At 47.3% G+C, this 142,638-nt stretch overlaps 5 protein-coding genes across 6 annotated transcripts in view; 1 reads left to right on the top strand and 4 right to left on the bottom strand.

The window, feature by feature from the left end:
• MEAF6 (MYST/Esa1 associated factor 6) overlaps positions 1-19,554 on the bottom strand; it is a 23,995-nt gene extending 4,441 nt beyond the window's left edge. For both annotated transcript variants that reach the window (XM_040231687.1, XM_040231689.1), the window contains exons 1-5: positions 19,413-19,554; positions 18,101-18,216; positions 14,604-14,691; positions 14,370-14,415; positions 2,139-2,331 (exon numbers count right to left, since the gene is read on the bottom strand). In XM_040231687.1, the coding sequence (XP_040087621.1) occupies positions 2,139-2,331; positions 14,370-14,415; positions 14,604-14,691; positions 18,101-18,216; positions 19,413-19,502 (533 nt within the window). In that variant the 5' untranslated portion in view covers positions 19,503-19,554. The remainder of the gene's footprint in view (positions 1-2,138; positions 2,332-14,369; positions 14,416-14,603; positions 14,692-18,100; positions 18,217-19,412) is intronic.
• Positions 19,555-33,715: 14,161 nt separating this feature from the next.
• On the bottom strand, positions 33,716-50,396 carry SNIP1 (Smad nuclear interacting protein 1). The gene is made up of 4 exons (XM_040231665.1): positions 50,096-50,396; positions 48,003-48,105; positions 36,331-36,935; positions 33,716-35,201 (listed from the first exon to the last, which is right to left on the bottom strand). Exons 1-4 carry the CDS (start codon positions 50,320-50,322, stop codon positions 34,937-34,939), a joined length of 1,200 nt encoding a protein of 399 aa, XP_040087599.1. The 5' UTR covers positions 50,323-50,396; the 3' UTR covers positions 33,716-34,936.
• Positions 50,397-51,295: 899 nt separating this feature from the next.
• On the top strand, positions 51,296-59,929 carry DNALI1 (dynein axonemal light intermediate chain 1). Its single transcript, XM_040231681.1, has 6 exons — positions 51,296-51,427; positions 51,933-52,078; positions 54,260-54,429; positions 55,563-55,741; positions 56,080-56,244; positions 58,146-59,929. The coding sequence occupies exons 1-6, from the start codon at positions 51,347-51,349 to the stop codon at positions 58,179-58,181; spliced, it is 777 nt and encodes a 258-aa protein (XP_040087615.1). The 5' UTR covers positions 51,296-51,346; the 3' UTR covers positions 58,182-59,929.
• Positions 59,886-83,916, bottom strand: GNL2 (G protein nucleolar 2). Its single transcript, XM_040231639.1, has 16 exons — positions 83,700-83,916; positions 81,940-82,024; positions 80,671-80,765; positions 78,975-79,114; positions 75,925-76,109; positions 72,865-72,931; positions 71,799-71,957; positions 71,149-71,262; positions 67,854-67,982; positions 67,008-67,112; positions 66,087-66,245; positions 65,762-65,875; positions 62,365-62,822; positions 61,951-62,036; positions 60,765-60,850; positions 59,886-60,079 (listed from the first exon to the last, which is right to left on the bottom strand). Exons 1-16 carry the CDS (start codon positions 83,761-83,763, stop codon positions 59,927-59,929), a joined length of 2,199 nt encoding a protein of 732 aa, XP_040087573.1. The 5' UTR covers positions 83,764-83,916; the 3' UTR covers positions 59,886-59,926.
• A 15,478-nt stretch (positions 83,917-99,394) lies between these two features.
• On the bottom strand, positions 99,395-116,030 carry RSPO1 (R-spondin 1). The gene is made up of 5 exons (XM_040231678.1): positions 115,606-116,030; positions 104,732-104,923; positions 102,415-102,564; positions 101,955-102,143; positions 99,395-101,245 (listed from the first exon to the last, which is right to left on the bottom strand). The coding sequence occupies exons 1-5, from the start codon at positions 115,697-115,699 to the stop codon at positions 101,082-101,084; spliced, it is 789 nt and encodes a 262-aa protein (XP_040087612.1). The 5' UTR covers positions 115,700-116,030; the 3' UTR covers positions 99,395-101,081.
• Between the last annotated feature and the right edge of the window lie 26,608 nt (positions 116,031-142,638).

Raw genomic sequence — 142,638 nt, 5'->3', positions numbered from 1 at the left:
ACAAAGTGCTCCCCCCACCCCCGCCCCCCCAATCTGCAGGACCAACTAAGACATTGGTCAGGGATGAGGGGTTTGGGCCAGACACAATTCCAGACTAAAGATGGCAGGAATCTGAGAAGGTGTGCTAAACGTGTTTTCTCCAGAAAGAAAGGAAATCAATTCCATTCTCTTCCCTTGGGGCAGATGAGTCGACCCTAAGGCCCACAGAGAAATCCAGCCACATACTAAACCAGGGGGATGACAAAAGGATTCTGCTTTCCAAACAAAAAGCCCCTCTGTGAAGGCAATAACTACCACCAAAGATCTTTTTAAATCCTAGTATTTTTCTGGAAGGAGTTAACTCCTAAGGCCAGGAAAAGAAAGGCAGGAAAAGCTGTTCCTATGGAAATCTACTAGCAATCTGTAAGGAGAAAGTTAAGTTCGATGTCTAATTCCTTTTTATCAGCTGTTTGTATCATTAAGGAAAATAAGGTATAACCTGAAATACACAACAGCTATAGAGTCTGTCGTACCAGGAATGGAAAAACAAAAATGTCCCAGAAACTTTCAAAAAATTTATCCCCCCCTTCTAGATACTCTGAAATAGGAAAATAAATTATTATATTTAAAATGACACTGGAGTAAACTTAAAAAAAGCAACACAGAGCATAACCTTTTTATCTTGACAATTTAAAAAAATACTTTAAAGAGTATGGTCCTCTGCTATTCGTGATAAACTGGCATCAGTCTTGTCATAGTAATCAAATAACCTGTAGCCTTACTTAAGAAAAAAAGGGGGAGACAAAGAGATGCAATTTTTGCTCTCTCTTACTATGCTTACAAGACTGGCCTGGTGATTTTTGGTTTGCAGAAAAATGTTAAGTTGCAGTCCTCAGTCACTCTCTGGAGTATATACTGCTGCTGCATCTAAAAACCACCACCACCAATGACAAGAAAAACTCTTAAAAGAATTAAAGAATCAGTTGATGCCAAGGAGGCTTAAACCTGTTAAGAGTTAATTCTATATTATCCCTGCTTGCCACATCCATCAAGCTAACAACTGTAATGCCCTGGGTGCGTGAGGGCATGTTCTACAGGAGAGCACAGCCCAGAGGCAAACTGAAAGACAGGGGACCCCACCCATTCCTTGCACACCCCCTTTCATCTCCTCGGCATGCAGGCTCCTAAGAGGAGCAGGACAAAAGCCAGCCTGTTGGATGTCTGGTTTTCATACCTCCCAGAAGAAGGTTTGAGGCCAGGACAAGATTCCTTCCTGGAAAAACTAAGAATTTCCTTCTCTGAGTCAACTGGACGGCTTCAGATTACCTGAGCTAAGAGGCCCCGGCACTATCATACAAACCCCAAGCAGAGTGAATGCTGAAATCCTCTCTGGGTAACACCTGACCTCTCTGTCCACTGGTGTGATTCCTAGCTCATTGGGCACTACAAAAAAACACAGTGAACAAACATTATCTAGGAAGGCGCTCTTGTAAATTACAGCCTTTATATTGTTCCTCTGACACTCAAATCAGCAATTTGTGAAGATATATAGAGAAATCGTAAGCAATCACAAACCTTGTATTTAACAAGTAAAAAGGCATATCAGCTCATTCTCTCCATTCTCCAGGGAATAAGGGTAGGCAGGGATCAGGACTAGGAGGCAAAAGCCTTAGCCCATCCTGCAGCTTCCCAAGTGGCGCTAGTGGTAAAGAACCCGTTTACCAATGCAGGAGACATAAGAGAGACAGGTTTAATCCCTGGGTCAGGAAGATCCCCTGGAGGAGGGCATGGCAACCCACTCCAGTATTCTTGCCTGGAGAATTCCATGGACAGAGCAGCCTGGCAGGCTACAGTCCGTGGGGTTGCAAAGAGTTGGACATGACTGAGTGACTTTCACTTTTCACACTAGAAGCAGTAAGCAGGATGTCTCTCCCTTTACAGTTACTCTAATGCCCACCAACTCCTTCCTTAGAGAAAAATTAGCCTGCTTCATTCAGACCAAATGAGTTTCTTCCCATCCGCAACAGAAAGACCACACCAATCCTGAAGAACGTTTATTCCAGTACAGACCCTTCACAGCAATGGTCAGTGGAAGCTCTAAGTGGCTGGGGACAGGGCAGAAGTGCAGGGGTTGGGGAAGTGTGGTCCCTGCCACTGACCTGTGCCGGTTTTTATTCTTTCGCTTTTTATGGCTGCTGTGATGACTCCCTGTGGAGGTGGAAGAAGCAGCCTTCTGAGGTTTCACTCCCTGCACAGATCCGTCCAGATCCTCAGGGTCCTCCTGGTTGGGCTCGTTTTCCTGATTGTGGAAGTCTGGAGAAGTGTCACTTTCTGTCCCACTTCCTGGCTCCCCTGGAGTGAAGAAACACAAGGCCCCCAAAGCATCATCAGTACTCCTCAGGCAGTTTGTCCATCAGTCTGGAAAAGAATTTTCAAGCACTAAAACATATGGTACTACCCTCAAGGACCACATATTCCAACTGACAGGAAGATACATATAGTCAAAGCATCAAAGTTACCAGAGTGCTGAAAAACTTGTAATCTGAAACAGTGTAACCAGAGGCAACAGATCTAAGGACAGCTAAGATTGGACCACACAAGATAACCTCGCTACATAGGGGTTATTGAAACACAGAATACACTAATGGGATTAATAATTACACAAGAAGCATTATCAAAAACATTATATAAGTCTTCAGGAGGTGAGAAATGACCTTGGGAAAAGATCCTACAGCTGGCTCTGGTTCCTTGCCAAACTACACAAGAATCTTGACTTTCTATCAAGAAAAAGGGCCAAGGAAGAGAAGAGCTCCACCACCTAAGTTACTCTGAGAAGCCTTAAGAATATTATTTTAAAAGTGGTAATAATACCTTTCAGTTGACACATATTCCCAATTTTAAAATATCCCTCAGATACATTAAATAAGCAAATTCAAGAACAAATTTGTATAAATACATGTTTTTAAGAAAAACTACACATAGTTTGGTAAAGGTACACTTTTTCTTCCTGAAAGAAATTCCTTTAAACTCTTAATATAAAAGGATGGGGGAGGAGAAGACTATCACTTTACTGAACTGATGAAGAATCCCAAATATGTGTACATTACCTGTTTCTAAAAATTTTCAAAAGGAGTTAGGTGAACAGCAGAACCAAGGATTAACTTTCTTCTTGTTACGTCTTTGTAATATAAACTTCTAGGAAGAGATTTCAAATTGAGTAGCACAAGGATATTAGAGCTGAAACAAAGAGGTAGTCCCCAAAAGAGCAGAAGGGAGAAAATAGAAGCAGATCTCAGCAGTGACAAATCCCTGCCTTTGAACACTTTATGAAAACTGAAGAGGGAGCTCTAACACTACGAAGCTAGAAAAAGTATACTAACCAATCCTGTCCTGAAATCAAAGTGGAATTCATGAAAAATCGGCACAAGAACTTCAAAGCTTACGACACAAAGCTACAGTAACCAAGACTGTGTGGTACTGGCCTAAGACCAGACATATAGGTCAAGAGAACAGAATTCAGAGTCCAGATATAAATCCTTACATTTGTGGTCAACTGATTTTCAACAAGGATGACAAGACAAGTCAATGAAAAAAGAACAGTCTTTTTGACAAATGGTGTTGAGATAACTGGATATTCACATGCAAAAGAATGATGCTGGAACACTACCTGCCACCATATATAAAAATTAACTCAGACTGGACCAGAGAGTCAAATGTAGAAGCTGTAAAACTCTTAGAATTCACTGGATTAGGCAATGGTTTCTTAGATAAGACCTCAAAACCAAGCATAACAAAAGAAAAAATAAGTACAGTGAACTATGTATCATTTATATACAACTCTTGAACTGCAAATTACACCCAAAAAGTAAAAACACAACCCACAGGAGTGAGGCAGGGGCAAAATGGGCAAATGGGGTCAAGTATATGGTCACATATGGAAACTAAACTTTTGGTAGTGAGCACGCTGCAGTATATACAGAAGTCAAAATATAATGTTATACATATTGCACTTATAAATCAATGCTATCTAAAAAAAAAAAAAAAACACAACCCACAGAATGGGAAAAAATGTATTTGCAAATCATATATCTGATAAAGACCTGTATCTAGAATATATATTAAAGAATTATTAGAACTCAAGAAGACAAAAAAAAATTAAAAACATCAGCAATGGATCTGAATAGACAGCTCTCAAAAGAAGATATACAAATGGCCAAGGTCCACAGGAAAAGACGCTCAACATCATTAAGTCATTAGGGAGATGCAAAGCAAAGCTACAAGGAGATAACCCTTCCTAACACTAGGGCGGCTATAAAAGAGAAACAGTGACAAGTGTCGGTGAGGGTGCGGAGAAACTGGAACCTTCCAATGGGGCCGATGGGAATGTAAACTTGTACCGTCACCTTGGAAAGCACCTCAAAAGGTTAAACACTGAGTTAACAAACCACCAGCAACTTTACACCTGAGTACATGTCCAACAGAAATGGTGAACATGTTCACACAAAACTGGTCATAAACGTTCACTGAGGCATTATTCACTGTGGGCGTCCCTGATGGCTCAGTGGGTAAAGAAGCCACCTGTGCAGGAGGCACAGGAGACCAGGGTTCGATCCCTGGGTTGGGAAGCTCCCCTGGAGAAGGAAATGGCAACCCACTCCAGTATTCTTGCCCGGGAAATTCCACGGACAGAGGAGCCTGGTGGGCTACAGTCCATGGGATCACAGAGTTGGACATGACCGAGCAACTAAGCACAAAGAAGTCCGTCAACTGATGAACGCATTAATAAATAAAAATGGTATATCCATGCAATGGAACACAGGCATACCTTGTGGATTTGGCTCCAGACCACCACAACAGAGCAAGCATCAAAATAATGAGAGCTACACAAATTCCTTGGTTTCCCAGTACATACAAGTTATATATACACTACACTGTAGTCAACTAAGTGTGCAACAGCATTATGTCTAAAGAAATGTACACATCTTAATTTAAAAATCAGTTCAGTTCAGTTGCTCAGTCGTGTCCAACTCTGCAACCCCATGGACTGCAGCAGGCCAGGCTTCCCTGTCGATCACCAACCCCCAGAGCTGGCTCAAACTCATGTCCATCGAGTCGGTGATGCCATCCAACCATCTCATCCTCTGTGGTCCCCTTTCCCTCCCGCCTTCCATCTTTCCAAGCATCAGAGTCTTTTCCAATGAGTCAGTTCTTCACATCAGGTGGCCAAAGTATTGGAGCTTCAGCTTTAGTATCAGTCCTTCCAATGAAAATTCAGGAATGGTTTCCTTTAGGATGGACTGGTTGGATCTCCTTGAAGTCCAAGGGACTCTCAAGAGTCTTCTCCAACAGCACAGTTCAAAACCATCAATTCTTCGTCACTCAGCTTTCTTTATAGTCCAGCTCTCACTATATAGTTTAACTCCATACACGACTACTGGAAGAACCAGAGCTTTGACTAGACAGACCTCTGTTGGTAAAGTAATATTTCTGCCTTTTAATATGCTGTCTAGGTTGGTCATAGCTTTTGTTCCAAGCAGCAGGCGTCTTTTAATTTCATGGCTGCAGTCACCATCTGCAGTGATTTTGGAGCCCAGAAAAATAGTCTATCACTGTTTCCATTGTTTCCCCATCTATTTGCCATGAAGTGATGGGATCAGATGCCATGATCTAAGTTTGCTGAATGTTGAGTTTTAAGCCAACTTTTTCACTCTCCTCTTTCACTTTCATCAAGAGGCTCTTTAGTTCTTCTTTGCTTTCTGCCATAAGGGTGGTGTCATCTGTGTATCTGAGGTTACTGATATTTCTTCCAGCAATCCTGATTTCAGCTTGTGCTTCATCCAGCCCAGCATTTCACATGATGTACTCTGCATATAAGTTAAATAAGCAGGGTGACAATATACAGCCTTGACATACTCCTTTCCTGATTTGGAACCAATCTGTTTTTCCATGTCCAGTTCTAACTGTTGCTTCCTGACCTGCATAAAGATTTCTCAGGAGGCAGGTCAGGTGGTCTGGTATTTCCATCTCTTGAAGAATTTTCCAAAGTTTGTTATGATCCACACAGTCCAAGGCTTTCACGTAGTCAATAAAGCAAAAGTAGACGTTTTTCTGGAACTCTCTTGCTTTTTCCATGATCCAGCAGATGTGGCAATTTGATATTTTACTGCTAAACAATGTTAAACCATCTGACCATAAAGGGTTGCCACAAATGTTCAATTTGTAAAAAGTGTAGTATCTGCAAAGTGCAATAAAACAAAGTATGCCTGTATTATTCAGCATTAAAGAGATGCAGGACTTCTCTGGTTGATTAAGAATCCACTTGCCAACGCAGGGGGGCACAGGTTGGACCCCTGGTCTGGGAAGATTCCACACGCCATAGGACAACTAAGCCCATGCTGGTACCATACTGAACCCAAGAGTCTAGAGCCAGCGTTCCGCAACAAGAGAAGCCACCCCAGGGAGAAGCCTGTGCACCACAGTGAAGAGGAGCCCCTGCTCACTGCAACTAGAGGAAGCCCGTGCAAACAACAAAGACCCAACGCAGCCCAAACTAAACAAATAAATAAATGCAGTACAAGGAAAGTTATGACCAACCTAGACAGCATATTGAAAAGCAGAGATATTACTTTGCCAGCAAAGGTCCTTCTACTTCCCTGGTGGCTCAGACGGTAAAGCGTCTGCCTACAATGCGGAAGACCCGGGTTCAATCCCTGGGTCGGGAAGATCTCCTGGAGAAGGAAATGGTAACCACTCCAGTACTCTTGCCTGGAAAATCCCATGGACAGAGAAGCCTGGTAGGCTACAGTCCATGGGGTCACAAACAGTCGGACACGACTGAGCGACTTCACTCACTCACTCAGTCAAGGCTATGGTTTTTCCAGTAGTCACGTATGGATGTGAGAGTTGGACTGTGAAGAAAGCTGAGCGCCAAAGAATTGATGCTTTTGAACTGTGGTGTTGGAGAAGACTCTTGAGAGTCCCTTGGACTGCAAGGAGATCCAACCAGTCAATCCTAAAGGAGATCAGTCCTGGGTGTTCATTGGAAGGACTGATGCTGAAGCTGAAACTCCAATACTTTGGCTACCTGATGTGAAGAGCTGACTCACTGGAAAAGACCCCGATGCTGGGAGGGATTAGAGGCAGGAGGAGACGGGGATGACAGAGGATGAGATGGCTGGATGGCATCACCGACTCGATAGACACGAGTTTGAGTAAACTCCAAGAGTTGGTGATGGACAGGGAGGCCTGGAGTGCTGATTCATGGGGTTGCAAAGAGTCAGACACGACTGAGAGACTGAACTGAAATGAATACATGCTGTGTTTAGGGTTTTTAAAGTGTAATTACAGTATAAAGAGACTACCGTTTATATAAGTATCATACGATCCAGTAATCCTACTTATGAGTATTTATCCAAAAGAACTGAATCAGGATCTTGAAGAGGTATCTGTGCTCCCGTGTTCACTGCAGTTCAGTTCAGTCGCTCAGTCGTGTCCGACTCTTTGCCACCCCATGGACTGCAGCACACCAGTCTTCCCTGTCTATCACCAACTTCTGGAACTTGCTCAAACTCATGTCCATCGAATCGGTGATACCATCCAACCATCTCTTCCTCTGTCGTCCCTTTCTCCTCCCACCTTCAATCTTTCCCAGCATCAGGGTCTTTTCAAATGAGTCAGTTCTTCACATCAGGTGGAAAAAGTATTGGAGTTTCAGCTTTAGCATCAGTCTTTCCAATGAATATTCAGGACTGATCTCCTTTAGGATTGACTGGTTGGACCTCCTGGCAGTCCAAGGGACTCTTAAGAGTCTTCTCCAACACCACCATTCAAAAGTATCAATTCTTTGGCGCTCAGCTTTCTTCATAGTCCAGCTCTCACATCCATACATGACTAGTGGAAAAGTTGGCAAAGTAATATCTTTGCTTTTTAACATGCCATCTACGTTGGTCATAGTTTTTCTTCCAAGGAGCAAGTGTCTTTTAATTTCATGGCTGTAGTCACCATCTGCAGTGATTTTGGAGCCCCAAAAAATAAAGTCTGTCACTGTCTCCATTGTTTCCCCATCTATTTGCCATGAAGTGATGGGACCGGGTGCCGTGATCTTAGTTTTCTGAATGTTGAGTTTTAACAGCTTTTTCACTCTCGTGTTCACTGCAGCATCGTTCAATAGCCCAGATGTGGATACAACTTAAATGTCCATCAACAGATGACTGGGCAAAGTCATGACCATGGAATACAGTATTCAGCCTTAAAAAGAAGGAAATCCTGTCATATGCCACAACATGGATGAACCTGGAGGAATCACGCTAAGCGAAATGAGCCAGTCACAGGAAAACGAATACTGCACGATTCACTTTTATGAGGAATCTAAAACAGTCAAAGCCACAGAGGCAGAGAGCAGAATGGTGGACACTGGTGGCTGCAGGAGGCGGTGAGTGTGCTATCATTCTTTGATGAGAGAGCTGCAGTGCAGCTCTGCAGTTAACAACAGCACGCTGTGCACTTAAAAAACATGCGGATCTTATGCTTAGTGTCCTCACCACAATTTAGAAATGATCATTAGGAGATACATGGTGTACCCAAGTTTCAACATGAAACAGGGGGTGGAGCTGAGGGCAGGCAGGGTGTCGATGAGACAGGACGAGCCATGGTGTGATGGTTGGGAAGCAGCGTGACGGGTACACAGGGATTAATTATTTTGTCTCTGTTTGTGTAGACTGAAAATTTACTCTAATAAAGAGTAATAATAAAATGATCTTTTTCTCTCTTATTTTATCCCAATGATTTCTCCCAAGGTACGCCTTTAAGAATGGGAAAGACACGATTCTTTTTAGTGAGTCCAGGGTTGTTTCCCAGCCACCAATTCTTTGATTCTCCAGATGCCAACAATTCAACTTAATTCTGACCCTAACTACCGAAGTCAGGGCAGACCGACAGTTTCAGGGTTCAGTCCCATAGGAGTGTTCCCTACTTTGGACACAAGTCCTGGGCCTCCCATACCTCCAACAGACCAGCTATAAATCAGAGGTCAATGATTCGCTAGAATAGCTCACAAAACTCAGGAACACTACTTCCTGTAACTGGTTAATTATAAAGGATACAAGTCAGAAACAGGCCAAAGGACGAGACACACAGGACCAGGCATGGGAAGGGGCGCCGAGTCCCCTGCCTTATCTGGCTTGGGAACCTTTCCAGCGCCGCATCTGTTCACCAACGGTCACTCCATCGCTTAGGGGTTTTCATAGAGGTCTCACTACGCGTGGCCAGTCGCTCAGTCATGTCCAACTCTTCGTGACCCCATGGACTGCAGCCCATTAGGCTCCTCTGTTCAAGGGATTTTCTAGGTAAGAATGCTGGAGTGGGCTGCCATTTCCTTTTCCATGCACTATACAGGTATGATTAATTAACTCAGTCTCCAATCTCAAACTCAGCCCTCGCTAGAGGTTTCAGGGGTAAGGTTCAAAGTTCCAAGCTTCTAATCAAGGATTGGTCTTTCAGGGAAAAAGCCCCCATCTGAAGCTCTCTCACTGCTCTTTTGCATACTAGTCATTCTTTATATTCTGGAGCATCCAAGAGTTTTAGGAGCTCTGTGCCAGGAAAGGGGACAAAGACCACATACACCTTGCCCTTTATGCCACAGACAGTAAAAGGACTATATTTATGAATATCACTCTGACACGGTAATGCCACTTCTGGGATACCGTCATACAGAAATTAAAACTGCATTATAAAAAAGCATATGGGTACAAGGATGTTTACTGTGACACCATTCACATTGGGGAAAACAGAGATGATGGGAATATTCATCAACAGAGGAGGCACAACCAGACTAGCAGGTATTTTTCAGCTTTTAAAAAGAATGCAAGATGCTAGGACCTCCCTGGTGGTCCAGTGGTTAACACTCCATGCTTACATTGCAGAGAGCATGGGTTCAATCCTTGGCTGGGAAAGTTCCACATGTCGAGCACTACAGCCAAAAAAAAAATCTTATGGGACTTCCCTAGCTGTCCCTGGTCAGGGAACTAAGATCCCACATGCCACATGGCATGGCCAGAAAAAAAAAAGACAGAGAGTAAAAGACACTAACAATAGCTGACAGGACAGTCCTTACCATAAGCCAGGTACTGTTGCACACACTTTAAATATATTAATACGTGGAACCCTCACAAAAGCTCTGTGGTTACGATGTCCATTTCACAGAGAAAGGAATGGAGGCCTGGAGAGGTTAAGGGAGCTGCCTAGAGTCACACAGTTCAGACGCTGCAGAGCTGGGATTCAAACCAGATGGCTGGAGTCCAAATCACATTCTTTAATCACACTCAACACTGTTCTCAGTGTGTGTACTGAGCTGGCAGGGCCATGTGTGACAAAACAGTAAAAAGCGGACAGGATGCACTGATCTCTAATAAAAAAAAAACACAAAAAACTCTAGCTCTGCATGTGCGATTATGTCCAGAAATAGATGTTAGATTAAAACCAAGCTGTTAATACTGGCTACCTCAGGAAATAAATAACCTTTTCCACATTCACCTCTGAATAGCCTGACTTGTAATGAGAACATGTTATTTATCCACCTCTTTGCAACCCCACTGTAACCTGCCAGACTCCTCTGTCCACGGAATTCTCCAAGCAAGAATACTGGAGTGGGTGGCCATTTCCTTCTCCAGAAGATCTTCTCAACCCAGGGACCAAACCCAGATCTCCTGCATTATAGGCAGATTCCTTACCGTCTGAGCCACCAGGGAAGTACAAAAAAAAAAAATCTAATGAAATATAAAAAGATGAGTGTAAGATGGAGAAGTATGGTCAGGACAGTCTTTCTCTCCATTACCCAATTCTATTTATTCAAGTAAAAATTTATCATCTCCCGGGACTTCCCTGGAGGTCTAGTTGTTAAGGATCCACACTTGTCTATGCAATGGGTCAACTAAGCCAGCGCACCGCAACTAGGAAAGCCCACACACCACAACTACCGAGCCCACGCCCTCGAGAGCCCGAGTGCCAGGACAAGAGAAGCCCACTCTCCAAAGCGAGAGACAGCCTGTGCACCACAGCAAAGCCCCAGCGCAGCCACAGTTAGCAACAGTAAAATCGTCATCGCAGAACACGCAAACGGCGGAGGCGCCGGCTGGAGAGGGAACAGTCTGACAGGGCGTGCAGTCACAAAAACATTTTGGATCCAGTGCTCTGCGATAACCCAGAGGGGTGGGATGGGGAGGGAGGTGAGTGGGAGAGGACATGGCATATCTACGGCTGATCTACAGTGATGTATGGCAGAAACCATCACAACACTGTAAAATAATTATCCTCCAATTAAAAATAAAATTAAAAAAAAAAAAAGAAAACTTTGGATCCCAGTATGAAAGAAGGGATATGGGACTAACGGAGGAGGGGCTGGGCACAGGGGAGAGAAAGTTTAACTAAAAAGGTGGGAGACAAGTAAGAAAAAGGCAAATATGATATGGCAAATTTTATCTATGTTGCAGTTCTATTCAAATACATTCGGGAGCAAAATCAACTGCTGCCTCATTTGGGGGCAGTTGCTATGGGAGTTCTGAATCAGTGGATGCATGAGTTGGTCATATTCTATAAAGGCCGGTACACATGTACCCCCACACATGTGCAAACACATACAAAGCTGCCTTCATCAAATCAAAGCCCTAAGAATTGAGAACCCAGGCAGTAAGTGATGTTCTAAATGGCTGATATGGATACTAAGTATTATGGGAGTCAGAGAAGAGTGGATTATTCTGGAAAAGCTTCACTGCAGGTGGAATTTACACTGGACCTTGAAAGAAATGAGAGGCCAAAATAAGCACAAAAAATAGCACAAGCAAAAGCACAGAGGTGAGAAAACACAAGGTGTACTTGGAACAAATAAATCAAATAACACTTAAACAGAGCCTGAGAAGTGACAGTTGAGAGGAGTCATAACTATCAGGCTGGGAGATCTAATCTAAGGGGATGAGACAAGCTGATGTTAAGAGAACTGATTTGTCGCTTAACCTTTCTAAGCCTGTTTTCTCATCTGTAAAACAGGAATTCTATCTCTCATGTTGAGTATCTCTTATGATTAAGATATTGAGCTAGACACTGGGGGCTACAGCCTGTTCTCTACTTTCAAGGAACTTAAAATCTATGTGTATCCTCAAAGAGTAGCTTTTGATTAAATGAGATAATGAAAAGTAAAGTGTTTCCTTTGTGTCCAGAACACAAGTAAGTGTTCAAATGTCAACATGTTTGAGATCTACAAACACACAAGTCACATTCCAAACAATCAGTCAAGGTTACGTGCAGTAAAAGAGCTGCTAAAAGGAGATACCGAGAGGAAGTCATCCTGAATTTCAGAACAGGGAAGTAACACCAAACAACTAATATGTATGGCATTCTCTGTGCAAACCTATGTTTTAGGATTTTTAGGCTAGAAGCAGTTTGTAAGAGGGACTGGAGCTAGAGAGACTAGATTAACCATGGTTAAGGTACAAAATGAGACCACAAAGTAATCGTCGTTTTCTCCCTCAGCTCATGGAAGCAGAAGGCAAGTGACAGCAAGGGAACTGGGTTACCATATCTCAGGGCACAACAGTGAGGCGGGCAGTCGACTAATGCTGCCACCATGAAAAGACACACGAGTTTGCCTCTCACTGACATAAAACTGAGCAACTCACTCTTAGAGCAAGTAACGTCAGACTTTAAGTTACATAAATCTACAAATGAGACACTCCACTTGAAGGGCTAGCTACTGAACAGTCTGAGGCAGTGACTTCAGACCAACGTGAAAGGTTAAAAGGCGGAGCCGAAAGGAAGACAAGGAGAAGCACACTCAAGCATCACTTACCTGCGCAATGATGTGGATGCCGGAGGGGTTTGCTGTGATGAAAGCTTCAGAGAAGCCCAGTAAAACAGAAAGGGGAGATTGCTGATCCTTTTACAGGAGAACTGGATAAAATCTGCCTGTTTTGTTTTTCATTATTTTCTTACTTTACTGTTTTAACAAAAATATACAACGCTTCACTAATTAGCATACAATTCCCCTTTGGGACTATGCTAATCCATTCTCTTCCTAGTGCAGATACATAAGAAGGCAGAAGAAACAAAAGCAATGCATGTTTGAGGAAAAATTTCAAAACAGTTTAAAAATAAATGCCCCAAATATAAAACTCCAAAATCCTTGAGATATGAAGACATAAAAGTACAAATTCTGAGAGAAAAGGCTGTTTCCTCCATTGACCAAAGATCAAGAACACAGGGGTCATTCCATAGAATGTGTTATACAAAAATCTGGGGACAAGGGAGAGATTTTGTACCAAGGCAAAAAGAGTGAAAGGCAAAGCAAACCATTCTGACAATCATAGTAAAGGGAAAAAAAAAAAAGGACTTAGTCCAACTGATGACGTTGGTAGAAAGGAGTCAAAGCCACCTACCAAGTTTTGAAGGTGGGAGAATAGAGTACTCTAACAAAATAATTGGGCAGACACACTTTGAAGAAAACGGCACAGCTCAGTTTTAGACAAAATGACTCTGACTGAGTGGAAATATCTAGAAGACATTTTCTAGAATTTTCTAGAAATGCATGACTAAAGCTCAGGGAAATGAGTTAGAGATGAGGCTAAAAACTCAGAAATCTGTATACAGAGAAAATAACAGAAGTCACTGAGTAGTTCTAATTCCCAAACTACCAAAATCCATTTTCCTCAAACCACTGCCCTAATGCAAACAAAACAACTGGACCCCACGACAAGATATGCCATGGGAAAGTACCCAGCCACAGTGCAAAAAGCAGGGTGAGCTTCAGAGTGACCCGACCCGCACGGAGAGCATCCAGTCCATCTACCTAGAGTCTGATGCAGAAATGCAAACCTGCAGCTCTAAGTCTCATTAGGAGAAGTTAGAAAGGAGTCAGACTGTATGGCTTAAGTACACAGAATGATACAATTTCTCTACAAAGTAAATACAATCTGCTCTCTATTTTAAATTTAAGAACACACAGGTACATTCCCATCATAGCATCAGAATTTCCTAAGAATGATCAAATTGGGTACACGGGGATTTATTAGATATGTCTGAAATGTTCCATGATAAAAGGGTTATTTTTAACTAAAAAAAAAATTTCCTAAGACTTAACAGGAGTGAAAACACATTTCTGTGTCTTTGAGTAGCTAAAGTCAATCTTCATGTGACTGAAAAGGCAGGAAGGACATGGTAGTTTCTTCCACCAGGGAAAGACATGATTAAGGATATTCAAAAGGGCTCCTAACTGCCAGAAAGAGGCAAGAAAAAGATATGCAGTCTTCAGATACACAGTTGGACACAAGTTAAATATAGGAGTGATGGTAGCTCAAATATAAATTGATGAAAAAGTTAAAAAATAAATAAATAAATAAACTTACTCTTTTCAATGAGCTGGTCCTGAACTCCTGCCAAAGCACTCACTGCCTAAAAGAAAAAACTACGAGTTACCAAAAAAATTATTACAGGTCTCAGGAGAGCACTCACAGACAGAAAGGAAAGAGACACCCTACTCACAGACAGACGGGAAAGGGAAAACTCACAGAAATTTAACTGAGGGCTTCCTTAACAATGGGCCACAGAAAGATCCTGCCCCCCACCCCCACCTCACTTACAGCTGCTGAAGTCACTGAGGATTTACTGAAGAGACGCTCTGCTTCCTTAAACTTCCGGTTCCTTCTATCGTTTTTGCTATTGGAGTTTCTAAAACACACACAAGAAACTCATTGTAAGCACCAAGCTACTCCTATGGCTCAAGCTGAGGATGCCCCAGGACAAATATAAGGAAGTCTTTTTTTAATTATGAAGTTCATTACAGAAACACCTCCACACCACTTGCCTTGACCAAAATGACATTCATGCTGAATGCCTAAATACATAGCAGTGTTTTCCAATGTATGATATGTGACCCACTGTGACACATGGGATTACTTTAGCTTTAGGTTCAGAGTCACTTTCATGTATTTAATATCTATTTATTTTAATGCCTATTATTAAAAACATCTAGCACAGACTAGTGCTATGAAGTATCTCTGTTTAATAACCTGAATTTAAAAGATTTAACGAAAGAGCCAGGGCTCCTCAGAGAAATGACTGCTGCCAGGTTTGGGTCATGAAAAGCACAAAAGGACAACAAACAGCCAGGTGCTCAGATCACAGGGTGATGTCAAAGGATCAGCTAGGGGGGCTCCCTCTGGCCACGTTTGGGACAAATGAGGCTTTCCTGGTGGCTCAGCTGGTAAAGAATCTACCTGCAATGTGGGAGACTGGGGTTCGATCCCTGGGTCCGGAAGATCCCCTGGAGAAAGGAATGGCAACCCACTCTAGTATTGTTGCCTGGAGAATTCCGTGGACAGAGGAGACTGGCGGGCGACAGTCCATAGAGTCGCAGAGCTGAACACAACTGAGTGACTAACAAGCATCAAAAACAATAATGAGGGGTGTGTTGGGGTGTGAAAAGTCAGTGGGTTATAAATTCATGATTTATGTACTTCTTTGTATAGATTTCAATAAACGAATTTATACTAAATAATAAAATAAACCTCTAGCATAAAAAAGTGACAGTACTAGACCCCAATACACTGGGGGTTTTTTGGGTTTTGTTTTTAAGTCCATGCATCTACAAGGATTCTAAAGAGAGAGAGACAGAATGAAAGGAAAGAAGATAAAAAGGGACAACTCTGCTTTCGGAATGCTAGTAACAAATGTAGAAGGAACAGTAAAATTAGAATCATCATTTTGCAACTTCCTTTATAATAACTGATTCAGGTAAGAATCAACAATGGACACTAAACCCAGTGACACAAATTGGGGGAGTAGCATATTCACACTTCTAAAAAAGTATAACCTCTGAAATTAATTGTTAATTATGAAGAGAAAAAAATAACTTTGGCAATTGTGAAATTACATAATCAAACTTAGCAGCACCAACAATGGGCCAATCTGTCATTTTGAGCTATCTGATAACAGAAAGGTAAACAAGGACTTCCCTGGTGATCCAGTGGTTAAAACTGCATGCTTCCACTGCAGGAGCACAGGTTCAATCCCTGGTCAGGGAACTAAGATCCGACATATGGCATGGGGCAGTCAAAAAAAAAAAACAACTTGGAGGTAAACAAGAGGTACACAATCAGTAATGCAACATTTTTGCCAAAAGTATTTAAAGGATCCCTCATGAAGTCACAACAAGAAAAACCTAGAATTTGTACATTCTACAAGATAATGTCATAAACAAGCTCGCCACTGAAAATGTTGCTGCTGCTGCTAAGTCACTTCAGTCGTGTTTGATTCTGTGCGACCCCATAGATGGCAGCCCACCAGCCTCCCCCGTCCCTGGGATTCTCCAGGCAAGAACACTGGAGTGGGTTGCCATTTCCTTCTCCAATGCATGAAAGTGAAAAGTGAAAGTGGAGTCGCTCAGTCGTGTCCGACTCTTAGTGACCCCATTGGCTGCAGCCCACCAGGCTCCTCCGTCCATGGGATTTTCCAGGCATGAGGACTAGAGTGGGGTGCCATTGCCTTCTCCGTGAAAAGGTTGCGAAGATCCTAAATTAAGAGACTAAAGACACATAACAGCCAAATGCAATGCACAAACACTACCTGGTTGAAAATGAGCCAGCAATGCATTTTGGGGGCTGTTAGGGGAAATATGAATAAAGACTGTATATTAGATAATACTATTAATGTAGTGCTAATTTTCCAGGTGTAATTGTGGTTACATTAAGAAAGATGTTCTTAGGAAGTATCTGCTGACACAATTAGGGACAAAGTGTCCAAGATCTGCTTTTAACTTTTGAATGGTTTAGCAAAAAGTATATATACACATATATGGAAGAAAGGAGAGATACAACTACAGAGGGGTGGCAGGAGGGAGATCTTTGTGGTGACAGAACAGTTCTATATCTTGACTGCAGTGGTGGTTACAGGAAGCTACCCACTTGATAAAACGATAGAACTAAACTTACACATTGTACCAATGTCAGTTTCCTCCTTTTACCATTGTACTAAATGGTTACATAAAACCCAACCACTGCAGAAGACTGAGTGAAGGATACATGGAACCTCTCTGTATTGTTTTTTGCCTATGTATCTATAATTTTTTTTTTTTTAATTTTTTAATTTTAAGTATAGATATGGGGATGTATGGGCTTCCCTGGTGGCTCAGATAGTAAAGAATCTGCCTGCAATGCAGGAGACCAAGGTTCGATCCCGGGGTCAGGAAGTTCCCCTGGAGAAGGTAATGACTACCTACTCTAGTATTCTTGCCTGGAGAATCCCATGGACAGAGGAGCCTGGCAGGCTAGAGTCCGTGGGGTCAAAAAGAGTTGGACACCACTGAGTGACTAAGCAGGCATGCCCGCATAGAGTGTGTGCTTATAAATTACAGAAAGGGAAGAGAGAGAAAGCAAACGTGACAGCAAGCTAACAACTGGTGATCGGTGAAGGATATCAAGAGATCATGAACTATTCTTTCAATTTTTCTCTAGATTCGAAAATTTTCAAAAAAAATTAGAACATTTTTAAGAATAATATCACTAAATAAACCATGGCACAGTTGGCATATAGGTAGGGCAAATCCTGTGAGGGTGGAACTCCTGACTGATTAAAATGTACAAAATAGCAAGAGGCATGCTGGTATATATTATATGCTGTATTCCATTTAAGCCTCACACAACCCTGTGCCATTGGCCAGACTTCCCCTACTGTGTAGGATTTGTCCAGGGTTACTCACTGAGGCAGGAGTTGAACCAGAAACCAAGCTCAAATGCAGACCTCTGTCCACCCCAGCTTACTACTGCTTCCCTCCAAAGCTACCACCAAGGACATACATAGTCCTAATCACAAATATAGTTGTTGTTTAGTCGCAAGTCGTGTCAGATGCTTTGAGACCCCACGGACTGCAGCACACCAGGCTCCTCTGTCCGTGGGATTTTCCAGGCAAGAATACTAGAGTGGGTGGGCATTTCCTTCTCCAGGGAATCTTCCTGACCCACGGAAGGAACCCACATTTCCTGCACTGGCAGGCGGGTTCTTGACCATTGAGCCACCAGGGAAGCCCCAAATGCAAACATTACTAGGGCACAACGCAACACTACAGGCCCCTGTCACTCACTTTTGGTTGGTCAGATACCGATCCCAGCCACGAATAATGTTGCCGTACATCTGCGTGTCTTCCAGGTAGCTTCCTTCAAAAGCATAGATCTGTCTCTCCAAGTTTGCCAGTGTTTCCTGAGGTGAAAGACAAGGAAGCAGCTGATGCCTTTTACATGCAAGCATTAAGTCGGACCAAACTGACATCCTGGTATCAGGCTTAGAAATTCAAGTTCAACGACACCGAGTCAGCCTTGTGGAGAGAGGGATGACATGGGCAGAGGCAGGCTGTTTCAGACAAGACAGTCTAGACCTGTCTTGCTGGGTGCCTTTAAGAATAAAATGAAATAGACTCTGTCCCTAGAAAAATGTACACCCAGGCAAAAGTCTGCATATACTCAGAGGCTTCGTGGAAATCCAGCTGTCAAGAAACTCCGCGGAGGAAGAAGGTGAGCAGTCTCCACTCCCACGCATAAAAGACACCGCTACCGGAGAGGGAAGGGCGAGCAGCCTTCCAGCGCCAACTCGCTCGCCTCCCTGCAAGCTCCGAAAGGCCGCCTGCACCGGGCGGCCGGTTGCTATGGAAACCTGGAAGGGCAGCTTCAGGTAAGATGCGCCTCCCGGTGCTCCAGCCAAAAACGCAAGGGGAGGGAGGGCTTAGCCACCAGGGAGCAAGGGGCCCCAGGCGCGTGTCACAATTCCTAATTCCCTAGGCTGAGTCCGCTCCCCCTCACCTGTCATCTTCTAAGAAGTCCCCGAACACATCCCACGCCTGCCCATCAAAAGCCTCATCCAGCGGATCTAATCCTATTCCCCGCAAAGACATTAACGCCCCTCCATCCTCCAAAGGTCAGAATGGATGTGTGGGTCTCCCCTCCCACATCCGTCTCCTACCCCACCTCCCCAGAGCCCACAGCCAAGCCGGAGCCGATCTCCTCCACCCTGCGGCACGCTTGCCGCCCAATCGCTCCAAGAGCCCAGAGCCGCCCGCCCTCATCCAGCCCGCGGGGCTCGCGGACCCTCGCCGCCGCAGGCTCCCACACGGAAGCCCCCACCCGCGGGCGCCAACCTCCCTCCACGCCTCCGCCGGCCTAGCCTCCCTCCCCCTCCCCCGCTCCGCGCCCCGCCCCCGGCTCCCGGCGCCAGATCCGCCCGGCCGGGAAGCCGAGGCGCCGGCGGGCCGCGCAATGCGCAGCCGTCCTCAGGCCGGCGGACTCCCAGCCGCCGCGCTGCGCCCGGGGAGTAACGAACGGCCCGGAGCGGCTGGGCCCGGGCCCGGAGACGGGGGCAAGAGCGGGGGCCCCCACCCGGGCACCCCCGGTGCCGGCCCTCACCGCCAGCTCCTGCTTCCGCTTCACGAGCTCCGCCAGCTCCCGCCGGGTGTCGGGGATTTGTGGCGGCGCCGCCTTGTTGTGCATCGCCATGTTGGGCTGAGGCGGGCGGCGGCGGCGGCAGCGCTTAGGCTGGGGGCGGTCCCTTCGCGCCACCGCCCGCCAGGGGGCGCCCGCCGCCACACTGCGCCTGCGCGCGCGGCTTCCGGAGGCGCGCTGGGCACCCCCAAGAGCTCCCGCCAGTGGGCTCAGCGCGCCCCAGGCAGCAGGACCCCAGGGGTGGCCTCTGCCCTCGCATTTCTGCACTGCAGACTCACCGTGTCCAAAATAAGACTTCTCGGAAGTCTCATCAGTGAATGACTTTTAGTGTCCGCGGAATTACTCGAGTCAGAAACCTTTGTACCGGCCTCCCCCTTCTTCACACCCTTAATCCGATCCAAAACCAAGTCCTCTGGACTTGACTCGAGCAGAGCTCGTAAATCTGTTTTCTTTTGTCTGCCACCTCCCTCATTCATCCAGGCTCTCATTTTTGGAGACATTCCAACAGCCTCCTGTTTCTATCCTTAGCTCCATTTAATCCATTATCCAAAGTGGTGCAAGGATGATTTGTTTTTAGAAAACAAATGTGTCACCTTCTGGGTAAAAACCTTTCCGTGGCTCCCTATTGCCCTTTAGAGAGACAAGTATGTGTGGTGGTTAAGGGCATAGACGAGCCAGAACAGACACCTGGCTGGTGGTAGAAATGGAGGAGGAGGAACAAAGCTGAGGTCTGGAAGATGATTATTCTGTGTGTTTTCAGACACAGAAAACAAATTTACGATTACCAAAGGGGAAAGAGGGCAAGGAATAAATTAGGAGTCTAGGATTAATATACAGGCACTACTATATATAATATAAATAACCAACAAGGACCTACTCTATAGCACAGGAAACTATACTCATTATATTGTAATAACTTAGAAAGGAAAAGAATCTGACAAAAGATTCCATATGTGAATCGCTTTTCTGTACACTTGAAAGTAATACAACATTGTGAATCAACAATACTTCAATAAAAAATTAAAATTTAAAAAACCCTACCTCTACCATTGATGAGGCTGGGCCACCTTGAGCAGCTAGCTAAATTTCACTTGTCTCAATTTCCTCATCTGTATAATGGAGGTAATAATAGTGCATACTTAACACAATTGCTGTAAGTCTAATGTTGTTATGGAAAGCTTGGCCTCTCCGTACACTAATGCCAAATCAAATCTTGGAGACAAAGTTTTCAGTGAAGCAGAAAAGGACGGCTCTATCACTTTGCCAGGCAAAGGGAGACAAACTGGGCTTCTGTCTCAAAAAACTATGTGTTCCACCCTGGGAGGATGTGATGAAGGGTTTTATAACAATAATTCAGAACTACTCCCTAATTGTGGTGCCAAGGCTTCTCCTTGCGGTGGCTCCTCTTGTTGCAGAGCACAGGCTCTAGAGAGTTCAAGTTTCAGTAGTTGCCGCACGTGGGCTCAGTAGCTGTGGCTCCCGGGCTCCGGAACACAGGCTCAGCAGAACACGGGCTTAGCTGTCCTGCAGCATGTGAAATCTTCGTGGACTAGGGATCGAACCCGTATCTCCTGCATGTTAAGCAGTTTGAGCATAGGTTGGTAAAGAATTTCCAGACACACAGCATTCCAGCAGGGAGCGAGTATATTAAGAACAAAGAGCAGAGATAAAGTAGGCACCAAGAGCGCAGTGGGCCAACCTCCTAACAGACCAGGGAGAATTGACGGCTTTTGTGGGTTAACAGCCAATTTTTATAGCCTCAAGCCAAAGAAAATGCCTGCTGAAAGGTTGGTGTTAGGTGATTGGTTGGGGTGCTATAGGGTGTTTGCTGAAATGGGCATCTTTGCCTAATTGGGAGTCAGGAAGTCAGGGGGGCTTTTGGAGACAAAAGGGGCTCAGTCAGCTTCAGAGGTGACCTTGGTCCTGGGCTCCGCTTCTGTGGCCTTGGGGGCAGGACTCAACACTGCATTGGCAGGCAGGTTCTTTATCATCGAGCCACCAGGGAAGCCTCGAATTATGTTTGGTTGCACTGGGTCTTTTGCTGCTGCAGAGGGCTTTCTCTAGTTGCAGTGAGTGGGAGCGACTCTTCCTTGCGGGACACAGACTTCTCACTGCCGTGGCTTCTCTTTGTTGCCGAGCACGGGCTTCATAGTTTGGGCTCACAGGCTCTAAAGCACAGGCTCAGTACTTGTGGCACATGGGCTTAGTTGCTCTGCGGCAATGTTCAAATCCTCCATTGGGACTTTTTAAAACAGACAGTCATTTCATCTGCAAATAGGGAAGTTTGTTTTCTTTTTTCCCTTTCCAATCTATGTGCTCTCTATTTCCTTTTCTTGTCTTGCTGCGTTGGCTAGACTTCCAGTACTCTGTTGAATAAGAATGGCCAGACCGGATATCCTTGACTTGTTCCTTAAGAGGAAGGTATTCAGTCTTATCAAGTTGAGGAAGTTCCCCTGTATTTCTGGTTTACTGATAGTTTTGTTTTTTTTTTTTAATCATAAATGGGTGTTGAGGTACTTTCCTGGTGGTCCAGTAGCTAAGAATCCACCTACCAATGCAGGGAACACAGGTTTGATCTCTGGTCCGGGATGATTCCACTTGTCAAGGGGTAACTAAGCCCATGCCCCACAACTACTGAGCCTGTGTACTCTAGAACCCATGCCACACACAAGAGAAACCCTTGTTCCACAACAAAACAGCGCACGCACAGCAATGAAAACCCAGGGCAGCCAAAGAATGGGTGTTGAATTTTGTTACTCAAAATTAACTGACATGATTATATTATTTTTATTTATCTTTAGCTTCTTGATACAGTGGATTACTGCATCAGTATATTTTCAAATGTTACATCAATTCACTTTCACGTGTTGAACCAGCCTTACATGTCTGGAATAAACCCCTTGGCCGTCTTGCATAATTCTTATTATGCACTGCTAGATTCAATTTGCTAATATTTTACTGAAGATTTTAGTAGCTAAGTCCATGGGATATTGGTCTGTAGCTTTTTGTTTTTACTGTCCAGTCTGGTTTTCATATCAAAATAATAATGGCATTATAAAGTGAAAACAGTAATGGCATTATAAAGTGAGCTGAGAGGTATTCCCTACTTCTACTCCTACTATTCCCTACCTCTAATTTCTGGAGAGTGTACAGAATGGTGCTAATTCCTCTTGTAATGATTGGTAGAATACTTCAGTGAAACTATCACCAACTGGGCCTGGATATTATTTTAAGTTTTTAATTACAAATTTAATTTTTAAAATAGTTATAGGATTATTCAGATGATCTATTTCATATCAGGTAAATTTTGGTATTTTATGGGTTTTGAGGAATTGATCCATTTTCTCTATGGTGTTAAATTTATGTGTTAATAAATAGTTGTTAAATAATTTCTTTTGACCTATCTTCCAGTTCACTAATTCTCCCTGAAGCTTCTGTCAAAAGAGTTCATTGATGGATTTGGTTATTATATTTTTCATTTCTAAAAAGGTTCCAGTCGGTCTTTAGAATAACTCTCATTTCACTCATTGCCATTTCTTGTTCCCTGTGGGTATTTTTAAGTTTGTCATGTATTTCTTTGAAAATAGCAACCATGAACATTTTATATATATTACCTTGAGTTCAAGTATCTGAAGCCTTTGACAATCAGTTTATTTTATCCATTATTTCTGTTGGCAATAATCTTTACTTGTATACTTTAAAAAATAATTGGTTCTTTGCAGAACAGGATGTGGAAATAACTGGAGGGGAGATAAAATAGTTCTTCCTCCAAAGACTAATTTATTTATTTATATCAGACATCTGGAGGCACGAATAGTACAGGGTCGTTTTCTTTTCTTCTTTTTTTCCTTTGTATTTAGTACAGGGTCATCTTAAGCCAAATTCAAGACTTGAGGTTTTCTGAGCTCCCAGCCTGCAAATCCCTGGGAGGATTCAATTTCTGACCCACTCTTTTATTCTGAAAGATATAGCCCTTTGGTGTGCCAAGCTTTTTGTTGGAAAGATGTTCTATTAGACTCATTGTATGTGTGCTCTGGGTTTTGATTTTTGTCCCATTCAATCCAGCATATTCGATATGCTAGAATAGAATATGGTTTGTACAAAAAAGATCTTCATGACCCAGATAATCATGATGATGTGATCACTAATCTAGAGCCAGACATCTTGGAATGTGAAGTCAAGTGGGCCTTAGAAAGCATCACTATGAACAAAGCTAGTGGAGGTGATGGAATTCCAGTTGAGCTGTTTCAAATCCTGGAAGATGATGCTGTGAAAGTGCTGCACTCAATATGCCGGCAAATTTGGAAAACTCAGCAGTGGCCACAGGACTGGAAAAGGTCAGTTTTCATTCCAATTCCAAAGAAAGGCAATGCAAAAGAATGCTCAAACTACCGCACAATTGCACTCATCTCACATGCTAGTAAAGTAATGCTCAAAATTCTCCAAACCAGGCTTCAGCAATACGTGAACCGTGAACTCCCTTATGTTCAAGCTGGTTTTAGAAAAAGCAGAGGAACCAGAGATCAAATTGCCAACATCCGCTGGATCATGGAAAAAGCAAGAGAGTTCCAGAAAAACATCTATGTCTGCTTTATTGACTATGCCAAAGCCTTTGACTGTGTGGATCACAATAAACTGTGGAAAATTCTGAAAGAGATGGGAATACCAGACCACCTAACCTGCCTCTTGAGAAATCCATATGCAGATCAGGAAGCAACAGTTAGAACTGGACATGGAACAACAGACTGGTTCCAAATAGGAAAAGGAGTCCGTCAAGGCTGTATATTGTCACCCTGCTTATTTAATTTATATGCAGAGTACATCATGAGAAACACTGGACTGGAAGAAACACAAGCTGGAATCAAGATTGCCAGGAGAAATATCAATAACCTCACATATGCAGATGACACCACCCTTATGGCAGAAAGTGAAGAGGAACTAAAAAGCCTCTTGATGAAAGTGAAAGAGGAGAGCGAAAAAGTTGGCTTAAAGCTCAACATTCAGAAAACGAAGATCATGGCATGTGGTCCCATCACTTCATGGGAAATAGATGGGGAAACAGTAGAAACAGTGTCAGACTTTATTTTTTTGGGCTCCAAAATCACTGCAGATGGTGACTGCAGCCATGAAATTAAAAGACGCTTACTCCTTGGAAGAAAAGTTATGACCAACCTAGATAGCATATTCAAAAGCAGAGACATTACTTTGCCGACTAAGGTCCGTCTAGTCAAGGCTATGGTTTTTCCAGTGGTCATGTATGGATGTGAGAGTTGGACTGTGAAGAAGGCTGAACGCTGAAGTATTGATGCTTTTGAACTGTGGTGTTGGAGAAGACTCTTGAGAGTCCCTTGGACTGCAAGGAGATCCAACCAGTCCATTCTGAAGGAGATCAGCCCTGGGATTTCTTTGGAAAGAATGATGCTAAAGCTGAAACTCCAGTACTTTGGACACCTCATGCAAAGAGTTGCCTCATTGGAAAAGACTCTGATGCTGGGAGGGATTGGGGGCAGGAGGAGAAGGGGATGACCCAGGATGAGATGGCTGGATGGCATCACGGACTTGATGGAAGTGAGTCTGAGTGAACTCCGGGAGATGATGATGGACAGGGAGGCCTGGCGTGCTGCGATTGATGGGGTCGCAAAGAGTCGGACACGACTGAGCGACTGAACTGAACTGAACTGAACTTTATATTGAAAGTGGTTTCCAGGTATCTGTGCTCCATTTCTCTCTGGATTATTATCTTCACTTTGGGCTTGATAACTCTACTTGTCAGTTCCTGGATGCCTTAAGAAAAATTTTTTTAATTTTATTATTATTTATTCATTTTTAAATTTTTTATTATTTCTTAAGTTTTTTGAGTTTTTGGCTGCACTGGGTCTTTGTGGCTGTGCACAGGATTTCTCTAGTTGTGAGCAGGGCATACTCTCTACTTGCAGGGCGTGGGCTTGTAGCTGTGGTGGCTTCTCTTGTTGCAGAGCACAGGCTCTAGAGCACTGACTCAGTAGTTATGTCTTCAGGCGTAGTTGCCCCTTGGTATGTTGGATCTTCCCAGACAAGGGGTTGAACCTATGTCCCCTACATTGGCTGGCAGATTCCTAACTGCTAGACTACAAGGGAAGCCCAAGAGATTTTTAAAATTTATCTTTTATTCAGAAATTTTAGCTGTTTTCAGCAGGAGGATTCATAAAAATAACTTCAGTTCAGTTCAGTCACTCAGTCGTGTCCAACTCTTTGCGACCCCATGAACTGCAGCACGCCAGGCCTCCCTGTCCATCACCAACTCTCAAAGTCCACCCAAACCCATGTCCATTGAGTTGGTGATGCCATCCAACCATCTCAACCTCTGTCGTCCCCTTCTCCTCCTGCCCTCAATCTTTCCCAGCATCAGGGTCTCTTCAAATGAGTCAGCTCTTCTCATCAGATGGCCAAAATATTGGAGTTTCAGCTTCAGCATCAGTCCTTCCAATGAACACCCAGGACTGATCTCCTTTAGGATGGACTGGTTGGATCTCCTTGCAGTCCAAGGGACTCTCAAGACTCTTGTCCAACACCACAGTTCAAAAGCATCAATTCTTTGGCAGTCATTAATAGAAGCCAGAAGTCTCAATCACCTTCTTTCCCCTACTGAACTTCAAGTGCTTCCAAAGCCTCACTGAACACCTTAGGCATTTCTGAGTGTTAGTCTCTGTCTAGAAATTGTTGGTGTTGTTCAGTCATGTCCGACACCTTTCATCCCCATGGACTGCAGCATGCCAGGCTTCTCTATCTCCCGGAGTTTGCTCAAACTCATGTCCATTGAGTCAATGATGCCATCCAACCATCTCATCCTCTGTTGCCCCCTTCGCCTCCTGCCTTCAGTCTTTCCCATCAGAGTCTTTTTCCAATGAGTCAGATTTTCACATCAAGTCTAGAAATTATTTTCCTGTTTTGGCATCTGCAAAATATAATGATAATAGAAGCGCCACTGATAAGGTTATGTGGATGAAATGAGTTAATGTATGCTTCTTGTGCACGTTAAATGCCCCATCTAGTCAAAGCTATGCCTTTTCCAGTAGTCATGTATAGATGTGAGAGCTGGACTATAAAGAAGGCACTGAAGAACTGATGCTTTCAAACTGTGGTATTGGAGAAGAATCTTGAGAATCCCTTGGACAGCAAGGAGAGCAAACCAGTCAATCCGAAAGGAAATCAACCCTGAGTATTCATTGGAGGGACTGATGCTGAAGCTGAAGCTTCAAAACTTTGGCGACCTGATGCAAAGAGCCAGCTCACTGGAAAAGACCCTGATGCTGGGAAAGATTGAAGGCAGGAGAAGGCAGCAAAAGAGGATAAGGTGGTTGGATGGCATCATTGGCTCAATGGACATGAATGTGAACAAACTCCAGGAGATTGTGATGGAGAAGGCAATGGCACCCAACTCCAGTACTCTTGCCTGGAAACTCCCATGGACGGAGGAGCCTGGTGGGCTGCAGTCCATGGGGTCACTAAGAGTTGGACACGACTGAGCGACTCCACTTTCACTTTTCACTTTCATGCACTGGAGAAGGAAATGGCAACCCACTCCAGTGTTCTTGCCTGGAGAATCCCTGGGGTGGGGGAGCCTGGTGGGCTGCTGTCTATGGGGTCGCATAGAGTCGGACACGACTGAAGCGACTTAGCTGTAGCAGCAGCAGGAGATTGTGAAGGACAGGGAAGCTTGGCATGCTGCAGTCCATGGGGTAGCGACTGAGACACAACTGAGAGGCTGAACAGCAACAACACACACACAAATATATACATTTACACACACATATATATATATATCATCTTTTCAGATTTTCCCTTATAAGCTGTTACAAAATATTGGAGTATAGTTCCCTGTGCTGTACAGCAGGTCCCTGTTGGTTACCTATTTTATATGTGTGTGTACAACTGAATCACTGTGCTGTACACCTGAAACTAACACTGTAAATCAAATACACTTCAACCAAATAAAAACTAAAAACAAAAAACAAATACCATCTCTTGTACAAGCTGCAAGGCACCCCCAAATTACTGCTCCATTTCTAACATAGCTGTACACCAATTACTAGCATAGTAATTTTATACAATTATTGATTGGATTAATTTACTTTTAACTTTAATGTATAAATGTGAAAGTGTTAGTCACTTCAGTTCAGTTCAGTTCAATTCAGTTACTCAGTCGTGTCCGACTCTTTGAGACCCCATGAATCACATCCCGCCAGGCCTCCCTGTCCATCACCAACTCCCAGAGTTCACTCAGACTCACGTCCATCAAGTTGGTGATGCCATCCAGCCATCTCATCCTCTGTCGTCACTTAGTAGTGTCCAACTCTTTGTGACCCCATAGACTGTAGCCCACCAGGCTCCTCTACGCATGCAATTCTCCAGACAAGAATACTGTAGTGGGTAGCCATTGCCTTCTCCATGGGATTTTCCCAGTCCAGGAATCAAACCCACGTTTCCTGCACTGCAGCCACCAGGGAAGCCCCAACTTTAGAGTAATATAAACAAATCAACGGTGTTTTAAAATTGTCTCCCATTTGATAAATATACTAGAAAGTTGACCCAGGAGACTGAATGAAGCTTTAAATTCCAAACCTTTGATTTAAATCAAGCAGCCCTTTTACCTGATACAAACTCACACATCCAGGAATCTTGAGGGTCCAGGACATTCTCTCACAAGCAGGCATTACTGGCATGTTCTGTGCATGTCACACTTAGACTCTGATTAATGTAGCATCATTTTATTCCTCTCATCAACTACTAATTTCCACAAATGGAAGGGTGTTAACAAATATAACCATGTGTGTATACTGAAATAAACTCAAAATGGATTAAAGATCTAAACGTAAGACCAGAAACTATAAAACTCCTAGAGGAAAACATAGGCAAAACACTCTCTGACATAAATCACAGCAGGATCCTCTGTGACCCACTTCCCAGAGTAATGGAAATAAAAGCAAAAATAAACAAATGGGACCTAATTAAATTTAAAAGCTTTTGCACAACGAAGGAAACTATAAGCAAGGTGAAAAGACAGCCTTCAGAATGGGAGAAAATAATAGCAAATGAAGCAACTGACAATTAATCTCAAAAATATACAAGCAGCTCCTGCAGTTCAATTCCAGAAAAATAAACAACCCAATCAAAAAATGGGCCAAAGACCTAAACAGACACTTCTCCAAAGAAGACATACAGATGGCTAACAAACACATGAAGAGATGCTCAGCATCACTGATTATGAGAGAAATGCAAATCAAAACCACAATGAGGTACCATCTCACGTCGGTCAGAATGGTTGCGATCCAAAAGTCTACAAGCAATAAATGCTAGAGAGGGTGTGGAGAAAAGGGAACCTTCTTACAGTCTTGGTAGGAATGCAAACTAGTACAGCCACTATGGAGAACAGGGTGGAGATTCCTTAAAAAACTGGAAATAGAACTGCCTTATGACCCAGCAATCCCACTGCTGGGCATACACACCGAGGAAACCAGAATTGAAAGAGACACGTGTACCCCCAGTGTTCATCGCAGCACTGTTTACAATAGCCAGGACATGGAAGCAACCTAGATGTCCACTGGCAGACAAACGGATAAGAAAGCTGTGGTACATATACACAATGGAATATTACTCAGCCATTAAAAAGAATACATTTGAATCAGTTTTAATGAGGTGGATGAAACTGGAGCCTATTATACAGAGTGAAGTAAGTCAGAAAGAAAAGCACCAATACAGTATATCAATGCATATATATGGAATTTAGAAAGATGGTAATGATGACCCTATATGCGAGACAGCAAAAGAGACACAGATGTAAAGAAAAGACTTTTGGACTCTTTGGGAGAAGGCGAGGGTGGGATGATTTGAGAAGAGAGCATTGAAACATATATGTTATCATTTGTGAAACAGATCGCCAGTCCAGGTTTGATGCATGAGACAGGATGCTCAGGGCTGGTGTGCTGGGATGACCCTGAGGAATGGGATGCAGAGGGAGGTGGGAGGGGGGTTCAGGATGGGGGACACATGTACACCCATGGCTAATTCATGTCAACGTATGGCAAAACCCACCACAATATTGTAAAGTAATTAGCCTCCAATTAAAATTAATTAATTAAAAATAAATAAAATACTAAAAAAATATATAACCATGTGTGTGCCATATAAAATCATAATTATATAAGAACATATATATAACTTCTAAGCCTTTAAAAACCAAGCTATACTGTGGCACCTCAATACAATAATACAAAAAAATTTTTTAAATTTTTTAGATACATGCATATGTGTCACTGAATCACTTTGCTGTACACCTGAAATGATCACAACACTGTTAACCATCTATACTCCAGAATAAAGTAAAAAGTTAAAAAAATTTTCCCCAGTTATCTGAATTGATTACTCTGCTTTCCCTTATCAGGATACAATAAGAGTATTTAAAATTTAAATACTTTTGAACTTTTAAATAAGTAAAAGAGTATTTAAAAATACAGTAAGAGAATTCCCTGGCAGTCCAGTGGTTAGGACTCTGCCCTTCCAATGCAGAGGGCATAGGTTCCATCTCTGGTCAGGGAACTAAGATCCCCCATGCTGTGCTGCATGGTGGGGGGAAAAAGTTACATCACTGGTTACACTTAATGAGCTATCTTTTATCAGCCTCAGAAAGAGGAAACTAGAAGATGACTGGAAGGAGGCTTATGGGGGAAATCGGAAGATTCTGTCCCATACCTCGACAGAACTATGGACCACAGAGGACTTGAGGGAGGGGCTCAGAAGCACAGAGCTGTTCTGCAGATGGCTCGATTTTGACAGCTATGACTTGCAGACAAGTCAGCCAGGGTGGAGAAAGGGTGGGGAGTAAAGCAACTGTAAACAGCTAAAATGAACATGAGTTTCTAAGCAATGAATTAATTCAAGACGAAAGCTTCAGAATTGGGACCTCCCTGGTGGTCCATCCTCCAATGCAGGGGTGACGGGTTCCATCCCTGGTCGGGGAACTAAGATCCCACAATGCTACACCTCAGTTACTGAGCTCACACTAGAAGCCTGGCACTGCAATGAAAATCCCATGTGCCAAAACTAAGACCCAGCCAAAACCAAGTTGTGTCTTTTTTTCTTTTTTTAAAGAAACCTTTAGGATTAACTCATCAACATCAGGTGAGAAGTCTACTTGGTGATACCTGGCCTGGCCTCAGAGATGAGTAGTTTTTGTCTTTGACTCTCAAAAAAATGTGAGCGTGGGCGGGAAACACCATCCCATACATTTGGCACGAAAAATCTCTTAATCCAGGAAGCAAAAGTTAACTATACAACTGGCACCTCTAATTGAAAAACATAGGCAAAGTGGTCACCTATCAGTGTCCACCAGGATGGTGCATGAAGTCAAGCCAAAAACTGCCAGGAAGCAGGAGTAGCTGCAAAAACTAAACAAGGAGGCCATGGCATGAGATGCCAGGTAAGTACCTCATTCCAGGAAGAGAAAACCATTCGTCTGGATCAAGAGAAAAACTCATCCAAACGTAACCTTTCAGACGTGCACGTATATACTATGCACCTCCACGGGCCAAATTAGAGCACTTTGGGTGAGGATGCTAATTGCTCTTACATTGTTTCTTCCCTCAGGTAAGCTTCTACCCAATTAACCCTTAAGAATTCACTCTTCAAAGGTGATCTTTTTTTTTTTAGTTTTTGCCCCAAGGCATGTGAGATCTTTATTGTGCCCAGCTATTTTCACCGTTTCTGTGCACAATAAAGGACAGAAACGGTGAAAATCTAACAGAAGCAGAAGAGATCAAGAAGAGATAGCAAAATACACAGAGGAACTGTACAAAAAAGATCTTAATGACCCTGATAACCACAGTGGTGTGTCACTCACCTAGAGTCAGACATCCAGGAGTGTGAAGTCAAGTGGGCCTTAGGAAGGACTGCTGCCAATAAAGCTAATGGAGGCAATGAAATTCCAGCAGAGCTATTTAAAATCCTCAGATGATTCTGTTAAAGTGCTGCACTCAATGTCAGCAAATGTGGACTGGAAATTTGGAGATTGGAGTGGCCACAGGAAAAGGTCAATCTTCATCCCAATTCCCAAGAATGGCAGTCCTAAAGAATGTTCAAACTACTGGACAGTTGCACTCACTTCCCATTCTAGTAAGGTGATGCTCAAAATCTTTCAAGCTAGGTTTTAGCAGTATGTGAACCAAGAACTTCTAGATGTCCAAGCTGGGTTTAGAAAAAGCAGAGAAACCAGAGATCAAATTGCCAACATTCACTGGATCATAGAGAAAGCAAGAGAATTCCAGAAAAACATCTGTTTCATTGACTACACTAACGTCTTCGACTGTGTGGATCATAACAAACTGTGGAAAACTCTTAAAGAGATGAGAATACCAGATCATCTTACCTGTCTCCTGAGAAACCTGTATGCAGGTCAAGAAGCAACAGTTAGAACCTTATATGGAACAACCGACTGTTTCAAAATTGAGAAAGAAGGACAAGGTTTATTTGTCACCCAGTTTATTTAACTTATATGCAGAGTATGTCATGCAAAATGCCAGGCTGGATGAGTTACAAGCTAGAATCAAGGCTTCTGGGAAAAATATCAACAACCTCAGACATGCAGATACACTTTAATGGCAGAAAGCGAAGAGGAACTAAAGAGCCTCTTGATGAGGGTGAAAGAGAAGAGTGAAAAAGTGGGCTTAAAACACAATATTAAAAAAACTAAGATCACAGCATTCAATCCCATGACTTCATGGCAATTAAAAGGGGAAAAGGTGGAAGCAGTGACAGATTTTATTTTCGTGAGCTCTTAAAATCACTGCCGATGGTGCCTGCAGCCATGAAATTAGAAGATGATTGCTTCTCGGAAAAAAAGTTATGACAAACCTAGACAGCATATTTAAAAGGCAAAGACCTCACTTTGCTGACAAAGGTCCATATAGTCAAGGCTATGGTCTTTCCAGTAGTCATGTACAGATGTGAAAGTTGGACCATAAAGAAGGCAGAGTGCCAAAGAATTGGTGCTTTTGAACTGTGGTGCTGGAGAAGACTCTTGAGAGTCCCTTGGGCTACAAGGAGACCAAACCAGTCCATCCGAAAGAAAGTCAATCCTGAATATTAACTGGAGGGACTGATGGCGGAGGCTGAAGCTCCAATACTTCGTCTACCTGATGTGTAGAGCCGACTCACTGGAAAAGACCCTGATGCCGAGAAAGACTGAAGGCAGAAGACGACGGAGACAGAGGATGAAATGATTGGACGGCATCACCAATTCAATGGGCATGAACTTGGGCAAACTCCGGGAGATGTTGAGGGACAGGGAGGCCTGCAGTGCTGCAGTCCATGGGGTTGCAAATAATTGGACACGACTTGGTGACTGAACAACAAAGCGGGATCTTAGTTCCCCCACCAGGGAGAGAACACATACTCCCTGTAGTGGACAGGAGAGCCCTAACCACTGGACTGCCAGGGAAGTCCACAGGGCATCTTTTCATTTCTTTTGAATAAAATTAGTCAGCTGCTCCTCCTCACACTAGGTACTAGTCAACATTTCATGTTGAGTACATACAGGTATGAGACCTCAATGGAAATACAATGGTAAGCACGATCAGCTAACGTTAATGTTGTCTAGTCACTAAGTCACTTGTGTCCTGACTCTTTCTTTTGCAACCCCATGGACGCTATAGCCCCCCAGGCTCCTCTGTCCATGGGATTCTCTAGGCAAGAATACTTGAGTGGGTTGCCATGTCCTTCTACAGGTGATCTTCCCAACCCAGGGATGGAATCCGAGTTTCCTGCATTGGCAGGTGGATTCTTTTACCACTGAGCCACCAGAGAAGCCCAATAATATCATTAGTTTCCACCAAGGGGACCAGCTAGCAGCAGCACTGACCGACTTGCATCATCTCTCCTTCCCATCTCACACCCCCATCACCACCTGAGGGCGAGGAAGCAGGGACAGGTGTCAACTGGTATGAGGCCCACAACGGATAACCTGCCCCAACTCTGACTCTTCTGGGAAGAAAAACCCCTCCACTGCCAACTCAGAAAGCACTGCTGCTTCATCAGGACCACCACTCAAGTCGCCGAGATGTGAAGATCTGGGTTCCAGGGCAGGTGTGGGCCCTCTCACTTCCATTCCCTTGACGCCTCCACAACTGTTGACTTCTACTCCCACAAGACTCGTTCAAAGATTTCCTTAGCACCAGAATACACCTGTGAACACAAGGTCTTCTGTGCTAGCAAAGAAGTACATTTTGAAAGGGGGCTATATTTACAAATTTTATTACTTTTTCTTCCAAAAATACATATAAATGAAAACCTGCTCCTCAAACGCAGGGAGGCCTTTGCCTATAATATTGTATCACATTCACGTCACAAAACATTCTCATAGGAAAATCAGTATGCGGCTCTTTCACACACAATGTTTTAAATATGTACATATATACATACACACAACAGATGTAAGCAGTTGTGACTTTTCTACTTACACATAGTCCTCTGGTGGAAAATTAGAAAATTGGGCAATTCCCATTCCAGCCTTGGGAAGGTAAATACAACCTCTCTGAATGTTGTTTTAAAAAGATGAAACATGTAAACCACACAACCGTCTTTTGACATGTATATGTTGTTAGGATAAAGCAAAAACCCTGCTACATAAATGACTGTTTCTCTCAAGGAAGAAAGAATGGAGATAACCTCTAAATAAAAATGTGAAGTTGAAGAACAGCTGCGATGGTCAAAACTGTTCCTGTTCTGTGGAGAAATCAGAGTTCTCTTCCAGGAAACAGATCCACGACCCATTCCGGCCTCCTGTGACATGCAGTCAGCACCCGCCGGCAGCAGCCATGGTCCTCCTGTACAGTCGTGAGCTGAAGCAGGCTCCATGGAGCATCTGTTTGAGTCCAACAGTCAATGATGAGGTCATGTGGTAAATCCCACCCGCCCACCCACCCAAACCAACCAAGTGCAAAATCAATTTCTATGACTCAAGAGCTCAACCAGGTCAAAGCTTTGGTATATTCTGGAGGCTATTTTGGTGATAACCAAAGCTTAGTAAGATTCTCTGTTCAGGGGTTTGCCCCCAAGATAAAAACAAACCCGGTCCACAAAGCTTAACGACTATATAAATAGGGTAACTGTACAAAGAAAACAAGCCACAATTCCCCGTTAACCAAGGGTTGATAGTTTCCTAGGCAGCAGTTCTGAAAGCACCAACTCAAGCCATGATGCTTCTACTAAAACACGATGTGTCGGAGGGACTGTTCGGAAAATAAATGCCCACAGGCATGTGGCCAAAGTGTCACAGAAAGAAGTTCAACCAAACATGAGTCAATTTTTTTACACTGAAACATAAGCTGGTCAGCAACAGAAGAAAGACTTAAGGCAGTAAGAGGCATTACAGAGAGCACAGTGGTGCCCCGAGAGTCAGTCCCAAAGCCTTCGCACAAAGAGAAGGTCTCTCGAGAGCCTGGGCTGTCTTCAGTTTGCTAGCTGTCAGACACCTCCTCCTCCTCCTCGTCATCCTCGTCTTCTTTCCTGTCCACTTCAGAGGTGTCAGAGGACTCGTGGAGCAGAACATACTCTCTACTGCTGAACCCAAACTTAAGGACATCCTTTTCCTTCAGTTCATAGTATCTCTGTGGCTCAATTCGCTTGTTGTTCAGGAATGTTCCATTGCCTGAGCCAAGGTCAATGATGTAGGGCTTCACCCTGCGGCCAACTGTCCCATCAGCACGGGTGTGCTCCACAAGCCTAGCGGAGGCAAAGGAGAGAAAGCTGTGAGCGGAATCCAGCCCCAGAGCCTCCAGCTCTGTGCTAACAGTCTGGACCATGTAAATACCTGGCTTAGACTCAGTTCAAGTGCAAACTGTAGAAATCAATGGGAAGGCACAGTTATGGATTTCGAAATTGGGAGCAAGTTAAATCGGTGAGAACTGGTCACTGGGAAAGAGGGGTTCATGGTAGATCATAGCTTAAAATGCAGAAAACAAGGCCTCTTGCCATGGTTAAGAAATACTTTTTTTTTGGTATTTTAAAAAATTTTACATTTTTTGTACTGTTAATAATCAACATAATGCTTCTTTTACCTATATTTCAACATAGTTTAGCTTCTGTTCCAATAGGAATAAACCAGTATATTTGGACTTCGCAGTCAAGGGAACAGATAAGATGATCAAAATTATTCAAATCAAAACCAATTTGAGCCAGCATGCTACCTCAGTGATTATTTATTAGGCAGGCCACCTGGCTTTGCTGAGCTTCATGGGCTCATCTGTTAAATGGGGTATTAAGACTAGTCCTCGCCTCCCCACAGGATTGTTGTGAGCATCCAACAATAACAGATGTACTACAGAAATTGCCAAGATACAGATTTGGCTAACATATGCCAGGCATTCTCAGCTTTATTTTCATTCTCGGCTTTACTTCCATTTACCTATCATAACAGCCCTGCAAGGGACGTAGAAACTGAGGCCCAGAAGAGCAGCTGGCCCCAGGTAAGTGGCACTGGCAGGACTCAAAATCTGGATTTCGGACACCAACATCCATCCTCTTACACAAGTGTTGGCAACTATATATATTAAGTGATTATACATTAGAGGAATAATACTCCTTAAATTAGAAGGAATTCCCTGACAGTCCAGGGGTGAGGACTCCACGCTCTCACTGACAAGGACTTGGGTTCGATCCTGGGATGGGGAACTAAAATCCCATAAACCATGCAGGTTCAGCCAAAAAAATAAAAATTAAAAAAAAACACTATTAGCTATGAGGGATATGGGCTTCTTGTGCACACACACATACACAGGTCTCAGTAATCGTAACCAGCCGAGACGTCGGGCTTCTGCTGGCACCTTGGTTTCCTCCACAGATGGACACTTACCGGTACTGAAAGACCGCATGCTGCTTTGAACAGGAGGGGTGATCGATGGGAATGTCTGCGATGCGGCGGTGCCGGCCCAGGAGATAAGCGCTCTGCCGGTGGATGTACATCACTGGAAGCACTTCATCGTTTTTAAAGGGGTAGAGACGCCACCGTTTTTTGGGGATACGTGCTTCCGGGGGCTCGCTGTATTTAATAACTACACCCCGGAAGGTATTAGTGTCCTCAAGAAGTGCCCCAGAAAGTTCGAAGCTTGGCTTCTCTTTAACAGGCACCTCTTTCTCCTTGTTGTTGCCTCCAGGTCCAGGCCGAGGCTGCGCATCCTGAGACGCGTTACTGCCAGCGCTAACGTCGTTCTTCTGGCGGTGCTCGCGGCGCCGGGTGTTGTGGAACTCCCGCTCGGCTTCCTGAGCCTGCAGGTTCTGAGCATCTCGATCACGTCCCTGAGGCTGCCCGCTGCCCGGCCTCTCACCTGAGCTTCTCCTCTGGTGGGAATGGCCGCGGTGTCTGTCTCGGTCACTGTTCCGAGCTCGCTTGTGTTCCTGTCCTGAGGGTTCTCGGTGTGGCCGATCTTCCCGGCCTCTCCGAGGATGGTCCTCACGTTCCTGAAATTCAAACAGATTCAGGAAAGTAAAGCCAGTTCATGGTCTCTAAAGAGAGCTGCATTCGAGAAGTCATTTGTGATTTGGCGTTCAGAGCAAAATGTCCCACAGAAATAAGGTTACCAGTGGTGGTCATGTTCGCTTGCAAGGCTACCACCCAGTGAAAGTGTTAGCCGCTCAGTCGTGTCCAACTCTTTGCGACCCCACAGACTGTAGCCTGCCAGGCTCCTCTGTCCATGAGATTTCCCAGCCAAGAATACTGGAGTGGGGTGCCATCTCCTTCTCCAAGGTATCCCAGACTGCTGCCCAAATATAGCTCTAACAGTACACGCCCAGGTTCAGAGCCTGAGAAACAAGAATACCTACAGGCAAACTTAGGGAAAACACAACTCCCAGAGAGAATTAAGTAGTCACATACAAGATAATTCAGCTCAGGTCAGTCGCTCAGTCGTGTCCAACTCTTTGCGACCGCTTGGACTGCAGCATGCCAGGCCTCCCTGTCCATCACCAACTCCCGGAGTTTACTCAAACTCATGTCCATTGAGTCAGTGATGCCATCCAACCATCTCATGCTTTGTTGTCCCCTTCTCTTCCTGCCTTCAATCTTCCCCAGCATCAGGGTCTTTTCCAATGAGTCCGCTCTTCGCATCAGGTGGTCAAAGGATTGGAGTTTCAGTTCAACATCAGTCCTTCCAATGAACATTCAGGACTGATTTCCTTTAGGATGGACCGGTTGGATTTCCTTGCAGTCCAAGATAATTACATAAAGAAAAAAGCTACCTTTCTCTTATGCCAGAAATGAAAATGTATTAATAGTAATTTTGAAAGATCTTATTTCAACAGTAACAAAGACTACTCAATACCTAGGAATAAAATTAAGAATTATATAAGAAGAAACCTGTAAAAATTTACTGCAGCTGACCCTTGAACGATGAAGGGGCTGGGGCACAGGGGAACCAACCCTCCAGGCTGCTGTAGTCGCCCCTCTGCATACGCGGTTTCTCTATATATGTGGTCCCTCTGTATTTGAGGGTCTGCACCTGCAAATTCAACCAACTCAGGACACGGAGTACTGCAGCCTCTACTACTGAAAACAATCTGCGTATATGTGGACCAGAGCAACTCAAACCCATGTTGTTCAAGGGTCAATTGTAACAGATATATTTTTTAAAGATTTGAAGAGATGAAGAAACATACCAAGGCTTCTTTAAAAACAGTACTGAAAATCAGCCTAGTAGGATAATGGGCTGCTACTGCTAAGTCGCTTCAGTCATGTCCGACTCTGTGCGACCCCAAAGACGGCAGCCCACCAGGCTCCCCCGTCCCTGGGATTCTCCAGGCAAGAACACTGGAGTGGGTTGCCATTTCCTTCTTCAATGCATGAAAGTGAAAAGTGAAAGTGAAGTCACTCAGTTGTGTCCAACTCTTAGCAACCTCATGGACTGCAGCCTTCCAGGCTCCTCCATCCATGGGATTTTCCAGGCAAGAGTACTGGAGTGGGTTGCCAATGCCTTCTCCGAGGATAATGGGCAAAGGAGAGTAATAAGAAATTTTCAAAAGAAGCATTAATAAATACCTAATGAACACATGAAGATAGGTTTATCCTTACTAATCTTATAGCTAAAGTATCAAGAGTTCAAGAGAGGGACCTGCCATGAAGTGAGGCTCCCCTCCTGGGAAGGGGTAGAGAGGAAATCCTGAGCATCAGGACTGGGACCTTGTCCCCACTTCCTTGCCAACCCTCATCCCTAGCCCTTGCCTCAAGGCCCTCTCCCTACCATCCATAGAGGTCAAGTAGGGGTCTGCTTGCTCAGAGCCAGATCCAGTTTTCCTAGACTTCCTAACCTCCAAAGACAAGTACCAAGAGGGAGGGAGCCTCAGACACCCATCCCTCCTACCCCAAGACATTCACAAGCTTGCCACCACCATCTGCCTGACTTCACCACAACTAATCTCATTATCCCCTTTCAGTTCACTTTAGTTCAGTCGCTCAGTCATGTCCGACTCTTTGTGACCCCATGAATTGCAGCACGCCAGGCCTCCCTGTCCATCATCAACTCCCAGAATTTACTCAAACTCATGTTCATCGAGTCGGTGATGACATCCAGTCGGTGATGCCATCCAGTCATCTCATCCTCTGTCGTCCCCTTCTCCTGCCCGCAATCCCTCCCAGCATCAGGGTCTTTTCCAATGAGTCAACACTTCGCATGAGGTGGCCGAAGTATTGGAGTTTCAGCTTCAGCATCAGTCCTTCCAATGAACACCCAGGACAGACCTCCTTTAGAATGGACTGGTTGGATCTTCTGGCAGTCCAAGGGACTCTCAAGAGTCTTCTCCAACACCACAGTTCAAAAGCATCAATTCCTCGGTGCTCAGCTTTCTTCACAGTCCAGCTCTCACATCCATACATGATCACTGGAAAAACCATAGCCTTGACTAGACGGACCTTTGTTGGCAAAGTAATGTCTCTGCTTTTTAATATGCTGTCTAGGCTGGTCATAATTTTCCTTCCAAGGAGTAAGCATCTTTTAATTCCATGGCTGCAATCACCATCTGCAAGGATTTTGGAGCCCAAAAAAATAAAGTCTGACAGTTTCCACTGTTTCCCCATCTATTTCCCATGAAGTGATGGGACCACATGCCATGATCTTCGTTTTCTGAATGTTGAGCTTTAAGCCAACTTTTTCACTTTCCTCTTTCACTTTCATCAAGAAGCTTTTTAGTTCCTCTTCACTTTCTGCCATAAGGGTGGTGTCATCTGCATATGTGAGGTTATTGATATTTCTCCTGGCAATCTTGATTCCAGCTTGTGTTTCTTCCAGCCCAGTGTTTCTCATGATGTACTCTGCATATAAGTTAAATAAGCAGGGTGACAATATACAGCCTTGACGTACTCCTTTTCCTATTTGGAACCAGTCGGTTGTTCCATGTCCAGTTCTAACTGTTGCTTCCTGACCTGCATATAGGTTTCTCAAGAGGCAGGTCAGGTGGTCTGGTATTCCCATCTCTTTCAGAATTTTCCACAGTTTATTGTGATGCACACAGTCAAAGGCTTTGGCATAGTCAATAAAGCAGAAATACATGTTTTTCTGGAACTCCCTTGCTTTTTCCATGATCCAGCGGATGTTGGCAATTTGATCTCTGGTTCCTCTGCCTTTTCTAAAACCAGCTTGAACATCAGGGAGTTCATGGTTCACATATTGCTGAAGCCTGCCTTGGAGAATTTTGGGCATTACTTTACTAGCACGTGAGATGAGTGCAATTGTGCAGTAGTTTGAGCATTCTTTGGCATTGCCTTTCTTTGGGATTGAAATGAAAACTGACCTTTTCCTGTCCTGTGGCCACTGCTGAGTTGTCCAAATTTGCTGGCATATTGTGTGCAGCACTTTCACAGCATCATCTTTTAGGATTTGAAATAGCTCAAGTGGAATTCCATCACCTCCACTAGCTTTGTTCCTAGTGATGCTTTCTAAGGCCCACTTGACTTCACATTCCGGGATGTCTGGCTCTAGGTGAATATCACACCATCGTGATTATCTTGGTCATGAAGATCTTTTTTGTACAGTTCTTCTGTGTATTCTTGCCCCCCTTCTTAATCTTCTGCTTCTGTTAGGTCCATACCATTTCTGTCCTTTATCGAGCCCATCTTTGCATGAAATGTTCCCTTAGTATCTCTTAATTTTCTTGAAGAGATCTCTAGTCTTTCCCATTCTGTGGTTATCCTCTATTTCTTTGCGTTTATCTCGGAGGAAGGCTTTCTTATCTCTCCTTGCTATTCTTTGGAACTCTGCATTCAGATGCTTATATCTTTCCTTTTCTCCTTTGCTTTTTGCCTCTCTTCTTTTCACAGCTATTTCTAAGGCCTCCCCAGACAGCCATTTTGCCTTTTTTGCATTTTTTTTTCCCCATGGGGATGGTCTTGATCCCTGTCTCCTGTACAATGTCATGAACCTCCATCCACAGTTCATCAGGCACTCTATCTATCAGATCTAGTCCCTTAAATCTATTTCTCACTTCCACTGTATAATCATAAGGGATCTGACTTAGGTCACACCTGAATAGCCTAGTGGTTTCCCTACTTTCTTCAATTTAAGTCTGAATTTGACAATAAGGAGTTCATGGTCTGAGCCACAGTCAGCTCCTGGTCTTGTTTTTGCTGATTGTATAGAGCTTCTCCATCTTTGGCTGCAAAGAATGTAATCAATCTGATCTCAGTGTTGACCATCTGGTGATGTCCATGTGTAGAGTCTTCTCTTGTGTTGTTGGAAGAGGGTGTTTGCTATGACCAGTGCGTTCTCTTGGCAAAACTCTACTAGCCTTTGCCCTGCTTCATTCCACATTCCAAGGCCAAATTTGCCTGTTACTCCAGGTGTTTCTTGACTTCCTACTTTTGCATTCCAGTCCCCTATAATGAAAAGGACATCTTTTTTGGGTGTTCTAAAAGGTCTTGTAGGTCTTCATAGAACCTTTCAACTTCAGCTTCTTCAGTGTTACTGGTTGGGGCATAGGCTTGGATAACTGTGATATTGAATGGTTTGCCTTGGAAACGAACAGAGATCATTCTGCCATTTTTAAGATTGCATCCAAGTACTGCATTTCGGACTCCTGTTGACCATGATGGCTACTCCATTTTTTCTAAGGGATTCCTGCCCACAGTAGTAGATATAATGGTCATCTGAGTTAAATTCACCCATTCCAGTCCATTTTAGTGCACTGATTCCTAGAATGTCGACGTTCACTCTTACCATCTCCTGTTTGACCACTTCCAACTTGCCTTGATTCATGGAATTACCCCCTTTATCCCTGATTAAATGAGTCACTGTAAGAAGTCACAGACTCCGGGCCATCACCTCCACCTCCCTTGGTACTCTAATTCCCATAAGTCTCTGTATATGATGGATTCTGCCCCCAAATTCCACCCTTTTTCAACTCCTAAAGCCACTGTACTTTCTATTTCCTCTGGAAATGGAAAGCTTGGCAAAACCAACCTACATCCTCCAGGTCTTCTCAGATAGTTCCTGTCTCAAGTTCACTCTGCCTGAGCACACTGTTCCCCCATAGCTCTCTCAAAGAAGCTGGTTTTCTCCTTCTGACCTCCCCTCAGCTCCCACCATCTTCAGGCCTGCCCTGTCAGGCACTGCCCTTTCTTCTCACTGCCAATCCTAAAACATTCCCCACCTTTTTCTTTTTCCCTGAAAAGATGCAGCAGCGAATCTCATGTAAGACACTGTCACCCATTACTCTCACCGTTGCTGTCATTTACTAATCCTAAATCACATCCCTTCCCTTCATACCAGTTTTACTTCTAGCTCGTCATTCTCTCCAGCATTACCCTTGCTGATTTCAATACCATGCTGACCTCTCCATTCTTTGCGTTTCTCTCTTCCCATTATCTTATCTGTCACCTTATTTCTCCTTGGCCACTCACCTCATGGTTATACAGACCTTTCCACTTCTAATAACTGCAGCCCCTCCATAATTTCACTTTCAAGCAGTCCTCTTTCTGCCCATCTTTCCAGCTCACATTTTACCCAATTCTAACATCATCCCAGTAAGACGCATCCACACCTTTGATCCTTTCCCTCACTCTCTTGATGCACTCTCTTCCCTTCCGAAATTCCAGGGTCAAGCAGTGTGATCACTCCCTCAATCCCCTGTCCCATGCCATTCATGTTGCACTGTCCTGGCAAAACCACAACCAGCATCAAGCACATAGAAGTGGCAAGAGAAAAGCATAAGCCATTTTGACGGGTCCCACCTTGGTCACACCTTAGGAGCATGACCCAAGCCTCCTTAATGATGCCAGCAACCATCCTACATTTTCTTGATCTACTGCTCCTCCAAGATGGCTGTTTCACCCTTCCCTCTCTTCCTACACAGCCCTCTCCACCTCTTACTTACTCAGAAGGGGTTTTCCATGTCTGCCCACCTGCCAGCATCTACGCCCATTTACTGTTATCCCTTCCTACGCCCGTAAGGAAACTATCTTCTTCTATCCAAAGCCAGTTCCCACACCTGGGAGCTTCCCTCTCATCCGGAATATCTCTGCAGTGATCCCTGCCTCTCCTGCACACAATCCACTTCCCTGATCTGCACTGAACCATTCCTGTCAGCACAGGCATCTGCTCTTTTCCAAAGCCCCTTTCCCATGCTGGCTTCTACTCTATTTCTTCACTCTCTGAGTAAAATTCCTTAAAAAAGTTTGGTGTTAATCAGTCCCCAATTCTTTTTCCATCTTTTTTGAATTTTCCAATTAGACTTCACCCTTACTACTCCACTAAAATTGCTGGTCAAGGTCACCAATGACCTACATGTTGCTAAATCCAATGGGCAATTCTGTCTTTGTTTCTAGTACATGTATGTATACTTGGCAAAATCAGTAGAAACTCTGGAGAGAATATGACATATTACATAACCAGACAACACAAAATAACATTTCAACATACACTCTCAACTATTGATAAGTCAAGTAGGATAACAGATACAATATGATTCTTTTTGTTAATTAACATCTTTGCACAGAATACACACACACACCAAAATATAAAGGAAAAGAAGAGAACATAAGCATTATAGAACGCTGAAATATAAATACCAAACTATTAAGATGGTGACCTCTGGGGATTGAGGTGGTTTTTTTTGGTCATGGGGAGGGGTATGATTCTGGGGCTAATGACAGAAGTAAACCATACTCTCACTTTTTAGTTTACAGACTTCCGTGTTATGATGATAAATAAGCAATTGACAAATTTTTTCCTCAGGTCTCCACAATCCTGTCCCCCACCCCCTTTAACAAAAAAAAAAAAATCAAAATATAGTTGATTTACAATGTTGTATTCATTTCAGGCATATACAAAGGAATTCCGTTATATACAAAGACACATTCTTTTTCAATTTTTTTCCATACTAGGTTATTAAATTATATTGAATATAACTCTGTGTTGAACTTTTTTTTTTTTAATGGTGGCTGAGTAGTGCAGAAAAGAATATCTCTAAGTACAAGACAGAGGCTGTGTGTGCTCTTATAATCCAGGTGAAAGTCAGTGATTTTCAACTGCCTATCAAGTCCTCAACCCCCTCTGTGTGAGAACCATTTCCAAAACACACCACCATCACAAAACAGTTCCATGTGGTAGGCCCCAGGATTTACTATAAGTTGCTGATTTAGAAACCAGAGGTAAAAAACTGCAAGCTGAAAACAAGTGTAACACACACACCTTTCTCCAGGCGATCTTCCTGACCCAGGGATAAGACCTAGGTCTCCTACACTGCAGGCAAAGTTTTGCTGTCTGAGCCACCAGGGAAGCTCCTTTATATATATCTCCTATATATATATAAACAATCAGGGAGTAAAATGGTGGTCACTAGGAGATGGGAGGTGGGAGGATAAGACTGATGGTATTTAAGGGTACTAACAGTAACAAATAGTAAATAAGCCATAGATAGAGATTTAATACCCAGATAAATGAATATAGACAGTAACACTACTCTATAATGATGTAACTTGGTAAATAACGCTTCCATGGCAGTCATATTACAATATATAAATGTATCCAACTAACAGGCTATGTATACTGTACCTTTTAAATCTACAAAATGTTAACATGCCAAAATTATTAAATCATAACCGTGGCAAGTTGTACAAACACACACACAAAGCTATGAGTGGTTTGAGAGGTTTGATCTGGGTATTATGGTTCCAGTGACTGAATTCTGAGATAATGAAGATGATGGCTGACCAACTCATACAAAAGATCATCAGGACTGGCTTTGAATCTTTTTAGGTAGCAGAAGTTGGCTCAAATTCATAGGAAAATCCATTTTCTTAATGCCAGTGTCTCTATTTGCACTTTGTAACCCAGAGGTTCTTTAAAAAGAGGACTGAGGACCTCCCTGGTGGTCCAGTGGTTAAGAATCTGCCTGCCAATGTAGGTAACATGGGTTTGATCCCTGGTCCGGGAAGATTCCACATGCCACAGGGCAACTAAGCCTGCATACCACAAGAGTGTAGCCTCTGCTCACTGCAACTAGAGAAAGTCCACTGCTGATGCTGCTAAGTTGCTTCAGTCGTGTCCGACTCTGTGCAACCCCAGACAGCAGCCCACCAGGCTCCCGCGTCCCTGGGATTCTCCACTCTACACACAGCAACAAAGACCCAGCACTGTCAAAAATTAAATAAAACTTAGAGGAAAGAGCACAAGACGATGACTGAACGCCTGTCCCTCGGGACTGAGGACAGGGCAGGAGTGCCTGCTCTGACTGCTCTTGCTCCACTCAGTGCGAGAGCCCCAGCCATGCAGCAAGGGGCAATAAAATGAACATGCACTGGAAAGGAAGACAGACAGAACTGCCCCTGTGCAGACATGACTATCTATGTAGAAAATCCCAAGTTTTAGGTTGGGATTTATTTAGGCAAAATACATGAGTTCAGTAAGGCCACAGGATATAAGATAAACATACAAAAATGGATCATATTTCTATGTACTAGCAATGAACAAGTAAATACTGAAATTCAAAATATCACTTGCTGCTGCTGCCAAGTCACTTCAGTCGTGTCCAACTCTGTGCAACCCCATAGACGGCAGCCCACCAGGCTCCCTTGTCCCTGGGATTTTCCAGGCAAGAACACTGGAGTGGGTTGCCATGTCCTTCTCCAATGCATGAAAGTGAAAAGTGAAAGGGAAGTCACTCAGTCGTGTCCGACTCTTAACGACCCTATGGACTAGAGCCATCATTTAATGATAACTTAAAAAAATTACTTAAGTGCAAATCTAACAAAACACATACAGGACTTGTACACTGAAACACTGATAAAAGAAATCAAAGATCTAAATAAACAGAGACACACCTATATTCAAAGACTGGAAGACGCTACATAATTTAGACGCTACATAATTTTTTAAAAATTCTCAAAAAGTACAAGTTTAACACAATTTCAATCAAAATCCTAGCAAGTTTTTTTAATAGATATAAACAAGATTGTTCTAAAATGTATATGGAAAGATAAAGGAATGAGAATTCCTAAAACAATTATTTATTTATTTGGCCATGTCCTGTGGCATGTGCCACCTTAGTTCCGCCCAGCCAGGGATCAAACCTATGCCTCAGAGTCTTAACCACTGGCTTACCAGGGAAGTCCCAACAATTTTTAAAAAGAAGAAAGTGAAAGAACGAGTCTGTTCAATTGTAAGACTTATTATATAGCTACAGTAATCAAGACTGTGGTACTGGCAGAATGACAGATCAATGGCACTGAACAGAGGACCCAGAAATAAAGGCACACACACGCACTTTTCATTTTTGACAAAGCAAAAGCAATTAAAGGGAGGAAAAATCATCTTTCCACACCTAGTGCTGGAGTAAATGGATATCCACAGGTGAAAAAGGAAATTTGATTTCAGGCTCCTTCCTTATATTACAACAAACTCAAAACAGATCATGGACTTAAATAAATATTAAAGAAAAACATATCTTCAGGTTCTAGAGTCAGGGAAGTTCTTAGACATAACACCAAAAGCATAATCTGTAAAAGGAAAAACAGACAAGCTGGACTCCAAACAAATCAAAAACTTTTGCTCTGAGGAAAACTCTTTTAAGAGAATGAACAGACAAGATACAGACCGAAAGAAAATACTGGAAAACCTCTCACTCCAAAAAGGCCTGGTATCTAAGAATATATTACCAAAAAAAAAAAAAAAAACCCTCTTAAAATTCAGTAGTAAAAAAACCCAAAACAATCCAACTAGAAAATACGCAAAAGATCTGAAAAGACATTTTACCTAAGAGGAAATACAGATGGCAAATAAACACATGAAAAGATGCCCAACATCATCAGTCACCAGGGACATGCAAATTAAAATCACAGTATCACTATCACTTGTCAGAATGGTCAAAATGGTCACAATACCAAATGCTGGATCACTCACATTATAAAAAGGGATAGCCACTGTAAGGACTGTGCCCCCTCCAAATTTACATACTGAAGTCTCAACCCCCACACCTCAGACTGTAACCAGATTTTTTGCAGGTAAGGTCTTTGAAGAACTGATTGAGTTAAAATGAGTAAGCCCCTAATCCAATATGGCTGATGTGGTTAAAGAAGATGTGAGTCAGAGATGGGAGCGCACAGAAGGGAAGACTATGAGGACCCAAAAAAGAAGGCAAGCCAAGGAGAAAGGCCTCCGGAGAAACCAAACCACTGAAACTTTGATCTCTGACTTCTAGCCTCTTAGTTTCCGTTGTTTAAGGCAACCAGTCTATGGTATTTTGTTAAGAAGACCTGGCAAACTAACATAGCACTCTGGAAAACAATTTAGTAATTTCTTAGGAAAAAGAAAAAAAGCAACTACCACACCATCTAGAAACTGCACTCCTGGGCATCTATCCCAGAGAAATGAAAACTTATGTTCACACAAAAACCTGTACAGAAATGTGTACATAGCAGTCTTATGTCTAATAGCCAAAAACTGCCAACAACCCAGATATACTTTAATGGACAAATGGTTAAATCCATACCATTGAATAGGGTTCAGCAATAAAAACGAAGGAACTACAGACAAAAGCAACAATATAAATGAATTCCAAAAGAACTTAGCTGAGTGGAAAAAGCCAATCCAGAAAGGCTACATACTGTGTGATTCTATTTACATAGCATTCTTGAGGAAACAAAATAACAGAAATGGAGAAGTGATTAGAAGCTGCCAGGAGTTGGAGGGGTAGGGTAGGAGGGAACTGGGTGTGATATTAAAGAACTACTTGAGGAATCCTGTGGTGATGGAAATGTTTTGTATCTTGACAGAACTGATGTCAACATTTTGGTTGGGATATTGTTCTATAATTCTGTAAGATGTTACTATTGGGACAAACTGTGGCTTTTGTATTACCTTTTACAACTGCATGTGAATCAACAATTATCTCAAAATAAAAAGTTTAACAAAGAAAGAAGAAAAAAGAAAAGTCCAGTTTTTGGAGAAGCCCACTGCAGGTACAGGAAACACACACACACCACTTTAGCTATGATGGAGAGGCTCTAGGTTTGGAGCCAGTATGAAAACATCTCAGTCCACTTACCTGCTTTACTTTGATTGCTGAGTGGTGAGGACTTCGGCTTCTCTTACTCCGGGGAGACTTGCTTCTTCTCCCTGAGGATTTGTTTTTCTTTTTGGCTGGGGACCTGTTCAGAAAATGGTATACACATTTATCTCAACTTTCATTCCCTCATACAAAACAGCTCCAAGTGTCAGGCGTACCCAACTAACACAAACACCATGTCTTTGCTGATCACACTAAAAGAATCAGGAGCTTCTTTTCCGGTCCTATGTCTTCCACATACATAACTGCCTACTGGAACTTCTCACTTAGATAACAACTCTAGATTCCCAACCACCCAAGACACTTTCCTCTGTTTTCTGCCAGCTGGATAATTAGTGCCACCATCCACCCTGTTCCTCAGGCAAAAAACCTAGAAGTCACCCTGATTATTTTTCTCCCCTCAACCAACAGCCCTCCATGCTCCTTCCCCACACAATCACGATCTATCAGCAAAGTCTCTGGCTCTATCTCCTCGCTCTCCAATGTCATTCCTACCACTCTCCTTGATTACTATACTGGACTTCCCCTCTCACCCCCATTTCTAGAAGAACACAATTAATTCCACTTCAGGTTCTGTGTATGGGTTGTTCCCTCTGCCTAGATCTTCAACAAGGCAGATTATTCCTATCATTCAGGTCTTAGGTCAAATAGTAGATTTTTCAGACAGCAGCTCAGGGAAAACCACCTCCCTCAACTCTCTCAGTATCACATTAACCTACCCCCAAATATTTGTTACTAACTGAGACTACTTTTCCAAATTTGCTTGTTATTTTGTCTCAGGGCTAGAGCACCACCTAGGAGCACCATCTAGAGGCAGACCATCTAAGTTCACCCTTGCAGCACCAGAACCTAGGACGCTCTTCTTCCCCAACCCTCCACCATTTTCAATTTTATCTGCATATAATTCTACACTGTTTTAAGTCAAATTCCACATATACATTTGTATGTATTTTTTTAATGTTGCATATCTTCCCACATTATTTTATGACCTAGAATGGTCTTTAGCACATAATAGGTACTCAGTCCAAAATTACTGCAGATGGCAATTGCAGCAATGAAATTAAAAGACGCTTACTCCTTGGAAGGAAAGTTATGACCAACCTAGATAGCATATTCAAAAGGAGAGACATTATTTTGCCAACAAAGGTCTGTCTAGTCAAGGCTATGGTTTTTCCAGTGGTCATGTATGGATGTGAGAGTTGGACTATAAAGAAAGCTGAGTGCCAAAGAATTGATGCTTTTGAACTGTGGTGTTGAAGAAGACTCTTGAGAGTCCCTTGGACTGCAGGGAAATCCAACCTGTCCATCCTAAAGGAGATCAGTCCTGGGTGTTCATTGGAAAGACTGATGTTGAGGCTGAAACTCCAATATTTTGGCCACCTCATGCGAAGAGCGGACTCATTGGAAAAGACCCTGATGCTGGGAAAGACTGAAGGCGGGAGGAGAAGGGGACGACAGAGGATGAGATGGTTGGATGGCATCATCGACTCGATGGACATGGGTTTGAGTGGACTCCAGGAGTTGGTGATGGACAGGGAGGCCTGGTGTGCTGCGGTTCATGGGGTCGCAAAGAGTCGCACACGACTGAGCGACTGAACTGAACTGAAAAACTACGTCGAATGAATGAATAAATGAAGGTGTCTATCAAGAGACATTCTCTCCCCGCAAGAATATCAGGTAGATTGCCTAGGCCCTCGATATGTAAACTTCTTGGGACAGATAATTGGAAAAGATAACGCCTGCACTCCATTTGCAAGCAGATGGGGAAAATCTTTCAACTTAAATTATCACTGCTATCAACTGAACTATATTCGGTGAAGTGCTGGGTACACAGAAATGAAGGGGCGAGAGACTGCGCAGCAGGCATTGAGCGCGTAACATCCAGCCGCAATCCAAGTGTTAGGTACCGGAGTAAACATTCTTCCATACAAGCACAACTGGTCACTTCTATCGCTTTAGGATTAAGTCCAAACTGCCGCGTTCCTCGTTCAAGGTGTGTTTCTGGCGCTAGCCCTGTCCTCCCTTCTCCACGAGCCCTATCTAAGACCCACCCCGGGATGCTTCCCACTTACCGGCTACCTCCTCGGGCTCGGTTCCCCCGGTGACTTGGGCGGCCCGACTCGCCGGCCGGTGGGGACGGGCTACCGCCGGAGGAATCCGGACGGCGGTGGACGGGAGGCGCGGACTCCGGGCTGAGCCGTTCCTGCTTCACCACTACCGCCGGGGCGATCCCCACCATGTCCCCGTCCCGGTGCCTTCGCCGGCTCCCCCGCTCCCGCTCGCTCTTCACCTCCTTCATGCCGAGAGATCTGCGGAGCCAAAGAAGATAAGTCCGTTGCCCTCCTGTCCCAAAGGAAATGACGGACTTGCCTCCAGGACTTCCGCTTCCGGCTGCGCGCTCTCCCAGAAGCCCTTGCAGCGGAGATAACGTGACAAGATTCCGGAGTGGGCGGGGCCTTAGTGACCCGACTCGAGAGGCGGGAGATTCAAGTTTCAAAAGCAAACTTAAGGAAAGCTACTGTCAAGGACAGCTTCCCTGGTGGCTCAGATGGTAAAGAATCCGCCTGCAATGCGGAAGACCTGGGTTCGATGCCTGGGTTGGGAAGATCCTCTGGAGAAGGAAACGGCTACCCACTCCAGTATTCTGGATACTCCAGACAGTACCTGACCCGGATACACGACTCAGCGACTTTCACTTCACTCACTTTGAAGGATTTTTAACTATTTACAAATTATATGACAAATGGGAAAAAAACCTGACTTGTTAAACAAAATTGTACAGATTGTGATTACATTTACGTTTGGAGACACTAAGGAAAGAGGAAGAAAACGCAATCACAGATGGCAGCCCGTGGGCAAATCATTAGCATTTCCCCTCTGTCCCTCCACTGTCTGATATGTTGTCATTTCTCCATTTAATTAAAAACAAATGCCTTTTAAAACGTGGGAACTTTAGATGCCTTCCACTGGGAATCTTTCCCAACCCTTCGCTAAGGAGTCAGACGACTCCCCATTTTGCAGATGTCAAAATGGAGGGTCAACGAAGGTGGTAAGCATCTAATTCAAATTGCGAGCTAGACGCAGCACAGGGATTCAGAACTGATGTTTTTCTCCCTGCTTCCAAGAGTACCGAGGCGACCTGTTGAGCCGGTGGTCTGATAAGCACTGGAAAACTTTCTGAGAAGGCTGTTTGAACTCGCGCGCTGCTGGCCCCACCCCGAAGCCCCGCCCAGGCCAAGAGCGCAGAGCGGAGGTTTCCATGGCGACGGCAAACAAGGCTCTGACTGGAGGGCGGCTGCTGGGCTGCTTCTCCCGCCGCCACCATGATTCCCCCAGCGGACTCTCTGCTTAAGTATGACACCCCGGTGTTGGTGAGCCGGAACACTGAGAAACGGAGCCCCAAAGTAAGGACGAGTCTCAGAGGGTGGGGGAGCACGAAGCTCCGTTGGGGCAAGACAGGGGCTGCGCTGAAGGTCGGGAGTCCCGAGCGACAGAGGCTGCAGTCTGGGAGTAATGGGAACTGGGACCTGCGGAGAGAGGCAGAAGAAAACCAAATGCTGGGTGATGCCAAAGGGCAGATTAGTATGGGGAAGAAAGTCACAGGGCGATGTGACAAGTCTTTTTAGGGTCGCAGGGTCCCAGAATAGATCTGATAGTGATGCCCCATCACTAGAGTAGAGGCCTGAGCAGCTGGGCCAGAAACATCTGTTCAAGGAGATGCAAGCATTGGGTTGGGGTGGAACCAGAGATGCTACATGGCCTCCTTCAGCTCTGAAACATAACTTCTGCTGAGAGGATAGATGGGATAGGAGAGGGATGTGCAGGAAACCTAGCGCAATCCAGGGGCCCAGGGAGTGTGGAGCTGAGTGTCTGAGTCGCCTCCTGCCCCAACTTGTCCCTCCTTCTCAGGCTCGGCCACTGAAAGTCAGCCCCCAGCAGCCTGGACCCTCGGGTCCCGTCCCACAGCCACCCAAGACCAAGCTCCCCTCAACTTCCTGTGTCCCAGATCCTACAAAGCAAGCAGAAGAAATCTTGAATGCCATCCTGCCCCCAAGGTAAACAAGCAGTGGCTAGGAGGAGGCCCAGGCTTTTGCTTCCTGGAACTTGGGAATGTGGGAGGAGGCACCCTAACTCTCTTTCTGACTGAGATTTCTTCCCAGCATCCCAGAGTTTCTAGAACTTGCAGATGGCTAGGTCCTGGGAGGGCCATCATTTCCTGAGTGCTCTCACCCAGGCTCATTTGTGGCTTTAAATATCTGTATACTGATGGTTCCCATGGGTCTTTTTGCAACCCTGTCCTCTCCCCTAAACTCCAAACGTGTATATTCTACTACTTACTCATTACCTTCATGAAGATGTCCAAAGAACATCTCAAACTCAACGTGTTCAAATTAAATCACAATGTCTTTCTTCCCCTAACCAGCTCATTCTCAGTCTTCTCTCCTTTCCACTAGGGGCTCAGGCCACTTTTCATTCCCTTTGATCTCTCCCGTCACAGGTCTGGGAATGCTCACATTCTCTTGTCTCCATTGTTCTTGTTTTCATTACTAAGTCGTATCTGATTCTTTGTAACCTCATGGACTGTAGCACGCCAGGCTCCTCTGTCCTCCACTATCTCCCAGAGTTTGCTCAGATTCATGTCCATTGAGTCAGTGATGCTATCTAACCATCTTATCTTCTGCCACCCCTTTCTCCTTTTGCCTCTACCTTCAAATTACTTTCCAAATCTGACTGCTTTTCACTCTGCTTCCACTGTCTTATTCCTAGTCACTGTTACCTGTACTACTGTGATGGCCTTCTACCTGAAAACTCTGCTTCCACTCTGTGCTCCTACAGTCTATTCCCCACACAGCCCCCAAATCACAAGTCAGATCGTGCAACTCTTCTTATAGAAACTCTAATGGCATCCCATCTCGCTCAGACTAAAATTCAAAGTCCTTACAACAACCCAGAAGACCTGGCAGGACCTGGCCCCTGAGGTATCCGGGATCTTCTCTCTGGTTATTCTCTTCCTAGTTCATGGGGCTAATGCCACGAGGGCCTCTGCTTGCTGTTTCTGAAACACATTGATGACTTTCCCACCATAGGACCTTCTCACCGCCAGGGATCCTCTTCCCCTGATATCCTCCCGATTCCCTTGTTCCTTCACTCAGTTCAGTTCAATCGCTCAGTCATGTCCGACTCTTTGCGACCCCATGAGCTGCAGCATGCCAGGAGCCATCACCAACTCCTGGAGCCCACCCAAACTCATGTCCATTGAGTTGGTGATGCCATCAAACCACCTCATCCTCTGTCATCCGCTTCTCCTCCTGCCTTCAATCTTTCCCAGCATCAGGATCTTTTCAAATGAGTCAGCTCTTCACGTCAGGTGGCCAAAGTATTGGAGTTTCAGCTTCAACATCAGACCTTCCAATGAACACCCAGGACTGATCTCCTTTAGGATAGACTGGTTGGATCTCCTTGCAGTCCAAGGGACTCTTAAGAATCTTCTCCAACACCACAGTCAAATCTTGCTCAAATGTCCTCTCCTCAAGGAAACCTTCTGCAGACTCCTTTATAAAAGGAGAGCTCCCTTCTTCTTACCCTGCTGCTTTCTTCCACAGCCACATTGATCACCAACATTCAACTATTTTTATGTAATAAGGTGATAGAAGTTCTGAGGGTGATTTTCACTTGCTTCCCTCTCAACGACGCATGGAATCCTCTCCGTCAAGGTGGCTCTGCCCTCAGACTGCCCCTTGTGATTCCAGAACCTGGCTGTGGTTCTGACACGAGGTTCACTATGGGCGTCCATATAGGGACACTCCCCCTGCCAATATATATCTTCACCTCTTTTTGTTGACACAAGGCTTATGGTTTCCTGTGTCTCCTACCCCACAAGTCAGTGGGTATTGCCGCTGGGCCTCCCATTCAGATCAAGCAACATCCACCATAAAACTGCTCAGCATGTTAGGAGTGGGAGATCTGGAACCTGGGTGATGACTTCACAGAGGATCGTGGGAGAATGAAGACTGCGCAGCCCCAAGGAAGGGGCCCTATGGAGCTGGCACCGTGGGGGTGGCTTTGGAGCCACACACTCTTCAAGGAAGAGAGAGATGGGGGATTCTGATGGGTCGGGGACAGAGCCACTCCTCCCTCCTCTCAGGCAGAGAGTGCCAAGGGCCACCTCTGCTCAGGTCCTGAGGACCTTGCGTGGTGGATGGGGCTGGCTCAGCCTGGCTGTGTCTGTCCCACAGGGAGTGGGTGGAGGACACGCAGCTATGGATCCAGCAGGTGTCCAGCACGCCCAGCACCAGGATGGACGTGGTGCACCTCCAGGAGCAGCTGGACCTGAAGCTGCAGCAACGGCAGGCCCGGGAGACCGGCATCTGCCCAGTGCGCCGGGAGCTGTACTCTCAGTGTTTCGGTGAGTGGTCCGAGAGGCAGGCTGCTCCACCCTCTACTGCCTCCTTCCCCTTCCCTTCAGTAGAGACCCAGGCCCTGAGTCCCCCCGAGCTGAGCCCATCCCATCCTGGAATATCTGTCTCCCCCCACCTACCCCACCCAGGAACTGCTAACTGCACCGTCTTCCCCCTCCTGCCCATCTGTCCTACCGGTCCCCACCTTGTCAGTCACCGTGTTCCTGATGACTTGCTTCCTCACCCCTCAGCAGCTGCTTAGAGTAACATGAGAACTTCCCACCTCCATGGGACCCCTTCCATTTGGTTCTTTTCAAAGGTTTCTGTAATAAACATAGATTAATTTTTCAATCAGAAAAATGTCATGTTCTATATTTATATCCATCTATCAACATCAGGCCTTGGTCCAGAAAAGTATTTCAGGGTGGTTTGTTGTGACTCAACAGACACAGGGCCCATATCGTGTGGTATGTGGGATCTTAGTTCCCCAACCAAGGATTGAACCCAGGCTCTCTGTGTTGGGAGCATGGAGTCTTAACCAGTGGACCACCAGGGAAGTCCCCAGACCCAGGGACTTGAGATCTCCCTCCTTGGGTGCTGGTGTCAGACGACTGGCCCTCAATCTAGTCTCACTGGCCCACGTGGACGCGGACATGCAAACGCATCCAGACCCTGTGGCAGCTGCTGCCCAGGGGCTGGCAGAGTCCCTTCAGCTTGAGGGCGATTCTGGCTTGTGCTCCCTGTCAGCATTTATGGCGATGTTTCCAGCCCCAAACCAGTCCAGCCAAGGGGGCACAGAGGATTTCCCAGCTGCTTTAAAAGAGCCACCATCTTTATATTGAAAAAGTCAGATTGCTTTGAATAGCACCCAGTTTCTGCCTAACAGTGGACCAGAAGGGCCCCCAGGCTGTAGACACACCAAGCTCTTGTCTCCGTTTGCCCTGGCCAAGCCAGGCTTGCTGATGGCCTGTACTCCCAAATGCCAAAGAGAAGTCCTGATAGGGCCCCCGAGACCTGCCTGTCTCCAAGTGAGGAGGACACACCCTACTGCCCTTCCCAGTAGGAAGGCGATTTGTAGTAGGACAGTTGGCATTTCCCCTCCCTCCTGCTTTCTCCGACCTCGCTGTGTGCACCTTGGCAGATGAGCTGATCCGCGAGGTCACCATCAACTGTGCGGAGCGGGGGCTGCTGCTGCTGCGGGTGCGGGACGAGATCCGCATGACCATCGCCGCCTACCAGACCCTGTACGAGAGCAGCGTGGCGTTTGGCATGAGGAAGGCGCTGCAGGCTGAGCAGGGGAAGTCAGACATGGAGAGGAAAGTGAGTGGGTTCACCAGGAGCCTCCGAGCCTCTGCAACTCTCCTGTCCACCTGAGGGCCACAGCCTGTCATGCCAGCATCCAACTCTGGCCTCCGAGGGTGCTCTCCCAATCACCTCAGTGAGGAACGTTTGGTTCAGTGTCATGGCCAGTCCTGGGGTGACGGAACTGTCTCCCCTTGGACAAGCCCTGCCAGTCCCTGGCCTCCCACTGGGTGGCAGTACAGACTCTGGCAATGCCTTGGGTCGGGCAGCTGTGTCCCAAGTCCCCTCCACCCAGGGACTCACACCGCCCCATACGCTTGGCGACGTCGCAGGATGACTGGGGTTTCTGTCCGCAGATTGCAGAGTTAGAAACTGAAAAGCGAGATCTGGAGAGGCAAGTGAACGAGCAGAAGGCAAAATGTGAGGCCGTTGAGAAGCGGGAGAGCGAGAGGAGACAGGTGGAGGAGAAGAAGCACAACGAGGAGATACAGTTCCTGAAGCGGACGAATCAGCAGCTGAAGGTAATCGTTGCGCCGGCTCAGGTGGAGTGCCCCCAGCCCCAGCTCCAGGCCCTGCCAGCCAAGCAGAGCAGCCCAAGCATTTTGTCCTACACTGACTTTCAATACTGCCAAGGAGTCAAGGAAGCTGACTCTTGGGGAGAGGTGAGGGATCAGCACGCAGATTCTCTGTCCTTCTGGCTTTGGAGACAGGTTCTGTTCTCAAGTCTGAACCCCCATGACTCCTCAGCCTGGCTCTCCAGGGGATTTTTGTTCCCCTTCGGGTAAAAGTTGCCTATCTTCTGGGAGAGGTTGTTGCGTCAAAGGTGGGACTTTTGTCCTGTGGCAGCTGGCATTTTGGAGCCTCCTCAGAGGGGGCTGTGTCTCTCCAGTGGGCCTTCGGGGGTGTGCTTTCCTATTGCAGCTGCCTAGAAAGAGGCACTGCATTTGTGGGGGTGGCGGGTAAGGGAAGGCCCTTTGAGAGGGAAGAACCAATTCAAATCAGGAAACTTCTCCTGGTGCATATCAGAGGAACTCAACTGTAGGTGTTTTTCATCAAAGCTCTTTTGCTGACAGTATACTTTAATCCGACTGAGCTGAAGGGAGGGAGGGGGCCTAGTGAAGAGGGCTGGGCAGGGGGCCAGGCCTCTGAAACTCCAGGCTGTCTGTCTGGTCCAGAGGTTCTCAGAAGTTGGGCTCCAGACAGCATCATCCTCATCACCACAGCTTTTAGAAATACAAATCGTTGGGCCCGGTCCAGAGCTGCCCAATCAGAAACTTTGGGGTTGGGGGCCAGCAAGCCAGTCTAACCGGGTCTCCAGGTGATTCTGATCCTCGCTAAAGTTTGAGAACCACTGCTCTAGACATATGGCTATTGGTGTACAATGTCCATCTCCCGTGGCCCTGGCTCAGAGGGGCCCCTGGATGTATCTCCCTCTCCTCCCTAGTTTCACAGAAGCTTACATTCTTGCGATTGGCAGGCTTGTGGGTGCTACAAGCCAAGAAGGCCAAGCCTTTGAGATAAAGAAAGGCTTGTGTTAATTGCTAGTGGAGGATGACAGATTTTCTCCTTGGCAAGTTGAACAAAACAAACTTTCGCAGCCAGATGTGAATCTGTTTACTTAGCAGTCTCTGAGGCTGCCTCCCTTATCTGCCATATTCTTTCATCATAAGCCCAAGTTCCCCAGTGCCTCCTATGGTACTGGCGGCAAGAGCAAAGCAGAATACCTTGGCATCTTTCTAACATTTACAAGCAACCTTGTTATCCCCGGGGCGAAGGACTCTTTAGAAGTGAGTTATTTTTATTGGCTCAAAGCTGCAGTCCAAATAAAGCATTGTTTGCAGTCCCCAGGATAGACCTACTTAAAGGTCTGTCCACACACCATGATAGTGAATTATTTTACTGGCTGCCACAGGAGCAGAGTAACTCCCAAGTGTCTGAAGCTTTACATACAAGATGGACAGCTCCCTACTCACCGGTAGCAATTTTCTCTAATTGGGTGTCAAGTTGTCTCAGTGGCTGAAAATCTGCTGTTTCCCAAACCTCTTGTCCCAGCACAGAGCTCCCAGGCTCCCAAACGAGAGAGCCAAATGTTTAACTTAGCAGAAGTATTCAGGCCTGAAATGTGAGCCATGTAAAAACCACTATTTCAACAACTTTTATTCAATTTCCTTTTCAATGCCTTATATTATACACTGAGCAGCTATTGTATGGAAAGCAGGCCAGCTCTGATTTCTCCTAATGCAGCAAGACTGAATGCCAAGCCAGAAACCAGCTAACCTAGAAAACATGGAGTTGGGAATGAAGGGAAAAAAATAATTGGAGTGGCAGCATTTGGATCATTCTTCCAGGAGACTTGTCACCTCGGCTATTTGTGTTAGGCTGCATGTTTCAAATACTAATGGAGTTTGTTTCTGTTTTTCAGGCCCAACTGGAAGGCATTATTGCGCCAAAGAAGTAATAATTTCAATGTGGGTCTCGGCAAGCACTAACGACCCCATCATAAGCCCTTTGTAATAAAAAGCTAGTTTCCTGAGTGAAGAAGCCATACCCCCACCCCTTAGCACCACCTACCTGTCAGAAGTCACACCACTGCCCCCCAAGTGTTGTGCAGCACCTCAGGTCTGACAGCCAGGCTCCAGGCTGGACAATGGAAGGCAGTGCAGCCCAGGTAGTCTCTGCACGTGGCCAACCTGGGCACTTGCCAACTCCGACACTGAGACTTAGAACTCACCCCTCTTGGCTGTACCCGTCTCAGGTGGAGCAGCTGCTTTCTCGTCGTCTCTCCACCCTGTCACTTATTTCCAGTCATAGGAAGCTGCTTTTCTGCCCCATTTCTGGTCCAGAGCTCACCTTGTCCCTTAACACTGCCCTGGGTTCCTCTGGACTATCTTGTCCTTATTTGATGTCTTTTCATCGTTCCTACTCCAGTGAAGTTCTAACACCTCATTTTGGAGTTTTCAGTTGATACCGTTTCATTTTATCCCTGCTCACCAAGTCACTGGGCCCTTTCCTCCCTGCACTGTGTACTGCTGGGTAAGAGGCAATGGCAGGGAGTCAAACCCATGAGTTTCAAAAAAGTGAGTGTCTGCTGGAAAGAAATACAGGTCAAGGTGTCCACAGTGAGCTGCCTGGACCTTGTTCCTCCCCCACTGACTGGATCTTTTCACCTTACTCTGCAGAAAATCAAACCCCAGCCCTACAACCCTCTGACTAGCCCACACCTCACATGCAGTTCTTATTATTATTAGTGACCGGGCCATGGTGAGGGGACAACTGCATTTTACTCTTCCTCATAAGCTAGACTCAAAGTTTGGAGGCTCAGAACTCTTCTGGTTTCACAGACCCAGAAGACTAAATTAGCAACATAAATCTGATTCAGGGCAGACTAGCAAAACGCCTAAGTCCCTCGCTGGAAGGCGTTAGGTGCTCGGTTCTCCAATGAAGAGGTGCTGGCACCTGACGCCTGTCTGGCGAGGGCTTCCAGGCTCCTTCAGAGAACTGCAGGCCAACAAGAGCTGTGTTCCACTGAGTCCAACAAGCCCTCTATACTTTCATCTCCAATCTGAAGTCACAGCTTTCACCCTCATCCAGGTGTCCCAAGGCATCAGCCCCAAGATTCCACTTAAACAGCCAGTCTGTGCTCCGTCATCTTCCTGGGAAAGAGCTGTGGTCAGAGAAGCGCTAGATCCACAACTCCCTGACTGTAAAGCAGTCATGCCCTAACCGGGTTCTCCTAACAGACCCAGTGAGGCATCACAAGCTGCTGAGGCTTTTTCTTCGCATTTTAAAGCCTAGGCTCTGTACACAACATCCACAGTATTAAAAAACAGTTCTATTCCAAACTAAACCACTCATTGCTAGTACAGAAGAAATACCACACTCCTCATTGCTAGTACAAAAGAAATACCACACTCCGTATTTTCTAGACCTCAGCCCTGTTTCTGTCAGACACTTTCATGCCAGGGTTATACTCGTAGGAACTCAGAGGACTGACTCATTTGTCAGGAGTTCGAGTGGACTCCATCACTGAAATCCTTGGGGGTGAGGAGCTCTCTTTACTTTCACTAGTACTGGTGGGTGGTTTCAACCGTCCAATCTCAGAACAGATGCATCATGGCCTTTGAAATGCCAACTGGGCATGAAGAAAATGAACAGTTTCTAGTTGCATATTTTTGTATAATTTAATAGACAGCTTTTAACACGCTACTGCTTATGTTTGGCCTTCTTGTGTCTGTGTTTCTGCCCTTCTGAGTCAGTGGTCTTCTTTTTGTTCCTGTTCCTGTTTTTCACATTGTGTGTTTCATAGTAGCGTACGCCAACTTTTCTAGATCGCTGCTGCCGTGCTTCCCTCCTCCTCTGTAAAAAATGGCACACACACCAAGAGGGAAAAAACCAATCAAACCAACACTGAAAGTCATAAAGAGGCCCCTCTGTTTCTCTGTGCTCCGTTCCCACGTGGCTCCTGCAAGTACTGGCGGCAGCACTCACGACGAGAGAGGCTTTACCAGACTCAAGCCTGCGCTTCCACTGCAGCTTGTGGCAACTCCAAGTGACAGGCTGTGACGTGGCCCAACCCTCAGCCAACGCCTGAACCTTTTCTCTGCACTCCTGCCAAGCGGTCCTCTGGTCTAAGGCTGGACACTCAGTACAAGCTCTCCACCTCCCAAAGGGGACCCCTCCAGCTCTCGAGAGCCTTGTTACAGAGCTGAGCTTCACAGACGGCAGCCATCTGCCTGCCTACACAGCTCAGCTCATCATGTGTCATCTCCCTGAGGCTACATACACCCAGCACTCTTTCCAACAGTAGTCTGCGAGTTTGAGGACAGCGATTAGCATTCTTGAAACAAGACATACACTCAGCTGACCTTCATGCAGTCAAGGTCAACTCTTGATCCTATTTCACTGACCTCAACCAGGTCACTTAGGATTGGGGTTCCTTGACTTAAACTCTAGAGCATTAATTTCATAAAGTGTGAGTTGTAAGAAATGGACTTCCCCTCTCTACTCTAAACTGGGTGATGTTGAGGACCAAAACACATGCCTCCTTAGATGTAAGCGTCCTGCGAGTTTTGTCTGGCTGCTCCTCTTCCCTCTGTGCCTTCCTCTTCTTTCCCTTTTTGGGAGGTGCTGGAAACGAAACACGAACACACACAGAAAAGAAATGGGAAATTTTATTTAAAATGTGCCTATGAACCCTAAGGTGGGAATGAGCTTGATATGCTGGAGGAGGAAGGCAGAAGGCCAGTGTGAATACAGTGTGGTGTGAGACACAGATAAAATCAGGACAAGGCCAGGAGGCTGCCAGATCAGGGGTAGGGGTGGGGGTGTGCTCCCAGGCCTCCAGTTTATCTTGAAAACTGGATGTAGAAGTTATTAGAATGACTGCATAAAGAATAAATATATGAACCATCTGCCCGCCCGAAAAAATCTGTCTTTGGATCCACCCTTAGATTCCAAGTTTAATAATGTATTCTTTTTAGAGGAAGTTTCTTGAATTACCAATTTAACCCCAAGAAATGTGCAGAATAAAAACACAATAAGGACTCCCCTGAGAGCTCAGTTGGTAAAGAATCCGCCTGCAACGCACAAGACCCGTTGGATTCCTAGGTCAGGAAGATCCACTGAAGGGATAGGCTACCCACTCCAGTACCGTTGGGCTTCCCTTCTGGTTCAGCTGGTAAAGAATCTGCCTGCAGTGCAGGAGACCTGAGTTCGATCCCTGGGTTGGGAAGATCCCCTGGAGAAGGGAAAGGCTACCCTCTCCAGTACTCTGTCCTGGAGAATTCCATGGATGGTATAGTCCATGGGTTCACAGAGTTGGACATGACTGGGCTGAAGGGTTCAATCCCTGATCTGGGAGGATCCCACAGGCCACAGGGCAATTAAGCCTTGCACCACTACTGAGCTGGAGCTCTGCAATAAGAGAAACCACCAAAACGAGAACCTGCGCACTGCAGTGAAGAGGAGCCACCACTCGCCACAACTAGAGAAAGCCTAAAAGCAGCAACAAAGACCCAGAGCAGCCATAAATAAATAGATCTTTTTTAAAAAAAAAAAAAAGATAAGACAATTTGTGTGATAAATAATAAGTGGAACCAGGGTAATTTGCCAGATGTGATAAATATCAGGATGACAGTACAAGAGGTAATTCCCGAGATGAAACTTAAATTTCCCAAAGTTTTGAAGATGCATATCCCATCTACCTGATTTCAGTAATTTAACTGTACCTGTATCATCTACATCTTCTTCAGCTTTTCTTTTTTTTTGTCCTTCGGATTTTGCAAAAACCATTTCACTCAGTCCCTTGGATATCCTGAAAAGGAAGAGTCGGTTAATGAAACCGTCTGACATTTCCCTCCACTGCCCACAGCCCACACAAACGTGAGAACGGTGACAAGCTCCCAGGTGAAAGAAACCTGCTCCTCTTCACGTGGTTAATGCCACTGGCAGAAGCAACACCATCTCTGCAGCCCCTGGACATCTGTGAAAGACCCAACCACTACGCTTCTCAAGGTTCAGGCATCTGTACATTTTAAAAATCTATAGCCATACCTTCCCCTACTCTATTAAAAACTCCTTATGGCAAGTTTCTGGGAAAATGACTAAGCACACAGCAATCTGTGAGATCAAGAGGACACTACCTGATTGCTGAAAACTTCTTAGCTTTGGCTTTGTTTAAAAACCTCTGGTACTTGGCGATCTTTTCATCCAGGGCTTGAATAACGGCCTTCGTGGTGCGTCCCACATGTTCCTCCTGGGACTCTGCATAAGACTCGTCCTCATCGTCTCCTGGGTGCTCCTGTTCCTCCTCCTCCTCCCTCTCTGCAGAAAGGCTCTCCAGCTCGTCATCAATATCGGACATCTCCAGAGGAACCAGGTCATCCCCAGAAAACTGAGGCGCAACGTTGATCTTGCCAAAGTTCTGCCGGACCCGCGCCAGAATCTGCTGCATTTCTGAATCAATGCCACAGTGCTGGGGCTCCTCTGTTTCCTTCTTGAGGATGGATTCTGACTCCTCACCTACTGTTTCTGTGACTTTCTCTCCTGGGTTGTTCTGGGTTGTTTCTGCGGCAACTTCCAAAGATGAGGAGGATGGAAGCTAATCAGGACAGAAGGGTGGGGGTGGGGAGAGAAATGGAATCAGAAAATGAAAACTGAATTTTTTAATTTTGTTACACTGGAGTCTAGTTGATTAACGGTGTTGTTAGTTTCAGGTGTAGACCGAGTGATTCAGTTACACATGTACTTGTGTCTCTTCTTTTACAAACATTTTCCCCAATTTATAATACTGCGCAGAAGTCCCTGCTGAACTTCTGAACTTACACATCATGCTCTCAAACAAAGAAGTCCTCTTCTTCTCAGGACTAAGGGGAAGTGTTGGAAACACGCGCATCTCAGTCACACTGTTAGTGTATCATTTAGTCAGTGCGCATTAAGCCCCGAACCCAGCATGGAAGGGTGAGAGGAATACAGCTACGATCTGAAAGGGTGCGCCAACTCGGAGTACTCAGCCATCAAAACCAAAACCACTAGACACTGCAGACACAGGAGGTTGCCTACACCATCCTTGAGGACGGAAGGAACAGGGGCTGCTGAGAAAGTGCGTCCCCAGGGACCACACACCCCAGGGGGAAGAATGGAGGCCCAGCAGAATGCTGAAGGCCAAGGAGGTGCTAGTTTAGAAAGCGCTGAGGGTGGAGGAGAGGCATCGAGGAAGCACCGCGCGAGAAGGGTGGGAGGAAATGGAAGGTTCAGAACCAGCCCTGATGCCAGGCATGTTTTGGAGAAGGAGCAGAGGGAAACATGGGCTGGCAGTGTGAGGCCTCACGTAGTGCCACTGGGCACTCAGAGCTGAGGCTGGAAGAACCCAAGGAATTTTCCAAATTTCCAAATTTTCCAATTTTCCAAAATTTTCCATTTGGCTGCACAAAGCACTAAATACATCAGGAATCCATGAAATTCAGGAAACAGTATACAAAATTCCTACGTATGTTTTGATACATTTTTCTATTAAGGTAGTTTTTTAGCTTTGAGATTCTCAAGGGAGTTTCTGCCACCACCAAAGAGAGGGAAGGGAGAGTCACAGAGCGGGAGAAACTGTCTCAACTTAACAGCTAGACATGGAGGAAGAGTTAGAGAAAACCCCGCCGTCTCCCCACAGGGTCACATGGGGGCAAAGACGGTCTCCTTGGACCAGAGGCCTCAGCCCCACCAGCCACAGTGCTGCCGACCCCATGGCCTCCCTCCAGAACCATGGCACACCAGGCTCCCCTTGCCTCAGGTATTGGGGGTACCGCTCCCAACACCTGGAACCTCTCCTGTGACATCCATGGAGCTCCTGCTTCAGGTTAACAAGGTCTCCCCTAAAAGGCCACTTCCCCAGAGGCCACCCCTAACCACCTCACTTACAAAGCACTCCTGTCTCCCAAAAACCCTCAACCTGGTTTAGTTTCCCTCATGGCAATCAGTACATCCTGACATCACATATTTATCTGTGTACTACGTGTCTTCCAATAGTGTAATAAAAATATGCATTTGGCCTTTGACACCCAGTTCCTGGCACAAGAGCTCCTAAAACCTTTGGTGTCTCTTGTTATTCTTAGTAACTCCCTCTGCCCCAAATCAGTTTATGCTAGTGAGACGACTGTGCTGGGACTCAGCTTCAGATTAGGAGCTGGCCACCGAGAGCCCAGGCAATTGCTGAGAAGGCTGGAAATTGAGTTCAATCACTGACGGCTAATGAGCCTGTCAACTGCACCTGTGTAAGGAAGCCTCCAGGCTGGTGAGCACCCTGACATGCTGAGAGGGTGGCCTGCCTGGAAAGGGTGTGGACACTCCATGCCACCCTCCACCCCATAGGTGCCCTATGCACCTGACATTCGGCTATTCCTGACTTATATTTTTTATAACAAACCAGTAATCACAAGCAAATCACTTTCCTGAGTTCTGCAAGTCCTTTTGGCAAATGATCACACATGGGAAGTCCTGAATTCGTAGTCAGCTGGGCAGATGTGTGGGTAGCCTGAGAACGCCATCTGTCCTGGCATGTGAAGTGGGGGCAGTCCTGTGGGATTTCAGCCCTTGACCCGTGGGGTCTGCACTGACCCTGGCAGTTACCCAGCGGGTGTCCGGAGCTCGCCTAACAGGTACAGAAAGATGAAGCCTATCTGGGATCCAAAAACACCAGGTGCTCCTCCACTGGCACACGGACATGGACATGTGTGTGCGTGCGTGCAAAGAGGGCAGGGCCTTGTCCTGCAGTACCGGCTGTCTGGTGGTTTTAGGGAAAGAGGAGAAAAGAGTGAGTAACATCAGTTTCAGGTATGTTGATTTTGAAATGCTGAAGAAAATATTCAAATGGAAATTTCTAGCTGACAATGGAAACTCTGGGACTGGAGCCAGGTGAGAGGATATCAGAGAAATATGGACCCAAAAGACTAGCATGAAGCAAAACTTAAATCCATCTCTTCCAGAGACTTGGCTGAGCTCTGAAGAAGACCGTAGAAATAGAAAAGCCAAGTGCCCAAGTTGGAGTCTTGTGCAGTCCACTGCCGGGAGAGACATGGAACGGTTGGGAAGCTTCTCAGGGTAGCTCAGAGCCCCCAGACCTAAGACTTTCCCTGAGCATCCACTGTACCACTCTCCTTTCCCGCCTGATCATGAGCTTCCTGAGGGCAAGGACCATGTTATCTAATCCTGTACTCCAAGTGCCCAGCACCTGGTTGGGTTTGTGAAACAAAACCAACCTTGGAAATGCCTCTGTTCTTCAAGCAGAAGACAAGACACTGAAACGGTAAGTGAGCACTCGCATGTAATAAGCTCTCCTTTCTCAGAGCCCTGGAGACTGGCATTTACACTCAGTCTCCTATCATCTCTCTATCATACCTCCAGGTCACCCCCCACAAGGTCACAGCCAGTGGCACCTGGGATGGGAGACACCACAGCTGAAAGGTATACCCCAAAGGAAGATGACTGCAGTCCAAAGACATGCGGGTCAGTAACCCCATTTCCAGAGAGGTGGGTCCACCCTTGTCTTACCTCAGGGGCTGCTGGGGGTTCTGCATTGGGTGGCTTGACAAAGAAAGGAATCCGGCCCCTCTGCCAGTCATTGAGGACCATCTTCCCCACAGTCCGCAGGTCGGGCTCTCCACCCTGAAACGTTGCAGAAAGATGCCCGATTCAAACAACAAAGCCGCCCCCGGCTCTGGTGGCACACGCTGTCCCAGCTGTCTGTCACCACCCTGCCAAGGTCCATACTTCACACTGCTCACACACATGTCCCCAGAAGAAAGGTCCACACCACACACCACGCACACAGGCCTGAAGCAGGTCCCAGTCTGAATTCTCACAAACCTTGGCTCACCTTTAATAACTTCCCTGTACGGAAAGCTAGCTTCTCCAGAAAGTCCTCAGCATTATCCCAAGAATCAATCTTGTACGTCTTGCTGATATATTCTGGTTTTGCTCGTTCAAGTACAGCACCAACATGGTCTTCAGGAGTCTTAATTTTTTCAACTTGAACCTAAATATTGATAGGAAAGCTCCTGCTTACAAACTTGACTATGGAAGGAGTGAAGCTCCAAGTGTTCTTTGTAATCGTGTCTGAAAATAGATTTCAACGCCTCAAAGCAAGCGGGCCCGGAGGTGATGAGACATGGTCGGCTGGAAGGAGCGCCATGGAAAGCCAACCGCAGCTGGGAACCCAGAACCCCGCTCTAATCTGGCTCACCACAAATGGATGGCATGGCTTCCACAAGCACCTTAAACTTGGAATGCTTTGTGCTACTGACTTGCAGAAATGGTTAAAAGTCTGCCGATCCCCGGACACAAAGAGAAGGGAATAAATGGTTTAAGGAAGGTGGGGAGGAACCGCCCAGGATGTATATAGCCAGAAACACTGGTGAAGGTTAAGTGGAATCATTTAAAGCTCTCGGTTGTCTTCAGAAACAAGTGAGGAAATGACCGAGTTCCAAAATGACTCAACCCATAAACCCACGAAGATGAATTACTGCTAAACATAAACAGGCCCTGCTTCCCTCAGGATCCCGTGCGTAAATGACAAACGCTTTTGTGGGATGACGTTGACCAGACATGCCCTTCAGCCTCCTCCAACCGGCTGAAGTGGAACAGACAGGCCGCCCTGTTCAGTGTCACGTCCCTCCAGCCTGGCCAGACAGGCTGACCCCAACCTGCCTGCTGGATGAGTAAAAAGCAGAGGTCTCCAGAGCTCCCCACAGCACGCTCCCCTCCAAGGCAAAGAGCCTCCCGGGACCAAAATACTCACGACTCCTTTCAGCACGATGTCCGTCTCCGAGTCCTCGGAGGGGTAAACCACACCCGGACAGTCGATGAGGAAGATCCGACGCATCAGGGTAATGTACTGCCAGACCTAAAAGCAGAGACTTCCATTTCTGACTGCCCTGGGTCAGTCCCGGAGAGGGGTTTCACAGAGCCCCAATGCTCACCTAACGAGAGAGGGGGCTGGGGCTGGGGGTCGGGTATGGAGGTGGTCATAGAGGAGCAGCCTGCTAGGTAATGAAGCTCCAAAGCCCCTCCTCTGTATGCCGTGCACGAGGCACTTTCATGAGGCATAAACTATAGTTTCCATCAGCTAAGGGTCTAAAAATAATGCAGAGGCAGGCTCTCCATCTAGGATTGTGCAATGACGTCCAGTAAAGCTTTCTCTGACTTCTCTGCAAGTGCTTCTAGAAGCTTAATGCTGCTTGGCCCCAGTTCTTTTCAGCAGAAACATGCTGCACCCCACACTCCATGTTCCAGGGTAGGGCCCCTAACCAACACAATCTATCTTAAACTTGAATTTTCTTTCTTAAGCCAGACACCAAATTTTCTCTAGTTTTGTTTATCAGCACAAAAGGTTGGAGTGGCATGAAAACAAGGCTCAAGTGGCACACAGCAGACCATGCCAAAAGCAGGCAGTGGCACACAAAGTACTCTTAGTCTTATCAAAAGGGCAGAAACAGCTCCAGGACGTTGCCACCTGCGACAAGGAGACTAAGCTCCCAACGGGAATCTTCATCCAAGGGAGACAGACAGACATCCCCGTGTCCTGAATCACCGCCCTCTGCGGGAAATAAGTCAGAGTAGGTAAGACCCCTCGAGCCAGATGTACCTTTGTTTCACCTGCGATGGGGGCCACGTTGCAAACCTTCTTGGAGCGCAGTGTGTTTATCACAGAGCTCTTGCCAACATTCGGATAGCCAATGAACCCCACGCTGATCTGTTTCTTGTCAGTGTGCAACTGTGCAAAAAAAAGAATACACACCACACACACCTGGAGTGAGTATCCTGGGACAAACAGGTTGTGTTACTTTGCTGCCATAAAGAATACAGTACAAAACTACCACTGCGACTTGATTTAAAGCCCAGACACGCACCACCAGCCTAGTCTGAGTGGGCTGCATACCCGTCCTCATGAATAAATCAGAGGTGAGTCAGTGCCTCAGTCACTCATGTGAAATTATTCTTGAATGTTTTAAGGTTGAAAGTATGTAGGTTGAGAAACAAAGAAAGAAACAGCTTGTTAGTAACCAGTTTAGAAGAATGCTGTCCACTGATACAATGTCTTCAGGGAGGAGAACCTTAGCAGATGTACCAATCCCATGACCCACCCCTCCTCTTCTCTGCACACCACATTTTGCATTTTCATTGCCAAAGACAAACGACAAAAGACAAGAACAGCAGTCTCAAAAGCTAGATAGCTGGGTGAGAGTCTCAAGGAGGCAGAGCTGAAGCAGAGTCTACAAATCAATGGGGGCTTCTGTCTAGAGACAGAGGACTGAACATCCACGATTGCCTCCCTCCACAAACCCCCTGGAGCCACAGCAGTGAGAATTCACACACCCCCCCCACCCATAGAGCCAACAGCAGTGTGAATGCACATCCCCTCCACCCCCACGCCTGGTCCCCAGAGAGCCACACACATAAAACGGAAGCATGAGCTAGAGATGAGACAAAACAAACTAATGTGTGATGTTAACAGAATATCACAGTTTAAAAGTAGTATCTAGCTTGACCCACTACAAAATATGAAAGCTACCTGGCTGCAAAGGTAGAAAAACTAAAAACGCAGCAAATACACCACAAAACGCAGTGAATACAGGCCTTGGGAATAGGCAGTACAGTCCTCTCTAAGGCTGGGACTGAAATCCAGAGGACTGACCAGTGGACTGTCTACAAATAGTCACACCTCTCCTTCCCCTGCCCAGCACAGGCGTCCCAACTTCTCTGCCCTGGAGGCTTAGGAGACAATGTTTTGGAACCCTGTATGTCTGAAAATATTCCGAATTTTCAGGCCTGACAAGGACCCTAGATTTAGACATAACAGTTGCTGAAAGCAAGTGTTCAACGTCTAAATACTGAATAGGGCAACTCCTGGCCCCTACTCCCACTGCACTCCTAGAATCCTGGCAACCAGGTCCACACACCCTCGAGCTCGAGACGGAAGACTCCCTTCTAGGGAAACTCACAGGCCCAGGAGTAAGACCTACAGACGGGGCCTTGCCTGATGAGTCAGCGGTTAGGGTTCAGCACTTCCAATGCAGGGGCACAGGTCTGATCCCTGGTCAGGGAACTAAGATTCTGCATGCTGCATGGGGAAGGTAAAATAATGAGAGTAGGAACAGACCTACAGACAGCGCCATCTAGAGTGTCCCCAAAGTTCTGGATTCTTCCCAGTCACCCTACAGTAAAGCCTCTCAACAAGCCTACCCCCTGCATAAAGCTTCTATAGCCTTTTGTGTGTGTGTGGCTCACTCTTAAAAATGAATGGAGAACCAAGAATAACCAGACACTGGAAGTGTGACTCTAGTAGAAAAGACAGAAAAACTGCAACTTGGAGGAGACAGTGTCAATGGAGGAAAATGTAGAGGACAATTCCACTATCCTCACTGTCCTCAGACAGAGAAGCTAGTGAATCCGTGAAACGAAACAGGCTGTTAAAGGGGGGAGGGCGACTTGGAGTTAAACAAGAGCTTTCAGAAGTTAAACATTAAAAGTGAGAGGCAAAACATTTCATGATAGAACAGCTAAATGACCGAATCAAGGTAACTGCCCAGAAAATTGGACAAAATGTCATAAATGTACTGAAGCAAAGGAAATTCAACAACTGGGACTTCCCTGGCAGTCCAGAGGCTAGAACTCCGCGCATCCGCTGCAGGGGGCGTGGGTTCACACCCTGGTCGGGGAACTAAAACCCCACAAGCCACGTGGCAAGGCCAAAATTAAAAACAAAGAAGGTTCAGTGTGGTACCTTCAACATTCTAAGAACAAATGGTGTGAGGGTAGAATGAAGAAATTTGCAGAAGGCAAGGTCTCAAAAAAAATGTTCCCCCGAAGTACTCTTCTTCAGAAAGCTTTTGCAAAACACATTCCATCAAAAGGAAGGAGTAAACCAAGAAAGAAAAGAGATTCAACACAGGGAACAGCCATATGAATTCTCAGATGATGGTGAAAGGAGATCCCAGGAAGACCCGGCAGCGGTCTGGGACATGGTCCCGCCTGGACGGGAGGTGCTGGACACTCTCAAAGTTCCCACACTATCAAGGGTTTGGTGACACGTCAGTGACAGATAAAGCGGAGCTACTTAACACCAGATAAAACCGAAGGTCCTATTAGAAAGGATTATAATCATAGCATTGTGGATCAGCAGGGACTGACACTTCGGTCATAATACTGTAAACACTGAACAAATAGTAGTTTAACCAAATGCCGTACAAGGACACAGGAAGTGGAAAAAGAGGACGGGGGTAAGAAACCTAACTCTCACTTTCCACAGCAGGAACTTACCAAATACGTAAAACTGAGCAGGGTGGGGAATGAAAAAACAAACTCATAAGCGTGTACAAAAATACGGGAGAAAATGCCAGAAGTAACAGCCGTGAATTTCTTCCGGGAAGCAGGGAAGGGTAAGACAGAGGTCATGCATCCTTTGATAGAAGCCAGGTAAGATGAACTAAACTCATGAACACAGAGTCACGGGTGCAGAACAGGAAATTTCGAGAAGGTCTGCTTTCAGGGTCCCCTGACAACTAGTGTCTGACCAGGGATCAGAGGCTGGAGTCCAGTAGGGTCCCTTCTAGGCAGACGGGAGAGAACGCATGGCCCAGCAGCCCAGAGTGGAGAGAGTGTTGGGAGGGGGCAGGTCATCAACCCGAGCAGAGGGTGGACCATTCGATGCCAGGGACATGGCAGAAAGCAAAGTGACGTTCGTCGGGGAAGTGGGTACAGGCTGAGCTAGAGAGCATCTGAGGATCCCCGGTAATCCTGAGGCTCTGTGTTTACATCTCTGCAACACACTGTTCTCACTACCGAGAAGATGTGGGAGGTGAGCCACACTCTGGGAAGAGAAATTCTCACACCAACCTACAGCCTTCCAACTCCAGGAGGGGCAGGCCAGGTTTCCATACCTTTCCAAACTGCCGCAGAAGCTGAATAAACGCTCCTTTGCCAAAGGGGTTAGTAAGACTCGCATGGAAAGCAAGTGTCGGGTAATCCTGGGAGAGGACAGCAACCCATCGTTTCTAAAGGGAGACAAGAAAGAAGCTGGTAAATTGGAAGTTGTTTATTTACAGCACAGGAAGAACCAGAGAGTGAATGACAGGACGGTACTTCACATACACAGCTGTCCAAGGAAAATGTTAGCTGTACTTCTTTGAAATATTTTTTTCAAGTATGACAGTTGATGCTGTTTTTTGCCTTATAAACACAAAACAGTATTCCCAAAATGCCTTCACTGTTACTAAATGCAATTAACCTAACATAATGTGAAACGGGCCAGGAGCCGCAGCTGCTGCCCCTTCTAAACGGCCCACCCCAGTCCTCCTGTGGGCACTGTAGCTGTGCCACTGACAACCATCAGGGATCAAAGGTAACTGCTCATCATCAATGAAGGCCATTTTGGTTTTGCTTTCAGTGAAGACACCTCAGTGACTACAACCTCAACAGTGCAACACTTTTATCTGCTGCCCCAAATCCTAGTAATCACAACACCTACTTATTCATGGATATCGAGCCACATGGGCTTGGTTATCTGTTTTGCACTAGCAGCTGTACTTACCGTTGCCCAGGTTGGAACAAGGTCACATTTGTTAAGAACAAAAATGAGATGTTTCCAGGGTTTCTCTTTTTTCAAGTAAGTCTCAATGTGAGGGGAACGTGTACCCATTGGATCTCTAGCATCAAGAACTTGAACCACAACATCTGATGAATCTATCACCTGCAAATTCAAAGAGGCAAAAGTGATTTGCTACAGTAGTACAAGGGCAAAATGAAAGAGAGAAGGCATTTAAGGGAACCTGGGAAAAATAAAGCAATAACAGGGATAACTTCTCAACAGTCTTATGAGGAGGGCAGGTTGTAGCCAATATCAAAACCCAGCAGTCAGTATTCTAAAAAGTGTTTTTCATCCTGTGGGTATCTGAAACTTGTCAAAATTTCAAACAGAACTGGCTTGGATGAAACCAGTCTATTTCACGACTGCTATGCAATAGTAAGTAGAATCATTTACTTCTTAAACCTCTAAGTTTCCATGTTATAAGTGTTGTACATTTTACCAAAAAACTAAAAAATTTAGTCTGCCTTCATGATACTAGTCTCCTATTATGTTACCGTTTAATTACGTGACTATACTCGAAAGATTTTGTTACTGAGAACATTACTCAACTCAGCCAGCTGAATAGCATTGGACCAGGACTCAGGAGACCCAAAGCCTCCTGCACTAACTACCTGGGTGAGCTGGGGAAGGGACTCAAGCTTTCTAGACCTGCATTCTCGTCTGTAAAACAAGAGGGCTGGACTAAGGAACTCAAAAATGTTCATGCAGCTCTAACATGTATAATAAATCTCAGTAGGAATATCATTTTAGCAGGCCATCCAAAGAAATACCAATATAAACAGAGAATATATGAATCCATGTAATTTGGCTGTTACTATTATGTGAGTAATAAAGAAAAATGCAGTTATCTAGAAGAACAATAGTATGTGCAAAGCCATATCCATCCTGGTTTCTCCATGGAGAGAGGATGGATGGATGGACAGAGCGTCAGTAGCTCCAAGTCTGTTTTCTCACATAAGATCATGAAGGCCAAAGGAACCACTCAATGAGAGAAAATTTAAAGTCTTACCTTGTAGAGCTCACCCCATATTCTTTTAGACTGTCCTTTTTTAAATATCTCTTCTTGGGCTTCATTTCTAAATAAGAAAGCAACCAAAGTGAGCAACTGATGTGCTATTAACGATTAAAAGGATATTTTAAGGAAAAATCAATCATGTGCTCAGGGAAAAAGGTATCAAGACTAGTTGTTATCAACACTGCTAATGATTAGAGAAATGCAAATCGTAACTACAATGAGGTATATCTCACACCAGTCAGAATGGCCATTATCAACAAGTTTACAAAAAATAAATGCTGGAGAGGGTTTTGAGAAAAAGGACCTCTCCAACACTGTTCATGGAAATGTAAATTGCTACAGCCACTATGGAGAACAGTATGTGGATTCCGTGAAAAACTAAAAACGGAGCCACCACAGGACCCAGCAATCCCATTCCCAGGCATATATCTGGAGAAAATCACAATTCAAAAGGATGGATGAACCTCAGTGCTCAATGCAGCACTAGCCACAATAGCCAGGATGTGGAAGCAACCTAAATGTCCACTGACAGAGGAACAGATAAAGAAGAGGTGGTACATATATACAATGGACCACTACTCAGCCAGAAAAAGGAACAAAATATTGCCATATGCAGAGATGTGGGTGTACCCAGAGACTGTCATACAGACTGAAGTAAGATAGAAAAAGAGAAATACTGTATAATATTGCTTGTGTGTAGAATCTAGAAAAATGGTACAGATGAGTTTACTTGCAAAGCAGAAAGAGTCACAGAAGCAGAAAACAAACTTACGGTTACCAAGTGGGGAAAGGGGGGTGGTGGACTGGGAGCCTGGGATAGACATATATATATACCGCTATGTATAGTACAAGAGAAGACCCTTGAGAGTCCCTTGGACTGCAAGGAGATCCAACCAGTCCATTCTGAAGGAGATCAACCCTGGGATTTCTTTGGAAGGAATGATGCTAAAGCTGAAGCTTCAGTACTTTGGCCACCTCATGCGAAGAGCTGACTCATTTGAAAAGACTCTGATGCTGGGAGGGATTAGGGGCCGGAGGAGAAGGGGACGACCAAGGATGAGATGGCTGGATGGCATCACGGACTCAACGGACGTGAGTCTGAGTGAACTCTGGGAGTTGGTGATGGACAGGGAGGCCTGGCGTGCTGTGATTCATGGGGTCGCAAAGAGTCGGACGCGACTGAGCGAATGAACTGAACTGATAGTACAGATAACTACATGAGAACCTACTATATAGCACAGGAAACTCTACTCAAAGCTCTGTGGTAGGACTTCCCTGGTGGTCCAGTGGTTAAGAATCTGCCCTGCAAAGCACAGGATGTGAGTTTAACCCCTGGTCGGGGAACTAAGACCCCACATGCTGTGGGGCAACTAAGCCCAGGTGGCACAGTTAGTGAGCCCATGAGCTGCAGCTACCGAAGCCTGCATGCCCTAGAGTCCATTCTCCACGGCGAGAGAAGCCTCTGCTCGCCACACGGGAGAAAGGCTAAGCGCGGCAACAAAGACCCAGTGCAGCAAAAATAAACAATAAATATATACATATATAAAATTTAAGAGGCAGCTATAATTTAGGCAGTCTGTCACAGAGAATTATGAAAAGGAAATCAGCAGGACCTGAAATGTAATTCACATGCCACAGCTCCAAAAGAGAGTGAAACTTTGTTGGTAAAGTTGAGAATTTGTTTACTAGCCTCAAAGATGTTTACCCAATGTCTCTGACTCAAAAAAATAGTTTTATGTCTCCTCTATTGCTGACTGAGGGCTTCCCTGGTGGCTCAGATGGTAAAGAATCTGCCTGCAATGCTGGAGACCCAGGTTCAATTCCTGGGTGGGGAAGACCCCCCTGGAGCAGGGAATGGCCATCCACGCCAGTATTTTTGCCTAGAGAATTCCATGGAGAGAGGAGCCTGGTGGGCTACAGTCCACGGGGCTGCAAAGAGTCAGATATGACTGAGAACTAACACCACTGCTGACAGTACCTTTTCGAGGTGGAAAAAATTCAAATCAGCAGAAACATACAAAGTTCAAACAGCTCTAGGAAAAAATGAACTCGCTGCCTCTTCCTGCTTGGCCTCAAGTGGCTCGATTTTACCTCCAGCAGTCCCAGGGTTAGCAGTGGGCTAAGGACAGCACCAAGGCAGTGGCGCTGATGCAGGGACAGCACGTTTCCACCAGGGACACGGGAGGCGGGACCGGGAGCACCAGACCGGAAGACCCTTTCTGCAGGGCAATGGGGCAGCCACCGATCAAAAACCTGCCTACTCTTGGACACTGTCCTTTCCCCTAAGAATTTATCCTTGGGGAGCAATTCAGGATGAGAAAGAATTAGTCACACTGACATTTTACCCTACAATCGTCTACCACAGGGGAAAACTTTGAACAGTACAAATGTCCAAACGTGGAACTGGCCACGACATAAACCTACTCTGATGTGAAACATTATACTGCTGTTGACTAAATACTGACATGGAAATATATCCTTAATAATTGAGAAAAATACATTAAAGTAAAAGCAAGTTAAAATACAGTCTTAAAGTATTGCATTTATAAATAAAAACTCCACGTTAGAAACCTCCCTACTTTTATGTATGCACAAGTTTTCCATATTATCTTCAGAGGGTCACAGAAACCTCAAAGGCCATCCATGAACCCCTCTGAGTGATCCAGAGACTCTGGTTAAGGAAATCCTGATAGTCACCAAAATATTAATAACAACAGAGGTAGTGGAATTAGGAGTTCTTCTTTTCTTTCTACTGCATTTCCAATTTAATTATATTTTTAAAAATTGCCTGTGACAGAATGTACTACTATTATTATGAAAAAAGTGTCACTTATTTTTATTTGGGGGGATTAAGAGGCCAACAGTATATCATCTACCTTAAATTATCTCCCATCTGGCCCCAACCAATTTCACTAATTTTTCTAGTATAAAGGAAGAGGCTAACTCCATCTATGAGATAAATCACTGAGCTTCTTGCAGGTAAATAACTGTACAGAAAATGTTTGTTTTCCAGAAGAGCAAATGATGACATGTGCATGAACTTCGAAACAGTACCTCACACCAGTGTCTTCAGCTACCAAGTCACGATCCTTGCCCTGGTCATAGCTCTCAGTGGATGTTTCCGCATTTTCTATAAGTGACTGCATATCACTTGCAAATAAATTTGGCCGCTTCCTCTGTGCTTTGGGGCCAAATGTTGTTTCGAAGCTTTCAGTATCAAGGATGTGCACCTTTGCATTCTAAAGAGAAAGAAGAATTATAGGTAACACTAAACAAAGCACAGAGAAAAAGCAGAAAGTTCAAAACCTACCCAGGAAAGACTTTCTGCTCTCATTTTTACAAAGCTCAACCCATACCAAAATATGCAACATGAATACAGCCTGACTTCTCATCAGAAATGCTTATTTAAATAGCAAACACACTTGTTCCCCTCTTCTTCAAGTTCTGCAAGCTTCCTTGGAGAAATACAAAATACCAATAATCAAAGCAAATATGAAGAGCTGTGTGTAAGACTTGCCAAAACTCAGCTTTATTTCATTTATCATAAACCTTTAGTCAAATGTAATTAAGGCTACAATACTGAAAATTAGCTTCTCTTTTCTAACCCCCTTTTCTTCTTAAAAGTTTTCAAACAAGTGCATAAAATTCGCCAAATTCACAGATTTTGTCAAGGACAATCATACTCAAATTTGTGTTTTTTTTTTAAACCAACTGTAAATGCCAACTTTTTCTTGGAAGTTAATTTCTTTCATGGCTAAAAGGAATTGCTTGTTTTGTAAGATGCATTTTAGTTTCAGATAACATTTTCCCTAATTTAGGTAACGTTTTTTATTAAATGCACATGGAAAGTCTTCAGATGAAAAAGATCTAGCAAAACTCCAAAATAATAGTTTAGATGTGATAAAAGGAACCTGATCCTAACTAGAATTTGATGTGCCTATAAAGGAGTTATGAGCAGAGGAATTTTTGAAGCAGGATGAAAGTCAGTCTGAGTTAGAATCTATCACGTAACAGTATGTTGTTAATAGCCAGCAGAGAATATCCTCAGTTAAAAAAAAAATCACCTTCTGCCCTCAGTACAGGCTCCCCTGTAAGCACCAGCTACTAAATTCAGAAGACAGAATAACCCCATGGCTTCTAAACAGAATCCCCTCCAACTCCTAGAGATCCTTAAGACATTATCATTTTCTCAGAGTCTCTAACCCATCTTTTAGTTTACTTTTTTTACTCACTACACTCCAACAGGGGAACATCCCCACCACAAAACAGTCACATTTCACATGAAAACTAGGTTCTAAAGTCACTGGGAAAATTATGACCAAGATTATCCTTAAAAATCTCTTAGCCTATAAAGTACAGTATACCTGGATCTGTGTATGTAAACCTATACCTCAGGAAGTACAGTGTAGTAACATGCAGGGTACAATAAAATACACAAAGTAAGTTACAGTATTCTGACTGTAGTATTGCGATAGAAACACAGTAGTTATTATGCACATACAGGTGAATGTGCAAAAGTTAAAAGTGTATCTGATTTGACTACGTGTGTGCGTGCATGTGTGAGCTCAGTCTTTGCAACCCCATGGACTCTAGTCCATCAGGCTGCTCTGCCCACGGGACTCGGCTACACTGCGCAGCACATCTCCGAATCAGATTTCATAATGAGCAGTAGCGCGGCGGCCAAGAATCCACTTGCCAATGCAGGAGACACAAAAGACTCAAGTTAGATCCCTGGGTGGGGAAGATCCCCCGGAGAAGGAAATGGTAACCCACTCCAGTATTCTTGCCTGGGAAACCCCATGGACAGAGGCGCCTGGAGAGCTAGAGTCCATGGGGTCGCAGAGAGTCAGACAGGACTGAGCAACTGAGCACACACAAACACACACAAGGGTTTTGAAGGCCAAAGCAGGAAACTCGCCAGTTACCCTGAGTACCTGCACCAAAATACAAGCTGGCCGCTGCAGTCGTGGGCCCTCTGATCCACACTAGCAGACATTTAAGCACCACATTTTAAAAGCATTGAGCAACTGGCATGTGCAACAAAGCAATAAACCCACAATAGAGCTTCTTCTCTGTTCTTCTCATAAACAGGATTCAACAGCTTGTTAAAAGATGGCTTTAGGGAGAACAGACAGAGAGAACAAGAGAAATGAGCACCTTGTCTGTGTTTCACGACTTACACTCACGTGCTTCCCTGACAGAAAACAGTCACTCCACTAATAGATGCCATTCTTCGAGTCCGCCATAAAACAAAGCATAATTGACAAAACCTGAGGCAATAACCAGGCCCTGGGTTTTATTCTGTTCTGCAAGTAAACACTTCTCTTTGAACTCTTTAATTCTTCTATGTATGTCAATGTTTTCTTCCCCTCTTGATGCTGGAACCGAAGCTCTGTGCTGTAACTGATGGATATTTGGGGAAATTATTATTCAGTTCATGTAAAAAAGTGCAGGCAAGCTTTGGGCCATTTCTCTGGTTCCCTGTGAAACTCACTCCACCCAAGCCAGATTCAGTCCTTACTGCACTTTGAACTTCATCGGTTTTAACAACCAATCTGACAGGTACCCCTTCCTTCAGGGGACAAGACTCTTCAAGGAACTCACTGAAGCTGAAAGTACTCAACACCAAAGTCTCCTTTCCTACCAACCCAGTTCTAATTCTACGTTTCCCCAAAGTTTGATGCAATTACCACTTAAACAAGTTTGCCTACAAAAACTTTTAAAAATGGTATTGGTGATAGCCATGATCTATTTAGCTCTAATTAAGTGGTGGCCTGAGTGCTTGCTTTGTGCCAAGAGCCTTAATAGATGTTTCATCTGCATCCCATCACCCAGGAAAGTGAAAGCTCACAGAGACACCTAAGGCTGCAGAAAGGGCCACAGCAAAAAGGTTAAAAGTCGGGCCTGTACTCTGATCCACCATGCTATTGAACCTCTCTGACAGAATTCAGTTCATGCTAAAGGTGATATCCTTAATAACGGCGAAAGAAGTCTCAGAAAGCTCATCAGTACTGCATTAGGCACTATTCTCTATAGAAAAAAACAAGAGCTAAATATGGTAGAGAGGGATCTGTGTGGTCTGCCAGGGACACCCTCTGTCTTACATGAGGCCGGATTCGATCATGGAGAAGAGACATGGGTAACTTGCTTTGCTTCATGACAACTTTGTATGGATCCTTCAAGACTGTGTCCATTTCCTCTTGAAATTTTTGTAATGACGACTGCTTAATCACACGTGTATTTCCTGTTTTACAAAAGAATGTTGCCATTTAATAAATTGCTCCTTACTGCTTTCGCCTCCATCTTCCCAGTGACACAGTGAACGGCAAGATTTTTAAATTGCCCTCACTTACCCAAACGCCTGACACATCTACCCTAAAGCCATTTTCAAACTTAAAAGGAGAAAGCCAAAAAACACAAAAGCTGCCTCTCCTGCACTCATACACAACGGACTAAATCACCAACCCAGACACACAGAGGGTTTCAGTAGTTCCAAGTCCAAGTTCCTGACTGGACAAAACTGAAAAATAAACATCACTGAATGGAATTGAGATTTGACAAGATGCCCCTCTTCCGGCTAGACGTGGCAAAGAAATCTGCAGCCAATCACAGCTGATCAGGTAGTGTACGCAGAGAATCCCGAAGCACAGCACCTCCTAAGAGTCATAGCTCCTGTTTTGAGGATTAGGAAAGCTTGAAGGGACTTTTACATTAACCAACCAAGCCCTGCAAGGAAACAAAATGAAACCATGTAACACCTCCTGGAGCACACCTTGGAAGTGAGAGACTGTTCACTAACAGGCACGTTGAGGCACACATGCCAAACTCCAGGGGAAGGCCACAGTGGCAGTAGTTAATGCTTCCACTATACGACTTACTGGACACTATTCTAGACTCTTATACGTCACCTATTAACTCATTCAATTACCACAGCAGACCTACAGACAGGTGCTATTTCTGTCTTCATTCTGCAGATGGAAAACTGACCAGCACCCTTAAGAACTTGCTCATGGTCCCAGACAGGGCAGAATGAAGACTCGCACCCAGGAGGTCTGGATCTAGAGTCACAGGACCTTGCCACCATGCTAAAGGCCTCTTGAAGAAGTTCTCTTGGACACTTTCCTGTGCTGCAGTTTTCTAGAGGATACTCGTCCCACCCAGAGATGTTACAAGATGTTCAAGGACAGTTCAAGCAGCAGGCAAACAACGGGGTCTGGCCACCTGACGTGTCCACACAGCTGGCAGTGCTGAGGGAAAGGCTGAGAGCCCCAACGGAGATGAACGTGGGGTTTCCGAAGGAAGAAATCCTGCCTCCCCACTGCCTCTAGAGACAGCTACTCGCTCTACGGAAGGACTGACGAGAGGTCCTTTCATTGCCACGCAGTCCAAACACAACTGCACTGAGATAAAGGGCTTCAGAGGAACTTCAGGCTAAAGGCACAAACACACCTCAAGGCACCTTTCAAACAGTCATCTCTCCAGGTGATCAGAAATTAGAAGAGGAACACAGGAGTGCTCCGAGGTCTGTGAATGCTAGTCATTAAGGATGATCTCGTCTAAGAGGTTCACTCCCAGTGAACAATGATGAGCTCTTTTCAAAAGAGGAAGCCATTTATGAAAGCCACCAGTACTACTTTTCTCTGCATTTTTCCCACAGCAGGGGCTTCTTATCTCATTCCTTTCTCATATTGTCCTTGACAGTTTCCCAAAACCTCAACACCTTTTAGATACCTGAACATTCTACCCTTTCCCACACAGTGCACTTTTTCTAGGGCAAAAGTAGCAGAGGATCATACTCACCAAACCACTTAATGTTTGGCTCCACTCTTGCCACTGTGCCAGAGGCCACCGTTGACTGATACTGCAGAGGCTTAATCACTTTACCACGGCTGTTCCTAAATGAAGGAAATAACAGATTTGGGTTGAGGACAGAAGAAAGACAAGGGCAAATCTCAGTTTACAGAATACCCTTTCCATCAAAAGGACCTCTCTTTTTTTTCTCCTCTTTCCCGGGTTTTAAGTGATCATGAAATACAGATTTTGGTAAACAAAAAGTCCTTTGACATTCAAAACAGATTGCCCCAAGCCATTTAACCTCTTGCAACAGAGCACGTAATGATTTTTGCTCGATGAATAACAACTAATGCCCGTGTTTAAAAATCTGTTTACTGTTTGTTTGCTTTTAAATAAAAAATCACATACTTGAGCCTTTTTGGTTATTTAAAGGCTGGTTTAAATGAATTTTTTAAGTAGAGGGTGATTTATGCTGGAACTCAAAATACTAAAACAAACTGCAGAGTAGGTGACTAAAGCAGATTAAGTTCATTGACGTTTGTGTTTTAGACACATCTTTTAGAACGGATGAAGAATCCAATTACCAAACAAGTTAAGACCAGCTCACAAAATGTCACACTCAGCAAGTCCCTGTGGTCGAAGCTGCCTCAGCAGAACTCAGAGTTGTGATGAGTGTCCAAGTGCCACAGTGTGGTGATCTAAAGTCTGGCCTTAAAAAACAACTTTTTTTTTGCTGCTTTCATGACACTGCCCTATAAAGAAAAGCAGATTTCTATCTGATGGACATTTACCGAGATGTAACACACGATTTGTGGAGGCCGAGGCTGTGAGGAACAGGGCTATTGTAGGGTAAGGACTATGACACGATCACTATTTCACCACTCACTACCCATGTCTCTAACTCAAAATTCACAGTTGATCATATAAAACGGTATTTGAAAACACGCTCAGTTGAACAAATGTTGAGTGCCTGCTCCAGGCAAAGTATCAGGAAGGTTCTGTACGATTCTGACACATAACTGTTCCTAACGTACCAGTTTCTTAATCTCTTAATGTTTGATCTTAATTTAATCAACAGCAGAATAGACAGTAATTCTTGCTTTACATCTCAGAGAGAAAGAGAAGGACAAATTAGGATAGCAATGCTGGCTTGGCATCACATTTGGGGATGCCTATCTGGGGAAAGTAGGGGTGGGAGTATCAAGGGCTTCACAGGTGCAGCTACAGTCCAGGGCAGGAAGGGAAGGAGGAGGGGATAACAGTGTCCAGGCTCACCTGCGCTCTTTCTGTCTGTACATATTCAGGCGTCGAATTGTGGCCCGGTCCCTCATGTTGTGGCCTCCTGCTCCCTGCACTCGATCTAGGAAACACAAAAGTAGTCTGCACACTATTTGATAACCAACAAGTCTAACCATAGCCATTGCTCTTTAAGCACACCAACCAGTTCATTGAAAGTAGGCAAGCTGCCAACTCAGCACAAAATCTCCACTTTCTCCACGTGTTGCTCCAACAGAATCATTCCTGGAAGCTACATGGTATGACAAAGCTGACCTAATCTTGAATCCTCCATAGGGCTATTTTGAAAATGATAAGAGGTAATGTTTCTGAGTACTAGTTATGGCACTGTGCTATCCATATTAGAGGCATCGTCTTGTAGTCCATACAATAATCCTATAAAGAGGGACACATTATCCCCATTGTGCAGGTTAAGAAACTGAGGCACAGTGGGCAGCCATCCTATACAAAGACAAAGATGGCACACACAGAATTTGAACAAAAGCACTGGATCACCATCTCTACTCTTAACCACTAAGATGCCTACCTCTACCTCTGGGTCTCAAATGAACAAATATTGAGTACCTGCTCCAGGAAAAGCACTGTGAAGGTTCTGTACAATTCTGATACCCAAGTGTTCCCAATGTGCCAGGTTCTTAATTTCCTAATGCTTGATCTTAGTTTATTCAACAGGAAAATAGACAGTAATTTTTGCCTAACATCTCAGAGAGAAAGAGAAGGACAAACTAGCATAGTAATACTAGCTTCACATTTGGGGATGCCTTCCCTGGTGGGCTACAGTCGGACGTGACTATCAACTGAGCATCAAGTCGCCTGTCTACTCCTGAAGTCATGCAGGAGGAAACAGGCTGAAACCACAGGACTGGCGGCTCTACTGCTCACTAAGGTGTCAACTGTGAGAAGCCACTTCCCCTATTTTGGCTCAGTCTCTGCACCTATAACATCCTGATCTCTAAGGGCCTTTTCAGGCTTAATACTGTAAGATGCCAGTCTACACAAATTGAATAATTTAGCAGCAGTCCAGGGGAAACATTCAACATGAATTAAAACCAAAACCTTTAAGCCATATTTTAATATGTTTTATTAACTAAACCCAAATGAAAAGGACTCTCACAAGGGCTATCTTGCTCACTCCGTGGTGGAACCTCAAAATGCATACACATCTCCAAAAACATCTTTACTGACACAACCATATTTATCTGTAACGTTTTCTATGAACTTGGACGACTCCAAGAGCCAAATCTACAGTCCTTTTCTCATTTAAACGGCCAAAGCTAAGGTGGCAGGCAAGTGTGGCCAAGTATAAAAGGCCAGTTGGGTCGTCTACATCACTTATCTGATTTTATCTAACTTACTTCTAGCAATTCTTTGAGCTGGACTCCATACAAGACCGACCTATATTGGGGGAGGGGCTTCAACACCCGACACACAGGAAAACAAGAAAAGGTCAAATTTAAGTGCCCCTTCCAACCCTGACCTTCCCAGTCTCACCTTGGAGACTCCCCAAGGCTGACAGGCCTGAGAGTTCCCTTTCCCGGCTTTAGACCTGGTTCCCGGCATCTACCCTTAACAGGCGCGCAAGACTCAGCCCTCCTCAGTGCCTCTGGACAAGGAATCACCTTCTCCCTTCTCATACCCAAAGGCCACAGCGCTTGAAGTCACTCCAAGCAAGGCCACTCGGAGTCCCTAACCCCAAGCTTCCTCAAAGCCCCACCATCCGCAATCCCAGCTGCCCGTACCTGGATTTGTGCTGGCATTAGAGGGGTTGATGGTGCTCCGTCCTTTGTACTTGGGCTTCACCATCTTGCCGACAGGACTGGTATCAGACCGTTGGGCCCGGCCTCCGTGGAGTACAAAAGCTCGTAACTTCCCAAACCGGACCGAGGAAACCCGCGCGAACCACGCTGGACCGCGTGTGCGGGACGACGTCACTTCCGCTCGCACCCCTTCTTTGCCCCGCGCGACTTCCTGCGATCGCGAGGAGCGCGCCGCCGCACTCTTAGCTCCGCCCCCACCCCCTCTTAAACATTTCCCAGCGTCGAGCCCCGCCCCTCTCACTCCCTAGCAACCGCCAAGCTGCCCTCCGTAGCAACCACCCAGTTACCCTAGACTTGCGGCCTAGAACTCTATGCCTGAAAACGTAGATGCGCCTTCCTAAGCCAATGACTCGAGCTTAAGTTTAATTATCTTCTGAATTTGTCCTCTGCTGCTGCTGCTGCTAAGTCGCTTCAGTCGTGTCCGACTCTGTGCGACCCCATAGACAGCAGCCCACCAGTCTCCTCCGTCCCTGGGATTTTCCAGGCAAGAGTACTGGAGTGGAATTTGTCCTCTAAGCCCTTCCAAAAGTGGCCGACTACCCAACAGCCAAATACCAATCAGATCTTGTCATCCCTCCGAAAACTCCGCTAGCGTATCATCACTCTCAGGGTTAAAGGAGAGAAAGAGAAACTCAAACTCTCTGCTATCCCTACAGAATTTTGACTGATCTTGTCCCTGCCTACTTATTTAACCTCATTTGTACCTTCCTCCCTCTGGCCATTTTCGCTGAATGTTCCTTCTGCCTGAATCATTATTTCCCTAAACCTTTGCATGGCTACTTCCTTCTGGTCATTCAGGTCTCAGCTCAAATGTCACCTACAGGTAAGGTTGCAAGATTTAGCAAATAAAAATACAGGATGCTTAGTTAAATTTGAATTTCAGACAAGCAATGCAATAATACATTTTAGTATAAATATGTCCCGTGTAATAATTGGGACGTACTTGTACTAAAAAAATTCATTCTTTATGTGAAATTCAGATGTGATTGGGAAGACTTCCTTGGTGGTCCCAGTGGTTAAGAATTCGCCTGCCAGTGTAGGCAACACAGATTCAAGCCCTGGTCTGGGAAGATTCCACATGCTATGGGGCAACTAAGCCCATATACCACAACTACTGAGCCTGCACTCTACAGCCCATGCTCCAAAACAAGCCAACGCAATGAGAAGCCCACTCTCAGCAACTAGAGAAAGCCCACATGCAGCAATGAAGACCCAGGGCAACCAAAAATAAATAAATAAATTAAATTTTAAAAAATCATCACATGATTTATTTAAAAATATGATAGGGTTGTTGTTGTTTAGTCGCTCAGTCATGTCCGACTCTTAGTGATCCCATGGACTACAGCACGCCAGGCTTCCCTGTCTTTCACCATCTTCCAGAGCTTGCTCAAATTCGTGTTCACTGAGTCAGTGATGCCATCCAACCAACTCATCCTCTGTTGTCCCCTTCTCCTCCTGCCTTCAGTCTTTCCCAGTATCAGGGTCTTTCCCAATGAGTTGGCTCTTTGCATCAGGCAGCCAAAGTATTGGAGCTTCAGCTTCAACATCAATCCCCCCAATGAGTCTTCAGGATTGACTTTCTTTCGGATTGACTGGTTTGATCTCCTTGCAGACCAAGGGACTCTCAAGAGTCTTCTTCAACACCACACTTCAAAAGCACTGAAGTTGTTTAGCTTTCTTTGTGGTCCAACTCTCACTTCCATACATGACTACTGGAAAAACCAGAGCTTTGACTAGACAGACCTTTTTCAGCAAAGTAATGTCTCTGCTTTTTAACATGCTGTCTGGGTTTGTCATAGCTTTTCTTCCAAGGTGCAAGCATCTTTTAATTTCATGGCTGCAGTTACCATCTGCAGTGATTCTGGAGCCCAAGAAAATAAAGTCTGTCACTGTTTCCATTGTTTCTCCATCTATTTGCCATGAGGTGATGGCGAATGATTGGGTATCCCGTATTTTATCCAGCAACTCTTCCTCCTAGGGTAAGTTTCCAGTCTAATCTGTCTAAATCACAATCTCTCACTCTTCTGCAGTTATTCCATTATGGCATTCTGTTTTCTTTACTTTATGGCATTTATTACTAGCTGAAATCATTTTATTTACAAGTTTATCGGTTGCTTCCCCAAAACTAGAATGTAAGCGTCTTGAGAGCAGGCACCTTGAAAATTTGCTCACCACTGTATCTTCAAGACTTCGACTAGATATTCACTGAAGTAAGGAATGAATAAGTGGCATCTTAGCTGGGGCTGCTGTAGCAAAATACCATGGACTGAGTGACTTAAACCGCAAACATTCATTTCTCACAATTCTGGCAGCTGGGAAGTCTAAGGTCAGGGTGCCAGTATGGTTGCCTTCCGAGTGAGAACTCTCTTCCTGGCTTATAGACGGCTGTCTTCTCACTGTGTCCTTACATGCTGGAGAAAGGAGGAGGGCTCTGGTGTCTTTCTCTTCTTCTTATTTTTTAAAAATATTTATTTATTTATCTGACTGCAGGAAGTCTTAATTGAGGCATGCAGGATCTTCATTCTTTAGCTTCTGCATGTGAGCTCTTAGTTGCGGCATGCAAACCCCTTAGTTGCGGCATGTGGGATCTAGTTCGCTGACCAGGGATGGAACCTGGGGCCCCCTGCGTCGGGAGTGTGGAGTCTTAGCCACTGGACCCCCATCTTTCTCTTCTTATAAAGGCACTGATTCTATCATGGGGGCTCCATCCTCCCAACCTCATCTAGACATAATCATCCCCTCCTCCTCCAAATACCATCACATTGGGGATTAGAATCTCAATGACATGAGTTTTAGGAGGATACAAACATTTAGTCAATAGCAGATGGAAATGTTTCTTCATTCCTGGGTGGGGGTGGGGGGAATGAGGGCAATAAGACCCAGCAGTTCCTGTTTTTACTAGTCAAAATAAAGTCTCTAGATGTCTGTGCTGTGACCAAGAAGCCTCCCTCTCTTTTTGGCACCACAAGTTGTCAGGAAGTGTCTGTCACTCTGCCTTTACAGGAGGATTACCTGCGAAGAGGTGGTGAGGCAGGAAGAAAGTGGATCCTGGGCTGTGGGGTAGCTCCTTCTGTAAAAACAAACAACTTGGTATAAAGCGAGGTTCTCTCATTGTGGGATGGATGATTGAGTTCTTATTTCTCTGAGTCTGAAACAAACAAACCCCAAACTATTCTTTCTAGAGGAAAACCAGGCCATGTCCTAGACAAGAGTGGGAAATATCTCCTCCCTTGAGACTCACTTTTATTGCCCCCAGGGCAAGTATCACGAGCTTAAACACAACTTTGCTAGAACATTCCTACCTCTGCCATGGTGTTTGAGGAAAGCCTCTCAAAGCTGGTCAGAAGCAACTTGACACCCAGTGAAGACCCAAAGGTGTCCCCATCTGCCTCACCCTGTCCCTTTGGTCCCTCAAACAGAGAGGCAAGAGCCCACTTCCGGAGACGAGACTAGGATAATGTGTTTCTGATGCCTCAATTTGGTTCAAACCAGAATAAACACGAATGGCAAAAATCAGCCCATGAGCTCATTCAGGCTTTGATCAGAGACATAATTTCATTATGAAATTTTGAATCAGGCTGTTGTGAAGTCTTGCCAAGGAGTTTCATTTTCCCAGATGATATGGTGGGTTGTTTCTCTCCTGTTCTCATACTCTGCTTGCGTTTAACATATGAACTTTCCATCTATTTTTATCATGTGATCCATCAATTCTTTTACAGCAGTATTTGCTGATCCTGACAACCAACTGCAGTTCTACCAGCAGATAAAAAGCCTCACCAAGGAAGGTCAGGCTAAAGCTATGGGTTTGGTGTGCCTGCTTTGCTCACTGCATGTGTAATGCATTTTTCACATACATCCTTCCTGATGTCATGGTGACCGGACGAGGCAAGGCATACCTCCAGGCCTATAATTTCTCAGCTTTAAAACTGACATGTTCATTTAACTACCCAGCAAGACTGCAATGTGATCATACAAATTATAACATGTGAAAGCATTCTGTACCCAGCACATGCCGTGTAGATGGAGGCTTTCTCTTTCCCTCCAGACCCATGGTTAGCACCTCACTCCCTGAAGACTTGCTCCAAGTAAGCACAGGTTTATGTGAATGGGAAGATCCCAACAGGAATAGAGTAGGAAGGTGATTCAAAATCAAGCTTTGTGCCAAGTGCTGACAAGAAAAAATGGAGTGGTGTTTTCATGGGAAGCAGAGAATCTTTTTTGGTTTTTGTCATTTAATTTTTTTTATTGGAGTTTAATTGCTTTACAGTTTTGTGTTAGTTTCTGCTGTACAACAACGTGGATCAGCATATGTATACAAATCCCCCTCCCTCTTGAGCCTTCCCCCCATACCACCCCTCTCCGTCATCAAAGAGCACTGATCTTAGCTCCCTGTGCTATATACAGCAGGGAAGCAGAGAATCTCGACCTCACTTCCTTCTTCATTCTGTAGAAACTTTTCCATTGGGATCTAATGGACAAGTAGCAGCAGCTTTGCAAGAGGTGTTTTTTTCAAAGCGTGATCTGAGGACCACCAGCATCAGAAACACTTGGGGGAGTTGATGAAAAATGCAGACTTTTAAAAACTTTATTTACTTATTTATTTGGCTGGTCTGGGTCTTAGCTGTGGCATGTTGGATCTAGTTCCCTGATCAGGGATCGAACCTAGGCCCCCCTGCACTGAGAGCATGGAGTTTTAGCCACTGGACCACCAGGGCAGTCCCCAGACTCTTTTTTTAATTGAAGTAGAGTTGATTTACAATGTTGTGTTAGTTTTTGCTCTACAGCAAACTGATCTGGTTATATATATATACACACACACACACACACACATTCTTTTAAAATATTCTTTTCCATTATAGTTTATCATGTGTGCATACGCCAGTCGCTCAGGCATGTCTGACTCTTTGGGACCCCATGGACTACAGCCCGCCAGGCTCCTCTGTCCATGGGATTATCCAGGCAAGAATGCTGGAGGGGTTGCCATTTCCTCCTCCAGGGGATCCTCCTGACCCTGGGATTGAACCTGAGTCTCCTGCACTGGGATGCGGATTCTCTACCACTGAGCCGCCTGGAAGCCCATTTTAGCTTATCACAGGATATTGAATATAGTTCCCTGTGCTATACAGTAGGACCTTGTTGTTTATCCATCCGACATGTCGTAGTCCGTATCTGCTGACCCCAAACTCCCACTCCTCCCCGCACCGACCCCTTGGTAACAACACATCTGCTCTCTATGGCTGTGAGTCCGTTTCTGTTTCATATGTAAGCTCATTTGTGTCATATTTCAGATTCCACATATAAGTGATATCATATGGTATTTGTCTTTCTCTTTCTGATTTACTGCACTTAGTATGATCATCTCTAGGCCCCTCCATGTTGCTGCAAATGCCATTATTTCATTCTTTTTAAGGCTCAGTAATATTCCATTGTGTGTGTGTATATATATATATACACACCACATTTCTTTTATCCATTCACTTGCTGATGGACATGTAAGTTGTTTTCATGTCTTGGCTATTGTGAATAGTGGTGCTGTGAACATAGAAGTACAAGTATCTTTTTGAATGATAGTTTTCTCCAGATAGAAGCCCAGGAGTGGAATTGCTGAATCATATGGTAACCCTAAAATATGCAGATTCTTGAGTTTTACCCAAGAGCTACTGAAACCAGACCCTCTGGAGGTTGGGCCCAGGAAACATATATCTTAAAAAACTTCTGTAATGATCCCTGTGTACATAAAAGTTTGAGATCTGAAAAGCAAAGTCTTTCCCCAAAGTCCCCCTGGGGTTTTCTGATGAACTGACCGGAACTGGTAAGACCAGTCCAAGTAAGACCTAGTTCCTTTCCCACCTATCTTAAATCCTGTCTTTTTTCTCAGCAGAGCAGGGTGAGAAAGGCTGCAGCAATGTCTCCTGCACTCTGAAAATATATGTCTTGGCTCTGCCCCAAATGCCTTGATATTTATGCTGCAGCCAGAGGGTCGGTATCCTCTGGCAATGCTCCATTTTAAGGCCATTAGCTCTTAATTAGTGCCAGCTTGCTGGTGTAGGCTTCCCAGCTGAACTGAGAGCAGAGGCTTCTCTATTCAGCCTCCCGTGTCTCTGTGGCAAGTCCTGATGAAGTGACTCCTGCCACGTGGGGCCAAGAGCTCGGCTCTTGAAGTGGCTGCTCCTCACTCTGAAAGAGTTACCAGCCCCCCACCCCACGCAGAGGCTCTGGGACCCTGGAAGAACAGAGAAGCACTCTAAATACATTTTTCGGGTTTTGTTACATTTGCTGAAAGCAAAAAGAGAGAGTCTTTCTTCAGACACCCTCAACAGTTTATAAGGGAATATAAGAAAAATAAAGTGTGTTCAACTGGAGCTTTATGGACCAAACTGCCCCCTTACCCGACTTTCAGTCTAGAGTTCCAGGGAGGTTTTAGATAAGCATATAGCCAGCTGATGAGCTGGGTGGCTATGGAAAGCTATTAAAAGCTGAGAGATTCACCCCGGGAACCCCAAGAACATTCTCTTCATGGGTGATGTATCTGGTCACCACTTCTAAGTGGGAAAAACAGTCTATATTGTTCTTGGCATTCATCTCATTACTCGGTAAGGAGCTCTTCAAAAAGATCCCTAGATTAAGCTTTGGAAAAATAACTAGCAGCATTTTGCTCCTTCCTATCAGTGAGTCCCTGTGGTCCTCAGCATATTCCACTGAAGACAATCCGAGAAGCAGTTTTTTGAGATGCACTTAATGGCCTCTAGTTTGCAGCCGGGTTTAGATAACTCAAGATTGCTGGCTGCATCCTGAGAAGTGGATCCAGAACACACACTGATGTGGGAATCTGAAGGATAATTCCAAATTGTAGATAATTATTTAAGCTCCAAGGAGGCTGGAGGGCCCATATTAAGTCATCTCCCCAGGATCAGTGTGTTTCCTATTACACTTGATATCTATCTGTCCAATGATCCTTTTGATTTTTAAGCTGTTAGACTAAATCTTTGTGTAATTCTTCCCCCCCTCTCCTGCCCACCTGCCCCCTTTTCCTTAGAAAAACACGTTTTAAAAATGTTAACCAGGTACCTTAGATTGTTTCCAGGAGAATAATGTCACGCTGAAGCATCTGAACTCTACTTCTGAAGCTGCTGTGTCAGGGGAACCTCTGTCTGTCAGAAGGTCAGCCTTGCCCTGGGGGAAGCTTCTGCTCAGCAAGACACTGAGGTTTTCCTTGGCCTCCTGCATCCCTCTTGCTCATTTGTCTAGTCTAGACTGGGAATAAAATCTGACTTCCAAAGGAGAGACACAGACTGAGATATGGAAGAAAGTTAGGACAAATACTTTCTCAAGCAGCGAAGGAAGAAGTGGTCAAAACCTTGATTTATGTAATTTTTTAGAACCTTGATTAGAAAAAGACAGATCTGCCAACTTCCTCATTTCAGGAAAAATCGATCCTTCCAACTCACTGTATCAAGGTTGGGGGAGTCTTCTAGATGCTTTCCATGTCTATTAGAGAGAATAGAAATGTAAGTTTCACTTCCAGCCAGGGATGGACAAATCCCTCAGATGCTTGGTTACTGTGCCCAGCACCTGGGGACTCAGATTTCTACTGTGCTCAGCCGTCCCTCGCCTCACCAGTGCACTAGGCATAAACCAAGAAGCTTATGTCTGAGGGCAGGGATCTCCTGTCAAATCCACCAGACGCCTGTTTTCATAGGGCTCACAAGCTAACAATGGTCTTCACATTTTTCAGTGATCAAAAAAATAAAAAATAAGAATAATATGTTGTGACACGTGAAGCTGTTAAGAAATGCAAATTTCAGAGTTCATTAATAAGGTTTTATTGGAACACAGCCACCCCATTTTTTAAAAAAATGGTCTGGGGACTTCCCTGGCAGTCCAGCGGTTGGGATTCTGTGCTTCCACTGCAGGGGCTGCAGGTTTGATCCCTGGTCGGGGAACTTGGGTGCTACACGGTATGGCAAAAAAAAAAAATTTTTTTTTTAATGGTCTACAACTGCTTTTGCACTATATCAGCAGAGATGAAGAGCCGTCCTGCAAAGCCTAAAATATTTACCACCTGGGTCTTTACAGAAAAAGCTTGCCCACGTCTCTGTCCTGGTCTCTGGTGTGTGTTCTGTGCATTGAACAGGCATGCAACTGACTAGAGCTGACTGTTAGTTTCCATTACTCTCCGAGAGTGAAAGTTGCCTGTCTCAACATGGAGATAGTTATTTTTTTTCTGCCCTGGGAATTCAAACAATGGCGTTCCCTACACATCTGAGTGTAGCTGATGCTTTAGTGGGCCAGCAGGGGGCTCTCTGCAGAGGTTTACATTTCAAGGGGAGGGGGCAGAGGGAGCCTGCATGGAGGTGAAACCAGAGTCTGGGAAGAGCGATGCTGGCCGTCTGTCAGTCTAAAGGAGAAGTAGCTTCAGGCATAGATCCGAAGAGCCCCTTTGTCCAGAGTCTTTATGAGATTGGTTTCAGCGATCTTGAGGCAACCACCACACAGGTAGAGAAGCAAGAATCTCTGCTTTGTCCAGCGAGATTTAGGTACTTTGGGGTCTTCAAGGTCTGCAGCTAGGGTGGGCAGTTTCAGGAGCATTCCGAGGAAGCCCCCCTGGGGCCCAAGGCTGATGCACATGCGACCAGTCATGCGGTTTAAAGCTGCCCTGAGCAGCTTCATAGCAATGACTGCTGAGGGTATGGCCGGGAGAGGCAGGGCCTGGTGGATGCCTGTGAGGACCCTGTGGTATTATTGCTTGTGAGCATATAGAATCTGTGCCCTGGATCCCCCTCCTCGATAAACAAGTGAGACCTGAATAGGCTGGGGGACGGAGTGCAAATGTGAGCGCAAAAATGCAAAATGTGAGGCCTGGGTGTGAGTTTTCACACAGCTCAGCAGCAGTGCAGCGAAACTCCTTGAGTTCAGGTTTTGGCTCCACTATTAGCTGTGTGCCCCTGCTCACTTCCCTTGACCTCTTCGTGCTCAGTTTTCTCATCTGTAAAATGGGCATAATAAAGGTACCCAAGTCACAGGGCTGTGCTGAGGAGGAAGTAAGGCAATGCAAGCAAAGGACTTAAGATAGTCTAAGTGCTATATAAACGTTAGCCATTGTTATCTTGAGTATGTCTCCAACTGTACCCACAGCTTTGTGAGACTTGGGAAAATGCAAGAACGAATCCCACAATCTCTGCTCTCAGGAGCTGACATTGGGCTGGGGACACTCAGATGTCATAAAGGTTTATAGACAGTCCATAGAGAAACACAGAGAGCGGGGAGCACCTTCACATGCAAATTAAATCTAAAGATGACATATGAGTAGATCCACGGAGGACAGCATAGAGATCACATTTTAGGGGGAGGGAACAGCATGGACAAAGGCACTTACATTTTGGAAAATTCATTTGAACTCGGTACCACTGAATAGTTCTGGGTAGAAGAGAAGATGGGATGGGGGAGGGGAGTGAAGGGAGGTGACTCTGGAAAACTAGGTTGTCACACCCGTGGTGGCCAATGACAAAGAGATCAAGATCTGGTTTCTTTAGTCCAGTGCCCTAATGATCTTTGATGCTGGTCTTATTTTTTCCTCCCAGAAGGAAAAAGGAGAAAGCGCTATTGATAACTACCATCTCCAGTAATATCATGCGACTAAAGATATTCAAATGAGACCTTTTTGCTCATTCACTTTTTTTTTTTCATTCATTCCACACACATCTAGCATGCAATAACAAAAGACGCATGCAATTGGTGGAAAACACAGGGGACATATGGACTGAGCAAGGGCTGGGTGTGAAGATTGTGGGGCACCACATGGAAGGGAAAGAAAGACGCAGGATGGGGGTGGGAGGGGGCTGGAAGAGCTGTGGGGGGAACAGAAATGTCACAGTTGGTCAATGGAGAGGAGTCAGAAGGACCAAAAGAGGGAAGAAGGGTTTTTAGAAGACGAGGGAAATAGGGAGGGGGAGACCATGGGAATGCAAAGAGAATGTGTTTGTGCGAAACTGAGATGCAATGTCTGTGGACATTTTGTTGGTTTGGTGGCAGGAAAAGAATTGTAAATATGCATGGTCGGCAAATGCCTCATACAACAAAATACCCTGTGAGAATGGATGTGAGGCCGGAGAGAAATCAAACACAGTCTTCAGCAGTGGTTCTACCCTAGGGAGACAGGCCAAGTATACGTTCAAGGCAGTTGCTGTCAGTCTCCCAGCCCCTGGGGCAGATCCGAAGTCTGAACCAGAAGGGTTTTCTGTGAATCTCAACTGGCATAAGCAGCTAATGGGCCACCGTGAGGCTTTTCTATCTGCTCCCCTCCTTCTATGTGGAGCTCGGCCCTTGGAAGGTGGCCCGAGAGGCCAGGATTCCACTTGGTGGTTCCAGCTTCAGGCCTGTCCCAGAGTAAGGCTTACTCTGGACTTTACTCTGCCTTCGACTCCCCAGCCCCATGGCGCATCAGATCAAATGGGTAGAGTGCAGTCCATGCCCTACAGAACGTGGTTTCCTCATGTCCCAGGCGGTGAAGAGCACAGGAGAGGGACACTGGCCCAAACCAGAAACCTTTATCCAAATGCAAAGCCCTCAAAGATGGCTCTAACAATAGAGATGTTCAGGTGAAAATGCCGAGTTCCGCAATCAGCCTGCTCTTCACTGGGCCTTGACACCTGAGTCCTCCCCCTTGGAATCCTCCAAGATGAGACAGTGGGTCCGATGACCTATATGGCCATCTGCACGTGCCCTCCTGGCAGTCCTGGGGCCAGCAGAGCCAGAGCTCTTGGGGCCACCGTCTCAACTGCCCCAGCCTCTTTCGAAGTCAGTGTCTTGCTCCAGCTCCCTTGAGAGGACTCTTCTCATGATCCCTGAGATTGTGACACCTTCATTGTCACCACCATTGCCAAGGGAGCCATCCAGGGCTGGCCTGGGAAAACACTTTTCTTTGTTCCTTGAGCTGCCAGCTTGTTTGACAGGCTTGGATCTGGTCTGGCTGTTCCAGCATCACTTAACCCCCTCCACTGCCCCCGAATCCTTGTTCCCCCTTCTCCCGTTCCCCTGCCCTGAAGGCTGCCGGCTTATTCCTTTTGGAGATGAACTCATTGTTGACTTTAACTCACTTCGATGTTTCCCAGGGAAGCATGCTGGCTGGAGGCCCACCCCAGCTCCTAGAAGAAGACAGCAGGGCCAGTGCCAAGACGGGGTGCCAGGGGCCTTGGAACTGCCAAAATGCCTCCCATTTTTATGGACGGGCCTGGATCGACCTGAAGACATTCCAAGTATTTAATCAGCAGCCCATGGTACATATTGGGTTGCAGAGGGAGCCCTCAGAAGCCAGCCCTTTCAGGAGATGAAACTCAGCCAGAGGAAGGAGCCGGCCTTCTCCATGGGCCAGGCTGATGCTCCGCAGATGGAAAAAGTGCCTCCCAATAACAATAATCAATAACCAAAGGCTGGCAGCTGCTGTGGCCTGGCTTGAGGGGTCCTTGTGGGCTTGGCTGTGCCCTCTTCCCTGCACAGGACTGAGTCCAGCCAGGAATCCATCTCACCCACCACCCTGCACCAAGCTCCGGGAGAGCGAACAGGCGAGGGAGGAACCATATTTCACATACTTTCTCTTTCAAAATGTAGCCCTGTTTCGCAATTTCCTACTTAAGTTCTGGAAGGCTCTAGGGTAGGACCCAAGCCACCTTCTCTAGCCACTGGCCGGGTCTCTCCTCCTGCTCACCACCAATGTCATAGGCTAGAGGTAGGAGAGACAGGTGTGGATCCATGTTGAGCAACCATTCCACCCTCCCCCATCAGGGCTGCTGATCCATGGTCTATTTGTTGCTGAAGCCAAGCGAGGCTGCAGACAAAACCTGTTTATCCCTCACCCTGTTTTGGCTCTTTCCCTCAGGAGAGCCAGGAGGTGCACCAAAGCAGGTGCGCCCAGCTCAGGTCTGCTGGTCTCAGCAACCCCTGGGGCACCTAATCTCCAGATCTTCCCTACTCCCCTGTAACCAGGCTTTTGTTCCGGCTCACTTTTACTAGCCAGGCAGCACTCCAGCTCCTTTGCAATAAATCCATCTAATCCTTCAAAATGGAATCTGTTCTCTCTGGTGGTTTTTCTCCTTTCTTACCACCCTTCACCAGGCTTTCCACCTGTTGTCTGTTTCAGTCTAATCTAGACCACAGCTGGAGGAGTCAGGAGCAAAAAAAATGCCCGCACCTGGATTCCTGGCCCTGTGTCAGGGACTTGAATTGGGGCCCAGGAAGCTGACCCCTTCCCTAAATTCTCTCTGTCCTTCTGAACCAAACCAAACAAACCAGGGAAGCAGGTGGGGGAAAACCTACATTAAAAAAAAAAAAAATTCAGCATGCACAATCCCATCACCCAAAATATTGAAATGGAAGACAAATGCTTTCCCTGGAGAATTGGTCTGAAACATACCAGAGCTGGCATTGGGTAAGGTGGACAGAAATGTGTTAGTCTGAGAGAGTCTGGGACCCTGTAGAGGAAGGAGCTAACATTTTCCAAATGATACCATAGCCAGATAACACCTGTATACACATCCCATGCTGTTGTTGCCTAAACCTGGGAGTAGGGTCAGCAGTCTTGACCTGACTCCTCTCTCCAGCACCCCTCACTCTGAAAATCACAAAGTGTGACTTCCCATCCATCCTAACGGTCTCCAGCCTCAGGTGGGCTGCTTCCAAGGCTGTGAGCGGGTAACCACTCCCCACCTTGAAACCCATACCTTATCTCCAGCTCAAAACATACTGTTAGTCTTGAAAGGACAGAGTGAGACAGACCAGGGTAAGGACGCACTGGAATTGCACCTGGACACACCAGCCTCAGAATTTGCTCCTATGGGTAATTCTACAGATGTGGCAGCTCAGAACCACCTGGAGCCCCTATTAAGTCCCCTCCTTTAACTGCCTAGAGCACCAGGAGTGGCTTGAGAAGAGATGAAGAGGAGCACAATGCCTCAGCATCACCCAGGTGATGCAGGAGATATGGGAGGATCCAGCTCCGTCTTTGATTTGGGTTTTGGTTTTGATGTTTTAGAGGAAAGCTGAAGGCAATGCTTCTGAAGTGTTTAACGTGTGTGTGAATTACCTGGGGGATCTTCGAGCCAGACTCTGATTTCTATGTCTGGGAGGGGCTTGAGAGTCTGCGTTTTCAGCAAGCTCCCAGATGAGGCTGATGTTGCTGATACATGGCCACCCTTTGAGTAGCGAGGACCTAGGTTCTAGGAGATAAGGACAGATCAGTGCCAGAGATGGCCAAGATGAGCCTGAGGCCCAGAGACAGAAAAACAGAAAAACAATGGTACACACACATAGAGCTAGAGGCTGGGAACAGAGAAAGACATGGCGACAGAAAGCAGGACAGAGAAAGGACAGAGTCAGAGAAACAGGGAGGGGCAAAAGCAGAGAAACCCAATGAGAGGTGGATGAGGCATAGGGCCAGAGAGACTGACAGAGCTGGGGCAGAGAGAAAAGGCAAAGTAATGGCGTTGGGTAGAGGCTGGAGCCAGCCATGGCTACCCAGGCTCCTGACAAGCAGTGAAGGGGCTCAGAGAAATGAGTGGGTCGAACCCCACAGTGAGTCAGGTGCACAGATCTGAGACCCCCATCTTCCAAGCCTTCCAGCCTTCCCACGCTGCACTGCCATCTCCTTGCTCCTGTAGAACTACCCCCCACTCAGAGCCTTCCACTACTGTTTTCCCCCTTCTCTCTCCTGTGTGTTCAACCTCTACCTTTTAACTGCACCCTTCCCAGCAGGTTTTAAACAATGTCAAGTCTTCCCCATCTAAAACAAAACACTCTTTCTTTTTTTTTTTTTTTTCAAAACACTCTTTCTTGACAGCATTTCTCTTTCTAGCCTCTGTCTTATTTCTCTCTGTTTCTGTGCTAAACTTCCAGAAAGAATTTGTGCTGAATTCTGCCTCCATCGCCCTCTGCAAAAAGCTCTGGAGGAGGCCACAGTTGGTGTACGTGTTGCAAGTCCAGGGGTCAGTTTCCAGGCCCCATTCGTCTGTCTCCAGCAGCTTTTGGTCCTTTTGATCTCTCCTCCTGCTTGCTAGCTTTGGGGATATGCCACTCCCCTGGGTTTCCCTTTGCCTGCTCCTTCTCTTGCTCCTTGGCCTACTGATCTTCTGTTATCTGAGCTTTATCTTCAGAGGGCTGCAGAGCTGGGTACTGAGACTTCTCTTTACCCAGGGCGCTTCCCAACCCACAGCCCCGAGGATCTTTTCTATACCAGCTGGCATTCGAGCTCAGACGCCCCGTGCGCTCTAGGCCTGCATTTACGTCAAGGCAATGTCTACCTTGACATTTCCTTGCTAGGGAAGATTGAAGGCAGGAGGAGAAGGGGACGACAGAGGATGAGATGGTTGGATGGCATCACCGACTCAATGGACGTGAGTTTGAGTAAACTCTGGGAGTTGGTGATGGACAGGGAGGCCTGGTGTGCTGCGGTCCACGGGGTCGCAAAGAGTCGGACATGACTGAGAGACTGAGCTGAACTGAACTGAGTGTTTACCCACCACCGTCACCAGGACATCTCATTGGTTTGTCAAATGCAACTTGATCGAAACCAAAGTTTTGTTCTTTTTTCTCTTCCCAAACTGGTCTTCCTCGTGGATTCCCCATCTCAGAACACAGCATCATCCTCTGTCTGGATGTTCGAGCCAGAAATGGGGACTTTGTCCTTGACACCTCCTTCTCCTTTCTCTCCTCGTCCATGTCCAGTTTATCATCAAACTCTGCCAACTTTGTTCTCCAAATACCTGTGACTTTGTCCTCCTCTCTCCATTACCACTGTCACTTCCACCAACATGTGTCCCCTGGATGACAACAACAGACTCCTAAACAGCTTCCTGATAATGTCTTCTATACTACAACCAACATGCTCAGTCTTTCAAAATTTGCAAAGCTTCGCATCTAATCATGCTGGCTTGCTGCTTAACTCTTCAGCAGCCTCCTTTGGCTCTGAAAATAAAGTCCCAACTCTAGGTGGACCTTTCTGGAAACAACTCACTTCCCTTGCCCTCCAGGCCTCCCAGCTGCATTGGTTTTCTTTCATTTCATTGCACACCAAGCTCCTTTCTGCCACAGCACACTTGCGTGTTCTGTCCAATACAGTAGCCACTAGCAACATACGGCCAGTGAACACTTGAAACATGGCCAGCACAACTGAAGAATGGAATTGATAATGTACGTTCATTTCAATTAAATTAAAAAATTTACATGTATTCAAATCAGCTACCAGAAAATGTTAATCTACTCTTTAAACAACTTGGGTACGTGGTAGGTGAATCTGTTTGAAAATGTTTTATTTCAGCTGTGTTGGATCTTCGTTGCTGTGCTCAGGCTTCTCATCGCAGTGGCTTCTCTTGTTGCGGAGGGTGTGAGGGCTTCAGGAGTTGCGTGGGCTCAGTTGCCCCACGGCACGTGGGATCTTCCCGGAGCAGGGATTGAAACCATATCCCCTGCTTTGGCAGGCAGATTCGCAACCACTGGACAACCAGGGAAGTCCTGAATCTACTCTTTCATTTGAATTTTTATTAAACCTAAATACATATCAAGTATTTCTGGAGAAAATTTAGTGTCTGAATTGATATGCTATAAAGGGTAAATATATACATAGAGTGTTGAAGACAGTTTAAAAAAAGAATGTAAAAGAGCTCACTAATAATTTTTTTATATTGATTACATGTTAAAAAGACAACAGCTTGCATACATTTGGTTAAATATAAGATAAAATGAACTGCATCTGTTTCTTTTTACTCTTTAAATGTGGCTACTAGAAAAGTATTAAATTAGATAAGTGGCTCACATTGTATTTCTATCAGACAGCACTGGTCTAAACACCCTTCCTTGTCTTTGTGTTAACTCCTCTTCATCCTTCAGAGCTTAGCTCAAATGTCACCTCCTCTGAAAAACTTCCCTGAGATAGCTTTTATTTTTTTTTATTTTTATTTACTTCCATAGCTATGTGTGTGTTTCAGTGGTTGTCTGCCTTTAACTACACCCATCTATAATTACACATTTATTGGAAGGATTACTTGATTCATGCCTGTCCCCCCACCAACCCCTAAGCTCCACGAGAGCAAGGCCCCTGTCTGGCTCCCCACTGGAAACCAAACCTCCTTCCAGAGCTTGGTGACCAGATGGCTGCCAGGGGACACTTCAGAATGACAAGAAAGGATTCCACTCACTCTTCTGCCATCTACCCCATCACTGGGGTCCAGTGGTCCCCAGCCATCTCAGGGTCCTGGACACTCTCTCCCCCTAAAGTGCCATGATAACCCTTCAGTATATAGATTCTACCTCTCCCAGATGGGAAGTATTCCTTTAGAGCTGACCAGGATCCTTCCTACTGTAAGCTGGCCAAGACCTCTATTCCATCCTTCGAGGGAATGAGAGCAGTGCTTCCCAGGCTTGAATGTACATGCCAGTCACCTGGAACCTTGTTAAAATGTAGGCTCTGGTTCATCAGGTCTCGGATGGAACCTGTAAATTCTCATTTCTAACAAGCTGCCTGCTTATAACGTTGATGCTGGTCCACAGGCCACCCTCTGAATAATAAAGATGTAGAAAATCTGGTTCCCTCCCCGCATATTACCCCCCCACCCCCGCCCCATAGTGGGGGCCAGCAGGGGTCTGTTAAAATTCAGCCCTGTCTCTTCCTGCTCTCCTACATACTCCACCAAACCCTGTACCCTGAAAAGAAGCATAGTACCTGTGGCTACTGTTGTCAGTTGGTTTTCGTTTTTAATTTGAAATAAACCTTTAAGCAGTTTTCAGAGTCAGGAAAGCCCTGATATGAATGTGTAACAGTACTCTCCAAGGATAAAGTCACACAGCTGGAGATGCTGAACAGTCCTCAAGCTTTGGCTGCTGTCTGCCACGCAGGCTGGTCCTATGAACTCCTCCAGAAGGTTCCACTCTGCAGAGTCTGGGCTTGGACGCTGGTCAACATTCTCTCTGATGCGTCCACTGGTTGCGTCACAAACCAAGTGTGTGCCTCTTGGCCCTCTGAGGGGCAGAGACGACCCCTCTGCCTCCCCACCCTGCTCACACAGTGATGTCCGAGGGACAGAAGTGTCTTCCAGTAGCTTCGATGTGTGTGTGTGCAGGCGCGCATGCATGCACACATTTGCACGTATGTCAGTTACCTGTTTGGACATGGGGGTCTTTGTGCATGTGTCTGTGTGTTCCCGTATGTATGGAGAGGGTGTGTACGCATTGCCCCCAGTGCTCAAGTTCAGTAAAGCTCTCATCACACAGAGCAGCACTGGGCTCCTTCTGCATGGACCGGGAGGCTGAATAGGGTCCCTAGGTGGGCCCCGCAGAGGTGACTGGCCCCACTGTCCCTTGCTGTTGCTGCTGCTGGCCCTTGCGTCTCCGAGCGCCGGCGCCCGCCTCCTTGCTCTCCTTGCGGCTGGGGTTCCTGTTGGCGTTCTCCCGCCTGCCCTGGCTGCCCTTCCTCCTCTTCTGCCCTGGAACCCCAACAGCAGGAAGAGTCAACAAAGGGCGTCCTGACACAGCAGGAGGCCCTGGGCATGGCCAAGAGCGGGAGGAGGGATGTGGTCAGGAGGCTGGGCGGGGGTGGGTAGGTGGGCTGGTGGGGAGGAGGCCCAGAGGTGGTCCAGGTGCCCTCCAGGCCTCCTCGGACAGGGCTCTGCAACATGGATACTGAGAGGGGGTCCCATGAGCCTTTTCACTCTCCACCTGAACCAAACCGCCTCCTCTTTCCTCGTTTCCTCAGACCTTGGATCCCAGTGGCCCGAGGGCATCTCCCAGCCGGGCACTGCAGCTCTGGGGACAGGCAGGACGGGTCCCCACTCCTCCATCCCACACCACTGCCACATCATGGCCACCTGCGCGCTGGGTGACCTTGGCCAAGTCACTGCCCCTCTCTGGGCCTTCGCACCCCCCTTCCAAGCTCCCTTTCTAAGGGCCCCCCAGTGCCAGCATCCCCTGAATCAGAAGCAATGGGGAGGGATAGGACCACAGAAGCTTCCCGCCATCCCACGCAGCTGCGTGGATCACTGTCTGCCTGGCACGGGTTTGCACAGCATGGGGTCCTGAGTTGATGGTGCCCCATCTGGCCCTGGCCTGAGTCCTCTTCTGGGGCACAGGTAGGAAACAGAGGTGATCAGACCTCCCTCAGCTGTGCTGACCGCTGACCCCCAGGCCGCAGCTCACCCTCGGGGCAGGGCGTCCTCTGCACTGTGCACCTCCGCGTCTCCTTGGTGTCTGAGCAGACGGCGTGGTCTCCCCCCGGGGCGTGGAGCACCCTCCGCGTCCGCTCCTCCAAGCCCCTCCGGAAGCCACAGAGCTTCTTCTTCTTGGAGCAAGGGCCCCACAGAGACCACTCACTCATTTCACATTGTGCTGGCGGGGGGAAGGAAAGCAAGGGGAGGAAGGGGTCACGGCTCCTCACCTGGCCCCAGGTGCCCCCCAGGGAGCCTCTCCCATCTGGTCTCGGCCTCAGCCCCGGGCCAGAGGCATCCTTAAAGTCCAGAGAGCATAAAAATCCCCAGAGAAACTCAGGGGGTGGTTGTCATAAGCTTTCTCTGCACGGAGCCCAGCCCACGCTCTCCGTGGGGGCCCGCACCCACCCACCCCGCCCGCCCCTTCTCCAGCCTGGACCCTGCCCGCTTACCTGGGCTGCTGCACTCCATGGTGCCGTCTGCAGGCGCAGAGCCCTCGGGACAGGCCGGGTAGCAGCGGCCTTTGTGCAGGTACAGGCTCTCCTGACACTTGGTGCAGAAGTTGTGGCTGAAGCAGGCCTCGCAGTGCTCAATCTTGCATTCTGAGGGGAGGGCCAGACCGGGGGTGGGGCTCTGTCTCAGCCCCAGACAGACCCCTCCCCTCATCCCGTGCCCACCCACCCACACAGGGCAGGACAGTGGCCTGGAGCTGCCACTGCCGCAGTGGAGTCTTGGGAAAAAGAGAAATGAAAGCAAGGGGCGGGGAGAGAGGAGGCCAACACAGCCCCTCCTGAGGGCCGGCTGGGACTCTCCCCACCCACCACCTGCCCAACCCAGCACCTGCTCCAGGCCTGGGAACCCAAGGGGAGGCCCAAGAGAGCTAGATTCAGAGCACAGGAGATTAGTGGGGCGAGAGGAGGGTCCCAGTATCTCAGGGCACCCCAAGGACCACCTGCTGCTGCTGCTGCTAAGTTGCTTCAGTCGTGTCCAACTCTGTGCGACCCCATAGATGGCAGCCCACCAGGCTCCCCCATCCCTGGGATTCTCCAGGCAAGAACACTGGAGTGGGTTGCCATGCACTGCAGCCCACCAGGCTCCTCCGTCCATGGGATTTTCCAGGCAAGAGTACTGGAGTGGGGTGCCATTGCCTTCTCCCAAGGACCACCTAATCAGAGCCAAACTGAGGGATACAATGACACCCTGAGAGTGGCTGTGTGGTTTCCTCTTCCCCTACTGCTGGGCATCCACAGCACCCCAAAGCCTGGTTCTCCTCCTGCCCAGGGAAAAAAGAATCTGCCTGGAGGATGGGGAGCCATCCCAGGGCAAATTCCTTTGCTTCTGCAAGGTTGAGTTCCAGGAACCACCTTGGTCAGAGTCCTGGTCCCTCCCTGATGCCCTCCTGCCAGCTCTCCCTCCTGCTAGGAGGTGGAGGGAGAGGGTGGCTGGGCTAGGCTGGAAGCCAGAGGGGTCTTTCACAATCTTGCCCCTCCGGGACTGTGGGAGGAGCTGACTTCCTACTAGTCCCCGCCCCTGAAGTCTGGGCTGCCAGTTTCCCAGGAGCAGGCAGAGCGAGGAATGCCCTACCCAGATCCCCGAGGACCGAGAGGGTAGTCCTGGGGTCCCACCTCCATCCTTATAAGCTTCCCACCCCACCCCACCCGCCTCTGTGCCTCCTGGCCTCTGAGTCCTGGGTTTGATGACGGGCAAAACACAAACAAAAGTAAGAAGAGCCACTCCGTTTTGTTTTGTGCCAGACACTGAGGGCTGACATATGCCTCTCACAACAATCCTGGGGGTAAAAACGAACACCCACACTTTGAAGATGAGGTTTGGAGAGGCTGTGACTTGCCCAAGGTCACACAATGAATAAACAGCAGAGTGGGGATTTAGAACCCAAGTCGGCTGAACTCCCCTCAGGCATTTCCCTGGGACCTTGATCTTATCAGCTATGAAAAGGGTACCATCACTTAGGTCTGTCTCCCTCCCAAGGTGCCTGTGTGGCTGAACCGATAGAAGGTCTGGAAATGCATGCTAAACTCCAAGGCTCTGAACAAAATGAGAGGGTCACTGGCATTGTTTACCGGAGAGGGTTCACTGCGTGGCCCCCTGCTGAGAGGGAAGTGTGACAGCACGTGCTTTGGAGCACGTGAAACTGTAGCTGGTGTGAGAGAGCAGAGCAGAGTGAGATGGGAGGTGGGGAGGATGGGGAGAGAAGGCTGACCAGGGCTTGAATTTCCCTGCAGTCAGTGGAGCCAGCCCCAATTTTTTTTTAGGTTATATGTCTCAGAAGCGTCTTTCTGGCTGCAGGGCAGAGGGAGGGTCGAAGGGAACCAGATGAGGGTTGGGGGACAGATGGAGGTTATTGCAGTGGTCCAGGAGAGAGGGGATGGGAACCTGGAGGAGACAGTGGCAGTGAGGATGGAAAGGAGCTGGAGGAGGCACAATTTGGTTATTGAATGGCTAAGGTGGGGGCATAGATGAGAGGCTGGCTCTTAGGTCTGTGCCTTGGGTGATGGGTTGGGACACTGAGAGTCAACCGTGGGAACACAAGTCAGTGCAGGTTTGGAGGGAGGAGATGCGGCTATGTTATGGGCTGGAAATGTGGGTGGGATGTCTGGGGAGATGTCTGGCCAGCAGTTGGATATTGGAATCAGAAACTCCCCTCCTCAATATCTCCTCCACCCCTCTTGCAGCCCATCAACAGTTCAAAGCACCCCCGCCCCATATCCAGAGTTTTCAGCACCCTTCCCCAGCCCTGCCCACACTCACTGATGCACTTGTTCATGTCAGGGTTGCGGGCATCAAAGTATCCAGGTGGGCAGGATGGCAAGCAGACGCCCACTTGGCGGATGTCGTTCCTCTCCAGCAGGATGAACAGCTTGGGTGAGCACTTGAGGCAGCCGTTGACCTCTGAGCAGAGCTCACAGCCTTTGGCACAGGCCTGGCTTCCGTCAGCACTGACTGCAAGGATGGAGCAAGGGTGAGAGGCAGCTGTGGGAGAGGCCTCCGTCTTTCTCAGGCTCCCACAAGGATGGAAAGTGAGTAGATAGGAGTTTCAGCCTACAGAACGAATGTGCTTCTCAGAAAGTGCAGGCCAGGCTGGCGGCTCTCTGCAAGGCTCCTTTATAAACCTTCCCAGCCATCTGCTTTCAAGGGAACTAGCACAGCAAGAGCTGCCATCCACCCTAAATGCCCCCTTAGCTCCAGGAACAATGCAGGCTCACCCCCGAGACTTGCTCCACCATCCTCAGAGAAGGTGCTGAAGCCTGGAATTTACACAGCCCTGAGAAAATTTTAAGGACAAGAGGGATAATGAGAAAAAGGCCACCTACCCAGGGACAGGAAGACAACTGGAATAAGCTATGTCTAGAACAGTGGTCTCAACCAAAGATGAGTCTGCTCCTCAGGGGACTTTTGGCAAAGTCTGGAAGCCTTTTGATGATCACACTGGGGAGGGGGTTTCCAGTGGCCTCTGCGGGACAGAGGCCAGGGATGCTGCTAAACATCCTACAATGTGTGGGGCAGCCCCCACAACAGCAATCTGGTCCAGATGGCAAAGGTGCTGAGGTTGGAACCATCCTTTGAGCCAGTGAGGTCCCCAAACCCAGGGTTGAGTTTCAGACCTACCATCTCGTTTCCTCCTTCACTTGTTCAACCAACACTCACCTGGCCCTGCCCAGGTACCACAAGCAGTGCAAGGGCTAGGGACATGGAAGCAAAGACCCCTGGCTATCCTGAACTGGTCTCCCAGGGTACACACAGTGCCTGCAAATGGGCATATGCTGGCAGCCACGAGCATCAAGAGAATCCAGAACGAAGGAAGGAGTCACAGACGAGGGGCCACTTGGGTCAACTCTTCAAGAATGAATAACGATTTGTCCATCGGGAAGTAGAGACTAGGGCCCTCTAGGGGCAAGACCGCAGAGGTGTAAAGCTACCTGAAGGAAGTTGAGGAAGATTGGGGGCACAGGAGAGGTGGGGAGGGGAGTGGTGGAAGATAAGTAGTCCTATCTTTAAGCACCTTTTATGTCATGACGATGGACTTGAATTTTATCTTGCAGCATTTTCCAAAGAATATTCCTTGGAACAGGATTCCCTTAAATGTTCATAGGAAGATGTGGAAAAAAGGCCATTGCATTAGATATATCTGAGAATATATCTGAGAACCACCATGTCCAACAAGTCTAAACTGGATTTTCTACTCCAGGGCTTTTTGCAGCCTTTGTGGATCCCCTGGAGAAGGGAATGGCAACTCACTCCAGTATTCTTGCCTGGAGAATCCCATGGACAGAGGACACTGGCTGGCTATGGTCCCTAGGATCACAAAGAGTCGAGCACGACTGGGAGTGATTAACGTTTCAATTCATTTCATTATGTTTCTGTGACTTTAAGTAACTTTCTAAGAGGGAGACAGCTGCACTTCCAAGACATTTTGGCCACAGAACCCTTGTTTCACAATGTTTTAGGGGGACCTTTCTCAGAACTGATGAAATAAAAAAGTCATCAGCAAGTTTTAAGCAGGAGCAGGTCCGGTCTGATTTACAGGCTGGGAAGTGTCCTCTGCAGCCTGGGGAGAGACCAGAGAGTGGGGGACCATTTGGGAGGAAGCTGACTGGATCATCCAGGTGAGAAAGACGGAAGAGTCTTAAACAAAGTTCTGTTCAGTGGAGATGGAGAGAAGATTATTTGAGAGATACTCGGGAAAGGCAATCAGTATGGCCATTGTGACCAATCAGAGGCTGGGGTACTTCCCAGGGTTCTGGCTTAGGGGGTGGGTGGGACCAGCCATTAAAAGAAGAACAAGGCAGTGAGGAGCTGTGTACAGGCTGGAGGCAGAGAACCAGGGGAATCAGAGCAGAGATCGCAGAAGATCGTGCAGCAATGGAGGACCCATGGCATAGACTTCGCTGGTTGGACCTGAAGTCAAATGCCTGGCCTGTGACCCTGGGCGAAACTCTGCATCCTGTGGGCCTCCCTTCCCACCACCTAAAAAGGAGAGATGAGGATGCTTGCTCTGGAGGGCTGTGGGGAAGAGCTCTGGCTGCAGGGATGATCCTTGATTTCATAACAGGAGAATGAGTAAGAGAAAGGTGAGCAGAGGAGAGGCGGGAATAGCAAACACAATAATGATAAACAACAACAAAATCTTAATCATAACCTCCATAGCTTACTCCTAAAGGTTGAACACTTATTCTGTGACAGGCACTGCTCTCAGCGCTTTACAAGCATCAGTTGATCCTTAAAACCCATGCAGTGGCGGATACTACTCTTTTTTTTCCCCCTCTTTATCACAGATGAAGAAATAAGACAGGTTGAATTAGTTGAACAAGGCTTCACAGCCAGTATGTGTTCTAGGCAGTGAGGAAAAAGTTCATGAAAACCAGGGGTGACAGGGAAACTGTCACCAGTTTGGCCAGACTGATTTTTCAAATAGAGAACTTACTTTATATAGAGTCAATGTTACCATTTAGCCAATCAACAAATTTAAAACTTAATATCACTCTTGTTGGTTGGGTCATTGTCAGAGGAAAGGACTCCAAATGTGGTATCAGAGTTATGAGGGAGCCTGCTTGGGACTGGTTTTCTACTTTGGGCTATTATTCAGCTATATTCCAAGTGAATAAGTCACTGTAGATTTTAGGCACTGCTTCCACTCCAACGATATTAAGTTGTCTATGACTCAAGGATTTGATTCAATTCATGGCTGAAATGAAGGCTCCCTCCAGGTTTTTGGCTTGCCCTGATCCGAAAAAAGATTGAAGGCAGGAGGAGAAGGGGACGGCAGAGAATGAGATGGTTGGATGGCATCTCCGACTCAGTGGACATGAGTTTGAGCAAGCTCCGGGAGATGGTGAAGGACAGGGAAGCCCGGCAAGCTGCAGTCCACAGGGTCACAGGGTCAGACACAAATGAGAAACTGAACCACAACAAGAACCAAAGTCACCCAGGTGTCCCATTTGTGGGTGTCTGTGGTTATATTCCCATAACTCACATATTCCTCCCTTACTTTAGTGAAGGGCACATTTGCAAAGGGCCTTCTTAGAATCCTGCTGTCCGCCTCCTACTCAACCAGCAGCAAATCTCTGTGTGCATTTCCCTGCAGAGGCCTCAGTGACACGTAAGACAAAGTGCGGCCCATGGGGCACCTGAAATTCACTCAGCATGGCTGGTGCGTGGAGTGAGTGCAGAGGGAAGCAGTGGGTAGAGGAGGAAAGGCCTGAGTCCATAAAAAAGGAGCACAGACATTATTCCAAAGGCCACAAGGAGTCCCGGGGGCCTTAAAACAGGAGACATGGCCAGGGCTCCATTTTAGAAAGGTCCCTCTGTAGTGTGGAGAATGCATTGCACAGATGGCAAACCTGGAGGGAGGGGGACTTCCAGGTTCCAAGAGATGGAGCTGAACCAGGAGGATGGAAAGGTGGAAAGGTACAGATGCACGTAAGATAGATATTCAGGCAGTAGAATCAAGAAGGCTAGGTAATGGACTGGACATGGGGGTCAGGGCCGTGGGGGAAGCACAGGTCGAGGATGATGCCCAGGTGTCGGGCTTGGGTGAGGAGATAGCTGCTGGCCCTTCGCCAAGAGAGGGCCCACAGGAGGAGCAGTGGATTCAAGTGGAAGAAATGACGGGTTGGGTTGAGTTTGCAGTTCTTGTGGCACGCCCCTGGGAAGGTGTCTTGTAGGCAGCAGAACCTGTAGGTCTGGAACTCAAGAGAAACATTTTGGCTGGAGATTGACATGTGGAGTCCTTAATACAAAACAGTCATCAAAGGCCTGGAGGTCTATGAGATGGCTAGGGAAGTGGGAGCAGACAGTGAGGAGAGGAATTAGACACTGAATAAAAGGACAGAAGAAGAAGGGTCAGCTAAGAGATCGAGGAGGAGCACTCAGACAGGTAGGGACACTCAGAATCATGTTGCATCATGGAAGTCGAGAGAAGAGGACACCCAAGGGAGGAGAGGGGAGCCCAATGCCAGGTGCTACTGAGATATCATGTAAGGACCCAGCCACAAACAGACTGTTGGCATCCCTGGTTGAGGTAGAGAGTGGATGTCAGTGGTTAAGGAGTAAAGGAAGGTGAAGATGGAGAACCATCTCGTTTAAGAGGCAGGCTGTGGAAAGGGGGAGCATGGATCCCATGCTGGGAGATGTTGTTGGGGATTAAATCTGTGGGAGGGGAAAGCATCCTGGGGAAGAAGGGGTGCAGCTTGAGAAGAGGACCAAGAGCTGAGGCCTGGGCGATACTCACATTCAACACACAAGCAGAGGAAGGGCCTGGAAAGAAGCTGAGAAGGAATTGTTGGGGAGATGGGAGGACATTGGGGTGGGAGATGGAAACCAAGTGGAAAGGGTGAGATCTTAGGGACCAGGGCTGGGACCTCTGGGGAACCCTACAACACATGCGCCAAGAGGTGATTGGGTGACCTCAAGAAGGGCATTTCTGGTGGAGTGGTGGGATGCAGGCCCAACCACGGGGGGCTGAACAGTTAGTGGAGGGGATGAAGGTGAGGGATAAAGTGAGGAGAAGGGAGCGGGGACTGTGAGCAAGACAGAGGCACGGAGTGATCGAGTGAAGACCCAAGGATACGAGAAGGTCAAGACAGAACTCTGCCAGTAAGACCAGCCTTGAGGTTTGAGACTGGGGCCAGGGACAGAGGTCTAGAAGCTGAGCTCCGTGAGGTTTGGGGGTTCAGGAAGGAGAGGGGGTGCTGAGCAAGGAGGAGAGAGGCTCCAGGATGGGCAGGGGCAATTCAATGAGGAAAGGTTCACTTATCCAGGGGGATGAGAATCAAAGAGTGTTCTCAGCTTAGCAAGGCAAAAAGATGAACAATGAGGAGATGGAGAGCCAGAGTGCAGGGGGCTGTGTGTGCTGGGAGAGAGGGGGTGTCCAAGGAGATGCTGGGTGTGGCAGAGGTTACATAATGATTCAACGGTGATTCAACTGGAGAAACCGAGGCTCATTTATTCCACAGTCATTCACTGCACACCTAACGTGTCCAGAACTGCTAGGAGCTGGGGACGTGGAGGAACAGCAACAGATGCCCACCTAGGGCTGGCTGCACATTTGGGGGAATGGGAGAACACTGGAGGACATGCCCTTGCCAAGCAGGCTAGGTGAAGAGGGTGCACAGACCAGAGAAATAGCCTGGGCAAAGGCTCTGAGGCCCCAACCATCCTAGTGCATCCGTGAAATGGAAAATAGAGCTTTATTCTAACTGGCAAGGAAAGGACCTCAGAAGGGTGTGGTTCACAATTTGACACACTCCGTCTGGCTTCTGTGCCTATGATGGGAAGGGGCTTGCCTTGCAGGGCCGGAGCCTGGTTGAGGATGGGTGGGCTCAGTGATGGGGAAGGTGCTCAAAGAGCTCATGGGGCCTTCTTCCAACTTCTTCACAAAACTAACTCATTAAGGTTCTGCTCTTCCTACCCCCACCGTACTCTCCACTCCTCACTACCCCACCCTGCCTCCTGCCTCCTAAGCACTCCGTGGAGCCCACTGCACTGAGCCAGGAAGTCAGGGCTGTGTCTCTTCCATTCCCTGCTGCTTTTTGCCTCCTTCATCCCTGCGCAAAGCCCTCTGAAGCTGATCTTTCTGTAATCAGGCATCGCCCCAGGGTGACTCAGCCCCACCCCTGAAGAGCGGCTTCTGGCCACAGCGCCTTTTCTCTAGAGACTTCACTTGTTCCAAGTCCCCAGATTCCTCATCTTAGGATCTTTCCAAAACTCAGATTCATGGTGTCGTGCCCCTGCCTCTTGGTAGTTGGTGATTTAGTCGCTAAGTCGTGTCCAGCTCTTGGCAAGCCCATGGACTGTAGCCTGCCAGGCTCCTCTCGCCATGGGATTCTCCAGGCAAGAATACTGGAGTGGGTTGCCATTTCCTTCTCCAAGGGATCTTCCTGACCCAGGTCTCCTGAATTGCAGGCAGATTCTTTACCAACTGAGCTACGAGAGAAGCCCACAACCCATCAATAGCTCCCTATCTGCTGCAGAATTAAGACCCAGCTCTTTCATCGAAGAATTGATGCTTTTGAACTGTGGTGTTGGAGAAGACACTTGAGAGTCCCTTGGACTGCAAGGAGATCCAACCAGTCCATTCTAAAGCCCTGGGTATTCTTTGGAAGGAATGATGCTAAAGGTGAAACTTCAGTACTTTGGCCACCTCATGCGAAGAGTTGACTCATTGGAAAAGACTCTGATGCTGGGAGGGATTGGGGGCAAGAGGAAAAGGGGATGACAGAGGATGAGATGGCTGGATGGCATCATGGACTCGATGGACGTGAGTCTGAGTGAACTCTGGGAGTTGGTGATGGACAGGGAGGCCTGGCGTGGTGTGATTCATGGGGTTGCAAAGAGTCAGACACGACTGAGCGACTGAACTGAACTTCCACCTGGCCTAAAAACTTCCATGAGCTGATCCCACCCACTTCATCTCTTAAAACTACCTCTAAGCAATCGGGAACTATTTTTATTTCTCTGAATACATCCCACTACTTCACATCTCTGTGTCTTGCTCAAGTTGGTGCTTCTGTCGGGAACACCCTCTGCCTCCTCCTAAGCCTAACTCTTTCAAGCCTCAGAACTAAAGTCACCTCCTCCAGGAAGTCTCCCTTGATCTTGCCTCCTCGTAAAATCTGGATATAGAATATTTCTCTGTGTTCCCTGCCTCCAGTACTTGAATCCATCACAGTAGACACTGCCTTGTATCATTATTATCAGCTAATATGTCTTTTTCTCCCATTGGAAAGAGCTTTTGGAGAGTGGAGCCTGCCTTGTTTCTAAATGGGAGCCCAGTAAGGAGTGAGGCTCCATAAAAGGATAAGACTCTCCCAAATGTAGGGCTGAGGATATGGCGAGTGAGACAGAGGCTCAGGGAAGGGGCTATATGAACAGAGCTTACTGTTCAATAAAGTATGGGGAGTGGGACAGGAAATGAGTGGTTGTGGGGTTAGGTGAGGATCAACGGCGCGGGAGGGGAAGGCTCTATAACACAGAGGAGGGCTGACCTTGGTTTAGGGGTGGTATCTAGTCTTGGAGGAATTAGTTTCCTTAGAGACCCTTAAGTTATGTGGGTGGAGTAGAAATGAAGTCAGGGATGACAGGACCCAGGGCCTCACTGAGCAGGCAGAGGCCACATGCTCTCCATTCCTGGTGCCCTGGTACCCTGGGCACACACCCCTGGGAAGACTGGCATTTTTCAACTTAACTGTGAGCTAAGTTTCCCTGCACTTTTTTCTCACCTGGGTCCAAATAGCCTTTAACTGGTCTGTTGGTCTCCCACCTCAAGCTCCCTCTCCTCACGCCCCACTACAGCTGGATCAAGCGCTACTCCTCTGATTCAAACCTCTAAGGGGATGTCCTCATTACCCGAAGCTCAAGTCAGGGTCAAGGGCCAACTCCCAGCCTGGCAGCTACCAAGGGCTCCAACCTCTGACCTCTGCCCATTTCTGCAGCATTGCCCCCAGCACTCCCTCACCTCCTGGCAGCTTTCATGGCTCTACCCTTATGGGTGTTCGGCTTTTTAAGAGCACAACCCTTCTTTTCAGTAGGAAAGAGCCTCTGTGTATAAAGCAAAACGAGCAGAGCAGTTCCAGTGAAAACCCCAGGGCTCCCGAGAACTGCACCCAGAAACCACTTCTCCAGTTCTCCCCCAGCTGCACCCCATTTCCTGCACAGTCTGCGCCTCATCCTAGCTCCTCACCTTTGGACATGCTGGTCCCCTGCCTGGGTTCCCCTTCTCCTTCCCCACCCCCACTCCCTGGCCTGCAGATCACCTGTGCTGTGCTGAGTCCCTCAGTCATGTCCGACTCTTTGCGACCCTGTGGACTGTAGCTCACTGAGCTCCTCTGTCCATGGGGATTCTCCAGGCAAGAATACTGGAGTGGGTTGCCATGCCCTCCTTCAGGGGATCTTCCCAACCCAGGGAACAAACCCAGGTCTCCCACATTGCAGGCAGATTCCTTACTATCTCATCTTTAAAATTACATCTCAAGAGTCACTCTTGGGGCCCCCAAAGCCCTCCTGGTTCCCCTCGGCATTCCCTATGCTAGGTTGAAACTGTCTCCTCCCCATCACCCATGGGTGCTTCAGGATCCATCTCTGCACCCAGGACCAGGGTCTGTGGGTTTGAAACGGACGCAAGAGGAAGGGCCCAAGACGTATACATGACTACATACAAAACGCATAGCTAGTGAGAACCTACTTTACACCACAGGAAACTCTACTCAGTGCTCATGGTGACCCAGATGGGAAAGACGTCTAAAAAGGAGGGGATATGTGTATTCACATAACCGATTCACTTTGCTGTGTGGCAGAGACTAACACAACGTTGTAAAGCAACTATACTCCAACAGAAATTAATGAAGAGAGGAGTGAATGAGGCTTCGGCCAAGGAAGAGAGACTCTACAGACCCTTTTCTGGGGGAGGAGGTGAAGGCTTCAGATGAAGGACAGGGCAGTGAGAAGGAGCCGAAAAAGGCAAGTCCAGAGAAAGGCAAATATCATATGATATCACTTATATGTGGAAGCTAAAACCATGGTACAAATGAACTTATTTACAAAACAGAGTCACAGATGTAGAAAACAAACGTATGGTTGCCAAGAGGGACAGTGGGGAGGGGGTAAATTGGGAGATTGGGGCTGACATATACACACTACTATATATAGCACAGATAACTAATGCTGACCTGCTCTATAGCACAGGGAACCCCACTCAGTGCTCTGCGGTGACCTGTATGGGAAGAGAATCTGGAAGAGAGTGGATCTGTGTATACACGTGGTTGGTGCCCTTCGCTGTGCAGCGGAAGCTTACAGTGTCATAGATCGACTATGCCCCAATAAAAGTTAATTTAAAGAAAAGGGAGAAGAGTCACCTTTCTCTGAGCCTCTGTCCATTTTGGACCCCCACTGCACCCTGAGTCTTACCCACCTCTCTCCCTGTCCTTGCATCTCACCATTAAGGATGTCTGTCACTCACACCGCTTGGTAATAAACGCGGGGCTACGTGCTACCCAGGCTGTGGGATGTGGCTGTATCAAAAGTGGAAACATCACAAGGGCTGCATTTGATTGGCTGCTGCTGGGACCGGCCCATTCTGATGGCCAGGCCAGTACTTTTTTTTTCCTAAGTACAAAAGATGATGAACCCAGGTCTCCTGATCCTCTGGTGTAGGTGAGTGTGTGGCTCAGCAGCGGAAGTGTGGTCATTAATGAACGTCACATGATGGTGAGTGGCCTCTCTCGTTTTCTCCCTCCTCTCGGAAATAGAGGAGACTGATTATAAATCGCTAAACCGCATCTGGCCGGTGGAGACCAACACACTGGCCGCAACAGATGAGAAGGGAGGAAAATCAAGGCCTCGCTGCTGATTAAACCTAACCGTCTCTAATTGTTTGTTAAGCCAGGGATTTTCAGCTTCACCAGTTCTCTGAGCTTCTCTCTCTGGGTTGGATTCTGGCCTTGGCCACTCCCGTGGAGACCCGACAGAACTCCATTGCTTTGCAACCCTTCCTGGTGGGCCTTGGTCTGAAGGCCTCAGAAGTGAAGCAAGAGGTGGTGGGGCTAGACTTGAGAGGAGCTGCCCGTCTTGGGGCGTGACATCTCTTCCAGGGGATTCTGAGAAACAGACAGACTTGAGTCGGGCCTCCACCACATACCCAGGGGCCACTCCCATGACATGACGGCATGCATGTCCTGAACTGCCATCCTTGAAGGCATCGAGGGAAGGATAGGGGACCTGCTCTCAGGACGGCCTAGGATAGGATCCTGGGAGAGACAGTGAGAACAGGTAAATACTCCATCAGGCTCTGTTTTCAAGAAGGCTGGGCTCACAGAAACCAGGAGACCTGGGTTCCAACACTGACTGTGTATCTTTTAGACTGTCGTCTCTTCCCTTTCCTTAGCTTCAGTTTTCCTGTTTGTACAATGATGGGATTTTTTTTTTTTTTTTTAGGCTGTGAGAGCCCTTTTCTTCCAATGACACCTTATGTGGAAGCTTCCTGAGAGCAAGAAAGAGTGAAGCTGCTCTGGTTTGAAGGGTGGTGGGGCCAGCCTTCTGCCCACTGCCTCCCCATCACCCCTCAGTGCAGCTTCCTGAATCCCACTGGGCAGGGTTAAAAACCACAATGGTGGACAGGCCCATGAATACTCTGCCCCACTGTCCCTTCCCCACAACCTGGGCAGGGAAGCCTGTTGCCCACTGCCTGTCCATGTGGGTTTCCTGGCCCCCAGGGAGTTGAGGGCTGTATTCAGACCACTAAATGAAAGGAACCCTGAACTCCTGGGGGACACTGAGCACCCCAGGGGGACCTGGCTGGAAAGCATCTCCATGGATACCACACAAAGCCGGTATGATATCAAAGGGCATAATCCACAAACTGGATCCTCACAGGAGAGGGGTTAATCTAGAAAACAGCATCTACAAAAGGGAAAACAGACAAAGTGAGTTATCTACAGGATGGGTAATCTCAATAAATTAATCCACAAACTGGATAATCTACTGAGTGACGTACATAGCTGTAATGGACAAAGCAGAAATCTGCAATGGACATCACAGAATGAAACAGCCGAAGGTCGCAGTCCCCAGACAGTGCCCTCCCCACCACCACTCCCAAGGGCCACTGTGGTCCAGCCCCATCCGTTACTCACTCCGCCTCTGTCTCTTCCCCTTGATCCCCCGGCTGCCAGCGGCCAAATGCATCCAGCTCAGAACCAAGGCCACCACACACAGTCCAAGCCGCATAGTCACTCGCCGGCTCCAGGCCCCTGGTAGGAGGGGTGGTCTCTGCAGGGGTGGACGGCGCAGGGCTCTTGCTAACGCCTCTGGGGCTGGGTCAGCAGCAGGATGTCCAGGCCTGGACTGTATCCCAAATCTGCCCTGTATTCCAAATCCACCATAATCTCAGCTGGGGACAGAGAGGGTGTGGGGAGCCTACTTCTCCATCAGCCCATAAAGAGACTCAGAGAGCTTTCCTCAAAGGCACCTCGGGGTGTTACATGGGGAGAACTCTTTGTCACTTCAGTCAGGACACCTCCAAACACCAACCTGTTGGGGGAGGAGAGAAAAGGGTTAATTCTAGGGTACCACTGCCCCCCCCCAACCCGGGCCTCTTGCCCTCCCATGTGGTGCATTACCCAGGAGACAACTCAGAATGTCTGAACGTTACAAGTTACCCACCTGGCACCCCTGTAGTAGAGATTGGCTCCTTTTCCTATCTTGCCAGAGTCCCTGACATGGGATGAGAGTTGGCTCCCCAAGTAGTTGGAATATGGTGGACACTCAAATCAAACTTGTGGATCACTGGAAACCAGCTGCCTGGCTTTTACCCTGCCCAAAGTGAGCCAGCTCTAGCTGGAAGTCCTTCATTAGGTCTAGCCTACAGACTTCATGCTGCAGTAAAATCATGACTCTTAACAAGCAACTCTCTCTGTCCTTCAGCAAGTGACCCCTCAGCCTTCTCTCCCTGGTGCTGAGTCACCCCTATGCTTTTCACCTGTCTGGAGCTAGAGCAGTGGCCCCCGACAAGCTGGCAGACCCGGCGTGGCCCTCCGGGCTTGGCGGGAGAAAAGGAAGTAAGGCTTCCCCCAGCCACAGAAACTCTGACACAGCAGGCCCGGCGGGCCTGGCCTTTGTGAGAGGATAAAAGAGGCAGCGATGCCCGCCCTGGCCAGAGACACAGAGAATGGGGATAATCCCCCAGCCCAGCGAGAGCCAGGTCTCTGGACCCGCTGGCCCGGGTGATGGGGGCAGGGGGAACCGGTCCCTCCCCAGTGAAATGTGTCAGGGAAGTTGGAGCCCATCCTGGGAGTCAAGGGATGAAAGCCCCCTTCCCACTCCCAGCTTGCTTCACACTTTCACAACGAGGCCTGTACATGCGCTGGCCCACACGCTTTGCTGCACACGCACCCATACTCAGGCAGGGACGGGAGGAAACAGCGAGTCTTCAGGAAGCTTTGGAGACGCCAGGGAAGCATCACTCTCCCACTGGCTGGTTAAGATGCCTTGAAAGAATCCCTTAGCCTCTCTGTTTCCCCATCTATGAAATGGGGATAAATACGCCTGCTTCACAGGTTTGCTCTGCATTTCAGCCTAACTAATGAGAAAGTTGAAACACTTGAGTGAAAGTGCCCTTCCCAACCCTGTCCCAGTCTTTCCCGCTTCGCCTCCAGGGAGGCCCCAGGGGAGCCCACCTGCATGGGAGATAAATCATTATCCCACGAGGGAGTTCAGCAACCCCTCCTCGGTCTCTCCCACTGGCTTTGAAGGCCAGACACACTCAAGTGGTTAAGCTGCCTGTGAGAAGTGTTTACACGAGACTGATGGATCCCACCTGGAGCCGTGGCCAGAGCCTGTGGAGATGCCCCCAGCCACCCCCAAGTGCCCCGTCAGCTGCCAGCCCCCACCTGCCCCTCCAGTACTCCCTGTGTGACCTGCCAGAACCTTCCCATCTGCCCCAGCCCCCACCACTCTCTTCCATCACCCACAGATTACAGACGTCTGGCTGAGTGTATCAAACTGGGGTCTTCAGCCCCCAGTCCCAGAGGCTGGCCATTGACCACAATGGTTAAGGGCATAAACATCAGAGTCAGGCTGCCTGGCTTTGAATGTTGCCTCTGCTACTTATTAGCTGTTACCTTATCCTAGTTGCTTAGCTGGTTTGAGCCTCAGTTTCTTTATCTATAGGAGAGTGGTGGTTCTTTTTATAGCTTAAATGAGTTAATATATGAAACTGCTTAGAATGGTGCCTGGCACACTAGGACTCAATAAATATTGCAATTTCTTCCACCAAGACTATATTTTGTGTCTACATTGCTTTTTAGATGACCATTGGAATAAGACAGTTTTCATACCATCTGGATACCAATCGTAACACTGAGCACAATGATGCAATTTCCATATTTGCATTTATCTTTATGGTTGATTGCCTTGGCCCCAGGGATCGCTCAGAGTGATCTGATTAACCTCTAATGCTGGCCTCTCTCACACTAAGGTCTGAGGACCCTGGCAGATACATTCTCAGGGTGCCCTGAGTCTTCCCACCTGACAAATACTGAAGAAGGCCACACCGGACATAGCTGGTGTTAAATCCTGAGTCGGTGAGGCTTTGGTCTCACTGCATGCCTGGGGGCCTGGGGGCCTGGGGGCCTGGGGGCCTGGGGGCCTGGGGCAGAACAGATCCATGCATCTCTGAACTCCATGTGCCTGCGGGGCAAGGCGCAGAGCGCTTCCGAGTTCAGATCAGTTCAGTTGCTGCTCAGTCGTGTCTGACTCTTTGCAACCCCATGGACTGCAGCACGCCAGGCTTCAGGGCTCAGCAAAGGCTAGCACCCTTCCTCCACTACCCTCTACTTCCTTCTGAATTCCCCCTCAGTCCTCCCCGGTCTTAGCTTTCAGTCTGGTCCCTGCCAGGCTCACCCAACCCTTGCCAGGGAGGATCTTCAGACCCACTCCCACCTGTATCCCCACCGATCTCAGCAGGGAAGCAGGGAGGAGGCTCCAGATCTGAATTCCACTGGAAAAGTGGCTCTGGCCTTCCTCGACCATCATGGGATGGGATGCGTTTCAATACAGAATCAACCCTCCAAAGGAGTTGTGTTCACTCTGTCAGGGATACAAGCAACAGATGGGAAGGTTGCAGAGTGTGGAGGGGGTGAACTGGAAGACAAATGCCCCATCTAAAGGGAGAATCTGCTGTTCCATTCCAGCTGATTGTTGATGGGCCCAAAGACTGGCTCCACATTACTAGATCTTCTTTTTTTTTTTTTTAAGTTGAAAACTCTGGATTGCATGTGATATCTGATTTTAAAAGCAGGACAGGTCTCAGACTAGAACTATCGCAGTAGCAAGCCTCAGAAGATCCCAGGTCTCTGACTCCACTTCCCTCCAGAGAAGAAGTTCCCACCCTCTTCACCCCCACCCACACACGTGCAGTGGTACACACACAGACACCCACAGTGGGGCCACAGCTGAGAGAGGGGATAGGCGCTAATGACTTTCTTTTAAGCAGCCTGCCTCATTTCTTTTGGTACCTCTGGCTGATTTCCTTTGCCCCCTGGGCTACAAGGCACAGGCAGGTTCTTTTGGGAGGCCCGTCACTCTGCATCGGCAGAGCCAGCAATGGGAACTGCTGGCAGTGACCACGGGCTCAGGCATCCGTGGGGGTGAGGAAGGCACTTTGTCTCTGCCAGGATTGCGGCGAGGGATCCACATTCATGCATGCCTGCACCACCTGTCACAGGAGGTTCTCACTGACTCCTCACCACAACGCTAGGGGGAAAATACAGTTGTTCTCACTTTATGGGCAGGGAGAGGTTAGGGTCTCGGGGCACAAACAGTCAGTGAGCTGCTCAGTGTTTGCTGCTCAGGAAGGGACCAAGGGCAGAGCAAGAGGCGGGGAGCTGAGAGGTGTAGGGCATGACCCAGCTTGAGGAAGGAGTGGGAGGCAGGGGCAGAGCTGGGGCCAGGGAGAGAGGCTCGCCTACTAGGTGGTCCAGGACTGGGGAGGGGGACACGGCCGAGGGGTAGGGCGCAGGGCGGAGACTCAATGCCCCCAGAAGTTTGCAATCTTTCACCTTCTTCCCTGCAACACTATTTGGATAAATTGGTACTCGGTCCGGGGCTGAATACAGACCCAAATATGTAAACCATTCCGATAATTTCTCATTAGCTTTCCCCGGGACCAGCTACTGGTGGAGAGGGCTGGCCGGCGGGGGGCAGAATTGCTGGGCTGGGGGCGGGACCAAGTACGTGCCCGCCCGACCTGTCGGGATTCGTGTGTCCGCCAGAGCCAGGCCAGGTGTGAGGGTTGACCCAACCCCCCTCTCCCCGACACCAAGAGGCACCGGGGAAAGGTTCCGTCACGTCCCTCCATCACGACTCTGAGCGCTCAAAGTCTTCCTCCCTATCATCTAGAGAGGTCCAGCAGGTGCAGGGGGAGGGGAGGTGGACCTGAAGTCCCCCGACTGACACCCCCACCCCCGCCCCAAATCCAAGAGAACTCTCCAAGTCTGAGAGGCGGGCTTCACAAGAAAACCCTTGCCCCAAGCGCGCGAGCTGGCCCTCCTGGGAACCCTGACTTAACACACAGCGGCCACCTCTCCCCAACCAAGCAAGACGGTCCCTCGGCGCCCGAACCCTCGGGACAGTGAACCGCGCCGCCTCGCAGTGCCCCGAGGGGCGCAGCACACATCGTCTGCCACGTCGGACCCGGGGCCCGGGCTCCGGCACTGGGGGTCTGGGGATGGTAGCCGGGAACCGTGGGATTCGGGGGAATCCAAGACGAAGACACCAGGAATCAAGAGCTTCTGCTTCAGGGGCTTGGGGTGGGGGGGCTGTGGAGAATAGGTCTGGTGGATTTGGGGAGTTCGGAACTCAGAGCGAGGACGATCGCAGGGGGTGGCGAGGTTGAGGGCGGCATCGCCAGGAGGCTGCCTACAGGCTTGAGGGATGCTAAGGCTGGGGGCGTCAGGACTTGCAGAAGGAGCCCCAGAAAGTGCCCTGTTCCGCCCTCGCTGATTCGAGAGCAGTCAGAAGTCCCCTGCCTCTCACGGTCTCCCCCCACCCCGGCACTCATCTCGGCCAAGCCCCTATGAGAGGGCCCACGGAGCCCCAGCTCCCAGGGGAAGGGGGCGCTAAGGAGGAGGACGGGGCAGCTCCCGGGGGGACTCACCTCCGCGCTGCCAGCCGCGGCGGGCGCAGGCCCGGGAAGGGTGAGGGCGCGGCCGGCTCACCCGCCTGCCGCGGAACTGTCCTGGGCGCCCAGCGCGCCCGCGCTCCGCCCGCCGGTTTCCAAGTTGCTCAATCTGCGGGCGGCTCACGCCCTCCGGGTCCAGCGCCCCACCCGGCGCATCGGTCCTCCGGGGCAGTCCGGTTCGGCCCTCCTCTCCACAGTCCCCACTCGGGCGATCCGCGCCGGGCTCTCCGCCCGCGCTGGGGCTCTCCGTTGCGCTTCGGCTCCGCCGGAGCTCCCAGCCGGGAGAGGGGCTAGTCTTCGGCGCACACGAGGGAGGGAATCCCCCCCTTTTCAGTCCCACCCCCGAGCCTGCCCCCCTTCCCGGGATCCGCAGCAAAAAACGGACTGGAGCGCCAGGCCTGGGAGTTCGTCGCCCCCCTCCCGCACGCCCTTGCCCTCAGCTGGGGTGCTGCGCTCGGAGCGCAGGGCTGGCAACTGCACCCTTGGTCTGGACTCTGGCGCAGAGCCTCTGTTCTGCCTCCTCTCCTTCCCCTACCCTGCATCCCCGGCGATTCCAAGCAGCCAGAGCACCGGCGCAGCTGCAGGCATCCTGGGGTCAGAACAGGCCCGTAAGCCTACCAAAATCTCAGTTTTCCCATCAGGAACCTGGAAAGTGACAAGGATCAGGCCCCGAGGGAGTCTGGGGTCCCGCCCACACTCTCTTCTCCGCCGTCAACTCGTCAGAGCATCTTCCCAGTTCAGAGGAAATGTGACCTCCAGGGAACCCAGGTGAGGCCCCTCCACTGGGAGCTGGTGCAGGATAGCCAGGTAGATCTTGAAGCAAAGCCTAGATACCAAATCCCTGCTCCAGCACCTACCAGCTGTGTGGCCATTCCTAAATTACTTAACCTCTCTGAGCTTCAGAGCTCTCATCTGTTTTGAGAGACAGTGAAATGAAGGTCGCAAGGGCCAGGTAAGATGGTAGGAACCATGCTAATGTTTGTGGAATCGGTCTTGAAGAGCTGCTGACACCTGTAGTGACCCAGATGCTGTTGAAGTCAAGCCTGAAAGAAAGAAGAAGGGAGACTCACTTCTTGGGGTGGCAAACAGCGTTCTTCAGCATCACTTCAGATTGGGTAAAGGGAACTGGGCTAAAACTGTAGTTAGCACGAGTTAAGTTAGAGCAGAAAAGCTATACTGATGTGTGTGTGTGGGGGGGTAGGGGTGGTGAGTAATCAAGACAGGCTGTGGACTCTCCTTCTCCGGGGAGGAAGGGGGAGCACTGACTATGGAAACAAAGGCACATGGTCATTTACAGTGACAGGGGGATGGATGGAATGACCTCTGGTGTATCATGATGGGCAGGCAGCAGAGATGGTGGATGGATGGCCAGAGAAAGCAGAGCAGTTGGGTCCTAAATACCAGGGTCTGGGCTCATTCGATAAAATCTTTGCCAAGTTTGCAGGGGGCAAACAGCCATTTCTGAGTTTGGTCCTAGGTCCCATCTACCACCCCAGCCCCATTCCCTCCCCTCTACCCTCAGCCTCTCCTCCATCTCGCTGGCCCTTGGCTCTGCACTGTGCCTAATCAAACAGCCCCAAATGCTGAAAACTCAATGTTTATTTTATTTTATTTTTTTACACACTTGCATAACTCCCTGACAAGCCACGCCAGGCGTTGGGCTTTTTGTTTGGTTTTATTTTGTTGCATTTAGGGGGGAAAAAAGAGAGAGAGAGAATGAATAACACAAACCACCCAGCCCTAGAAGCTGTCCCAGGCCAGGCAGTGGGTCGGGTTTCCTGCCTGAGGAAAAGTCTGTGGGAGTTGGGGGTGGGGGGGCCCGCTACTAGGCTCAGGAATGAGCAAGCAAGGGAAGAAAGCCACCTGGGTCAGAGAAGATAATGAATTAGAACCATGTGACAAAAATGGGTGAGTAATAAAGACCATTTCTTGTGCACCTAATATATGCCAAGCACTCTGCTTTCCATCTAAATTCTGTTACCTAATTTTGCAACCATTTTACTTTCTTTCTTTTTTCTTTTTCTCACAAATGTGAATTCAAAGCCTCAGAGACATCAAATAATTTGCTCAGAGACAAACAGCCTGTAAGTGGCCAGTCCAGTTTTCATTATGTTAAATGACTTGTAATTTCCCTGAAAGTGTCATATTGCCCTGAGTTTGTGCATGCTGGTCTTTCTGCCTAGAAAGGCCTTCTCTGACCTTTCTCTTACCAGCCTTCAAAACGCCTACGTGAAGTTTCACCCAGCCACCTTGCACGTCCACCTCTGGACCTCATGCAAAGCTATTCGTCACTCATCACTGGCCTGCAATTATCTCTCCCACTGCAGTGTGAGCCCCTTAAGGACAAATGTTGCATCTGATTCAGCCTTATGATCCCAGCACCACAAGCATACTTAACTAATGTTTGGTATGGCCACGACTGCATCTTTTGTAGTTCCTACAAGCTTATTCAGATGATGTCCCAGGCCAAGATCATCATTCTTATTAGAAGACCTAAGGTCAGTGGGCTCGGTCAGGGCAGTAGCTCCTAGAGATTAGTGAAATTCTTTATAATTCATGTCATCCTCTGTCAGGTAAGAACTGTTTTACCACCTGCAGTGTCCTTGTCAATATACTTCCAGCTGCAATAAACAGAAGACCAGCTCACAATGTTAGACAGCAGGGTGGTGTATTATCTCATGTATCAGGAAGAGGTGAGGAGCCACACACATCAGATTCTGTCTTCTAGTCTCATTCCACCACCCTCAGTATCTTGGCCACTATCCTCATGATCCCAAGATGGCTGCAGCAGCTCCAGACACTGCATCTTCAACCAAGTCCAGCAATTGCTTAAAGAGTTATGTGGCGTTTGAAAATGGTTGAAGGATAATATTTGAGTTGTTTTATCCCAATTTAAAACATTTTAAAGGAGCTAACTGGATCACATGCCCACCACTGAACAAACCACAGACAAGAGGGATGATGCTACTAAAATTAGCATAGACGAGTCAGGATTTACTTGAACTATGAGGGAAAAAGTGCTCACAGACAAAAGCAAAACTGACAGCTCTGAAGAAGGGGAGATGGGCTTTTGGGTAGGCAACCAACAGTGCTTGTGATCACACTGCGACTCAAAGAAAAGATGACTTTGTTATTGTCAATTTATTGTAGACTTTCTTGCAAACCTTAGTCTCTGTGACCCCATTGTCCTCTGAGATCGTGTCTTCTCTCTTTCATGGAGGCAATATAAGATAGTGCTTAAGTGCACAGACACTGGAATTAGCCTTGTTGGAGTTCAAAGCCTATCTCTACCACCAACTAGCCCGATGTCCTTGGGCCAGTCACTTCACCTCCCTGAGCCTCGATGTCCTCATCTGTAAAATGGGTATAGAAACACTATGCCCCACCACAGCTCTTATGGGCCTAACATAAGGTGATGCATTTAAATAAAGAGCTCACGGCAGGACTTCCCAGGTGGCCCAGTGGCTAAGAACCTGCACTCCCAACTAAGACATGGCACAGCCAAATAAATAAATCAGTTCAGTTCAGTTCAGTTCAGTTGCTCAGTCATGTCCAACTCTTTGCAACCCCATGGACCACAACATGCAAGGCCTCCCTGTCCATCACAACTCCCGGAGTCCACTCAAACCTATGTCCATTGAGTCGGGGATGCCATCCAACCATCTCATCCTCTGTCATCCCCTTTTCCTCCTGCCCTCAATCTTTCCCAGCATCAGGGTCTTTTCAAATGAGTCAGCTCTTCGCATCAGGTGGCCAAAGTATTGGAGTTTCAGCTTCAACATCAGCCCTTCCAATGAACACTCAGGACTAATTTCCCTTAGGATGGACAGATTGGATCTCCTTGCAGTCCAAGGGACTCTCAAGAGTCTTCTCCAACACCACAGTTCAAAAGCATCAGTTCTTCGGCACTCAGCTTTCTTTATAGTCCAACTCTCACATTCATACATGACTACTGGAAAATCCATAGACTTAACCAGATGGACCTTTGTTGGCAAAGTAATGTCTCTGCTTTTTAATATGTTGTCTAGGTTGGTCATAACTTTCTTTCCAAGGAGTAAGCGTCTTTTAATTTCATGACTGCAGTCAAATATATAAAATACAAAACTCACGCAGTGCTAGGAATCATACTGACTACTTAGTAATGCTAGCTTTTATAATTAGCTGTAATTTTGTCCTGTCATTGATAAATATTAACTGCTATTGTATCCCAGGCATTGGGCTGGGAATGGAGGATAGATGAATGGATATCAAGGAATTCCCTGGTGGTCCAGAGATTAGGACTCAGCACTTTCACTACAGTGGCCCCGGGTTGAATCCCTGGTCAGAAAACTAGGATCTCACAAGCTGCATGTGTAACCAAAAAGAGAGAGGGAAATGGATATTATACTATCTTTCTAAGGTGCTTCTGGTCTAGTGGGGGATACATTTATAAGACCAGGTAGATGAGGGAGACTGATGGCACAATGAAAGGGGCAATCGTGACTCCTTGAGGGCATCAGAGAAACTTCCCCAAAGAGGAAATTATTCCTTGAAAGACTTGGCATTTTCTAATCATGTGAGAATGGGAGATTTAAAAGGTGTTCTAGGCAGAGGGAATGGTGTGTGCAAAGGCCCAGAGGCCTGATGAATCATGGTGCCCTTAGAGGCATAAGTTATCCTCCTTTGTAGGGATTTAGGATGAGAGAGGTGAGAAGTAGGGCAGCAGGTGAGATCCTTCCAGAAGGGCCTTGTGTACCAAGCTAAAGAGCAGGGACTTCACCTCAAGGGCAGTGGGGCTTATGACACGGATAAGAGGCAGGATGGAATTGTACTTTAGAAGAAGTCCCTGGCAGCTCTTTTGTAAAAAAATATTTATTTTTTTAATTATTTACTTTTTGGCTGCATGGGTCTTAGTTGCAGCACACAGGATCCATAGTTGTGACATTCAAATTCCTCATTGAGGCATGTGGGATCTAGTTCCTGACCGGGAATCGAACCTGAGCCCCTTGCATTGGAAGCACGGAGTCTTAGCCACTGGACCACCAGGGAAATCCCTGGCAGCTCTGGTGAAGGCTGGATTTGAAGCAGAGAGCCTGGAGGGGGTTAGCAGTCCCAGTGAGAGATGGTAAGGAGGGAAATTCCCTAGAACACAGCTCTGCCCCTCCTCTTTCCTTGCACAGTCCTCCCTGCCTGAGGGCCAGTGTGTCCTCTGGAAGCCCGCTCCCACCACAAGCCTACCCTCCCAGAGTCTCTGATTTGCAGGGAGCTTGGGCTCCCCTAACAAACCCCTTGGGATGCCGCAGCTCTCACCCCTTGGGGTCTGGAAAGCCCACTCCTTCCTTTCTTCCCCTTGCCCGCCCTGTGTGGTCCTCCCTCTACCATCCTGGGAACTTCCTGTTCTTCTCCATTCTTGCTGTTCTGCCTCCCTCCTCTCCTCACCAGGGTTTCCTGCCCTCCAGTGATGTCTTTGGTTACCCAGGACTTTGATGTCTATCTCAAGGTGCTCTTTCCATCACAGGCACAACCATCATCTCGGGGACCTCATGCTCCATGTCAGCGCCACTTTCAGCACCTCCCAGACCTCCCAGTGTCAATGGTCCCTTCAGCCTCCTGTCCACAGGACCACTTCCTCTTGGCCTCACCCGAACTGCTTCATCTCTGAGATCCTAGATGCCCCCATCAGACCCCCACGAGACCCCCTTCCCCCTAATTCAGATTCTTGACGTTTCAACTACTCGATCATGATTTCTGCCCTGTCCTTACCTCAACATCTTCCGTGCCCTGCAGACCCTCCACCCCTTCCCACTGAGTTCTGGAGGAGAATCTTCCCAGCTAACCTGCCAGCTTCCACTGGGCTCACAGCTACGGGTATCCACCCCTCAAGCCCCCCAGCCTCATCAAGACATCTGAGACAGCCAAGAGTGACTCCTTTCATTTCCTGTCCCTAAAACTAAACTCGTGGGACTTCCCTGGTGGTCCAGTGGCTAAGACTTCATGCTCCCAACGCAGGGGGCCCAGGTTTGATCCCTGTTCAGAGAGTTAGCTCCCACATACTGCAACCAAGAGTTTGCATGCTGCAGCTGAAAGATCCTGCATGCTGCAACTAAGACCCAGCACAGCCAAATAAAATAAATATTTTTTAAAAGCACGCACATAAAAAACTAAACTCGTGACCCGCTACCTAGAACCTCTTTCTCTTCAGATTTCTCTTTGGTAAATAGCGGTGAACCTGATAAACAGGAAACTGGGAGTTGTTTTCCATTCTTCTTCTCTCACCTCCCACATTCACTCTGTCGGCAAACTATGTTGGTTCTACCTCCAGACCATTTCCCAAACCCATCCACTGCTCACTTCTCTCTACCTTTTATGCCATCTTTGCGGCTTACCTGGCCCACCCGTATGTATCTCTGACAACTTCCCCTCCGTCCCCACCCCCCAACACAGCCTTCACACAGTAGCCAGAAAAAACTTTAAAATTTGTAGAGCAGATCCCATCACTCACTCCCCTGCTTAAACCTTCCAGTGATTTTCCATCGCACTTAGAATCAAATCCAAACACCATCCCTTATAAGGCCACATCCCTCCAGCTTCATCTATCGCCTCTCTCTTAGCTTCAGTTTTACCAAGCTTCTTTCAGCTCTCTGATCACTCCAAACTCTTTCTTGTCGCAGGGCCTTTGCACAGGTCCCTTGTCAGCTCACACTTCCCACAGCCCTTCATGTGGGCAGCTTCTTTTCTGCCTCCCAATCTCAGTTTAAACATCATTTTGTTCAAAGGGCCTTTCCTGACCTCTCCATCCAAATGGTTCCCTTAATAGTATTCCCTATCACAGTTTCCTTTCTGTTTCAGTGGATGCTGTATTTTTTTATTTATTAAAAAATTTAATTATAAATTAAAAACATTTTTATTGAAGTACAGTTGATTTACAATGTTGTGTTAGTTGCTGCTATACAGTAAAGTGGGTCAGTTATACATCCAGTCTTTTTTAGATTCTATTTCCCTTTAGGTCATTACAGAGTATTGAGAAGATTTCCCTGTGCTATATAATAGGTCCTTATCTGTTACCTATTTTATACAGTAGTGTGTGTATGTCAATCCCAATCTCCCAATTTATCCCTCCCTACCCTTCCCTCCTGGGTGTTCATTGGAAGGACTGATGTTGAAGCTGAAACTCCAATACTTTGGCCACCTGATGCGAAGAGCTGACTCATTGGAAAAGACCCTGATGCTGGGAGGGATTGGGGGCAGGAGAAGGGGACGACAGAGGATGAGATGGCTGGATGGCATCCCCGACTCAATGGACATGGGTCTGGGTAGACTCCAGGAGTTGGTGATGGACAGGGAGGCCTGGAGTGCTGCGGTTCATGGGGTCGCAAAGGGTCTTACATGACTGAGCTACTGAACTGAACTGACCCTTCCCTCCCGGTAACCTTAAGTCTCTACATCTGTGACTGTTTCTGTTTGTAAGTAAGCTCATTTGTGCCACTTTTTTAGATTCCACATGTAAGCAGTGTCATATGGTGGTTGTCTTTCTCTGACTGACTTCACTCAGTATGACAATCTCTAGTGGACATTTTATTTTGTAATCATTCACTCGCTGTCTCCCCTGTGGGACTCGAGTTCCCATTGCTCGAATGTGAAGAGCCTTCTTCCTTTTGTAGTCCTTGCTTTCCCCACATGACCCATTGCTAAGGTCACCAGCAACCTAACTGCCGAATTCTGTAAGTCCTTTTTCTTTTCTATCTTGCTGCAACTTTATGTATTTATTTATTTTTGGCCTCACCATGTGACTTGTGGGCTCTTAGTTTCCTGACCAGGGATCAAACCTGTGCCCCCAGCAGTAGGAGCTCAAAGTCCCAACCACTGGACTTCCCTCTCTGATACTCTCATTATCCCCTCTTTCTTAGAAGGTTTCTCTCCAGGGTCCTGGTTCCTGTTCTTTGTCCTTTGCAAACCTTTCTTCCCAGCCCTAAAGGTAATTCCTGGCCCTATGTTCTTCTCTTTGACTAGGAATTCATATAGATAAAAAGTACAGAGTGTAATAGTTAGAAAAGTAAGTGTGAGGGTTAATTTTGTGCATCAACTTGGGAAGGCCATGGTGCAAACATTCTAATTGTTTTTATGAAGCTATTTTTAAGATGAGATAAACATTTAAGACTTTGAGGAAAGCAGATTACTGCCGTAATGTGGGTTGGTCTCATTCAATCAGTTGAAGGACTTAATAAAATAAAAACTGACCTCAACTGAGCAAGAAGGAATTCTGCTAGCCTTTGGAATTGAACTACAACAGCAACTCTTTCCTAGGTCTGCCTCCAGCCTACCCTGATGATTTTAGATTTGCCATATCTCTGCAATCATGTGAGCCAGTTCCTTATACTATACACACACAGAGAGAACACACTGGTTCTGCTTCCCTGGAGAGCTCCACTAATACTGTTAACTAAAGGTACATCATGAGAAATGCTGGGCTGGAAGAAGCACAAGCTGGAATCAAGATTGCCAGGAGAAATATCAATAACCTCAGATATGCAGATGACACCACCCTTATGGCAGAAAGTGAAGAAGAACTAAAAAGCCTCTTGATGAAAGTGAAAGAGGAGAGTGAAAAAGTTGGCTTAAAGCTCAACATTCAGAAAACAAAGATCATGGCATCCGGTCCCATCACTTCATGGGAAATAGATGGGGAAACAGTGGAAATGGTGTCAGCTTTATTTTGGGGGGCTCCAAAATCACTGCAGATGGTGACTGCAACCATGAAATTAAAAGACGCTTACTCCTTGGAAGGAAAGTTATGACCAACTCTGGGAGTTGGTGATGGACAGGGAGGCCTGGCGTGCTGCGATTCATGGGGTTGCAAAGAGTCGGACACGACTGAGCATATTAAAAAGCAGGGACATTACTTTGCCAACAAAGGTCTGTCTAATCAAGGCTATGGTTTTTCCAGTGGTCATGTATGGATGTGAGAGTTAGACTGTGAAGAAAGCTGAGTGCCGAAGAATTGATGCTTTTGAAGTGTGGTGTTGGAGAAGACTCTTGAGAGTCCCTTGGACTGCAAGGAGATCCAACCAGTCCATTCTGAAGGAGATCAGCCCTGGGATTTCTTTGGAAAGAATGATGCTAAAGCTGAAACTCCAGTACTTTGGACACCTCATGCAAAAGGAGATCAGTCCTGGGTGTTCTTTGGAAGGACTGATGCTGAAGCTGAAACTCCAGTACTTTGGACACCTCATGCGAAGAGTTGACTCACTGGAAAAGACCCTGATGCTGGGAGGGATTAGGGGCAGGAGGAGAAGGGCACAAGAGGATGAGATGGCTGGATGGCATGAATTTGGGTGAACTCCGGGAGATGGTGATGGACAGGGAGGCCTGGCGTGCTGCCATTCATGGGGTTGCAAAGAGTCGGACACGACTGAGCGACTGAACTGACCCAACTAAAATCTTAACTAAAACATCTCCCAAACTCTTTTCCTTAGTGAGATCATCCTCACAGGTCCAAACATGTTGGGCCTGAGGGTCAGGGCACCCAGATTCTAGATCCGGGTCTCCCATTCGCTGGCTGGGTGACCTTATCCGAGTCCCTTGACACTTCTAAACTTACTTCTCCCACGACCTTTCCCGTATCAATAAACAGCACCTCCAGCACCCAACCGCTAAAGGTAAAACCCAAAGCATCCTGGGCTGCCATCTCCTACTCCCTCCATCTGATCCATCAACAAGCTGTTGCACTTCTGCCTCCAGAGGGTGTCTGGATCCAGGCACTGGGCTCCATCTCTCCTCCCATCACCCTGGTCCAGGCACTGTCATCTCCTGCCTGGTGATACTGGTCTCCCTGCTTCCCTTTTGTCCCCACAATCCACAGCAGCCAGGGTGATTAAAAAAAAAAAAATCGAATCAGGGACTTCCCTAGTGGTCCATTGGCTAACACTCCATGCCCTCAATGCAGGGGGCCTGAGTTCAATCCCTGGTCAGGAACCTAGATCCCACATGCTGCACAAAGAGTTCTCATGTCAGAACAAAGACTGAAGATCCTGGGTGCTGCAACCAAGACCTGGTGCAGCCAAATATATGTTAAAATGTTTCCTTTTAAAAATCAAATCATAGCACTTGTATGAGTTTCCTCTTGCTGCTGTAACAAAGTAGCACAACTTCAGTGGCTTAAAGTAACATGAATGCATTATCTTATGCTTCTAGGAATCAGAAGCCCAGTATAAGTGGTTAGGGCTTCCTTCCTTCTGGAGGCTCTGTTTCCTTGCCTTTTCATCTTCTAGAGGCCACCCACATTCCTTGGCTCATCGCCCCTTTCTTGCATCACTTTGACCTCTGGTTGCTGTCATCACATTTTGTTCTCTGAGCCTCCTGCTTTCCTTTTATAAGGATCCCTGTGATTATACAGGGCCCACCTGGATGATTCGAGATTATCTCTGCGTGTTAATCACAGCTGTGAAATCCCTTTTTCCAGGTCAGGTAACAGATTAGCAAGTTGGCATCTCTGGGGGGCTATGTACCATGGCACTCTTAAATCTTCCCACTGCACTTAGAATTAAGGTCAAACATTTCCACCAAAATCCTTGGTGGCTGCCCCTGCTTGCTGATTCTGCCCGTGGTGACCTCTTTGCTTTCCTCTGAGAGCCCCAAACCTGATCCTGCTGGATAGTCTTTCTCTTCCTTTTCCCTCTTCTTGAACGTTCTTCTTGCAAATCCACACGTGGCCTATCCTTCTCGTCATTTGTCTCGGCTCAAATGTCACCTCCTTGGAGAGGCTTTCTCCTGCCTAAAGGAGCTCTGAAAGGCCATTTTGTGTCATTTTCTTCATAGCAGTTTATTGCTTTATTTTCTCTTTCTCTCTCTCTCTTTTTTTTTTCTCTTCCAATGAGTCAGCTCTTTGCATCAGATGGCCAAGATATTGGAGCTTCAGCTTTAGCATCAGTCCTTCCAGTGATTATTCAGAGCTGATTTCCTTTAGGATTGGCTGGTTTGATCTCCTTCCAGGACCTTTAAGGCTTTGTTTTCTCCCACCCAGTCCCTCCCAGACCCCAGAGAACCCTTATCTATCTTCCCTTCCCGCCCACCAGCTAGAATCCCCAGATACATCACTTGACCCAACCTCTTGCCTATGCTCTCAGCAGCCTTACTCCTTTGGATATTCTGCTGCACCAGCTCAGCAAAATCACAACCCACATCAGTCCAGATGTTAACCTTCTTTGCTCCAAACCCAGGTTGATGAGCGTTACCAGGGGAAGTCACCCAGCCTGGAGACAGGTGCCACTGGGTATTCCTGGTCTCTAACCTCTCCTGGGTCCTCAGCACTGCCCAGCGAACCCTTCACAATCCCAGTGACCTATCTGTGACATCCAGTTTCTGGTATGGCCTCAATCTACCATGCATACATTGCTCTGAGACAATTAGAACCTCAGATGCATAGCATTTTCTTTCTTCCCGATGGTTTCTTATCTATCATTTATTTGTTTGTTGTTTGTCTCTCCCATGGGAATATAGGCATCTTCAAAGCCAAGCTTTTGTCTCTCCAGTATCCCCAGCACTGGAACTCAACTAGTATTTGTAGAACGCATTCAGTTCAGTTCAGTTCAGTCACTCAGTCATGTCCGACTCTTTGCGACCCCATGAACCGCAGCACCTAGGCCTCCCTGTCCATCACCAACTGCCGGACTCTACCCAGACCCATGTCCATTGAGTTGGTGATGCCATCCTACCATCTCATCCTCTGTCGTGCCCTTCTCCTCCTGCCCCCAATCCCTCCCAACATCAGGGTCTTTTCAAATGAGTCAGCTCTTCTCATCAGGTGGCCAAAGTATAGGAGTTTCAGCTTCAACATCAGTCCTTCCAATGAACACCCAGGACTGATCTTCTTTAGGATGGACAGGTTGGATCTCCTTGCAGTCCAAGGGACTCTCAAGAGTCTTCTCCAACACCATACTTCAAAAGCATCAATTCTTCTGCACTCAGCCCTCTTTATAGTCCAACTCTCACATCCATACATGACTACTGGAAAAACCATAGCCTTGACTAGATGGACCTTTGTTGACAAAGTAATGTCTCTGCTTTTTAATATGCTGTCTAGGTTGGTCATAACTTTCCTTCCAAGGAGTAAGCGTTCAGTTCAGTTCAGTTCAGTTCAGTCACTCAGTCATGTCCGACTCTTTGCCACTCATGGCCCAACCCACTCTTAATATTTTCTTCTGGCCAAACCATTTGGCTTGCAGGATACCAGAGGCAGAACCCACACTCCTGCAAAGAAAGCACTGAGCCCTAACCACTGGACCACCAGGGGCTTCTCCAAACTTTGCCAATTTGTCTTTCTTTGATGACTGATAAGATGGAATCTATTGTGCAAATGTCTACTGCTAAACATGTATAATTTCCCACTCTGTGACTTGATAGCATGGCTGCCCAGCTTCTACTTCCGTCTCCCAGGGTCCCAAGCCATTCCAGGGAGAGGTGTTTACTGGCCCTCAGTTAACTCTATTATTGACCCCTGGTACAAACACCTGTGGGCCGGATGATGAGGTCAGGGGGCACATGTGGCTTCAGGGGGGATTGTGGATAGAGGACAATTCTTAAGGGGTGTGACTGGACAGGCACCCCAGCACCCCAAAACACAGCTGACATAAAACAGAGCCTATAGCACATCCTCGGCAAACACTCTCCCTTCCCCAGCTGCCCTGCCGGCCTCCTAACCCAGAGCCCTGTGGCTCCTCCACAATCTCTCTCCAGCTTGGTTCTCCTATCCTACCATCGGTCAATACGTCCAGCTACCCGCCATCTCTTCAAATCCAACCTACAAGGAGTCAGATCACTCCTCCCCTAGAAACAAGCTCACATCCCTAGTGCTCCTGTCTCTGACCGGCTGCCCTCTTGCAGGAAGCCTGACTCTGAGCCCCGGCGCCTCGTGTCCCGTGTCTCAGGCCTACGGAAGTAGTGTGTGCCTTCCTGCACTTTACCTGCTGTGGTTCGTTGTCTCCGCACCTCTGGTCTCCAGCACCAGAGAGTTAATGAGCGTTTGTTCTCTCACAGCATGGCAGAGCAAAGTGGCTAAACCCAGAGCTTTGGAGCCAGACTGAACTGGGTTCAAATCCCAACTCTGCCCGGTTAATTTTGTGACCTTGGCAAGTCTCTGGAGGTTGACAACTTCTGTTTCCTCATGTGTAGAATGGAAGTAATTATAGCTCCCCCTCTTACAGGGTTGGTGGGAGAAATGACAGGATGCTTGTAAATCAGGCAAATACATAGTTTCTCAGTGACTGATTGATTAGGATCAGCAGTGTGCTAGGAAAACACAGATAAGCAGGAAATGATCCCTGTTTTAAGAAGCCTGAAGTTTCTTCATGGCTCGGCGTTACTCACTGTGATAGCCTTTTGACTCCCTGCCTGACAAGGTCCTGCTGGCAATATACCAACTGTGAATTATAGTATGTAACATTAATTATGTATAACTAGCTCCTGGTTATGAGAGCAATTACGATCATTTAGAAAACAAAGCAGGAGTAGACTCATCCTTAATCATCTCACTGTGATAGAACTAATACCTTCTGGGGATGCTGTTTTGCAGCAATTATGTCACTTGTCATGTACCATCAGCTGACATTTTGCAAGTATTGCGCTGTGTCATTAAAAATCTTTTGCTGTACCATCTTGAATGGCTTCTATAGGTGATGTAGTCAATGGAACAACATACATTTTCCCCTCTTCCAGTTTTAGACACTTGGGTGGGTATTTCCCCCCAAGATAACGCACAGTGGACATCACATGTCCACAGGCTCTGCCGCCCGTGGGGAAGTCACTTGAGGTCTGATGTCATACATTTGTTGGCTTTCTTAGCGCTCGACAATGCTGTGGGCTGGACATGATCATCCGCAGTGTTGTTTAGTCACGGCAAACTCTTTTGTGACCCTGTGGACGATGGTCCATGAGGTTCCTCTGTCCGTAGGATTTCCCAGGCAAGAATACTGGAGTGGGCTGTCATTTCCTTCTCAGGGCATTTTCCTGACCCAGGGGTCGAACCCACGTCTCCTGCCTTGGCAAGTGGATTCTTTATCACTGAGCTGCCAGGGAAGCCTGTCTTCACTGTTCAGACAAGGACGGGGCCTGGCCACCCAGGCAGCCCTGCTCAGGTGCCGCTGAAGACACCGAGGTTTGCACCCACCTCTCTGTGAATCACCACCCGGCTCAACCGTGTCAGCCAGGGCTGTGGACACGAGTTCTAACTGCACAGCTGGTGTGCCTGCTTTGAAGGATCCTCATTTACACTGTCAGCCTGCTTCCCAGCACCCAGAACCATGCCCGGCATGTCACATGTGCCTGAGAAGTATTGAATGATGAGTAGAGAAAAGGTGGTTGTGTTTGAGGCTATCCTTCTCATTATGATTTTACCTCCACTGGGTATTCTCCTTAAAGGAAAAAAAAAAAAAACTTTGCTAATTTGTTAGGCAGAAGTGTTACCATTGCTTTAATTTGCCTTTCTTTGATGACTGAGATGGATGGAATATATTTTACAAATGTCTACCACTAAACATTTATAATTTCTATCCTGTGAATTTAAAAAATTTTTATTGAGTAATAGTTGATATACAGTATTATATTCTGTCCTGTGAATTTTGTATCCATATCCCATTAATCTATTGAGGTCTTTGTGGGGAGTTTCCCCCTTAGGTTGTACGAGATTGATAGATGGCAAGAATATTCATTATTTGTTTGTCATATCCATTGCAACTATTTCCCTCAGCCTGTCATTTGCCCTTTACTTCCAATTACATTATTTTTTCCCATGGAGTTCCTGACTATGCATCTATCCTCCTGGTTAGCTCATGAGTCCCCCAAAATTGGCAACAACTTTCCCAAATCTCTCAGCTCCTTGTCAAGGGACTGAGTACAAGGCAGATTTCTAATAATTCCTTCTTCAGGGTCACACAACATTCAGCATGCTTCACAGACACTAGCTTCCTTGGATCAGAAGCATCCCCACAGGGAAGATATTATTGTTTCATGTCCCTGCCCCTCCCAAAAAACAAGAGCCAGGCCACCCAGACAGCATGGCCCACGATTGGTGGCAGAGAGGGAAAGCTGTCAGGAAGCACCTGGCCATCAGCTCTCCTCTACCTCACAGAGGAGGGGACCAGGCCCAGCAAGGGGAAGTGACTTACCCACGGTCACTCTGTCACTTAGATATTAGAAGCCAGGTGTCCCGACTCCCAGCTAAAGGTCCCATCTTCTAATCACCCAGCCCCTCCAAGCAAAACCAAGAATGTCTGGGAGACTGGGCTGAAGCTCTCACTCATTCATTCACTCATTTCATGTATTCAATTAGTATTTATGAAGCACTTAGTATATGTCAAGTTCTAAACTAAAACAAGGGCCTCCCAGGGGGCTCAGTGGGTAAAGAATCTACCTGCCAATGCAGGAGACATAAGTGATGCGGGTTTGATCCCCAGGATGGGAAGATTCCCTGGAAGAGGGCATGACACCCACTCCAGCTTTCTCGCCTGGAGACTCCCATGGACAGAGGAGCCTGGTGGGCTAGAGTCCATGGGGTCCCAAAGAGTCGGACACAACTGAGTACGCACGCAAACTGAAACAAAACAAAACTAGAAAACAATGAAAGATAAGAAAGATTTGGCTCCTGTCCTTGCAGGCAGTCCAGAGGGTGAGAGGAACAAGTCAGGCAGCAATTACATTTCAGGGAAAGTCATCATCAGAGGCCCAGAGGAAGCAGGAAGTGGCTGAGTGTGCACTGTGAGGTTGGTGTAATGACAGATGCTGCCCCATAAGCAGCATCAGGTGGTGGGCCCAAGTCTGAGTCCATGGAGGGCTGTCCTCTCTGTGCCAGCCTGCCCCAGGTGGGACTTACACAGAGCAGGCTGGACAGCCAATGAGATTCAGGTCCTCCGGGCCCTGGACTCTTTGGGGAGCAGACAGGCAACGGAGAGACAGCCCTCATTCAGCCTGCCGAGTGAACCCTCAGTTCAGTTCGGTCCAGCTCAAGTGAGCTCAGGGAAAAGGAGGGGATGGGTAGAGGGAGAGGGTGAACAGGCCAGGTAGAGGGGTCAGATAGGAGCTCTTACGATGAGACTGGATCTGCTCGTTGTAGCATGTATGTCTACAGATCTGTGTGCTCATCAGGTATGTGTGTGTGTGCAAGTGTCTGTGTGCCAGTGAGTACGTCTGGGCACATCTGAGTGTCCCATCTGTGCAGCCGTCTGTGTTTGTCTGTGTGGGGTCAGTGGTTATGGTTGTGTGCTTGTATCAGTGTGTGTGTTCGTATGTCTGTGTGCGTGTGTGCTCGTGTTCTCACATAACCCTAGCACTGATGTCCTCCTTTTCTGGGATGGGGGGAAGAGGGTGGGAACTTCCCAATCACCAGCCCAAGCACTGCTCCCCACCCCCCACTCCCCAGGCTCGTGCCCACCCCTACTGCCCGCTCCATGATGCGCTCCCACCCAGCGGCACCAGGCCAAGAGCCGACTTCTTCCAGCTTCTAGGTTCAGCCTTCCCCGGACCTCATGTTGTTTGTGAAGAGTTGAACCCTGAGGTGGGGCAGGCCAGGGTCCCTGAGGCAGAAGCAACTCAGGTTCACATGCATACAGACACACACCTGATACACGTATGCACAGAAGTGTCCGCACACATATGCACACCAGGTACAAGTGCAAATTTGCACAGGCATTCACAGCCTCTGGGCGCTGGTCCAAGGGAGACAGGAAGAGCCGGCCAGGTCCAGTGTGCCCCAAGGAGGCCTGGTTGCCACGTCCAGTGTCTTCTATCATGCATCCCATATCCCCTTCTGTGGGTGTCCAGGTACACGGATGCTGGGACAGGTGGAGAGGCAGGTACCTCACAGGTACCCTGAGGCACCAGAACACACAAGGATGTCTATGTGTGTCCATGGGACTATAGGGGCAAAGTGCCCTACGCCAGGGCACCTGTGCACACAGAGTAACTGTGATCCCCTGCACCTGCTCACAAACGAAGGGGAGCGGGGAACTGACAGCAAGACAGGCCCTGTTCTTCTATTTAGTTGGCTGTGTGATCTTGAGCAAGTTGCTTACCCTCTCTGAGCCTCTGGTGAAGATATGTAACATGGAGATACTAACTGTACCTCCCTCAGAGAGTTATGAGACAGTCACAGGTTCACATTCATTCTTTCAATATGTACCGAGTGTCTACCCCATGGCACGCGCTGTGCTAGTCACTAGGCTTGTACGAAACTAAGATAAAGATCTACCCTTGTGGAGTTACTTTCTGCATGCATTGCCCTCAGGCAAGGCCTGGCATACAGTAGGGACTCAATAAATATTTACTTCTTACTCTCTCCTCCCACCTGATGTAATTTCTAGGTGAGGAGCAAGGGAGGAGCCCCTCGGAGTCCCCCAACCTCTGAAGGATCTCTCAAGCAGCCCCAGGTGAAAGGAAGGTGGCAGGGGATGGGATGAAAGATCAGGATAATGACTCCTCAGCCCAAATGTTCCCCTGGTTGGCACCTCCTGTTCACCAACCCCAACCCCCAGATCTGGGCCATGAACTTGGAAATAAGAACCCCTCTTTCTGTCTTCCCACCTACCCCACTTCCCACCAACCACATGTGGCTTCCATCACAGCTCAGCCAGACCAGACCAGCGGTCCAGTGGGCTTAGCTGACCCCTCCACCAGATCCCTTGGGCCCTGCACAGGGTGGGCATAGAGGTGGACTGCTGTGGGCAGAGGAACTCTGAGACCAGAGAGGAAGGAAGGGGGTCTCCAAGGCCCACCCTGCCTCCTTCCACTTTCCGCAAGCTGGCCCTCCAGCTGTGAACCACAGCCCCTTGCTCACTCAACCCAGACCCCAAAGCAGGTGGGAAAAAGGGTCTTCCTTGTTAGACCTCAATGAGCCCAGAGCAGCCAGCTCAGCACTTGTGTGTGTTGGGGGGTCTTAGTCGCAGTCCAGCACTGCCACGCATCAGAGAGGTGTTGATCATCTCTCCGCCCTGTCCACCCTAGGTCCCTAGAGTTGGGTGGGGCTATCCTCCCTTCCCCCCCGGCAATAGGGCCCCCCAGCCTGCCCAGAAGCAGGAGAGATTGACTTCCTCCCTCAGCCTCCACCCCAGCTATCCAGCCTTATCCCTAGGAACCCAGACCTGCCCCTTCCCAGGGGATCCTGGCTCTTTCCCCAGTGTGCCGAGCTGGGTGTGAATGTGTGAATCAGTTGAGAAGGGAATCAGTTGTGCCCTGCAGAGCAGGGGGGAGGGGGGTGCCTGTGAGTGTGTAGGGAAGTGTGGGTGTGTTAAGGGTTGTGTATGGGGGAGGTTTTGCTTTTTTGTTTACCCCTGCACCTGTGTGTGTGTGTGTGTGTTGTCCTGGGTTGCTGAGCACACAGGCACATACAGCTGTATACATTTGGAGGCCGAGTGTCAAGGATTGCAGGACCTCAAGATTCCTAGGAACCCTGGAAATCTTTCTATCCCACCCTGTACCTGCGTACTCAGCATAGGAGCAGATCAGTGTGTGGGAGCATGTGTGTGTAAGGAAGACGGAAGCAGACTCAGTAATAAGGACCTGTGTTCTGGTCTGGGAGCCCCAGCTCACTGCCTGGCATCAGGCTGGGTGCTCATGTGCAAAATCCGAACCAGCATGATAGCCCTTGAGGTTAGGAAGGAGACAACATCCTTCTATAAACAAGGGAACTGAGGCCCAGAGGACGGGCTTAGACCCTGGACTCAGAGAGTCAGTACCTAGACTGGAAGCCAAGACTTGATCCGGGGACCCCCACTCCAGTGCGGTGAGGTTTACCTTTGACCTGGGAGGTGTGCAGACAGTGCAGGACCTGCGGCAGTGTGGGGAGTGGGGGTAGTGGGGAGGGACAGGTGCAGGGCTGTGTAGGCACCAGCATGCACACTGGGGTGTGTGTGTCAACTGAGTATGTTGAGTGCAAGCACATCTGTGGAAGCCGGGCAAGTGGAGCAGGGGAGTGAAAGTGAGTGGGATGTAAGTATGGCAGGGAAGCGGGGGTGGATTGTGAAGGTCTGTTGTGGTGGCAGGGGGCGGGGGGTAATGCCAGTCCATGTGCATTTGAGTGAGGGTGTGTGAAACGCGTCGAGTTTTCCTTTTTTCTTTCTCTTCTCTGACTTCAACCAGGAACAGATGTGTGAGCAGGCTAACGAATTGGAACCATCTGAAACAACTGTCCGAGCTGAAGTATAATAAATAGGGCTTTCATCACATTCCCTGGAACAGGGTGGCTGGGGACAGGCTCCGGGGAGCATTTAGAGGGGTCGGGGGTTGAGAGTGGCCTGAGGATGGATGCGTGGAAGGACAGACAGACAGACCTCCCCCTTCTTCTGCCCCGGGAAGATGGGAAGAGAGACCTACCCCTGGTCCCTCCAAGCATCCACAGGGCCTCAGTTTTCTTATCTGTGTAGGGAACTTGGAATTTTTTCTGGGGTCAAAAACCTGGAACCCTAAGGAATAAGCATTTTGAATCTGGAAACAGGCTGACAGTTGGCCAGGTATGGGGCTGAGGGCCATCAGCCAGGCTTGAGCAGCCCTCAGACATGCCAGTACCCTGACCCCTGGCCCTGCAGTCCTTGGGCCTGGCCTCTGCTCCACACCACACATACAAGGCCTCCTCTGGGACTTCAGCTCTCCAAAGTAACACACACTGTCTTGCCTGTGCCCAGCTGTGTCCGTTTAAGGGTCTGATAAGAAAAGTACAGCAGGCCTGGTGCTGGCAGGCAGGGGCCTGGAGAAGGGTACCAGAAATGCGGTGTCCTGGCAGGCCTCACCCTCACCCCTCACGATGGCTCCACCCCAGGCTGACATCTGCTGCAGCTGCAGACACAAGCTCCTGAGCACTGCCCAGGGAGCGGGGGCCCAGAGGCCTCACTCTGACAGGAGCCAGACGCAGCACCCAGGAGTTCCAGGGAAGGAGAGCTGGGAGGGGTGGGCCCCCAAGCTGGGGTCTCCAGGTCATACCGAGAGGCTGAGTATGCGAGGGAGTCAGACTATGGGCTCAGGATGGACAAAGGTGGACAGAAATTTGGGCTCCAGGCATTTTGGTCTCAGGCCCCGGGGGCTACATCTCAGCAGTGAGGGCCTTGGAGGCCTGTCCCCAGCCTGCCTGTTCATGCCTGGGTCTTTGTTCAGGGATCCCCTGCAACAGCAGCAGAAAAATATCCCCCTGACCCACCAAAGCCCTCTGAAAGATAAAGCATCCTGTCTGTCACTGAGTCACCACTCACTGTGTGACTTGGGCCCCCAATCACATCACTGAAGCTGCTGGGCCTGTGTCTCTCTGTGGAATGGGGTACCTTAGCCCCCATCTTGCAAAGCTGCCACAAAGATTCCATGGAATAAAGTGTGAGTGTCCACTCCAGGAGCTAGAAAAAGACCAGTGCTCCATTCAACAAATAACAACCAAGGGTTTACCCTGGGCCAGGCTCGGGGCGAAACCCTGGAGTTTCTAATGATCTAGACATCCTGCCTCCAGGCCTTTGCCCAGTTTTTCCCTCTGCTTGCAACACCCTTCTTTGGCTCTTTACCTAACTACTCCTACTCACACTTGGAGTCTCTCCTTGACTGTCCCTGTCTCAGGATGCCCCTCTCCAACCCTCTGCCCAGGTTAGGACCCCATGACTGGTGCTCCCCTACAAGCCTGCCTTCCCCTTCAGCATCACTGTGACTGTTTGATTAAGATGGCAAGGTTTTGATTGAGCTCTGTGTCCACCTTGCTCACTGTTGTGCTCCAAGCCTCAGTGGCTGGTGTGCAGCTCCACAGTTTTTTAAGCTGGATTTACATGGCACTTACTCTGTACCAGATGATATTGTGTGAACTTTACATATAGTAACTCATTTGACCTTAGCAGTCCTGAGGAGGGTGCTCTCATTATCCATCTTTTAGAGAAGAAAATGAAGGACTCCAAGTTATGCAGCTAATAACAAATGAATGAATGAATGACATAAAATACGATCACCATCTAGTGAGGAGGCAGGTAATTGGTTACAACACAGAGAGATAAGTTGCAGCCTAGGAGCCATGGGATGAGCCCAGAGGAAGGCGCTAACCCAGGAAAGAAGGAGGGGATTAATGAGTGGAGCAGAGGCGTCTGTCCAGGCGGCACTAGCGGCAAAGAACCTGCCTGCCAGTAAAGGAGATGCAAGAGGCCCAGGTCAATCCCTGGGTCGGGAAGATCCCCTGGAGGAGGAAGTGACAACCCACTCCAGTATTCTTGCCTAGAAAATTTCATGGACAGAGGAGCCTTGCGGGCTATAGTCCATGGGGTCTCAGAAAGTCAGGTGACCTGGAGCTTGGGTCTTGGGCCCCAGTAAGGGCAAGTCTTATTCTAGATCACACGCAAGGTGCTCGTTCCGGTCCCTCTGGCCTCAGACAGGTGGGGCCTCTCTTCCTTTACACACCCCTGGTCCATTCCCTCCCACTCCCTCAAAACCCATACCCTGCCTCTCCCTTCCAGTCATCCTGCCCAGACTAGGGGTGGGCCACACCAGCCATCCAGCTCAGGTTTGCTGACCTGCCCCTGCCTGGTCCCCACCCCACACTTGCCGTGTCTGCTAACAGCATCATGAGACAGAGGCCTGGGCTCCTTTCTCCTCCTCCTCCTCCTTTGGTCCAAGCAAACAAACAAGCCCAATGTTCTCAGCTTGGATGGGACAAGGTGTCCTCCCTAATCCAAACCAATCTTTCTCTTTGGCAAAGCCCCCTGTGAATCCTCCTCCCCACCCACGTCCCACCAGAACCCTTTTAAGAGCTAGCCCCCTGGGCTTCAGCACCTGAGGTTTTGAGTTGCCGCAAGTGATTCCCAAAGGACCACACCTCAGATGTCATGAGAACTCCTTGACCTTGGAGCCTAGAGGAAGAGCTGGGTCTCTTCATGGGTGGTATTGTAGCCACTGAGGAGGGCCTGCAGGGTGGAGGTGGGGGCGCTGGGCAAGTGTATTTTCAAGGGCCTTTCCAGGGCTAGAATTCTAGGGTTCCTTGCATGAAATCCTAACCTGAGAAAGAGGACAT

Source organism: Oryx dammah, unplaced genomic scaffold (genome assembly GCF_014754425.2).
Source record: "Oryx dammah isolate SB20612 unplaced genomic scaffold, SCBI_Odam_1.1 HiC_scaffold_28, whole genome shotgun sequence".
NCBI lineage: Eukaryota > Metazoa > Chordata > Mammalia > Artiodactyla > Bovidae > Oryx > Oryx dammah.
The sequence above is the reverse complement of the archived record's forward strand: the minus strand, read 5'-3'. Positions and strand labels throughout refer to the sequence as shown.

Bases quoted from the DNA above. Each gene is read 5' to 3' on its own strand.
- GNL2 (XM_040231639.1), bottom strand. From the start codon at position 83,763: ATGGTGAAGCCCAAGTACAAAGGACGGAGCACCATCAACCCCTCTAAT. The intron at 82,025-83,699 runs GTACGGGCAGCT...TGTGTTTCCTAG, and splicing joins TAATGCCAGCACAAATCCAG to ATCGAGTGCAGGGAGCAGGA. The intron at 62,037-62,364 runs GTAGTGTCCTCT...CTTCCTTTTCAG, and splicing joins AAGAAGTTTTCAGCAATCAG to GATATCCAAGGGACTGAGTG.
- RSPO1 (XM_040231678.1), bottom strand. From the start codon at position 115,699: ATGCGGCTTGGACTGTGTGTGGTGGCCTTGGTTCTGAGCTGGATGCAT. The intron at 104,924-115,605 runs GTGAGTAACGGA...CCATCCTTGCAG, and splicing joins GGGGAAGAGACAGAGGCGGA to TCAGTGCTGACGGAAGCCAG. The intron at 102,144-102,414 runs GTAAGCGGGCAG...TCCCCCCGCCAG, and splicing joins CATGGAGTGCAGCAGCCCAG to CACAATGTGAAATGAGTGAG.
- DNALI1 (XM_040231681.1), top strand. From the start codon at position 51,347: ATGATTCCCCCAGCGGACTCTCTGCTTAAGTATGACACCCCGGTGTTG. The intron at 52,079-54,259 runs GTAAACAAGCAG...TCTGTCCCACAG, and splicing joins AATGCCATCCTGCCCCCAAG to GGAGTGGGTGGAGGACACGC. The intron at 55,742-56,079 runs GTGAGTGGGTTC...TTCTGTCCGCAG, and splicing joins AGTCAGACATGGAGAGGAAA to ATTGCAGAGTTAGAAACTGA.
- SNIP1 (XM_040231665.1), bottom strand. From the start codon at position 50,322: ATGAAGGAGGTGAAGAGCGAGCGGGAGCGGGGGAGCCGGCGAAGGCAC. The intron at 36,936-48,002 runs GTAAGTGGACTG...TTTGAATTTCAG, and splicing joins CAGCAATCAAAGTAAAGCAG to GAACGTGAGGACCATCCTCG. The intron at 35,202-36,330 runs GTAAGTGTCCAT...TGCCTCCGCTAG, and splicing joins CATGCGGTCTTTCAGTACCG to GCTTGTGGAGCACACCCGTG.